The following is a 144,179-nucleotide window of genomic DNA, read 5'->3' as shown; positions in this document are numbered from 1 at the left end:
AGAAAATAAGAAAGAGCATTAAATGACTGTTTATTACTTTACTTTTATCTTGTTTTTTTTTTCACTAATTATTATCATTAATTATTGCAGTGTATTATTAGAGAAAAACCACAGATAAAATCATTTTGTGTCCTTGTCCACTCTGTTTGCAATGTCAGTGAATAGGTTTTATTGGTCCTGGACATAAAACATAAAACATAAAAACATATATACTGTATTTATTTTAGAACTGATCCTTGATGGTAATAACTAATAAAATCTTAAATATAAATTCTTTTAATACTCTCAGGTTTTTAATGATAATGTTTGCTTTGCACCATACATCAGTATTTCTATCAGTTAGACTTTCATGAGCTCAGTTTGCTGATTGTTATAAATTTAAGTCCTACTCTCCTCCATAGTGAGGTGTTCAGAGACCTCGAGGAGGACCCAGGACACACTGGAGGGACCATGTCTCTCAACTGGACTGGGGGGGCCTTGGGATCCCCCGGAGGAGCTGGGAGAAGTGGTCGGGGAAAGGGAAGTCTGGGCCTCCCTGCTTAGGAAGCTGCCCCCACGACGGATAGATGGATGGATGGATGGATGGATGGATGGATGGATGGATGGATGGATGGATGGATGGATGGATGGATAGATGGATGGATGGTTATTTTCTCAGTTTTAGAGTTAATATTGTTATACTTAGGGCCTGATATATGAGTATTTGTTACACCTCTGGTTCCTATCCTGTCCTTTATATATATATATATATATATATATGGCTGTGTTGTCTTGTCCCTTCCTGTTCTCTCACAGGTGAGTGTCATTGTCTGATGAAGTGATTTCACTCACTTACAAATGGGCGTGGCCTCTCTGTGTGTTCTGACTTCCTGTTTGTCCCTGTGATGTGTGACCTTCTCCTTTCTTCAGGTCAGTTTTGGTTTTCACTGTAGTCTGGTCTAGTGTAGTGTAGTCTAGTCTAGTCTACTGTTAGTCTAGTGTAGTGTAGTCCAGTCTAGTCTAGTGTAGTCTAGTCTAGTTTAGTTTAATCTAGTCTAGTCTAGTCTAGTGTAGTCTAGTCTAGTGTCGTGTAGTCTAGTCTAGTGTAGTCTAGTCTAATCTAGTCTAGTGTAGTGTAGTGTAGTGTAGTGTAGTGTAGTCTAGTCTAGTCCAATCTAGTCAGGTCCTTAATTACAGTCATTGTTTCATTTTTAAAAGGATTCTGAGGTTTTGATGTTTTTTATGAACGATACATTCATTGAAGTCCAACTTGATTTGATCCTTTATTTTTCTTTCTATCCTAAAACACAAAGATCATCAGTCTCATTGATCCAAACACAAACTGTTTTTAATCTTGTTCTCAGCAAAGCTACTTTGTAGATTGAAAACACTGGAACTATTGACTAACAGGATTATAGTTTTACTCTCAGGTTAGAGAACAAAGGGACTTTCATTTATTAAAGTAAAAGGACTCAATGAATCTAAAGAGATCACAGCTGTGAAATGTGATTGTGTCTGATCTGAAGGTCACATGATCAACGTTCATATTTAGAATAATGATCAATCTGAGTTTGTTGTTGTTGTCATTTGAAAGTTGTTCAAAATTTGTGCGTGCGTTGTAATTTTTTTGGTGAATTTGTTAATTTTTCTTGTCATTTTTGTGTGTTTTTGGACTCTTTGTGTAGTTTTCTTACATGTTGTGCATTTTTTTAATATATAGTTATCTTGTTGGCATTTTGTGTTTCTTTTTCCCTGTAATTTTGTTAGTGTTTGTTGTTTTGTATGTTTCTAATTATAGTTTTGATTAATTTTGGAATATTTTTTTGTGTATATTTGATTGTCATTTTGGCCAATTTCTCCTTCATTTTTTGTTTTCATCTTCCTGTCACACAATCTTGTATATTTTTATGCCTTTTTTATGTTTTTGTAGTTTTGTTTTTATGTTTTCTTTTGTATTATTACAGTAATTCTTATTTCTGTCCTTTTCTGTGGATTTTTGCATTTATATCTGACTTGAGTCATTTTGTTGTATTTTCTTTATATCCTATTTTCTTTTTTAAATATTCAGTGATTTATGTCTGTTTTTGGAATCATTTTGTTTTTGTCATTTTTAAATGAAACATGGACATAAAACTTTTTTCTACCAGTAAACATGTGTTGCTGTTGTATTGTCAAAAAGAAGTCAAATGAACAAAAAACACATCCAGGCAGTAAAAATGTTCTAATGGGAACCGTAAAGTGCAACCTCAGTGAAACGTTCCACAGGGTCAGACCAATAAGAGCCAGATTATTGATCCATTGATCAATGAACAGTTTTGTCCTGTTAGTGATCAGATATCAGCTGGAAAAAAAAGGACTTTACAGTTAAAAATCATCTACTTTTTCTATTGCAACTTTTAAACTAAAAAAAATAAATAAAAGCACATTTATTTGAATCCTCAACTATTAATGGAACATTTTTGTAGCTTCATCATTTTTTTTTTTTAAACTTCATTATAGCTCAAGATTATTTTCCTTTTGTATTGAGTAGTGAATTATCCAATCAATATAATCAATTTTAAAAGCCATGACGACGTTAAACAGTTAAAAATCTTTCGTTCTCTTTAATGTCACTTTTTTTCAAAATAAATTTCACAATCAGAAATAAAATGTTTGCAACTCTTTCAAAGCACAACATGCAAAAATCTCACAATTTGACAATTCTGTTCAACTACATCAGGGATAGGCAACTGGAGGCGCAGGGGCCACATGTGGCCCTCAGGTTATTTGTATGTGGCCCCCAAAGTAAATGTACAAAATGACAGAAAAATACACAAAACAAGAGCAAAGAATACATTAAAAAATACACATAATTACAACACAGAAAATACTCCAAAAAAACACAAAACGATAACAAAAATACACAAAATGACTCGGAAAATATATAAAATTACAGAAAATGACAACTAATGTACAAGAAAACACACAAAATACTTTGCAAACCCACAGTACTCACAAACAAGCAAAACGACAACAGAAATACATAAAAATTACTCTAAAAAAATACAAAATGACAGCACAAATACACAATATGACTCCAAAAAACATGTAATAAAAACACTGCAAAAAACACACAAAATTACTATAAAAGCTCTTTGTTCTTTCCTGTGTTAATGCTCAGATTGCTCATTATTCTAAATGCTGAGTCATGAATGTTGATCACGTGACCCTCTGATCAAACCCTGTGATAAATGTTTCCTACCTCTGACCAACATTCTCTAAATGTTTTTGCTGTTTTGATGTTTATTAATTTTTAAGCTGTTGAATGTTTTCTGTTGCAGTTTTTGATCATATAAAACACATTTGTGAGTTGTGTATGAAACGTGTTACACAAATAAATGGTAGTAGTGTTTCCCCCACCACCACCAAATAGAGCTGGGACGATACGCTTTTATCCCGATTTCCTTTTATCACAATACCTGGGTGCTGATTAGATTTATTGGAAGTTTACAAGTAATGATTTCAGCAATATTGATATTATATATTAATGGTAACTGTGACCACATGTTCACTCATGGGAAAACAAAAGATATTTGATATTGTCACTAAGAAAATATGGAATCTATTTCTAAATTTAAAAAAAATCTTCACACTTAGTTCCCATTAAAGTTTTGTCTGTGTGTATTTGGCGCCAAAAGTAAAAACTCACTCACTGTTTCATAGCCAACGTATTTTAAACATTTAGATCATTTTCCTGTCATTTGAGACAAATTCATGTGAAACATGTTCTATACTGTTAAAAATGTGTACACATGAAAAATAAATCTAAATATAAAATCTAAATGTAAAGGTTAAATTTAAATGTTGAATTTAAAATTAACTGTTAAATCTAAATCTAAATGTACCATGTAGTTGTTGAATTAAAATGCAAAATTTGAATCTAAATGTAAAAGTTAAATATAAATCTAAATGTTGAATCTAAATGTTAAATTTAAATAAGAGTGAGGGGGAAAAATGCTTCATGATGTATCAATCATAAATTGATAAATGTTAAATATAAATCTAAATGTACCATCTAATTGTTGAATTAAAATGTAAAATTTGAATCTATATGTAAAAGTTAAATATACATTTAAATAAGAGTGAGGGGGAAAAATGCTTCATGATGTATCAATCATAAATCTATAAATGTTAAATATAAATCTAAATGTACCATCTAATTGTTGAATTAAAATGTAAAATTTGAATCTATATGTAAAAGTTAAATATACATTTAAATAAGAGTGAGGGGGAAAAATGCTTCATGATGTATCGATCATAAATCTATAAATGTTAAATATAAATGTACCATCTAATAGTTTAATCAAAATGTAAAATTTGAATCTAAATGTAAAAATTAAATATAAATCTAAATGTTAATTTTGAATTTAAACTAAATAAGAGTGAGGGAGGAAAAATGCTTCATGGTGTATCGATCATAAATCTATAAATGTTATATATAAATCTAAATGTTGAATTTAAATCCAAATCCTGAATATAAATGTTGAATGTAAACTTAAATCTTAAATTTAAATAAGGGTGAGGCAAAAAAATGCTTCATGATGTTTTGTTTATATATCTTATGTGTGTGTGGTTCTCTGTTTAATGTAAATAAATGTCAGAATGACTAACTGATGAATTTGTGATGTGCGTTGTTTTTTGGAAATGTACAATTTAACTTAAATTTGTGTATAAAGAAATTAAAATAGCTGTTTTTGTTACACTTAAGTCAGAATCACAATATATATTGAAACAACTCTGATAAAGTATTGTGATAAAGCTTATGGTCCCAGCCCTAATAGAATCCTTCTATAGCAGATACCTCAGTAGGACTGACAGTATAGACATGGTGCAGAAGGTTATATATTATTCATGGCTGTTAATAGATCGTATTTAAAGATGTTGGGAGCAGAAAATCCGCGCTATAGCTCTAGGTTTAGTGTAAAAATGTGATTTAATTATCAAAGTGAATAGAATGAGTATTTCTATCTAAATGTTCAACTTTAGATGATTGTGTAGTTTTTATAAATCAGTCTAAAGATGATAAAATGATGATCCACAGGGTGACACTAGGGTTTGGGATAAAAAGTCTTCTCAGGTTTCTTAGCAGGCTTTTAGCTGTCGTTAACATCCGCAGTATTGATCGATTTGCTCTGATCAGCAGATGTGCTGCACAGACTAGTAGAAGAGAAGAGTCTGGACTGACCATTATTCTCCTATTTAGAGTTTATTATGCTGTAAAATATCAACATTAGGCTCCACCCATCATTTAATCAGACTGAACCGCTTGTAAACACTTTATCAGACTACACTATATGACAATAAAGCTGAGATGTGATTGTATTTAATGTTAGGGTCACATTATCAACGTTTATTTTAGCATTTAGATTAATGATCGGAGCATTAACAAAGGAAACTACAAAGAAGAGAGAGGTAGAATTATATTAATAATGAAATAATTAAGCTCAAGCAGCGATGAACGGGCCCTCGCAACCACACACATGTCGGGGTGTGGCAGAAATATTAGTGTTGAGACGTAGCTGATCATTTTCAAGGATTCCATCACAAACTTTCCTGCAATGTTCTGTGCAAATATGTCTATGATTTCCTTTTACCAATAGGTGGCGCTATGACTATGAATGACTGTTGGGTTAAACCATAACTGGAGGTGCTTGATTTGTTTCTGTGTGAGAATAAAACAGACGTAAATCACGTCACATTGTGTAATTTATGTGAATGTGTGTTTGTGTTATAACAACAAATATCAGTATTTACACATATCAGTGTACTGAAGTAATAGTTCTTCAGTACACTGTAGAATTCTGACATCATCACTGTAGGAGCGTGGTGATGTCAGAGTTTAGCAGAAGTTCCACAGTGATGATGTCATCAGTCCAAGCTGGGAGCAAATATCATTTTCAAGGGGGCGCTATTGAGTGATTTTACCATTCACATGTGCAATTCCCCCAAAATATCACATTTTTTGCCAGTCCTAACGCGTTCACATTATCACAAGTTTTTGTATGTGTTTAGACCCTCAAAGTGTGATCATTTCGCCATAAATAAAATAATAATGATAATAATAAAATCCTACTCACTGTTGTGCTTTAGCCCTAAATGTAAAATAAAAATATCTACATTGACGAGGACTCAGTTGGTCGCCATGGTTTCCAAAGAGGCTGATGGGTCCAACCCAGCGGACACAAAGGCCCCCCCCCCCCCCCCCCGGCCCCCTCCACTGCTTTTTATATATATATATATATATATATATATATTTACATTTATTTTGTTTTCTTTTTGTGTGATTGAAATCATATTGTCCTCTTTCTGTCATTACCTCCACTAAGGTCAATTTATTCCCTGGCGTTTTTTATTTACATTTCTTGTTTATCAGTGAGCAGAATTACTGTATAAAGTACATTTTAATTAAAGATAAACCCTGGAGGTCATGGAAGATTCTATTACATTTTAAAGTTTTTCAGAGTTTTATTCAGATTGGATCTATTTTTTGTTTTTATTTTTTAACGTTTGTGTGAATTTTCGAAAAAAAAAAAAATGGGTGCAACCATACAATTTGGAAACTACCGTACACTTTTTGGTTATTAATACATTTCTTTCGAGCCTTTAAAGCAGGGACGTCAAACTGCATTTAGTTCAGGGGCCGAATACAGACCAGTAGAGCTGTGATGCATCATTCTTAGAGAAGCTAATCTAATAAACGAGACACTCACTCAATACCAGGAGCACAAAGAAGAAGACGTGTGACAGTTGTTGGATGATTGGTGAGGCCTGGGGAGTCTAAATGAAAATGGGACAGGACACACACACACACACACACACACACAGGGGTCGGGGACACGTATAGAAAAGGTTCAAGGACTTCATTTGAGTGATGAAGTGACTTCATTCAGAATTACCAGTCATTTACATACCAGTGAACAGACGAAGCACCTTTTACAAAAAACATGTGACCCCCGGTCAAATATTTATGCCGCCCCAAAGTAAACGCAGACATCATTTATGCAAAAACAGAAAATCAAAACAAAAACACACACAACTATACAATGTGACACCAAAAACACACAAAACCACAAAGATACACAAAAAGGAAAATATATGAAATGACGACAAAAAAGACCCAACAAAACAAAAACATAAACAGAATGAAAACAAAAAAAATACACAATGTGAAACTTAAAACAAAGATGCACCAAAATAAAATGACAACAAAACTACAAAAAATAACTTCCAAAACCATAAATAGAAAAAAGCCCAACAAAAATACAAAAAATATAAATGATAACTTTGAAAGAAAAACACACCAAAATAACAGAAAAATATACAAAATATTAAAACAAAACAACAAAATGCACAAAATAACACACACAAAATGGCTACAAAAACACACACATTGACAAAAACACACAAAAGAACAAGTACACGAACAGAAAAAAAATGATCAGAGGGTCACATGATCAACATTCATGTCACCATTAGAATAATGACCAAACTGAGCATTAACACAGGAACAAACAGAGTTTGTGTTTTTTGTTGTTTGCTACATTGTGTTGTGTGTTCCTGGAGCCATTTTGTGTCTGTGTGTTTTTTAAGTAACACTGTTTATTTTGTGTAATATTTGTGTCATTTTGTGTATTTTTCAGTTATTTTTCTGCAATTTTGTCTTTTTTTTTTGTTTGTTTTTGGTTTCACTGTGCGATTTTGGGCCTCTGTGTTTTCAGTACAAATACCTTTTCAAAATCAGGCTTATTAGAAAAAATAAATAAATATATATATACTGTATATAATAAAAAGAAATTGGGTTTAATAAAGCACTTAAATACAGACACATAAAATGTAAAAATATAACATATCTTGCATGTTAAATGTAGTGGTTCATGTTTATAAAGATGAATTTCTGATTGGTTGATGGGTTCTCAATCCATCAACCTCATTGTTTAACATCCATCCATCCATCCATCCATCCATCCATCCATTTTCAGACACACGTGTTCCTTTTTGTTCAGGTTCGTGGGGCTCATTGTTTAACAGTCAGATTGAATTTAAAGGATCACGATTATGCCTTTTTTAGACAAAACGAGACAGCAGCTGATAGCGTTTAAAGGCAGATTTTAAACATCTGTCAAAAACTCAGTTATTGAGACAAATGTGAAAAAAAAAAAAAACAATTTCATCCAGACGGCATGGACATGTTGGTCTTTTGTTTTTAACCATGAATTATTGGCTTCACAAGCGAAAAATGTATGTTTTAAAATTACATTTTTGTTTTGACTCCATTTGTTAGCATGAGTGAAATTTAGAACGCTAAATAAAAAAAAAATTATTTTTTTTAAATGAAATTTTTATATTTTCCAAAAACCAATGACTCCAAAATTTGGCCATTAATAACTAAACAAAGACTAGCATTGAAAATGTATTTAGCAATAATTTACAAGTATATTTTTAAAATATAGTTTGTTGGCAAACATGTTGATGCACTGTAGCAGTGGCGGCGCTTTAGCCTCTTTGGCGCCCCATTATATGGCGTTTTGTTTATTGCAAGTAATTGAAATTTACTTTATTGTTATATTATTAGAATAATTTCTAACACTTTCATAGTGGTCATCACCATACCCATAAATATGCTTTACATGAGAAAACAAACAAAAATACTTATTTTGATAAAAGGGTTTCACTGCTACAGTATCTTATTACCTTACTGTCTAATTAAAGTGAAACTGTGAATATTTAGTATTTGAAAAGTGCTTTTTTTAACTGGTAGCCTTTCAGACTATCCAGTATCTATGAAGTAGCCACAGTTTCAGAAAGGTTGGTGTTTTATTAAACAGAGAAAACACAGACAAGAAACATTCCCTCCTATCTCCTTTCCTATCCACTGTTCCTTTACCCACGGAAGTGTTTAAGTGGCGGCCATGATAAAGAGCGTTCGAGTTCTCTTTAAGCTGAGGAAAGGAGGCTCAATGTTTCCTTTATAACCTCCTTTAGCCTAGGAAACACTGATACATTCTGTAAGGAGACCACATAATGCTGACCCACAATTCAACATTTAAGCTCACGGAAACTCACTAAGACTTAAACGGGACGTAGTCATGGAGATCATGTAAGTTACCAATGCAATAATGTGAACAACTTTAAATAAATAATCTAAAAGCCATATATTATTATATGTAAGACATATTATCAGATTATAACGTACATAAAACAGACACTCTGTCGTTCAGGAAAAAGTGATCAGAGACATTTTTATCCACATGATATTTAATTCAACATAATTCATATTAGTGAGTGTGAGCAGCCATTCTCTATGTGACGTTCTTTTAGTTTACCTTTAGTTCCTCGTAGCCTCTTTTCATTTGATTTACTTTCAAACTTTGTGATTTTTTTTAGATTTTATCAGCGGAAAGTGTTACACATGTGTGTTTAGTCCATTTTCAGAAATGTGTAGTTTCATACAGTATGTGGTTGATTTTTGCGTTAAAGTTGGTAATTGTTGGTACACGTGAAGTAGGAGGATGAAGAAGATGATGAAGAAGATGATACAGGATAACAATAGGTTTCCAGCAGCTTGGGCTCTAATAATTCACCTTTAAGTGCAAACCACCAGTGCTTTGTATGAATCAGTGACTTGTGACTACATTAATATTCAGCCCCCGTCTGCTGTCTGCTGCTGTCTGTGCATGACTGCCATGACTCTGTCTAATTAGGGATCATTTGCATGTTTAACGCTTTGTTTGACAACTCCAGGCTTGGAAATATTAAAATGATAAATGTTTAACAATATTCTGCTATGTTTTTATCTCTCTGCTGTTTATTGATCAACAAAAGGACTTTTGACAACAGAAAACATTCTGGATGGATGGATGGATGGATGGATGGATGGATGGATGGATTCAACCAACACTACACACATCAATAAGCAACAGTTCAATGACAACTGTACACTGTACAATAAAGTAGATGCACAAAATGACTCCAGAATCACAAAAAAACAGGAAAATTGTATGAAAACAACACACAAGACAACACAAATATACACTAACAGAACACAGTACCTCAATGACTCCAAAAAATGCTCAAAACATTAACAAAGACACACAATACGACTCCACAAACACAAAAAGGACAATAAAAACAACACAAAATCACAATCAAAACAATTTCAACACAAAACAACAAGTGAAATACAGTAAATATAGAACAATGTACCAAATAATTTAAAATCCACAATAACAGAAAAAGTTCCATATTGACTCAAAAAATGCACAAAAAGACAATGAAAGCACTCAAAACATTAACAAATGACAGAAAATAAATCAAATACACCAGTGACTATCAAAACATCCATAAATACACAAAATCACAACAAAAACACACAAAACCCTTTGTTCTTAAGTTAATATTGGCCATTATTATGAATACTGACATAAATATTGATGATAATGTGACCCTCGGATCATCAGACAATAACTTGGATAGATACAACAACATATTACAACTTTAACTGAAACACTTAAAAAATCATTTTTTGTTTTTTGTTTTTGTTTAAAAAAGACAGAATTCCTGGATTTGATGTAAAAATTCCTTTCATTGTTTGAACACAACAATGAGAATTAAACTTAATCGGATAGAAAGCAGCGTTCAAACGATCTACAGTATCTCCATCTAGGACTTCATTAGAGGCTCATTCCCCCTGCAGCGCGTGTGCGCGTGTGTGTGCGTGTGTGTGCGTGCGCGCTTGGCATCTGTCGCCCCAGACACACACACAAAAGGAAACGTGCCGCTCCTCCACGTCTTACGTCAAATTCCCTGACAAACAGCCCCTGCAGTACTTCCGTTAATCCTCCAAAATAAAACGACTCAAAATACAAGCGCGATACTAAAGATGGGAAACTTGCATCACAGCTGGGGCCATAAAAATGTGATTGTATCAGATCTGAGGATCACATGATCAACATTCATGTCAGCATTAGAATAATGACCAATGAGAGCATTAACACAGGAAACAACAAAACGTTTGTGGGTGTTTTTTTTTTTTTTTTTTTTTAAATTTTTCTTTAAAAAAAATGAAAAAATAGCATTTATATACTCATTTTGTGCATTTTTTTTTTTTTAATTTTTTGTCGTTTTGTTTGTTTTAACAACTTGTTTTTTGTCATTGCGTTCGTTTTGTGTATTTTTTTTTTTTTTAATTTGTGAATTTTTATTGTCTTGTTGTGTTTTTGATTTTGGAGAATTTTGGAGTATCTTGTGTGTATTTTTGCTCACACAAGTAAACCAAAGGGCCACATGTGGCCCCCATCCCTGCTGTATGTGACTTGATGTTGTAAGAAATGTAATGTTGCAGTATCACATGAAATCTGCCACATTAACAGAAACATACCAAACACATGCATATTTTCCAAAGTGGGAAAAAAAATCAAACAAATCAACAATATGAATAATAGATATGATGTTATTTAAATGTAAAGGTGACGATCCCCCAATACTTTTTATCGGATATAATCATAGTGTAATGCCTCACAAACAAACTTTACTTCATAAAAAACAAAAAAAGTTTAAAATTAGTGCATAAAATGTTTTTTTTTTTTTTTTTTTATCTCAATTTAAAAAGTCTGCTTGTTGACATTTATTCTGCATTGCATTGTGGGATGTGGGGTTCCGTAAACAATAAAAAAATTAATAAATCCCACAATTTCTTGTGAATATTTTTATTTAATAAAACCATTCTATTTAATTTGATACCATGTAATAAAATAGAATGTTTTTTGTTTATTTTTTTTAATGCTTAATGATACAAAACTGAAATGTAAACGCACATCAAGTCCTTTTAACGCTTTAAATACGAAGAACATGATTTTTCTTCTTTGCTGTTATCCTGCCTAAATAAGAGCTCTTTAAAGCCTATATAATAACATCACTTTGGCCTTAAACAAAATATAATTTTGACATTAAAATAATGTGTAAATCATCTGTGATGGACAGGACAAAGCTTTTATTGCTTAAAATGCAAACCGGAAGCTGTGCTGCAGCTGACACGTGCTTGACAAAGGGAGAGGAGACGAGGTTAATGAGAGGAGAGACAGGATAGGATGGGGTGACGCGCACATGCACGCTGAGCTGATCAGAGGGAGGAACAGAAAGAGAAAGCTGCAGACAGAGGAGGACCTGGACTCTGGAGCAGCACAAGGGAACGCTAAAGGACCGCGGTACCGACGTTTGGGCACCTTTCTCATCCTTCCGCAGAGGTAAAGTAGAACAGCCTTCCTCCTCCTCCTCCTCCTCCTCCTCATCTTCTCCTCCTCATCTCCTCCATCTGCTCCATCTGCTCCATGAAGGAGGAGGAGAACAGGCCTGAGTCACACTGCAGTCAATGATCAATGATCAGATCACACCTTCTCCAAACGTTGCTTCATCATCTTCATCATCATCATCATCATCATCTGCATCATCATCTGCATCATCACACGTTACATGCGTGATGTCAGGGAGCTGTGCGTGTGTCTATTAGCCTCATTGACCTGTTTATTAGCCTTTATTAGCATTTATTAGCTGTTTATTAGCCTTTATTAGCATTTATTAGCTGTTTATTAGCCTTTATTAGCATTTATTAGCTGTTTATTAGCCTTTATTAGCCGTTTTTAGCTGTTTTCCTGCTCTTTGTGGTGAGGACCAGGAGCAGCTGTCCATGGTGCTGAATGTGCAGAGACCAGGACACAGTCAGAGCTGCTGCTGCTGCTGCTGCTTAGACCAGGGGTTCTCAACCTTGGGGTCGCGAGACACTGGGAGGGGGTCGCCAGATGCCTTCAAGAAACTAAGAATATACCTTTAAAAAAAAACCCCAAAACCTTTTCTGCTTATTTTTACCCTTTTTCTGCAACTACGCCAAACTTGCCATATTTTATCCCATTTTCATCACTTTTTCTTGCCATATTTTTGCTACTTTTAATGTATTTTTGCTACATTACTCCCATTTCTGACACTTCTACATTATAATTTTTCCACTTTCCAGACATTATTCAGCACTTATAAACCCTTTCCACCACTTTTCCACCTAATGTCACATATGTTGACCCATTATTGTCACCTTCAACATCTTTTCACAATATTTCATGCTAGGGGACTCCACATCCCACATTGCAATGCACCAAACTTAAAAAAAATAAATTTAAAAAAACCTACAATTTATATATTTTTTAATTTTTTTTCATTATTAAGATTTTCGTTCTTTTTGCTGATATTTATTTGTTTTCATCACTGTATTTGCTGTTGTTTTAACCTGTAAAGTGTCTGAGTTTTTTGAAAAATGAATTATTATTTTGAGCAAATTACCTGCGGGTCGCCAGATGCTTTCAAGAAACTAGGAATACTTGAGGCCATTTTTGCTTATTTTTTACCCTTTTCCTTCAACGCCACCAAACTTTCCATATTTCAACTTATTTTCATCACTTGTTCTTGCCATATTTTTGCTCCTTTTAATGTATTTTTGCTACATTACTCCTATTTCTACCACAACTCCATCAAATTAGATCTTTTCCGCCTAATGTCACATATGTTGATCCATTATTGTTTCTAATTTTGTTTGTGTATTTTGCTGTTTAGCATGCTTCTGTCTATTTAAGTATTTTTGTATCCGTTTTGTATGTTTTTGAAATCATTTTGTGTATTTTTGTATTTGCTGGGTCTTTTTTTGGAGTCATTTTGTGTATTCATTTTGTTTTGCATAAATTTGTTTTTGTGATTTTTTTTTCTCTGTTATTTGTATATTTGTTGTCATTTTGTGTGCAGTAATTCTATCATTTTAGGCATTTTTACATTTGTTTTCTATGCATGTTTTTGTATATTCCTCTGTCTGTTTAGGTATGTATTTCTATTTGTTTTGTATGTTATTGGGATCATTTTGTGTATTTTTGTTTTTGTATGTACTTTTCTGTTGTTTTTGGTATTGTTTAGTTAATTATTTGGAGTCATTTGGGGGTATTTCTTTTGTCATTTTCTATACTTTTGACATTGTAGCTATTTATCTAGAATAGTTTATATTGTTCTTGGAATCAGTTTGTGCATTTTGTATACTTCTAACATATTTTTGCATTTGTTGCTCTGTATATGAATCAGATTATATATTTTGTTGTTTTGTGCACTTCTGTTTATGTATTTTTGTATGATTTTGGAATCAGTTTTTGTATTTTTGTATTTGTTTTGTTAGTTCTTGGAGCCATTTTGTGTATCTTTCTTTCTTTTGAGTATTTTTTTGTCAAGTTCACATGAATAAAGGCAACAAGATGATACAGTTATGCACAACTTTTATATGGAGTCAGTATCTTCTGGGTGTGGGTGCAATTTCCTGTTTGATTAAAAATATTAACTCAATTAATAAACTGGTTTTATAAACAAGAGAAGACATCTGAAATCCCATTATCACTCAACATTTACACACACGCACACACGCACACGCACACACGCACACACACACACGCACACACGCACACACGCACACGCACACACGCACACACACACGCACACACACACACGCGCACACGCGCACACACGCACACGCACACACGCACACACGCACACACACGCACACGCACACACGCACACACGCACACACACAGTACCAGTTTAATAAATCACCAGTAGAGTATTATGGGATGGTTTTACGCTTTAGCTCAATTATCATGTGTTGACAGTGTTTATTCATCTCATCGCTGACACAATAAAACACTTCATATTTCTGTGGTTGAAGCAGTTTTAGCTTCCAGTAGCGACTCATGCTAACATTTTAAAAGCAAACACTTAACAATGTGTGTGTGTGTGTGTGTGTGTGTAATTATGGAAAAGTTTAATTCCTGAGGATAAAAAAAATGAAAATATCAGATAGAATTGTTTATTCTGTACTGTAGACATTTATTATTTATTTTTATTGAATTGTTCTTGTTTTTATTGTTTGATTTGAGAATATTTAAATTATTGGAGAACTGGCATATTTATTTTGTATCTTTCTATTTTTTTGTTGTGTTTGGTTTTAACGTATAGTAGCAATTTATTGCATTTTGCAAAGGTTCTCAACCTAGGGATCAGGACCCCATTTGAGCTCATGAGACACTGGGAAGGGGTTGTCAGATGCCTTTACTGACCAGTTTGAGTTCTTTTGCTTATTTTTTTTAAATTTTTTTAACCCTTTTTCTGCAACAATATTTTAATCTATTTTAATCACATTTTTGTTTCTTTTAATACATTTTTGCTACATTACTCACATTTCTGACACTTCTACATCACATTTTCTACATTTTTTTTTTACTTTTAAGACATGTTCAGCACTTATAAACCCTTTCCATCACTTTTCCACCTAATGTCACATATATTGACCCATTATTGTCACTTTTAACCTCTTTTCACCATATTTCATGCTTATTTTTGCTAATTTAACCACATTCACGATTTGTCATGCCCATTATTTGTCAGTTTAAACTAATTGTTCCTACTTTTTGTACCTATCAACCACCTTCAACTACAGTGGGGGTCTCCGGGCTCTGGAACGTCTATTTTGGGGGTCGTGGGCTGAAAAGGCTGAGAACCACAGTGTTAGAATGCTGTTTTCCAACCTTTTTTTTGTCCCATTATGTTTAGTATTATTAAATTGTGTCAACAGGCTTGAACCTTTCCCATGTCTGGCCCAACATTAACTCTGGATTTAAGGCTTTTATTCATCAAATTCTGATGATTTTGGCCGTTTTAGATGTTTTACTTCATCTTTTCATGTTGTTATTTTAAAGAGTGGATCACAATTTATTATGGATGAATGAGGAAAATATCTGATATGAGCTGGACTACGAACGTTGATCAAAACACGCTCATTTAAACCAAGTGATTTCACCCTCGTACGTGCGCGCTCACGTGAAAGGGGTGGAGTCTGCAGCGTCTGACCAATCAATGGAGAGGACTGTCAGAGCGTCTTCACAGGAGGATTAACAGTTAATGAGCTTAAATATAATGAATATAAATCCATGATGACAGGGAGGAGCAACAATAGTGCAGGAGGCGGAGCTTTAAGTTTAAAAATATGAAGAATTAAAATTCATAATTCAGACCAAAAACACCACTGGTGCTGCAGTAAAAGCAGAAAGTTATTAATGCAGGAATTGATGAGTGTTAATGTTTATATTAGTGAGATTATAAACAAACGTTCTGATCACTTTCACTTCTCTTTTTAACGTGTTACTGTGGCTGTGATCCTGTGTTCATACAGCCTACATCATAAAGTGGAATATATTTATATTTCATATTATCTAGGGTCTCAGCATTACCTCAGATTACATGAATTAATTAATCAATTAATTAATTTACCGGTGCACGCAGGTGTTATCAGCTGATTTATTTTCATTGATCAGTTGATCAGATATAAATCTTATTTTTCCTATAGGATGTCATGGGTAAATGAAATCAGATCCACACAGTGACGTGATCACACATCACCTTTCATTGGACAGCTCGTTTTCTAAGAGATCTGATTGGTCAGGAGGCGGGACTTTATCACTAGCTATCATTTAAGCTAGAGAAAAACTTGGTCAGGACCAGGTTAGCTGTGCAGACTGGTTGCCATAGTGATTCAGCTTCAGCGAGTTTTGTAGTCCAGCACACACAGATGAAATCCTGGAAGTTAGCGAGATAAGTGGTCATCTAGACTCATAGCATTCCCCTTTAAGACACAGAGTGTAACTTTTTCTGTTTTGGTTTCTGTTCAGGCACTGATTGGACACCTCCTGAGATCATCAGTGATCAGTACCAGCCCTGTGAGTCCAGATGAAGTCCATCTACCAGTATCTACTTGTGGTCGTCTCTGTGGCAGTGAAGACCGCCATTGGTCAGTTCCATGTTGGGTTTTGTGTCTTTGAAAATCTATCATGTGATCATGTGATTAAAACATTATCACAGGTATTGATTGTGTTTTTAGATTTTTAGGCTCTGACGTATAGTAAAAATAAATCCAATGATTTATTTGTAATGTTGTCTGTAAAAACTGTGTGTCCAGGTGGAGATGTCTGTGTGTCAGGTCATGACAGCGGACCGGTGTTTGAGGAGCAGCCCAACAGTTTAATTTACCCAGAAGGCCTCACTGAGGGAAAAGTGACCCTGAACTGTCAGGCACGAGCTAGTCCCGCAGCCTCCTACAGGTGGGTTAGGGTTCTACAGGTGGGTTAGGGTTCTACAGGTGGGTTAGGGTTCTACAGGTGGGTTATGGTTCTACAGGTGAGTTAGGGTTCTATAGGTGGGTTAGGGTTCTATAGGTGGGTTAGGGTTCTACAGGTGGGTGTGGGTTCTATAGGTGGGTTAGGGTTCTATAGGTGGGTTAGGGTTCTACAGGTGAGTTAGGGTTCTACAGGTGGGTTAGGGTTCTACAGGTGGGTTAGGGTTCTACAGGTGGGTGTGGGTTCTATAGGTGAGTTAGGGTTCTACAGGTGAGTTAGGGTTCTATAGGTGGGTTAGGGTTCTACAGGTGAGTTAGGGTTCTACAGGTGGGTTAGGGTTCTACAGGTGGGTTAGGGTTCTACCACAGACTGTAAAAAGAATGGACAGGACAAGCTCCCTGGTGGAGTGAAGCTTTTATTTTTAGAGCTCTCCCTGCTGACTGGCTGCAGTATAAGTCATAAGCCCCGCCTCCTCAGTGATAACAGATGGGATGTGGGTCAAACTCTAAGCGACCTGCAGAATCTAAGGGATCTTTGCAGCGGGAAAAATACTTAAGTTCTTGGCGTCGCTGGGCTGCGTAAGTCATCTGGGCAGTACGCTAAATGGGCGGGGCGTGTTACCAGGGCTCCTCCCGCCGGACCCTACTGCGCAGACTCTGGCTCCAAATGACCTAAACTTTGTATGATGTCAGCGCCCCTAAGTGCTGTATTTTGGCTTCAAGAACGTTGAGTGGGAACAGCTACAGTGTACGCCCATTGGGTTCTACAGGGTCTACAGGTTCAACATGTTTATCAGTTCTTTTGTGTGTATGTTATCTTCTGTGTGTTTTGGGAGTCATATGGTGTATTTTTGAGTCTTTTGTGTGTTTTTTGCTGTTGTTTTGTAATTTTCTGAACTTAAGCTGATGTTTTGCGTGTGTTTGTTGAAAATTTGTGTGTTTTAGGTTCGATTTTATCTATTTTTTGTTGTCATTTTGTACACTTTTTTTGATTTGTTGTATTTTTGAGTAATTTCTTGTCCCTCATACCTGTGTGTGTGTGTGTGTGTTGTTGCAGGTGGCTGTTGAACGGTACAGAGGTGCAGTTGGGCGTGGACCGTTATTCTCTGGTCGCTGGTACGTTAGTGATCAGCAGCCCTGAACCGACCAGAGACACAGGCTCGTATCAGTGTCTGGCCATAAACCGCTGTGGAACCATCATTAGCAGAGCCGCTAACCTCAAGTTTGGCTGTGAGTGAACAACCGTGGGACTCTGTCACCATTGCTTTATGACACAAAAACAAATAAAACATTAGTGTGATTAAAAAACCTCTTTTTCTGTTCTCTGGTTTCAGACCTTCATGATTTCTCTCCTGACACCAGGACGCCTCAGACGGTGTACGAGGGCTTGGGAACGTTCTTGACCTGCCAGCCCCCCCTTCATTACCCAGGTATCAGATATTTACATAAGATTATGCTTTACTACAAACACTCTAGCGCTGGAATTGATCAGCTGGTCTCAGTTCAATTGACCAAATTTTTTTCGACTAAAAGAACGGGCAGTGGTGAGCCCGCCTGTCACACAACCAACTCCTGGGAGAAGTGGAGGATTGTGTGTCTGTCTATCCTTTCTGTTGACGACGTGGAAGACGTCTACATAGTTGGAATTATGATAGCAGGTACGCTGCTGATTGGAGCTGGCAGTTTTCTGATCTATCACAAAGTCCAGATTAAATGGCAGCTTCTTGAAGAAGGCTGCCAGTCATTACTGAGGGACTGTGCAGGACACTCAGATTCATGCGATAAACAAACTCAAAAGTAAGCAGGATTCTACTTTGGAACGTCTACGCGGGATGGAATCCAACTTAGAGAAGTTAACAGCTCAGCTTTCGAGATAAGGCCACCATATTGGATTTACTGCTGGAGACCTGGACTTAAGGCTTACGGAAAATGTGCTTAGCCTAGGCAAAAACAAATCATTGGCTCCCCACAGCCAGCCATTCAAGGCCGGTTCATCTCTCTGTTCTCCAGGATGTTTGTGTCAAATGATGCACCGTCCCCCTCCCCACCGCTATCACCAGGGAACTTTGTTTCTGTATCAGATCCACCCAAGGTTGTTTCCCGTCATCTGACGACAGGCTGAACTGTACAGAATAAAGGACCTTCTTTGGCCCCCAGTCCCACCCCCTCCCACGTAGTGGCAGCAGGAGGGGCGAGTGAGGCGCCTGTAAGAAGCTGCACGTGCGCGCCCCCCAGTGGCTGGTTGCAATTCTCCCCTCCCCCAACTATATGTGCTTTGTCCTGGGATTTTGTTGTGATTGTGTTTTTTGGTTTGTGTACGTTGAGGAGGTTTTTCCTTGTTCTGCACTGTGCTCCCCTAAGGGAACATAGTTTTGGACCTGCCTTTTTTCTCCCTCTCCCTTCCTCTTGTTTTCCACTTTTCATCTGAACATGGTGGCACCGCAGATGGCTGCCTTGGTGTGGTGGTGCGCATGTTCTTCCCATGTGTTAAACTTTATTTGGCGAATAAAATCATTTCTGACTCTGATTCTAATGCAGATATACAGAAAAAGGCAACTTTATTCACTGCAGGGCTACAAAAATGTGATTTTCTGTTCCCAGGATCATGAAATTTATCTAAGCATTTAGAATAATGAGCAATCTGAGCATTTACACAGGAAACAACAAAAGGTATGTGTGGTTTTGAAGTCATTTTTTGCTGCAATGGGTATTTATTTTTGTAGTGAATTTTTCTTTGTGTGTGCTTTTTTTTGAGTTATGTGTATTTTCGTTGATTTGTGTTTTTGGAGTTATTTATTTATATATTTTCTATCATTGTCATTATCATGTGTTTTGGGTGTCATTTTATGGGTTTTTGTTGTTGTTTGGTACACTTATTTTTCTGTGATTTTGCTGTTGTGTTTTTGGCATTGTTTTGTGCATTTTTATTGCCATTTCCTGTGGTTTTCTGTCTTTATTTGTGAGGTTTTGTACATATTATAGGGGCTGCAGGAATTTAGCCTGAGGGTTGCATGTGACACCCAGGCCATTAGTTGCTCATGTCTGCTCTATTACTAATATAATGTATAAATTATACATTTCAATCTCTCTGATGATGGACTCTCTGAACTGCTCTGTAGAAATATAGTTTGAAATAAATAAATCCCTTAAAGTGAGGCTTATTAATGTAAAAATGTCCATAATGTAAAAAACCCTGTATGTTCTAATCCTGATTAATATTAAATTGTTTTTTCTACAGCTCTGTCCTATCGCTGGCTCATCAACGAGTTTCCAAATTTCATCAGGAAGGACGACGGCCGCTGGTTTGTGTCTCAGGTCACTGGAAACCTTCATGTGGCGAAGGTGGAGCCTAACGATACGGGGAATTACTTCTGTTTCACCACCATCCACATGGACATCAGCACCAAGAGCACCTTCAGCAAAGCCAACCAGCTCACTGTGCTGCCTGATGGTAAACATCTACATTTAGATCATTCACATGTATATGCACAGGGAGGGTGTTTATATCTGAGGATTTATTTATCAAACCCATTATCTCATAACAACTGATACTGATGCTATTTGACGTTTTCTACAAAGATCATGTTTAGAAACTCATATTATGAATGAAATGAAGTGGGGTTTTTTTTGTGTTTTTGGAGATATTTTGTGTTTTTAGTCATTTTCTACATTTTTGTTGTCCTTTGTATGTGTTTTTGTTGCCATATTGGGAATTTAGAATCATGACTAGGGGTTTTTCTCTTTGTTTTTGTTTTGTGTGGTTTTGAAACCATTTTGTTATTTTTTTTTGCAATATGTGCTTTAGTTATTTTGCGCATTTTTGTTTTGTTAAGTGTATTTTTTTTTGTCATTTTAGGAATTTTTTATTGTCAATTTTTGTGTTTTTTTTCTAATTAATATTTATATTTCTGTTATTGTGTGTTCTTTAATTTTTTGTATTTTTCTGAATTTTTGTCGTTTTTTTGTTCTTCACTTTCTGTATTTTTCTGTCATTTTGTGTAATTTTCTTAATTTTTTGTGTCTTTGTAGTAATTTTTTGGATTGTCGCTTTGTGTGTTGTTGTCATTTTGTATATTTAAATGTTTGTGATGTGTGTCTGTTGTTGTTTTGTGTGTTTTATGAGTCATTGTCTATTTTCTAAATCTTTTTATGATTTTTATTTTGTGAATTTTATGTTTTTTGAGACATTTTTTACATTTTTGCTATTTGTGAATTTATAATGACAAATTCCAACATTAATACAGGAAAAACCTATTTTTCTGTTTTTGTGTGGTTTTGAAACTATCCTGTTTTTTTCTCTCCATCATATGTGTTTTAATTGTTATTCTCTATATTTTTGTTGCTGTTTGGTATAATTTTCTGTAATTTTAAGATTTTTTTTTATTGTCAATCTGTGTTTCTTTTTTTTTTAAATCATTATTTTTGTTTCTGTCATTGTGTGCGTTATGACCATTTTTTGTATTTTTCTGAATTTTTTTTTTTTTTTTTTTTGCATTATTGTAGTCACTTTCTGTATTTTTGTTGATGTTTTGTGTATTTTTCTGTCTTTTTGTTGACTTTTTTTGTATCTTTGAGGTTATTTTCTATATGTGTTGTTTCTTTGTGTTTTTGTTGACATTGTGTGTATTTTATGTCATTGTGTGTATTTTATGTCATTGTGTGTATTTTATAAATCTTTTTTTGTTTTGTGTACTTTTGATGGGTTTCTTTTTCTTCAATCTTCTTGAATGAAACGTTTTTGGGGATTTGTTTTTGGGCCACACACATTAAGACAGTCTCCCATGTGTGAAATATAAATATAATTGTTACTCATTTCACATGTATGCAACAGACACCATTGTCAGCGTAGACAAAGTATAATTATTCTGATTTTTATTCACTTTTATTCCAGCTAATTCCAGGTTGTCTGCTCCCAGTATAAAAGTCCGTTTCCCAGCAGAGACGTACGCTCTAGCTGGACACACAGCTACGTTGGAGTGTTTTGCCTACGGAAAGTGAGTTTCCACTTTAAGGATCACTCCATCCTACCTTTGTTTGTGTCTACTGTGTTTATTATATATGTTGATTGTGTTTATATAGTGTCTACTGTTTATATAAGTTTATTGTGTCTATATAGTGTCTACTGCATGTGTTTATATATGTTGTGTTTATATATGTTGTGTCTATATAGTGTCTACTGCATGTGTTTATATATGTTTATTGTGTCTATATAGTGTCTACTGCATGTGTTTATATACGTTTATTGTGTCTACTGTGTTTATATGTTTATTGTGTCAATATAGTGTCTACTGTGGTTATATATGTTTATTATGTCTATATAGTGTCTACTGCGTGTATGTATATATATATATATATATATATATATATGTGTTTATTGTGTCTATATAGTGCCTGTTGTGTTTATACATGTTTATAGTGTCTACTGCATGTGTGTATATGTTTATTGTGTCTATATAGTGTCTATTGCATGTGTTTATATATGTTTGTGTCTATATAGTGTCTACTGCATGTGTATTCATAGTTTTTTTTTTGTATATTTCTCTGTCATTTTGAGTAATAATAATTATTTTTCATCACCCTACAGCCCCGTTCCAAAGCTGCGGTGGAGGAAAGTTGATGGGCTGATGCCATCTAAGGCCGGCCCCTCCGTAGACAGCCCCACCCTCAGTCTACCAGAGCTGTCCTTTGATGATGAAGGAAGTTATGAGTGTGAAGCCTACAACTCAGAGGGACGTGAGAAACACCAGGGACGCATCAGTGTGCAAGGTGACTCCATCACAACACACTTTGATTTTTAAACTTTGATCTTTACACTGATCTTCACACTTTGATCTTCACACTTTGATCTTCACACTTTGATCTTTACACTTTGATCTTTACACTTTGATCTTCACACTTTGATCTTCACACTTTGATCTTCACACTTTGATCTTTACACTTTGATCTTCACACTTTGATCTTTACACTTTGATCTTCACACTTTGATTCTCAAAAAGTATAGATACTTGAATAAAAATGACTCTGGTAAAAGTATTGAAGTTGCTTCCTTACTTGAGTAAAAGTAAAAAAGTACATGCTACTAAATGTACTTAAGTAAAAAAGTAAAACAAATGTCCCTTCAATAATAAAAGAGGGTTTTTAAACCAGCAGATTCCGTATATATATATATATTTTTTTCTTTTTTTTTTAAGAACTTGTAGAAAACTAGTACATGGAAATAAATTAAATCTGTTACCTTTGGACATCTGGAGAATTTAGCACTCATTATACAATACAATTTGTAAATACAGTGTTTTTTTTAAAAAAAAAAAAAAAAAACCCAATGCAATTGGTCTTTAAATCTAGAGTTTAACATTTTTAAAAACTTAAAACCCTATAATGAAGGGACCTGCCTAACAGATCTTTTTATGTTGTGACGTCATCTTCAAATGTCTAAAAAAGTAACGAGCTCATTTTTAAAATCTAAAGGAGTAGACGCTACAGATTTGTTTAAAAAAGCAAGGAGTGAAAGTGAAAAGTAGCTAAAAAAATATATACTTAAGTAAAGTACAGATACTTTGTCACCTCTGGGGTCGGGACCCAAAAAGCATTTTCAGCATGTGATGGGCTTTTACTAGGGTCCAAAAATGTAATTTTGTTCTTTTATTTTGACGGGAAAACATTTTTCAGCAGTATTTTTAATGCATTAATAAAAAGAGGTACTTAAGGTTTAACTTGTAATCACAATATCTGAGAAAAACCAACTCTAAATGATGATATTGTGCTTGTTGCGTCTTCAGCCCAACCCGAGTGGCTTCAGGTGATGAGTGACTCTGAGGTGGAGATCAGCTCTGAGCTTCACTGGAACTGTTTAGCAGCTGGAAAACCTCGACCCTCCGTACGTTGGCTGAGGAACGGACAGCCTCTCATTACACAGGTGACTCACAATAATACTAAATATACTGGAGATTTAAAGTTCAGTCGATGCAGTAGAATTTCTATCTTTAGGAACATATTTTAAACTATATATATCCATTAGATTTATTTATTTATTTATTTATTTATTCAGTTCATTTCCGACATGGTTGCATTCACAGAAATTCATTTGACATTCAGAGCAAAATCACATCATTGTTTTTTTTTTTTTTTTTTTTTTTTGTCCTTTTTCATGCCGGAAAGGGCGACGGAAAAAAGCATTATGCTTATCTAGATCCGTCCCCTAATTTGAACTCCTCTTCACAGTCTATTTCCTCCGTATTTCCACGAGCTTTCTTTTCCAGTCGTTCTTTACGTTCCTCCAACTCTCCAAACGTGAAGTTCTCAATGACCAGTTGATGAGTTCCATGTCGTCGCTGTAGAGTTCAATGGAGAGTTGTCTTGAGATCTGTATGCATGTAGAAATGTCCTCCTCGTTTTCTCCTTAAATTGTTTCAGATTATCGGACTGTTGTGTCTCTGCGTCAAGGCTGTTCCAGAGGTTCATGGCTCTATACACAGTACTATGTTTGCCAACGTTTGATATGATCCTGTTTGGTCTAAACACATTATTATGTCTGAATTCGTAGGGATTTTGATTGTATGTGAAACGTTTTTGGATTTGATGTGGTAATTTTTTTGATGAAGCCCTAAATGCGTGTATTTGTGTGTTGTAGTGTATTATTTCTTGCAGTTTTAGGTATTTTGACTTCTCAAATAAATTGTTTGTGTGTGTGTTGTGTGGTACTTTATGTAAAATTCTTATAGCTTTTTTTTGTTGTTTAAATAGTGGTTCAAGATACGTTTTGTAGTTATTACCCCATATTTCGGAGCAGTAATTTAAGTGCGATGCTATGAGTGAAGAATAGCTATTTCAACATGTGGTGACTTTTCTCTGTAATTTAGACGCACTTTTAATTTACTCTTGCTAGTTTCGTAGTGATTACTCAAGGAAGTGCTTTATTTTACGTAACTAATACTGGTTTGATGAGGTTAATTGTAGCCAATGGTTGTAGGGGTGTAACGATTCATTTTAGCATTTAATTCAAATCGCAAATCAATAATAATACAAGGTTATCATGAGGCTTCTGCAGAGCTAACGCTAACGAGCTAATGCTAATGAGTTAGCGCTACACAGTGATAATGACAGTGTTTCACACACTTCTCTGGCTCCTCCATTTTGTCTGTTTGTCTGCTGACGAGCGGCAATTGCGTCACAGACACTGACATTTTTAATATTAAAATAACTTTTAAAACACATCCATATAAAGTCTGCTGTGCTTGAATACAATGTGTTACTTCCCTGTAGCGATACAATCGATTGATTACCTTTTTAAACAATTTTAGATTGATTAATGTCCTCAGGAAGGACAGCTAGCCGAGCACAGATCAATGTAGTTGGATCATAGGAATATAAATCGATTCATCAATCTAATGGATGAATCGTTACGTCCTTAGATGGTTGCCATGGTAGTGTAGACTTCCTGTTTTAAGGTGTCTTCCTTCATTCGGCTGAAGGCGTGCGTTGATCTGTAGTAAGACGGCTGATATTGGCGTACAAATGCTGCACCTGCTGCCATTATTATAGTCGACATTTTTCCTTTACTGTTAAGTGCGACATCAAATCCATCCCTTTAATGTTCCTGTCTTATAAGAATCACATCATAACGTCCACGGAACTGGATAACATTGAACTAAGTTAAGATGTAGGGTTGAAATGAGAAATATTGGACCAGAAATACATAGAAGTAAATATGATGTAACATATGACAACATATAGTATCTGAAAGCTGATTGGCTGAAATTTCCATAATGGAGACGTTCACATATAAATGGAGATTACCTGTGTTTGAGGCTAAAAGTTGATTTGAATAACTCCAAAGACATTTCTGACACATATTGGTACAAGAGTGAGCAGAGGGAGTGAGTGTGTCCCTACAACTGTGACAGAGCTACACTTACATAGCTGTGACAGTGATGTCACTCCGTAATGATTATAGAGGATCACATGTTCTAGTGCTGCTCTGATGATCTCACATTTCTGTTTCAGGACCGTGTGGAGGTGAATGGACCTCGTCTGAAAATCAGTAACCTGGCCCTGGAGGATTCTGGGATGTATCAATGTGTGGCTGAGAACAAACACGGAACTATTTACTCCTCTGCTGAACTCAGAGTCCAAGGTCCTGGACTAATGTTTCTTTGTATTTTTGGAGAAATTCTGTGTTTTTTCTTAATTTTCTAATTTTTTTGTTGTCTCTATGTGTGTTTATGGAGTATTTTCTGTATTTTTGTTGTTTTGTATTTTTTTTTAATTATTTGTGTGTTTTTCTGTCATTTTGAGTAATTTTGTTGATATGTTGTGTCTTTGGAGTCATTTTGAATGTGTTGTTGTTTTGTGTATTTTTTGTAATTTGTGTTTAAATGATTGTTGTATATGTCTGTCTGTGTAATCTTGTGGTTGTTTTGTTTGTCCTTGTTGTCATTTTGTGTGTGTGTGTGTGTGTTTTTTTTTAAAACATCATGTGGTTATTTTTTGTGTTTTTGGAATAATTGTGTGTATTTTTGTCATTTTCAGATTTGTTTGTGTGTTATAAATCTGTATGTTTTTGCCGGAGTCATTTTATGTATTTCTTTGGTGTTTTTTGTGTACATACTGTATCTGTAATTTTGAATAGTTTTGTTGATATTTTGTGTGTCTTTGAAGACATGGTTAAATGATTGTTATATGGGTCTTTTTGTCATTTTGTATAATAATGTGCTTGATTTTTGTGTCCTTGTTGTCATTTTGTGTGTTTTAAGTGATTGTATTTTTAAATAATAGTGTGTTTTTGTTGACTTTACACACTTGTGTGGTTTCCATTCCTTCCAACATTTTGAATTGTAATTTTTTGAACACAAACACCAGCTTCATGTCATTCCTAATGTCTAACTCTGTCTTTCTGAATTCTGCTCGGTTTATAACTTTAGTTCAAGCCCCAGATTTCCGTTTGAATCCGGTGAGGAGGCTGATTCCTGCTGCTAGGGGGGGGCAGGTGATGATAGAGTGCCGTCCTAGAGCTGCTCCAAAGCCCAGTTTGTTCTGGAGCCGTGGGACGGAGCTTCTCACCAACAGCAGCAGGTGAGAATATTAAAGACCAAGCTGGATAAATATATCCTGATATCTCTCCATTAGCTGGCTTTAGTTAACCTAACAGAGCAGCTGTACTATGAAGTTGGTTATAAATATGTTAACTTAAGCCAAGAGAACTGATTGGTCAGGAGGTGGTGCTTTTAAACTCATTAAGATCTTATCAACGTCTTAACCTACTTCAGACCAGGTTAGGTGTTCAGCCTAAGTTACCATGGAGATTTAGCTCGATAAGAAGTTAACCAGCGTCATAGTACAGCACAGTTAGTGCAATAAGAGGAAAACCAACCAAAATGATACCAAATAACACTCAATATGCACAAAAAATACAAAATGAAACAACAAAAATACACAAAATAACAACAAAATGATACAAAAACACAGGAATTGAATAAATATACATAATTATAACATACAAGAGCACTCACAGAGCACACACCACTGCCAAGTTTAGAGGTACTGTATCTACAGTACCTTACGGATCATCTCCAAAATGTAACAGTTTTTTTCTTCAGCTCACTAACTGTAATTTGTAGATATCCTGCTAATAAACATCTACATTAACAGACGGGCGGACGGACAAACACCAGTGAAAACATGACCTCCTTGGCAGACGTGATGAAAGAAAATATAATAAATAACAACAAAAACACAAAATAAGAGAAAAGATTACCAAATGACACCAAGAACACACAAAAATACAGATAATTATATCAAAACCACAGTAAAAAAATTGGAAAACAACACAATGTTTTGATTGATCATTATTCTAAATTATAGCAACTTGACCCTCGGATCAGAGTCGGTCACATTTTATCTCTGTATATGTGTACAAATAAAAACTGTCTGTCTTACATTTAATATTTCATGAGAAAGCCTTGTTGATGTGGTTCAGTATTCCTAAAGCAGATTTTATAGACATTTATAAACCTCTTTGAAAACTTCAAATGTGACCTTTTAAGTTGAAAATGCTACATAATATTAGTTTTTAAATAAAGATTTGACAGATTGATAAAGTCAGGTTATTGTTTAGTGACTCTTAGTGTTTATTTAGTAGAACGTGACTGGTTCTATGTTGTTGTTTGTTCTCAGAGTGACGGTGAGTCCTGACGGTCTCCTCTGGATTCACAACATCAGCAGAGCAGACGAAGGAAAATACACATGCTTTGCTGAAAACTACCTGGGAAAAGCTAACAGCACCGGACACCTGTCTGTCAGAGGTAAACACCACATGTTCATGATCTTTACCAACTGAGAGAGAACATTATTCTATCAGCAACAAATTATATAGAAACATAGCATCAGGCTTTATTAATGTTCTTCTTTTCTTTATTTTATTTTTTTTTACAATTTTTCTGCCAATATTGTACAAAATTTCCATTTGTGTATTACATTTTGAAACTCAAAACTGGCAACATTTTTACAATAATGTAATAATTAATTATATTTCTTTGATAATGTAATAATTTCTAATAACAGATAATTAATGACTGCTTTTTCACTGTTTGCCAATCAAAAATAGGTGTCAAAGTATCAATCAATATTTAATAAAGGATACATGCTATGCAGCAACATGAATACATCATAAATACATTATAAATACATGGATATCTGATGATTACTCTGACAGTCTGCCTTTTACAGCTACAGTATCAGCTGCAGTTTTTGCATTTTGTGCATATTATTATTTTTTTCAAATAATTAAAATTGTATTTTATTTTTTTAAAACAAAATCAAGAGAAAATTGCAATCTGGCATTGAATGTAGCCTCACATGCATGTTTTGATAAAATAACACATTTAAACACTGTAAATTTTGAGTCACAGACACTGAAATGTCAATTCACGCACAAAATCTGAGATAATTTGACACAATTTGACGGACTTCACGTTCCAAAATGTAAATATCTCAATGACACGGACTAAACCCTCGCCCACTTCATGTTTTGGGACGATATCACACATTTACGCCATATTTTTCACAGTTAAAGGGTGGTCTAAAGTTAGCTTTAGCTTTAGCATATATAAGAAACGACTGGACGTCAAATCTCATGCAATATTTCAACTGTCAACCAAAAAGTGATTCATTTTTTTGTACAAAACAATGTAAAATATATTATTTAAACATGAATAAAATCTATAAAACACTAAAATCAAGTATGTTTACATTTGCTCAATAAAAAAGATTAAAAAAAAAAAAAAAAAATTATATATACATATATATTATTTGAATGCAAATAAATACAAATGTGCAAAAATGTATTAAATAAAATATTGTTCAAGTATTTTCCATTTCGTAAAAAAAAAAGCAGTGTACTGGAACTAAACTGCCACGGAACTGTAGCATTTGAATAACAAAAATTAATTTCAAGGGAATTGCACATTATGAAATCAAGTACTGTATGTTCACTGTAGTATGAAATACTTAAGAATAATAAAAGTTCGACTTGGGAAAAAAGTATATTCACTTTTACCATATTGCATTAGTTATGAACAGAATGGAGAAGGACATTTGAACTCCAATGCTTTATAGATTTTCAGACAGGAACACCAGCCTGTTTACGTGATCTGGCTTCAAGGATGCTCGTGAAAAAAATGTAGTCATCAAAATCGTAATTGCATTTCTATTAATTGCGCAGTTTTACTTTCTTATAATTTACGGCCTAACGAGCATCTGTATCCATTCACAGATGCCACTAAGATCATGCTGGCTCCGTCTAATGCCGACATTAATCGGGGAGAGAATGTGACCCTGCAGTGTCACGCCTCCCACGACCCCACCATGGACCTGACCTTCACCTGGGCCCTCAACGGGGTTCTACTGGACCTGGACAGGAACACTGGGCCTTACCAGCGGGTGGAAGCGGTGAGAATTTGAGAAAAAAAATATATGCAAAGGAAATTTGCGTTGCTAATATTAATGTATTATCTCTCTCTCTCTCTCTCTCTCTCACACACACACACACACACGCAGAAGGAAAACATCGGTGACCTGTTGATTGCCAATGCCCAGCTGAGTCAGGCTGGAGTTTACACGTGTACCGCTCAGACTGTGGTCGACAGTTCCTCCGCATTAGCTAAACTAGTGGTTCGAGGTAAGAACAAAAGAAAAACCACATGCTCCACTGTGGTAATTTAAATCAGCGATTCTCAGCTGGTGGGTCGGGACCCAAAAGTGGGTCGCAGACCTGCACTGGGTGGGTCTTGGACAAAATGAACAAATACTTAATGTCTCTCATGTTCGACTTGTCTTTTATTTTAAAATAACGTTTTCTTTTGACGGACATGCTGTAAAATGCATCTTGCAAGGAAAAATATATAGATTTATGTGTTCATTATTTTTACATATGTGTATGTTTTCAACAGCTATTTTTGAAAAAACTAAATTTAAATGGTTGAATTCTAAAAAAAAAAAAAAGAACCAACCAGGAATCCATCGTGTGTCCAGCTGCAAATGTTCCACTTGGACACGCGAGCTCACCCCTGCCCGGTCTTTGAGTTGAACATTTTTTATTCTTTTTTTTTAATGGTGGAGAGAGTAGCACACTCCCATATTGAGACTGATTAATCAAATGAGGAGCCTGATAGCTGGACGCTCTACCTCTGGTTACACTTTTAGATGCTCTATCCAGTAAAGCAGCAGACTGGGAGTGAAGAGTTCTACTTCCACAATAACTAACAGCTCCTCAAGATCTCCTGGAGCTTTAATTTCTGAAGTACCAACATATCGATTCCTACTAATGTCGTAGTTGTTGTTACACAGTCCAATTTAAATCAATAAATAATTTACTTACAGTGCTTTCTCTTTTTGACCAGGCCCCCCGGGACCACCTGGAGGTCTACTGGTGAAGAACGTTGCTGAGACGTCAGTGCAGCTCAGGTGGAGTCGTGGCTATGATAACCACAGTCCCATCGGAAAATACGTTATTATGGGTCGATCGAGTCTTTCAAAAGAGTGGAAGAGCATGAGAACAGGTGTGTGTGTGTGTGTGTGTGTGTGTGTGTGTGTGTGTGTGTGTGTGTGTGTGTGTGTGTGTGTGTGTGTGTGTGTGTGTGTGTGTGTGTGTGTGTGTGTGTGTGTGTGTGTGTGTGTGTGTGTGTGTGTGTGTGTGTGTGTGTGTGTGTGTGTGTGTGGTGTGTGTGTGGTGTGTGTGTGTGTGTGTGTGTGTGTGTGTGCGTGCGTGCGTGCGTGCGTGCGTGCGTGTGTTTACATGCTAGTCAGATCAACTCTATATCTGGGTAATCATAACCATATAACAGTCCTAGCATTTACACATGATTACAGGTTTAAAAGTTTAAACTAACATTGATATTTCATGCTTGTTTTGTGGTGAATTATTTAAAGTAAAAGTTTGCAGTTGTTTTTTTTTTTAATAAATCCACAACCCTCTCTATCATCACCGTTTCAGATCCACTGAACATAGAAGGAAACGCTGAGTCAGCTCGTGTGACAGGACTCATGCCGTGGATGGATTATGAGTTCCAGGTCATTGCCAGTAACATCCTGGGCAGTGGAGAACCCAGCATTCCTTCTCATATCATCCGCACTCAGCAAGCAGGTCAGCAATAAATAACCACATACAGTATAAATAACAGTAATAACAGCCTCATTTTCACACTGTGCAGACAATAAACATAAACAAAAACTTTCTAAAGGTCAAACCAAACGGTTAATCAGTAGTGGTGTTTATATTTTATTTTGAAAAAGAAAAATGACAAAAACCAATATAATTTTTGCTTATTTTTACCTTTTTATGCAACCACACCAAATTTGCCATATTTTCAACTGTTTTCATCACTTTTTTTGGCCTTTTTTTTGTTCATTTTGATTTTCCCAATTCTCACACTTCTCCATCAAATTTCAATACACATTGTTTCACTTATAAACCATTTACACCACCTATTGTAACTTTTAACCTTTTTTCATCATAAATCATGATTATCTTTGCCAATTTAACCACATTCCCGATTTGTCATGCCCATTATTTGCCAGTTTTAACTAATTGTTTCACTTTGAACCATTTTTACCACTTTTTCTGTCGTTTTTGTCCACTTTAATTTGCAACTTTTCACTAATTTCTGTGGTTTTTAAATCCCATTTCACCACCTTTTCCACCATTTTTGGTCACTTTGAACCCATTTTATTTCTGATTATAACAAGGATTTCCATTTTTAAGATGACTATAATAATAATAAATGTTCCTGGATAACAGTGGATATTATTCAGATGAATAAATAAATGTGGTTATCACAGATTCATAGAACAATGGACCATCATTTTACTGACTTTATGGATGGACCCCAAAAATCTCTCCCCTTTATTTATAGATAAAGGAGGACGAGCGAAAACATTTCTCATTTTCATTTCATTTTCATTTTGTATAAAACATTATTTTGTTGATAATGATGTCGTTCTGTTTGTACACGAGCGACAGATGCGTCTCCGCCTCTTATTCACTCAGTTTCACAGATGTAAATCATTAATAAATCAGACCAAACCCTAACCAAATGAATATCTTGTTTCTATACTGCATGTTTTTAATATTTTATCTTTTTTTTCTCTCTCTCTTCTGTCTGCAGCTCCTACTGTGGCTCCGAGTGGACTTGGAGGAGGAGGAGGAGATCGACATGAACTCATTGTGACCTGGACTGTGAGTAAACGGCTTTATTTAAAGAAAACCTAAACAATTTGAAAATTTGTGCTGAAAAAAAGTGCAGATATTGTATCCTTTTATTTTATATGTTAATATATTTTAATAGAATTAACTGGTTTATTATAGCTGGAACACATGTTTTTTTATTTCAGCCAATGGCCAGAGAGTACCAGAATGGCGACAGCTTTGGCTACGTGTTAGCATTCAGGAAGACAGACACATCGGCGTGGACAGAGGTGCGTGTTCCCCACGTGGATTCGTCTCGTTACGTTTACTACAACGCCACCCTGGCGCCCTACAGTCCCTTTGAGGTGAAGATCAAAGCTTATAACCGTAGAGGTGAAGGTCCGTTCAGTCAGATCGCTGTGGTTCACTCAGCAGAGGAAGGTGAGTGTTCACACATTTCATCATCTACAGCAGAGAAAACGTCTATAACTGTGGGGTCACAACAATGTCTGAGGGTCACATGATCAACATTCATGTCAGCATTAGGATAATGAGCAATCTGAGCATTAATACAGGAAACATCAAAGACTCTGTTGTTGTTTTCTGTATTTATGGAGTCATTGTGGTTATTTTTTGCTGTTTTGTGTATTATTTCTGATTATGTATCTGTTTTTTGTGTAATTTTGGAGTCATTTTGTGTTGTTTTTTTGTTGTGGTTTTGGAAAACTGGCGATTTCTGTTTTTCTGTTCTCATTTTGGGTATTTTTGTTTTTGTTTTGTACATTTTTCTGTTATTTCTGTAATGTTTTTGACTCATTTGTTTTTTGTCTATGTTGTCAATTTGTGTATTTTGAGTTTTTCTGTTGTCAATTTGTGTATTTTTGTTGCTGTTTTTGCACAATTTATTGTCAATTTGTTTTTTTCTGTTCTCATTTTATGTATTTTTGTTGGTGTCTTGTCTATTGCTCTGTTATCTCTGTGTATTTTTGTAGAAATTCAGATTCTTTTTTTTTGTCTTTTGTGTATTTTTGTTGCAGTTTTGCATAATTTATTGTTGTTTGGTTTTTCTGTGCTATTTTGTGTGTTTTTGTTCTTGCTTTATATATTCTATGTGTATTTTTGTAGTAATTTTGACTATTTTTAATTGTATTTTGTGTATTTTTGCACAATTTATTGTAATTTTTTGTTCTCATTTGGTGTATGTTGTTGGTGTTATGTTATTTTTTTGTTGTTTTGTGGTAATTTTGACCTTTTTTTTAGTTGTCTTTTGTGTATTTTTGTTGTCATTTTGGGTTTTTGTTTTTATTAAGACATTGTGTGAATTTTTTCAGCAATTTTGGACATTTAATTATTTGTCACGTATGACACAGATAATAGAATCCTTTTTGTGCAGACAGTTCATGAGCTGATGTGTGTGTTCTTAGTGCAGTGTGTGTAACCAATAATCAGAACATTTAAAGTAGCTATTATAACCTCTGACCTTTGTCTGATCCCTCAGAGCCGACAGTGGGACCGTCGAGCATCAACACCACAGCTCTGTCTGCCTTTGAGGTCCAAGTTTCCTGGGATCCAGTTCAGCAGCTCAGCACCAATGGGATCCTCCGAGGATACGAGGTGATTGGCTGCGTTATCGCCTCAACGTTTAATTCTACATGAAAGAGTAAATTTTTTTTTTTTTTTATTTTGTTCAAGAACCACTTCTACCCTTTGTTATTAAACCCAGGCACATTCGCACTACAACGGCAAATAAGATTTCATCCAGCCGCAGATTTTACATTGAAAAACGAGTAATTTCAACATTATTGTGCCCAAGTTTTCACTTCCACCAATAAATTATGTATTTTATTATGAAAAGCACTGATAATATCCAAACATTAGGTGACATATATCAGTCCCTGCAGAATCTGCACTTCAAAATCCTCAAATTTGTGACCAATTTTCTTTAATTTTGGGATATGTATGAGGTAATTTGAGGAAATTTGCAGGATTAAAAGAAAAAAAAAAAAAAAAGGTATTTCAGGAATTTGAAATTAAAAAAGGATTGCCATCATGTGATATATAAGCATGGAAAAACTGTAAATATTGTGGAGTTTCATTTATTTTTTGTATCATGTTTTCTGTCATTTTTTCTTTGTCCTGTGGGCCAAATGTGTTGCTCTAAAGAAGGGTTCTCAACCTTGGGGTCAGGCCCCCTTTTAGGGTCACAATACACTAAAAGGGGGTGCCAGATTTGTGAAGAATTTGAGCCAATTTTTGCTTATTTTTACCCTTTTTCTGCAACTATTCCAAACTTTCTCTATTTTAACCTATTTTCATCACTTTTTCTAACCTCCATATATTAGTTACTGGATGGGGCTATAATAATCTTTCTCGTTATTATTTAACCTCCATATATTAGTTACTGGATGGGGTTATAATAACCTTTCTCGTTGTTATTTAACCTCCATATATTAGTTACTGGGCTTATTACGCTGGACTTGTAATCGGAGGGTTGCCGGTTCAAGCCTCACCTGGGCCATCACTGTGGGATGTTGAGGAAGTCCCTTAACCCCGAACTGCTCCCCAGGCGCCGCAAAATGGCTGCTTACTGCTCCTCAGGGATGGGTTAAATGCAGAGGACAAATTCCATTAATGTAATAACATTACATGGCCAATTAAAGACAAAAGCCCCGATTTAATTTTTAATCTTAATCTTACTGGATGGGGCTATAATAACCTTTCTCATTGTTATTTAACTTCCATATATTAGTTATTGGATGGGGCTATAATAATCTTTCTCATTGTTATTTAACTTCCATATATTAGTTATTGGATGGGGCTATAATAATCTTTCTCATTGTTATTTAACTTCCATATATTAGTTATTGGATGGGGCTATAATAATCTTTCTCATTGTTATTTAACTTCTATATATTAGTTATTGGATGGGGCTATAATAACCTTTCTCGTTGTTATTTAACTTCCATAGATTCGTTACTGGCGTCAACATGAGCGTGAGGCAGCAGCAGACAGAGTGAGGACCGCAGGTTTAGAACCAACAGCCAGGGTGTCTGGACTCCGCCCCAGCACTCGCTACCACGTGGCTGTGGCTGCATACAACAGCGCTGGGACGGGACCCCCATCTCCACGGACCACCGTCACCACCAGGAAACCACGTGAGACAACAAACACGTGTTTTTGTTTTTAAACATGTAATAAATGAGCGTTCTAATGAAGATAATATGATAATGACGGCACGATAAGGGGATTTGATACAATCTTTGGAGCTTTGACCTTTGACCTACGTTAGTGTGAAGGTCATAATTTAACCTCTAAAGAAACAACCCTGAACACCATCAACATCAGCTACGGAGAACTTTTATAACAGCAGGTCTTATGATCAACATTAGTTTCAGCATTAGAATAATGAATAATCGTTAGCATTAACACAGGATGTTTCCCTATTGGCTGCTGAGTCATTTTGTAATTTTTTTTTTTCTTTTGTTTTTTTAAATGTCATTGTTGGGATTTTGTTGTTGTTGTTTTTTTCTCATTTTTCATATTTTTGTCTCTCATTTTGTATGTTTTTGTTATCATTTTGTATATTTGACTCTCATTTTGGATATATATATATTTTTAATTTGTATGTTTTACTAATTTTTTAAAATATAAAAATGTATGAAATAAATTCTCATTTTGTATGTGTATGTTGTAATTTTGTATATTTTACTCTGGTTTTAAATATATATATTTTTTGTACGTCATTTTTTATATATTTCTTTTGTGTTTTTGTATATTTTACTTTCACATTGTATATATTTTATTTTTATTTTGCATATTTTATTGTAATTTTTTGTTGTCATTTTGTGTAATATTTACTTTCACTTTGTGTAATCTATTTCTGTAATCTTTTGTGGTCGATTCATGCATTTATTTTGGGTGCTGCACAAAATGAGGTTGGGCCACGTCTGCTTTACATATTCATGATTGTAAATACTGGAGGAAAATTTATTAAAATTAACGACAGTGACATGGAACATGTTCTGTGTGTGACACTTTCCAAATATCACAAATATTAATGCCCTTTATTGAGAAAACTCACTATTTTCACATTTAAGTAAATTAGAAATATTTTAGGTTTTACTTCTAATCAATACTTATTATTTATATAATTCTCCTCAATAATAGCTGAACATTTAAAACAGGAAGTAGACGTTCTAATGTCCTCTTTGTCTTCCAGCACCCAATCGTCCACCGGCCAACGTGTCGTGGAAAACCAGCGACTCATCAGTGACGGTCAGGTGGGATCATGTGACCGCCATGCATAACGAGTCAGCAGTGCTCGGCTACAAAGTGAGTTTAGATGGAGGACGTCACATTACCACTGAGCATTAAACGAGAACATTTTAATTTATCCAATATTATGATCCTGCTTTATTTTTATTTCTCTTCTTTTCTCTTCATGTTTTAAATTCATTATTTTCTATATATTTAATATTAATTTTTTTTGCTCTTTTCCTACTTTTGTTGGTCATTTATTACAGTACCTTTTTTACATAATTCTGACCAGGGGTTCTCAACCTTGGGGACACTGGGAGGGGCATGTTTTCAAGAAAATAAGACTAAGAATAAACAATTTGAGTGCATTTTTGCTTATTTTTACTATTTTTCTGCAACTACACTATACAGTATTTTAAGCTATTTTCATCACTTTTTCTTGTCATATTTTTGCTCCTTTTAATGCATTTTTGCTACATTACTCCCATTTCTGACACTTCTACATCACATTTCAATGACTTTTCTGCACAATTTTTTACACTTTGAAGACATTTTCAACACAGTATGTTGACCCATTGTCACTTTTAGCCTCTTTTCACCATATTTAATGCTTATTTTTTTGCTACTTTAACCACATTGATGATTTTTAATACCCATTATTTGCCAGTTTAAACTAATTATTCCTACTTTTAAAGTTACATTACCCCACATTTCTGCCACTTTTAATCCAATATTGCCACTTTGAACCCTTTTTAGCACTTTTTCTGTCTGTTTCTGTGGTTTTTAATCCAATTTTAATGACCTGCCTGTGAAGAGGGCATCATGACATGTCTGCCGTCATTTGTTTTGGTTTGTGACGTCATTTTGGAGGGTTCATCTTTAGCTTTAATAATTCACAGCATGGTTTGTACTTGTTCTTTCCACAGGTGATATAAAACGTAGTATTAAATCTATATAAATCTTATTGCTATACCTTGAGTTTTAAACTCCCGTGCTCTCATCATCTGTTCCAGGTTCTGTACAAACATGATGACGAATCCGCTCTGAAGTTTCTGGACAAATCAAAGACGTCAGTGATTCTCCCGCTGCCTAAAGACAACGGATACATCATGTTGGAGATCAGGTCGTGGGGTGAAGGTGGAGACGGACCGGCTCATGAACTCATCGTCTCTAGAGACTCGGGTGAGGAGAACATTTACACTGTATTTCCGTCATTTTGGACTGCTCTTTTAAGATTGAACATTATAGTTGGACAGTGTGAGTTTTATATTGTAGAAGCATAATATTCAACATTGTATATAAAGATTTTAAGAGACAGATTTAGACACAAAAGATTTGGAATCTATTGCAATTTCTGGGATTAAAGTGTGCGACTCAAAATTAGTTGAAAAACCAGCAATTTATAGAAAAATATTTTTACGTATTATATTATTGTTTTCTGTTTTGTCATATTCTGTAGGTACAGTTTATCAGGAATTAAATTTAATGTTTAAAGTAATTAGGCCTTAAAACCACTTTTTTCTGCTGAATCTATATATGATCAGGTATGAAGTAATGTAGTTTATTGATCCTAGTCCCACTTTTCACATTTTAGTCTAAGTATTTAAATTTAGTGTATTTAGTTGTAAAATGTCAGAGTGACTGCCCTCTATGGGTTGAACGCTGCTATTACAGTTGCATTTTGCTATTGGTTCCATGTGGAACTGTGCAGCACTGTGTGTGTGTGTGTGGGGGCGGGGGGGTGCTGCTGTGACTGGGTGTGTCCTAACTACTCTCGGAGCCACACCCATAATCGTGACATTTTTTCAAATTTCCCCCGAGTGGCAGGTCAACAAAAACCTGGGGATGGACTTTAAAGGCACACTGTGTAACTTTTGGCCACTAGGGGCGCTAGACCAGTAACTTTCACGCAAGCGCCCCCAGTGGCCTGTCGTATTTCATTTTGGATTTCACTGTCGCAAAAATAAACAGTCAGTCAGTCGGGCCAGCCTCCCTTCATCTTTTGATTGTGTATGCAGACAGTAGTGGACCTGGAACTTTGGGATAAGGATTGGCTCTAAGGGCTGGGGTGCGAAGCGGGATTGGGCTTGCCCCGCGGCTGGAGAGGCAGCCGCCGCCACTGGAGGCCCGGTGCTCGGCCTCCCTCGCCGCATCGGTGGCACTTCCGCCCAACTTCTTGGCCTCGCCGCCGTTGTCGGCCCCTTCGCCGAGGGTCAGCTCTGCGGCTGACCCCGCGCACTCTGGGTCCACTCTGACCACTCTGACCCCCGTCACTGCACTTAAATCAAAAATTGTTCAAATAACTAAATTTTACTGACATTATTTCCCATAATTTCCCCAAATTGAATAAAAATTTGTCACAAAATTCCTGCAGGGACTGATATCTGTCATTTATTAACTGATTATTACTGGTGCTTTACATACTTTGTGTCATTTACAAGTCGTGCAGGGCCTGCTTTAGGTCAATCAGTGCCCTTGGCAAGAGTGGACTTTAACTCGCCCTCCCAAATAAACAAATCGTTTTACGGTATACACAGTGTGTAAACATTATTATTTATTTTTAATATCAAGTCAAAAAAATGCAACTCTGCGACACAACTAACCATTGGAAAAAAATACAACTTATTTTAAAATTGAGAATGACACACTATAAAACATTATAACACCTAGTGCAAATGTCTCGAGGGAACAATAACAACAATGGTGCAAATTCCAAAAAAAATCAAAAACAGTTCAATCAAAAGTTAAAATAAAATATAAAAGTTTCAGTTTCAAGGACATTTCTACTTTCCTGTTTGTTTTATTAGTAAAACCAAAGAACACAATGTGCACATAACACAACAGAACTATATAGAATAGAACAAGAAATAAAATAAAATAAATACAAATATGCATAAATATTTGCAGAAGATCAGTAGGTATAGTTGCAATTTTTTAATGTTAATATTAAATTAAGAGAAAACATGTACAGTGATTGTAAATGTTTATTGTACCTTTTTAAATGATTATTATTTTTATTATTATTATTTGGGGGTGGGTGCACTTTGGCGCCCCTCCAGCAGATGGTGCCCTATACGGCCGCCTGTGTTGCCTGTTGGGAAGGCCGGCCCTGATGTCGTGTAAAGTGGAACCTTAATAACATTAATGTTGAAATTGTTTGTTTTCCCTCCTAAAACTACTTTGTTTTTGGCCCCTAAACTAAAATGAGTTTAACACCCCTGCTTTAGACTCTTGCTATACCATTGTGCTGACTCAGACTCTCAACTGTAACATGTAACGAACAACTAGAACTGCTGAATCTTTCTTTGTGTGTGTGTTTCCATCTTTCAGGGACTGGTATGATGGTACAGAACCATTCCACTGCCACCATTCACCCTCTCACCGCTCTGCTCCTGCTTCCCTATTGGCTGCTGAGAACCCTGTGATCTCCACCCACATGTGGACTCTGATAAAAAACTGAGAGTTTGTTTTATTTCTTTTAAAGTGAAGAGGCGGCGGTTGAATGCGTGCTCATGGTTCCCATTACATCACACGCCTGTCAGAGCCGCGTCGTTGTCAGACATGCACGAGCTTCAGGTGAAAACAAAGCAAAGTTTGTGTCAAACACAGGTACGATGGTTTTCTCCTGAAACGTTCAAGCCATCTTCAAACAAACATGTGTGAGAAATACAGTGTGTAACTGAGGAGTTCTTTGGTTTCATTTCATTTCATAAATCTCCTGATGTCAGTCAGATTTATCGATTTAATAATCTGTTTTTATTGGCATTTCTTTTTAACGTCCCAAACCATTTAAACGTGGTTTTTCTTAAGCCAGTCCTTAAAAAAATAAATAAAAATAAATGTCTGGTTGAGGAAATGTTTGTCACAAAAAAAGAAGAAAATGAAGAGATTAGAACAAATGTCAGCTCCATCAGAAAGTGCATTTGTCTGTTTATTATTATAGGAACCTATTGTTATTCTGCAGGTTCTTATTTCTTCTGTTTTTGAGGAAATCCTACATGCCACGCCCCCAAAAAGTCACCAAATTTTGCAGAAAAGTCCAGTCCCATCCCAGATTGTCTCTGCTGCAGAAACAGGCCGATCGTCCTCAAGGTGGCGCTACAGCAAGATTTTAAAGTTAAAATTGTTTCAAAATTCACAACAAATCAACCACGTGCCACAGATTTACAATTTTTTTTAACCAAAATCTATCCTTAACACTGATAAATAACTTTACATGTATAACTTTATTGTAAATGATGAAGTCCATCACTTTAAAACGTATTAAATCTGTGTTTTCCCACGTGTTTTTTCTCATTTCACCCCAAACTGTCCACAGCTCATCTTCAGACTGTCCTACACAAACCATCCACACACAGTTTTGATTTCTCAACAGAAAAAGTGAGCGTACAGTGCATCAAACTGTTTTTATTTGTACATTCTTGCTAAATATGTTTTCAAAGTACTTTTTTTAAATGATTGATTGATGCTGATATATGAAACATTTAAGTTTTATCTCAAAAACTGCATTTTTTTTTACAGCATTTTGAATAAATGCAAAAATGACATTTTTAATCAGTTTTTCAATATGAAGCCAATAAATTGTTAAATTAAACAAATAACCAACACATGCTGTCTAGATACAATATGTGCATTTTTGCATTATTGTCTTAACATATTTTTGACAGCCATTTGGCTTTGTCAGTTATCAAAGCTACATGTGACATTTCCATTTGTTAATTAACTCACTAATATAGAACAGTGTTTCTCAAATGGGGGTACGTGGTGCAGAAAATCTTTAAATCAAACGGGGTCACAATCCAAAAAATAGGTTGGGAACCACTGCAGTAAATACTGTTTATTTCCACTTATTTACGAAATTAGATTCTTTAAAATGTGGGTTTTCACTCATTCATCCCCTCATTATGCTGTATAGTTTTAGTTTTTTTTTATATAGTTTTGTAAGCAAAATGTTGCTACTAGACGAGAGCCAAAAATGTTTGAAAACCACTGATAGAGAACATCATCTCATGTGCCAGAAATTGTGAATTCAAGCCTTAAAATGATGTAAAAATGCTGATGAGATGAGAATGCCTCATTTTGACTAAAATTGCCTGGCCCCGACCATTGCTGTGCAGCAGCTATAATTATAACAGTTTTTTTTAATTCCTATTCCTGTCTGAACGCTGTTTTCTCTTAAAGTTTTATATTTGGCGTTGATGTGAAATTGGGAGACAGGAATGAGAGGAAACGTATTGATAGTATTGATGCTGATTTTTTTTAATTTTATTTTTAAGCTGTTCTATAATGGATTATACTATTTATTTTTATTTATGAGCCCGTGTCTGTTTCAACAAGGGAAAAATGTGAACCATATCAGTGTAATTAAGGTTCAGGGTTTAACCTGTGCTTTCAATTTGATGAATGGAGGGATTCTGGGAAGTTTTCCATTTTTATAACTGTTTGTAGAATTTGCTGAAGCAGCAGAATTGTAGATGAAAGAGGTGATTGTGAGTAGCATATGAACATGGTTATTAATCACAGTCACTGTACGTCTGTCAGCCACTATCAGCTGCTGTGATGTAACAGGACACAGTGCAACAGAATGTACAGCTGACCTTTCTGTTCCCAACAATGATTCTATTGTTCTTTTTCCTCAAAACTCCATTATTATTAATAAGGTTTGATACACAAACAAAACTGCTGCGTACAGTTTGTATTGTTGTGTCTGACTCATAAAACTAGTATTAATTCTGTAACTATGGAAATTATAGCTACAAAGTGTCCCCACTAACCATAGGACGAGGTCGTTTCATGTGTACAGCACATTTCATACTGAGGACAACTCTGTTTTTAAAAAAACGTTAATTGTGCAAAGAATGTTTTGCTTTTTTACCATTGTTTTTTAATGCATCGTGCCTAACTGCATAATAATGATGATTGTTCAGACCAGAGGAGGGAAACTTTATCACAGCACAGCCACAAAAATGTGATTGTATCTGATTTTAAGGTCACATTATTAATATTAATGTTAAAATTAGAATATAGACCAAGCTCAGTGTTAATACAGGAATGAACAAAAGGTTTTCTTCTGTTTTTTTTCTAAATTGGTGAGTAATTTTTTATAATTTTGTTATTGTTTTGTGTGATTTCTTTTTTTAATTATTATTATCAATTTGTGTTTTTCAATTTTTATTTTTATTTAATTTATTTATTTATTTAAATTTTTATATATATATGTTTTTAATTTATTCATTTTTTATTTTTGTATTTATGTTTTTTTTGTATTTGTTTTTTATTTAATTTTTTATTATTTATTTATTTATTTATTTTTATTATTTATTTATTATTATTTATTTATTTTTTTGTGCTTTTGTTCTTTTGTATATTTTTCTGAAATTTTCTGAATACTTATTTTTGATTTTCTATTTTTTTTGTGTGGTAATTTTATTTGTTTAAAAGGTTGTTTTTTGTCTTGTCATTTGTTGTGTTTTATGAATCATTGTGTGCTATTTTTATTTTATTTTTGTTATATTCACAAAGTGACATCAAAAGTACATTAAATTACCTCACAAACACACAAGACAGCTACAAATGTACACAAACATATAATATAGACTCTTAACACACAAAACAACAACAGAAATAAACAGAAAATTTGATAAAACGATACAAAATGACAACAAAAGCACACAAAACGTTGACATGAAAAACAAAAGTATTAATTTGTTCTTATGCTGTATGAATGTCCAAATTGGTTCATATTCAAAATGCTGACAGATAAACAACACAAACACTTTTTAAAAAATCAGTTTTCTATTAAAACTAATCCAATATTGGGCTGTATCTGAATGTACTATCGTTCTAATTATTCAGAGTTGGTACAGATTTTAATTTGCCAAATAAAATGACTTCACTTCAGGTTAGATTCATTGAAAATGATCAGTTTTCAGGTGAGAGTTAAAGTGAATTACAGTAATAATGATTTAAATGTATTATTCTGTAAATGTAGAGGACTAATGGTTTGGCACTGTTGTTTATTTATGTTTTCAGTTGAATCCAATCTCTGATTTATGTATTATTTTTACTGTCAGACGTCCACGGTTGTTAGCATAGTTAGCGGTTCCCTCCTCCATTGTTGCACATGTGTTACTTTGTAAAAAGTGTTTTCTTACAGCCTTAAATAGTAAATATAGTTCTAAGTCACACTTTGGTTGGATGTTTAATAATAACTGGATCATGCTTGCAGCTGCGTATCAGAACCATGCTAGCGGCTACGTAGCAGGATCATGCTAGCAGCTATGTAGCAGGACCATGCTAGCGGCTAAGTAGCAGGATCATGCTAGCGGCTACGTAGCAGGATCATGCTAGCGGCTACGTAGCAGGACCATGCTAGCAGCTACATAGCAGGATCATGCTAGCGGCTACGTAGCAGGACCATGCTAGCGGCTAAGTAGCAGGATATAGTTTTTAATTATTTCTAACCTTAACTCACAACAAAATATCATCTGAGCAGAAATGTGGAGAGTTGAGTTTGATGGAATGTACAACGGTAAATAAACGTCATTTCTAACGATTCTGATTTTTCTTCATGTTTTGTAACTAAAAAATAACACTGTATGAGTTGTATTCTGTACTCTGTGATACATTTAGATTTAACATTCATTATTTAGATTTAAGTCTGATTTTTAGATTTTAGCTTCCTTTTATAAATAAATATTGCTTTTTCTCCCGATTTATTTCCCCATTTTTGCAAGTTCTTTTTGACACTTTAATCCAATTTTTGTCCTTTCTTTAACCATTTATTGACACTTTTCATGCAAATAAGCCACCTTTTGCCATGTTTCCTTTGCCCCTACATTTTTTTTGTCCCACATATTTGTCCTTTTTCACTATTGTTTGCCACATTTTGCTCATTTAAACTCCATTTTGCCGTTACATACCACCTGTTTCCTCTTTTTTGTTCTTTTTGGCCCATTTTAATCACTTTTCACTCTTTTCTTGCCATGTTTTTGCCACTTTTGGGCCATGTTATCCCATCTATATTCATTAAGGGGGAAAGTTGTTAACCCCTTTTTACCATTTGTCCCATTGTTTTTGATTTTAGCTTCATTTGCAAATAAATGTCCTTAAACCAATTTTTTTTTACACTTTTGTATAATTTTTGTCCTTTCTTTAACCATTTTTTGACACTTTTCATCCAAATAAGCTGCATTTTGCCCAATAAATACCTTTCCTTTCCAAGTTTCCTTTTGTCCTATACATTTTGCCTCTTTTTGTCCCATATTTTTTTGCCATTTTGCTCATTTAACTACCTTTTGCCATTACATACTACCAGTTTCCTCTTTTGTGCCCATTTTGTGCCACTCTTGACTACTTTTGGCCGATTTTAGTCACTTTTCACTCTCTTCTTGCCATGTTTTTGCCACTTTTGGACCATTTTAGGCCATCTTCTATAAAAGAAGTCACGTTTTTGAGGAACAAGGATGTAAACTCTGCAGGCCAGAGATGTTTGAGGTCACATTGTGCAGGTTTCCAACAATGGAAGGGTTCAAAGAGTGCTGAAGTTTTCTTCAGATCTGTACTTTTTAGGGAGCGTTTCCTTCTCGTTATCGAGCAGTAAAGTTGCAACACGGACTGATTAGTTAATGAAAACATGTCTGCAGGTGAGGACATTGGTCAAGGTTGGTTCAAACGGTGGCTGCATGTATAGCTATACATGAAATGCTTTAGGATGACAATAACGGCCTTACCTTATGCTATATCTCTACCTTATGTCAATTAGACAGAATCCTTATCAGCTGCACTTTGTTACAGTCACTTTAGAGGTAAATATAAAGCTGGTGCAAACCGACCCAGCTCTGTCCTCTGCTCCAGCTTCTTTCCAACAAAGGTATGAAAAAATCACCATCACTGCTTCTAACTCAGCTGCATTATCACCATTCATGAGGAAATGTAACAGTAAACTGTGTAGGTTTCAACACATGCTCGGACTGTTTGACATGAGTTAAATGAGTTTCCACTGAATGTAATGACAGTTTTTTCCCTTGTGTGTGAATCATCTGATGCTAATGCTAATGCTAATGTTGGGACTGTTCTGATTTGCAGCAGATTTACAGCTTTTTTGGAAAATGGCTAAACTTCTCACAGGTAAGAATCATTCATTCATTTTTCTTTAATTTATGGAACTTATGATTTAGAAGCTAAACTAGACTGTTTGCTAGAATATAACACACATTCTTCCGCACCATTTGTTAAACTATCAAGACAAATAAAAATTCCCGGTTTCCTTTTTCAAATAATTTTAAATCAGGCTTAGTTTAAACCACTCACTAACAGGTATAAGGTGTGTACGACCAGCTCACTTTGGAGTGATGCTGTATAATAATAGTAGGGGTGTAACAAAATAGTCAATTCACGATACGAAATACAATATAGGGCTGACGATACGAAATACACACAATACGATATAAAAAATTTACAAAAAAAATATCCCAATGAAGAGAAACAAATGTGTAACAACTGTTTGTTGATGAAAAACAACATGACTGTAAAAGTGTGAGACAGTGTGTGGAAGTGTTTAGTTTCACAAATAAAGAATGAAAACAAATGTACCACTCTAGCTGTTTTTATTATTATTATTATTATTATTATTATTATTTCTGTTACACACAGGTTGGTAAATATTGGACTTTCCATTCATTAGCTCCTCCTTCAGTCCTGCACCAATGTTTGGGCCTGTGTGTGAATCAAATATGGCTGGTGTTGTGTTTCACGTAGCATTTTATTTCCCACTCACAGTCTCAATAGTGTGGCTCTAACTGTTGTGACATGATCCGTCTCAACCTCTGCTTAGAACAGGCTTTAGTGTCGGATGTGTTGGAATACGGACGCTCCACGGACACGTTGGACCCCAGTGTTCGCTCATTTGCTGTTTCTCCCTCTCAATCATAAGCAGTAGTGAAATAGAGTTCCTTAAACTCTGATATAACCAACTTATGAGTCGATGGAGCATCCACGTTGTCCACCTTCATGTAAACACTGCAGCGTCTGAGCTGCTACAGGAAGCAGGAGGGTCAATTATCATCGCACCCCTGTGCTTTTTTGAAACTTGATTTTATTTTCTGCACCTTTGAATTTTACGTCACTGTTTTTTTTTATTTCATAAAATATGGTGCTACGAAACTTTGTTACATTCCTAATAAATACGGATGCACGATAATGGGTTTTTGGCTGATATTTTACAACTCATTTGGCGTTTACTGATATCGATATTTTTCCTCTAATTGCAGAGATCATCTAGTTTGTGTCGTGGAATTAACAAACAGAATTATTCTGCCGACTCTTCTTTATCATGTTGGCAAATGCAGACATGAGACAAAGCTGAAAATAATGTAACATCACAAACATTCCTTCTGCAAAATAATAAAAATACTTCAACTTACGTCAACATGTATAAAACATGTCATATTTATTCATGACGATTGTTTTTAATCTAAACAATGAAGATACTTGCAGCCTGTTCAACTTAACAATTACTATCAACTTAAAGTTTGTATTTTAGTAGTAAATGTCATTTTTATACGATCCAAACAGTGTGAGCCGTATATATATATTATATTAGAGAAAAAAATCTAACTGTTTGTAAATGTGTAAATTCACTGAATATTGAGTGTCTCTTATTTTGTAGATTTACAAACACTCCTGCAGTGTGCTCCATAAACACAAGATGGCTGCACTTAGCCCCGCCTCTTCATTGGCGATGAGGCGTCAGTCAGTGCCCAATCCTTTCACGTGCCTGATCCTTTCAACGCATGCGCAACTCGTCTCCATCCTATTTTAAGGCCGTTCGTGCACTATTTAAACGGTTGAAACCCTGCTACTTAAAAATTATTAGAAATGTATGTTTTGGGTGAATTCCGATACATTTTGGTTTTTATCTTATTTTCTGTTTGGGTTTTGATTGTAAATGTTGTGTATTGTGTTTTTATCCATTTTTTTTTATTTTTTAAAACACCACAAAATAGTCACATATTTAAATGTGTACTATTAAAATATTGAACTAATGTTGTCTGGTGGATTTAAATATCACGTCCCAGAAGCTCTGTCGTAAGGACTGCGAGTGAAGGAAGTGAAGTAGTTCACGTGCATGCGTTGAAAGGGTCTGAAAGGATTAGACGTATATGATGTTTATGATGTTGATCAAGGAAGCAACGCCTCTTAATTAATCAGTTTATTTGGTGGGATAGACAATGTCCGATATTTAATTTTGAGAATAATATCGTGCATCACTAATGTAATAATATGTTTCACGATTTGGGACAAACTTTTAATTTGAGTACCGGTAAATAGTGTTGCAGTAGTCGAGACCGATCTTGGTCTCGAGACCAAGTTTTTTAAAGGTCTCGATCTTGTCTCGGACTCAGGATTTTCCCTCAAGACCGTTAGAGACCAGCACTAATTCCTGCTATTTTTAAACTTTTTTATAATGTGATAATAACACGGAGAAGAACGGGATAAAACAATCCTTTATTCATTATTTAATCCACCCTGTATAATGACCACAACCTTCCTTAATGTGACTGAGTGACGTGTGTGACACACTCACACACATACTCACACACAAGTAGGAGAGAGAGGCGGAGCTAAACATGTCCCCTAACTTGTTGGTTGTGAAATTTGGTTTCACGAACCATAAATAATACATTTGTAAAAGCAAAGAGGAAACACTCTGTAGGTGACCAGCCATGTCATTTCTTGGCAGAAACACTTTTAAACACTTGCTGTACATTCAGCTGACATAAAAATCTTGTTTTCAAATATGGAGAATAATTGTGAACTTATCAGTAGCAGTTTTAATATTTTAGTTCATTTTTTGCAGGCACCGTTTTTGTTTGTCAAATATATTAAAAAAAAAGAAGCTAAAACTAAAGACAGAATGTTATTTAACTGTCGAACCTTGTCATAATTTTATTTATTTATATATTTTTTTAAATTGAAAAAAAAAAATGTTTACGGTCTTGGTCTCGGTCTCGATGCATTCTGGTCTCGGATAGTGTGGTCTTGAACACAACACTACCGATGAATAGCTTATTGAAAAAAACTTTTACTTAAACCATGTGTTTTTGGTATAAATATTTTTTATGTTTTTTAAAGTGACTAAAACGTAGTGACTGGTTTCTGTTTTACTGTAGTGGTTGGTGTTCTGTTTGCTCTGCACATGGGTGAGTGTCCACACTTGTATTTAAAGATTATTTTCCATCTTTAAACATAGAAAAAGCACATTTATCTTCCTCTGCTCTTCTGTTTCACAGCTTCCTCCAGTAAACTGGTGTGTCACATGACCAACTGGGCCCAGTACAGACCCAGCAACGCTAAGTTTACCCCAGAGAACATCGACCCCTTCCTGTGCACTCACATCATCTACTCCCTGGCCTCCATCAACAGCTTCAACCAGATCAGTGCCATTGAATGGAACGATGAGCAGCAGTACAGTAGACTGCAGACTCTGAAGAAAGTGTGAGTTTCAACATTTACACTAAATTATATTTACTGATCGTTACCTGAGCCACAGCATCACATCATTTTATTTCAATTCCACTATAGACTTTTATTATAATACACTGAGAGACAAAAACCTTCACAAGTGGTAAAATAGACTTTCATTTGACTGTTTTGTTCATTTTTAACTTGTTGAAAGTGTGCCAGACATGCATATTACAGTTAATGCAGTTCATTAATGGTGTAATAAAAATTTATTTGGTGATATATCGCAATATTTCACCGCACAATTATTATTGTAGTATTGATCCAAAAAATGTCCAAATTGATTTTTTTCAATCATGTTTTTAATGAAAAAACAAAAAACTCACTCCTCAATGAATTTTAGTTGAAAGTTGATTCACATAAAACATACTGGGCACTTTTATACATGTATTTGGTTACTTTAAAAAATGTAATTTGACAGTTTGATAAATCCAACTTGTTTTTTTTTTTACATTTGTGCTTGAAATACAGTTAGTTATCATTTACTTGTTCTCACAAGTTTTAAAATAAGGAAATACATTTAATTTCATGCCATTTTATTTTGTACTTGTAAAGTTGACTTTTCTAATTATTGATATCGTGATGTATATTGTATTGTTTAGTAACGGGATATATCGTATCGTGACATGAATTTTACACATTTTTACCATATTTTTCACTGTGAAACCTGTGAAATGTTTTCTTTTGCAAAAGCTGGAAATCAAATCTCACAAAATCGGACGTCATCACATTGTGTGCTTTTTTGGTGTATTTCTGCTAAAGAAATATTAAATTCATAACAATAATGAACTCCATTAACAATATTAAGCATGTATGGGACAAATGTGTGAAGTTTACCAGCCTGTATTGACATCTGATTGGGTAACGACAAGGAAATGGAAACAAAACCCAAACTGACACGGAGGAGAAATGGAATGAAAAAGTGGAAACTCTTGGAATGTTTTTCTCAAAGTCATATGTCTAGCTTTTAATTTTAAATATGTATCTTAGTTTTTCATTATGTGTCTTCTAGAAACCCTGAGCTACAGACTCTTCTGTCTGTGGGAGGTACAGTCTATGGTGTGAGCCCGTAAGTTCATCCAGTAATAAGATAAGAATAAATCTGTATCTGGGCCTTAAAGTGGACCTCAGCTCAGCTTTGTGTCGTCTCACCAGGTTCATCGCCATGGTTTCAACACCTGAGAGCCGCTCAGCCTTTATAAAGTCAGCCATCAGATACCTGAGAACACACAGCTTTGATGGTCTGAACCTGGCCTGGGAATATCCGGCACACAACGGGAGTCCAGAACAGGACAGGACCAGGTTCACTTTGCTCATACAGGTACATTTTATTACACTAAATAGTTTTATTTTTCATTCTCGTGCTCATTTCTTCCATGTTTTCATCCACAGGAGCTTTCTAAAGCCTTTGAGAACGAAGCCAGAGAGAACAGGAAGACTCAGCTGCTGCTTTCTGCCAGCGTTGCTGCCAACCTGGCAACCATTGACAGAGCTTATGAAGTGGAGAACATTTCAAGGTGAGACCATGTAAATCCATGTACAATGTTGTCTGAGCAATCTATAAGAAACAATAAAGAGGTTAGTTTGTTTTGGATTCATTTTTAGTTTTTTTTGCTGTCATTTTGTTTATTTTTGGGTAAATTTTGTATTTTTCAAATTGTTTTGTGTATTTTGAAGCCTTTTTTAATCATGTGAAAATTTTATTGCTTTTTTTTTGTCAATTTGTGTGTTTTTGTTGACAATTTTTGGAGTCATCTTTATTAATTCAATAATTTCCAGAATTTTTTTAAAACCTTTTTTTTTAATTATTTTGTAAATGTGTGTATTTTTGTAATCATTTTGTGTAGTTTGGAGACATTTAATCTTTTTTTTAAATAATTTTGGGAACCATTTCAATCACTTTTTTCTGTTTTTTGTTATAATTATATTTTGTTGAGATATTTTTGTAGTCAATTTGTGTGTTTTTGATGACATTTTGTATATTTTTTTTCTGAAAATAATACATTTGGGAATCATTTGAATTTAAATTTCTGTGGTCAATTAGTTTTTGTTGACATTTTTAGTAGTTTTGGAATTATTTTGTGTATTTTCTGGAGGCATCTTGTCTAATTTAATCATTTTGGGAATTCTTTTAAATCCTTTAATGTATTTTTTAATTTTTTTGAACATTTGTATAGTTTTGTATTTATTTTGTGTGTTTTGAAATTCTTATTTTGGGAGTCATTTCTATTTTTGTTGAAATTTTGCGTTTCTTTTTCTTGACATTTGGTGTATTTTTGTTGTAGTTTTGTGTTTCTTGAGTCATTTTACGTATTTGTTTTAATAAAGTGACACATGTCGTCCATGTTTGAGCTTGTGTAATGTCCAGTACTGTTGAGTTTATTACAAAGTCCCTCAGTTTTCCATTTTAAAGACATTTAGATGAGATTTGTACTAATATTTGACATTTTTTCTTTTTCATCACAAGTCATCTTGACTTCATCAACGTTCTGACCTTTGACTTCCACGGACACTGGGAGGCAGCGACTGGACACAACAGCCCCCTGTACCACAGCTCCTCTGACTTTGGTTCATACGTTCATCACAACATAGTAAGATCTATACGTTAACTTTAATAAGAACAAAACACAACATAGTAATAATTATACGTTAACGTTAATAAGAACAAAACACAACATAGTAACAATTATACGTTAACTTTAATAAGAACAAAACATAGTAAGATCTATACGTTAACTTTAATAAGAACAAAACACAACATAGTAATAATTATACGTTAACTTTAATAAGAACAAAACATAGTAAGATCTATACGTTAACGTTAATAAGAACAAAACACAACATAGTAACAATTATACGTTAACTTTAATAAGAACAAAACACAACATAGTAATAATTATACGTTAACTTTAATAAGAACAAAACAAAACATAGTAATAATTATACGTTAACTTTAATAAGAACAAAACATAGTAAGATCTATACGTTAACTTTAATAAGAACAAAACACAACATAGTAATAATTATACGTTAACTTTAATAAGAACAAAACAAAACATAGTAATAATTATACGTTAACTTTAATAAGAACAAAACATAGTAAGATCTATACGTTAACTTTAATAAGAACAAAACACAACATAGTAATAATTATACGTTAACTTTAATAAGAACAAAACAAAACATAGTAATAATTATACGTTAACATTAATAAGAACAAAACACAACATAGTAATAATTATACGTTAATTTTAATAAGAACAAAACAAAACATAGTAATAATTATACGTTAACTTTTTAATAAGAACAAAACACAACATAGTAATAATTATACGTTAACTTTAATGAGAACAAAACATAGTAAGATCTATACGTTAACGTTAATAAGAACAAAACACAACATAGTAATAATTATACGTTAATTTTAATAAGAACAAAACACAACATAGTCATAATTATACTGTACGTTCACTTTAATAAGAACAAAACATAGTAAGATCTATACGTTAACATTAATAAGAACAAAACACAACATAGTAATAATTATACGTTAATTTTAATAAGAACAAAACACAACATAGTAATAATTATACGTTAATTTTAATAAGAACAAAACAAAACAGTAATAATTATCCATTAACTTTTTTAATAAGAACAAAACACAACATAGTAATAATTATACTGTACGTTCACTTTAATAAGAACAAAACATAGTAAGATCTATACGTTAACATTAATAAGAACAAAACACAACATAGTAATAATTATACGTTAATTTTAATAAGAACAAAACAAAACATAGTAATAATTATACGTTAACTTTTTAATAAGAACAAAACATAGTAATAACTTTTACGTAGAAATGTTGGTTTTCCTAAAAGTTCACAATGATTAATTTTTGTTTTCACTGATTTGCAAACTCTAGCATAGATCTAGATGTTTTATCACAGCAGGGTGACAAAAATGTGATTGTATCTGATTTAAGGGTCACATGATCAATATTCATGTCAGCATTTGAATAATATCCAATCTGAGCATTAATACAGGAAATAACAAAGTTATCGTTGTCTTTTTTTTCCTCTCTCTCTAATTATGTCGGTTTTTGAAGTAAATTTGTGTTTTTTTGTTGTTGTTTTGAACGACAAAATGACATCAAATATACACAAAAGACAAACATAAATAATCAATCTATACTATAATAATTTCTCTCCAAAACCACACAAGAAAACAATAAAAACCCACAATGAAAATACAAAACAACAGTAAATTATGCAAAACAGCAACAAACACACAACACCAAAAATACACAAAAGGACAAAAAAAAACACACAAACTCGTTGTTTTCCCGTGTTAATGCTCAGATTGGTCATTATTATAAATGCTGACATGAATGTTGGTCATGTGACCCTCAGATCTGATAACATCACCATTTTCCATCTCACATTCCGTATCAATGCATTATTAATAATTCTTTTGGTTTAAAAAAAAAGGTTTTGGGGATTTTTGTTTGACTTTAAGTTATCTTACAAAAAGAAATAGAAGTATAAAGTGTTACATTTCCACACTGCAAGGTTGTGAATATTTCTTTTGTGATTTTCCTGTTTTTTCCTAGAATTCCTCCGTCTCCTATTGGCTGCAGCTTGGAGCTCCAGCTGAGAAGCTGTTGTTGGGGTTTCCAACCTATGGTCGTACGTTCCGTCTGGCTGGTGCTGCTAATGGTTTGGGAGCTCCTTCCACTGGAGCTGCAGACGCTGGACCGTACACGAGAACCGCTGGTTTCTGGTCATATTATGAGGTGAGTTATTGATTTTCATTTCATTTTTTAAACCCTTTTTTGTAACTATTTTGTAAATTTGTGTATTTTGGAGACATTTTATCTTTTTTTTTAAAATCATTTTGGGAATCATTTGAATCACTTTTTTTCTGTTTTTGTAGTATAATTATATTTTGTTGAGACATGGTGTATTTTTGTACTCATTTTGTGTATTTTTTTCTGAAAATAATACATTTGGGAATCATTTGAATTTAAATTTCTGCGGTCAATTAGTTTTTGTTGACATTTTTAGTAGTTTTGGAATTATTTTGTGTATTTTCTGGAGACATCTTGTCTAATTTAATTATTTTGGGAATTCTTTTAAATCCTTTAATGTATTTTTAATTTTTTGTACATTTGTATAGTTTTGTGTTTATTTTGTTATTTTGTGTTTCTTGAGTCATTTTGCATATTTTTCTTGACATTTTGTGTATTTTTGTTGTAGTTTTGTGTTTCTTGACTCATTTTATTTATTTTATTTTACTGAATATTAACACAGAAACCTGTAACTAATCAACTGGTGGTCCACGGTACTGAAGTGGCCCATTAATCAACTCAGTTTATCAATACTAATATTATTAAAAATGTATTTATACGTACACTAATTTTTATTGTTTTATTATTCCAGAAGATGTAAAATTATTTTTGTTGTTGATGTTTATTTCAACTCAGTTGTACATCAAGTAAAGGAATAATTATTTTGTGTATTTTGAAGACAATTTGTCTAAAATATATATATATATATATCATTTTGGTATTCATTTGAATTTTTTTTTGATATAATTTGTGTGTTTTTATTGAAATTTTCTGTGTTTTTTGAAAATTTGGGGGATTTTGAAGCCATTTTGTTTATTTTTTCTTTTTAAATCTTTTCGTGAATCATTTGTATTTTTGTAGTCAATTTGTCTGTTTTTGATGACCTTTTCAGAATTTTTGTTGAGATTTTGTGTATTTTGCTGTTGTTTTGTGTGTTTTTGTCATTTTTTTGTTCATTTTTGGGGTTGTTTTTTGAATTATTTTGTCAATTTTTTTTTTAAAACAAATCATTTTGGGAATTTTTTTACTACTTTATTAGTGTGTTTTGTTGACATTTTGTGCGTTTTTGGAATACTTTGTGTATTTTGAAGACATTTTGTCTATTTTTGTGATATTATTATTTTTACTTAGTTGTACATCAAGGAAAGGAATAATATTACTGGGATTTGTTTGACCGCTTTAAAAATTTGGCCTAGGAGTAAATAAAGCTCTAACATTTGTAGAATAAAGAGGTTAAATGTTTAGTTTCCTTTCCTGCTCTAACTATAGTTGTTTTTCTCTACATCTATTCTAGATCTGTGAGTTCATCAGCAGTGCTACAGTAGAATGGATCTCTGAGCAGGACGTGCCCTACGCCACCTACGGCAGCGCCTGGGTCGGATACGACGACCGCCGCAGTTTTTCCTCCAAGGTAACACAAAGCTACGCTTCTGTCATGTGTCAAACTCAAGGTCCGCGGGCCAAACCCGGCCCTGTAGAGAATATATTTTGACCCACAGGAGAAATTTTAAACAACAAAGAAAACATGAATCATTGTGTAAATGACCAAATAAATCAGTTGTAGATATCTCAGTCCCTTTAAATACACAAATTCAATCAAAATCCACAGTTTTCTGATGCTTATATCACATGATGGAACTCTTTTTTTTTATTTTCACTCTCAATTTTTCCAAAATCATGCAATTTTTATCAAATTTTTCCTCAAACTTTCCCTAAATTAGATATAATAAATTGGTCATAAAATCAAGGAAATGTAATTCAAGGTCCTGCAGGAACTATTATTGTCACTTAATGTTGCTATACATCAGGAATTAGTGTTTATATTGTCATTTTGTGGGTTTTTTACAAACATTTTGTATTTTCTGTTGTTTTTTATATATTATTTATCTTTTTCTGGTTTTTTTTTTGTGTTTTTTTTAAGTCATTTTATGTTTTTCTATGGCTATTTTGCATAATCTGTATTCTAATTTTGGGGTTTCTTTTTTTGTGTTGTTTTGTCTATACTTTTCTGTTATTTTTGTTGTCATCTTGTGCGTTTTTAAAGTAATTTAGATTATTTTAGTTGTATTATGTGTATCATTTTAGTCATTTTATGTATTTTCTGCACAAAATCAGTTCGAAGGCCACATGTGGCCCCCGGGCCTCCAATTGCCAATGCCTACCTCACTTTTTATATCAGTAATAACTGGGGGTCCAAACTAGATCATAATAATGTAGAAATTACTCATTTTCTCTTAAATCTGCATTCTACTTGAGATGAAACTGAACTAAAAAGACCCTAACCCTTTGTTCTGATGGTCTTTTCATCCAGATGTTTGTTTGAATCCCTGTAGGTCCAGTGGTTGACTGCCAGTGGTTTGGGGGGGGCTCATGTGTGGACCCTGGACTTGGACGACTTCACTGGTTCCTTCTGCTCAACAGGGTCTTATCCTCTCATCAACCACCTCAGGATGTCCATGGGTAAAGTGTTTATATGTCTCTGCATCTTTAAAGTCATACCCTGCTTTACACAAACCTATAATATCAGCTATGGCAACTTGTTTCAAATGATGAAGAGTCAAAAATGACTCCAAATTTAGAGAAGAATACACAAAATGACTTTAAAAATAAACCTAAAAACCACCAAAAATACACAAGAGACTCCAAAAACACACATTACAGATGAATACACAAAATGACTTCAAAAACACTCAAAACCATGACAAAAAACACAAAACAACAACAAAAAACACAAAAGGACTTTAAAAAAAACACAAAACTACAAAAATGACTCTAAAAACAGACAAAATTAGAGAAGAATACACAAAATGACTTTAAAAAACCTAAAAACCACAAAAATACACAAAAAAAACCCACAAAAAATAATTTTAATGCAGAAAAATTACTTTAAAACAATCAAAAATACACAAAAAGACTAAAAAAACACACAACACTGGAGATGAATACACAAAATGACTTTTTGTGAAAAAACACTCAAAACTATGACAAAAAACACTAAACCACAACAAAAATACACAAAATTACTTTGCAAACACGCAAAAAAATGACTCCAAAAAACACACAACATTAGAGAAGAATAATCAAAATGACTTCAAAACACAACAAAAATACTATATATTAACAAAAATAATTCAAAAAACACAGAAAAAGATACATAATAACTACAAAAACAAATAAAATGACAAAAAATAATAATACAAAAAATGACAGATAAAAAAACTCAAAAGCACAAAAAATACAAAAAATGACTCCAAAAACACAAAGATACAAATGAATCCAAAAACACATAAAATGATGAAAAAGAAAATACACAAAATAACAAATTGATTCTAGTTTTTTCAACATTTGAGATTTTCACTTGTGATTTGAAAGAGTTGCTGAAACTTTGTTTTTGTCTTAAAATGAAACTAAAATTAAAGAGAGAATTCACTCTAAATGTTTTTTTTTTAATATTTTTTGTTTGTTTGATGGAGCTACATCACATTAAATAATTCCTCTGTCCCTCTGAAATGTTTTCTAATTAGTTTTCTCTCATTTTCTCCTCTGCAGGCTTTGGTCCCAAACCCACCACGACTCCGGCCCCCACCACCACCAGAGACCCCCTGGCTGACTTCTGTCGTGGTCGTCCTGATGGTTTGTATGAGAACGTCTCTGATAAGGGCAGCTACTTCCAGTGTTTCCAGGGAATCACGTACCTCCATCGTTGCCAGCCTGGCCTGGTTTACTGGGACAGCTGCAAGTGCTGCAACTGGCCCTGAACACACAATAGAAATAAACAGCACTGTGTGTGTGTGTGTGTGTTTTCTCTCTTTATAGAAAGTTTTAATCAGCTTTATTCATATCCATTCCCCAAATAAAGACTCTGTACCATTTTTTTCTGTTTGTGTCTGATGATTTTGAGTAAAGACGATCAATATTAGCTGTTTGCAGAATCCAATTTCACATATAAACAGATGCCGATATAAACCTAGACCCCCCTCTCCTAATGTTAGATCACATTGTTTTTATCTGCATTGAATTGACACGTTAAGCCCAATCTAAATGTGGATGTTTTCTACATAAAACATAATCTATGTATAATAATAATGTGAGCGCTGCAATTGGTGCTGTGTTGTTTTGATGCGCCGTGTATGTGTGATGTCGTCGGCGCGGGAAGATGAGGTAATGTTGTGTGGGTGAAAATAAACGGAGACGTCTGTCCTGGCGTTCCAAGAGTCTAAGTCGTGTGTTCTTGTCTACAACAGCAAGTGAGAGCCCCTATAACTCGGACGTTACAATAATAATAATAATAATAATAATAATAATAAATAAATACAAATATTCACCTTCAATAATGGAGAAAGACTCTCAAACAACAGACCGGATCAGATTTTCAAAATTGGTGGAAAAAGAACTGCCCTCTCTCTTTTTTACGTATTTTCTCCTGATAAAGTTTTTAATTCCCTACCTTAGAGATGAAATAGAAGAGAAAAAAACGTGTATTTTCACAAGAAAAGATTACATTATACATGCAGATGCAGACATGGCGAGTTAAATATTATTGATAAAGAGGCAAACCTCCTCCACATCTGCTCTATTCCTCTAATCATAGTATTTATGATCATTCCCACTTTAAAGCAGACATATGAAACTGGCGGCCCGGGGGCCACATGCAGCTCTCGGTCTAATTTTGTGCAGCCCCCAAAACAAAATTGTGTTTAATGAAGTTGGAAGTCATATGAAGCCCAACATAATCACAACAATCACAGAAAACGACAGAAAAAATGCACAAAATGTTAACAAAAGTACACAAAAATGATAACAAAGACACAAAAGAAACCAGTTATACACAAAATGACCAAAAAAACAACAACATATACAAAAGGACTTCATGGAGACGCAAAATGCCAGAAAAAAGGCAACAACAACACAAAAAATATAACAAAAACTCACAAAAAGACAATAAAAATGAACCATATTGTCACGCCCTCTGGCTCAGAAGCCAGGTAGTGCAGTCTCTGTTCCCTCTAGGTGGGTGGCAGCTTCCAATCAGCTGATGAAGTGCACCTGGCTCTGATCTTCTCCACTGAATAAAGCTTCACTCTGGACTGTAAAGCTGAATCGTCAGTGTCTGACCTCCAAAATCAGTCTGTTTGTATATTTGTTGCCAATACTTACCGTTATCTTTATTTCTTCAGTTGGAACTCTGCACACCCTGGCCTCCAAACCCTCCTCTACCCTCTGTGGACAAGAACAGGACAAACGCTGGATTTCATTCCCCTCTGCCCCCCTGCAAACTCCCTGGATCCCTACACCAGGACTTCCACAGCTTCCCCACTCACCCTCCATCACCCCATCAGTAATCCACCTGCCACTGCCATCCTTTCCCTCACACTCTGCTGAACCCCAGTTAAGCTTTTTATTCAGTTGTTACTTTTCGCTCATTGAAGTTGTTTTTTGTTAGGATATTTTAGTGTAGTATAGCATTTGTTTTGTTTATGTTTGCTTTTGTATTTTGCTGGTTGTTTATTAAAACTTATTTTATGACATTTTGAGTCGTGTCTTGTTGACCTGCACCTGAGTCTCACCATTCGTAACACATATTGACAAGGAAATAGATAAATTGCACACAAAAGGACTACAAAGACACACCCTTTTTTCTTTCTTTCATGTATTAATGCTCAGATATGTTATTATTCTAAATGCTAACATAAATGTTATAATGTGGCCCTCGAATCAGACGTTGTCGATCTCTGCTTTAAAAGCTTTATTATTATTATGATTATTATACATCAATTTTATATAGTGCTTTTCTGGGTACTCAAAGTCACTTTACAATGAGGGGAGCAGTGTTGGGGGGTCAGTGCCTTGCTCAACGGCACCTCGGCAGTGCTTGAGAAGTATACCCTGGCACCTCTCCAGCTACCAGAATAACTTCTATCTTCATTAATTAACGTATAATAAACTAACAATGTATGGACACGGCCATTATTTACTTTCATTTTCTAAATCATGATAAAATGTACAATCCTGATTTTTTTTTTTTTTTTTATTCTCCCATTTTGTGTGTGTGCGTCTTGTTTTGTGCTTTTGTCTTGTCATTTTGTGTATTAATCCTATTTTGTGTGTGTTTGTTGCTTTGTGTCTTCTTGGAAACATTTTTTGTTTTGTGTGTTTAATGCTTCCAGTAATTTTATGCCTTTTTTTCTCACATTGGAATCATTTTTGTTATTGTTTTGTATGTTTTTTGACTATTTTGTGTATTCTTGTAATAATGTGTGTTTTTGGAATAACTTTATGTATTTTTGTTGTCAATTTGTTTACTTTTGCTGTTTTAATATTTGGAGTCACAAAATTGTGATCCAGGCTGTTTTGATTTTTGATTTTCTCATGATGTTATATGTGTTTAAAATATGCAAGAAAATAGAAGTACACAAATACAATCTATTCAGATAGTATATAGTTGTTGGTGAATTATTGCTCTAATAATTGTGGGTTGTGTGTACACGTTTGAGAAACACTGCTCTATACAAATAAATGTCTTGGCTTGAGTCTCAGTGAACAGAGAATGTTCTGGTTTTTCCCAGAGGGAGTCTGTGTTCTACTCCCAGTCCTGTTTATTATCAGTTAGTAATTCATTACTAATCCCTGATATTTGTACTCTTACATCAGCCTCTTGCTCCACAATCTGCTCCTTTGTCTTTGTCACATTGAGCTGAAGTTTTTTTTTTTTAAATTATTGCAGCTGTAAAAACTTCAAAATAAAATACGGCCTTATTTTAATTGAGTGTTTGTGTTGAGTTACTTGTTACAAAGACTCTTTTTTGTTTTGTTTTTCTAGAATGAGTTTTTAATTCTCCTGTTACAAATACACAGTGACCATTATTTGTGGACAAAGTGACAAGATATTTTCATATTGTATTTTATATATCAATTTATTTCGTTTTTTTTCTTTTTTTTGCACTGCATTTTATTTAAACTGGATTTATATCTGAGAAAGTGAAAGAATATACAGTTAACTGTGTGCTGTGATTTGAAAAAGATTGAAATATATATATATATATATGTTTTTTAAATCAAATATTAAATATATTTTTATTAGTAATACATTTTTTTTTTTTTTTTAATCAATTACTATACATTTCAGGCGACCCCACATGGGGCCATGACCCCAAGGTTGAAAAACACTGTGCTAAAGTGATGCAGTTGTTCAGAGGAAAATCTGAACTTTTCCTCTCGTGAACTATTTTATTTGTTAAAAGAATTTCTTTTTGCTTCTCTTTCAGTTGATCCATCTTTAGAAATGTGTTATTATTTAATTTGATTTGTTAGTAGAAGAAAATGACTTTCTCCTGTGTATGTTCTGCAATAAATCTACCATCAGAATCAATATAGATGATTCATTTTTATCAGCAAAAACATGATTTTTTTCACAGTAAAAAGTGCTGATTTTAAATGTTCCTTGTTTTTTCAAGACCAAAGTTAGTGAATAAGCTCATAAAAGCTTCACAGAGAAGCTGACTCCTCTGAGTTTTATCAAAACACTGAACAAACCTTTGTTTCAAGCACAGTTACATAATTTTATCAGCAGTCATTGATGATAACAAGCTACTTTATTGATCTGATAAATAAACTTCAGCTTTTGATAATAAAACAAAGATGAACGTGGATTATCCCAGTGATCTTTTATTACTTTATTTATTACATTAGGGTTATTTTGTACCAGTGATACAGAGAGAATATCAGTGAGAAGGTCCAAACCGAGGCTGTTTTATTACAATGGGATTTTATCTGATCCGAGGGTCACATGATCAACTTTCATGTCAGCATTTAGAATAATGACCAATCAGAGGGGTTTGTGTTGTCACTGTGGATATTTTCCAGTCATTTTGTTTTCTTTGTTGCATTTCTGTGTTTTTCTATTCATATTTAGGCCCGAGCCTTCCTTCCTTCCTTCCTTCCTTCCTTCTCTCCTTCCTTCCTTCCTTCCTTCCTTCCTTCCTTCCTTCCTTCCTTCCTTCCTTCCTTCCTTCCTTCCTTCCTTCCTTCCTTCCTTCCTTTCTTCCTTCTTTCTTTCTTTCTTTCTTTCTTTCTTGCTTTCTTGCTTTCTTGCTTTCTTGCTTTCTTGCTTTCTTGCTTTCTTTCTTGCTTTCTTTCTTGCTTTCTTCTTTGCTTCCCGGTGTCTGAACCAACTCACCTACTTTTCACCCACTGAATCATTATGTAGAGTCTCAAAAATTCAAACAAAATTCAATCGCACGCTTCTCTAATTTTGGGCTATTTCCTTTTTTAAAAATGCAAAAATCGGACGCACCAGCGCCCCCAAGTACGCCAAAAATACATTACAAGATAGGAATTGCCAAAAAAAATTAATTAATCGTAGAATCATGAAAATTGACACAGAAGTAGACCATGACAAGACAAGTAAAAAACATTTATAAGACCACGCCAAAAAACACACAGGAAGTCCAGAATCTTGAATTGAAAATTGAAAATTGCAAAATTGCTATTTTCACTCACGTTGTATTTTGAAGCATTTCTCCGAGGGCATTTCACTGATAGGGTTCCAAATCTCTGGAGATCATCTAGAGCATCTCAACTGCTCTCACCCTGGGACCCACATTTTTCCACGGCCGTTAAATCGCGACCCAAGTTTTTCAAAAATTGCTGTTGAAAACACACATTCTCTTTTTTTTAAAACATAAACCGATATATTTTCCTGTGCAACATACACTTCACTGCATGACTGTCAAAAGAAAAGTTTCTTTCAAAATAAAAGACAAGTCTAACATGAGAGACTTTAAGTATTTATTTTTGACCAGCTGTTCGCGACCCACTCAAGGTCCGCGAATTTTTCATGAACTTCTGTTTTGGCGTCTGTTCCATAGAACAGTGGAGAACATTCTGGTGACATTATCAAATATACCATACGGAGAGAAACAGAGCAGAACATATTTTAAGCTCATCATTTAAATCCAATATTTCATTTTAATCCCTCAATATTTCATGCCTTCTGATCTCCAGACAAGATGAGCAGATCCCAGATCAGTAATGTGTGTAATTCTGTTCACATGGATTTACTTTTAGTCCAGACAAGGTGCTTTAATTAAATTCATATCAAATCTATTAAACTCACTTCACTCACTGTATTTAGTGAGTGTGCGGACAACAAGGAAAAACTTTTCTATATCAATGTGTAAAATAAGAATGTACAAATATCAATACATTTAAAAGAAAATATACAGAAAATGTCTTTACGATGTATGACAATTTTGAAAGTGTGTAATATTTTTTGTGTATTTGTAACCCTAATTTAGGAAAAGGGGTGGGACTAATAAGTTTACACTTCCACCCACTCCCTTGTATGTGTATACAATAATAAAAAATAATAATAATAATAATAATAATAATAATAATAATAATAAATGTGATTGTTTTGTTTTTGTTATTTTTTTCTGGAGGGAAGCTGTCTGCATCAAATCTTTTTATTATTGTAATATTGTTTTTTTGTATTATTGCATTTATTCGAAATGAAACAGCATATATCATATCATGTATAGCGCAAATTATAACAATAATCATCTCAAAGCGCTATTATTGTTGATTGTTCGATTCTGATTGAATTAATTGTTTTCTGAAATCAGTGCTTCCAATTTTCCTCTATTTTCATATTTTAACTTTGACAACATTTAATAATTTAAGCAATTAATTCAATCTTGATGTTCAGCCTTATATTCCGATTCATGCAAAACTAAAAAATGACTCCTAAAGGCATCATTAATAGCTCCCTGATCTCTAATAATCATACCATAAATATCCCTTCATGGCTTAGAGAAACAATGGAGTGTTTTCTTGTTTAAGTTTTTTTCAGTTGGTAAGCAAGCATATTAATGTGACCTTCTTAGTTTCTACAATATAATGTAAAAATAGATATTAATGTCATGTTGTTTGTATCAGTCCTTATCAGGAGTAATTCCTGTTAGAAAAGAGGAACTATTCATTGGGTCTCTATATGTTTAGATTATATTTCAGTTTTTCTCTTCAGACTGTTAAAACAAGGCTTACTGGACTCATTTATTTCAATACATTATTACATAGTCTTTAAATAATGTTACAAAAGCATCATCTTTTACCAATGAGTGGTTAAATCTCCATTGTTTTGGCTTGAATTACCTTTTAACAAAATAACAAAAAGGCATTGAGAGTCTGAAACATCAAAGTTTGATCAAAAGAGTCATAAAATGAGTATTTGAATAAAATGTATTTTCTCCTGATTTTTTATTATTAAATTGGAGCCAAACATCACATAATGACTGTGTCTTCAGTAGCTGTTTAAAGGCTATGGGAGGTGATTAATCAGCTGGTCGGGATGGACCTGATCAGTCCATTGATGACACATTTCTTATCTAGTTAAAGTCTCCTCCCACTGATATTGGGATATCTTTAAATTGAGTTAGCAATGTATTTTTTGAGGACAAAAAAGGGGCCACAAAAATGTGATTTTATGTGATTTGAGGGTCACATTATCAACATTGTCAGCATTTAGAGTTTTAAAATGCAGTTTGTGTGTTTTCATTGTTGTTTTGTTTGTTTATTCTGTTATTTCTAAGGGGGTTTGTAAATTTTTTGTAATTTTGTGTGTTTTATGGAATAAAATGTGATTTTGTCTTTTAGTGATCATTTTTTGTATTTTTGATCAATCATTTTTCTTGCCAACAGGCAACATGTGGCCACTACTTTTGTGCTCCCCACGAAGTAAAAGCACAAAATTACCCCAAAAATACTCACAATACACACAAAATGAAAACTAATGCATACTGTAGGTACAAAATAGCTACAAAAAACACATGGCAACATCAAAGGGTTTTTGTGTTTTTGTTGTTTTGTTTATTTACTGTTATTTCTGAGGAGGGTTGTATATATTTTAAAATTTTTGTATTTTTTTTTTTACATGAAAAATGCACGAGTTGGTGATTTTGTGTTTTAGAAGTCATTTTGTGTATTTTTTATGTCAGTTGTACACTTTTCAATTTTGTGCGGCAAAGTAAAAGCACAGAAATACACACAAGACCAATTAAAATAATTATCATTACTCTCCAAAAACACACAAGAAGTCTATAAAAATATATACAACAACAATAACAATACACAAAATGAGAACAAATGTACAAAATAACTACAAAAAACATGCAGCAACATCAAAGCGTTTGTGTATATATATATATACTGTATATATAATAGAAATACACAAAACAACAATACATTTTGCAAAACAGCAACAAAAATACACAGAATGAGAACTGATAAACAAAATAACTACAAAAACACATAGAAATAATGAAGGGTTTGTGTGTCATTGTTGTTGTACAATTTTTCTCTTTTTTTTTTCATTGTTTTGTTGGGTTTTTTGAGCCATTTTGTCTTTTTTTCTTGTTATTTTCTATTATTTTTGTAGCTCTTCTTTATTTTTGGAGTATTTTAGATTATTTTAATAATATCTTGATGGCCAATGGTCATGGCCAGAGTTGAACAAAGACGGGAGATAAAGTACCATAATCACGCCCATTGACTTGTTATGTCATCAAGCGTTGGTGGTTGATGTTTTGTGACTGAGTTCTTCTACTTTGGAAAAACTTCTTAACAGCAACAAAGCAGAGATTATCTGCATCTTGTGATGTTTGCATTTAAAAGTCATTTGTTTCAAACATTATAATGTGCACTGGGCGTTTTCTTTATTGGGTCATATCGTCGTTCATTGGACTTTATGTGTTTGATAAACGACCCGATCAATGATAGCAGTGATTAATCTGATGAATCCAGGCAGTAAACTGTAAACAGAGGAGCACTCAGAGTAAATTATTGTCTACTTTTCACTTTGTGGGCTCTTATCAAAACATGTTGAAATAATCAGGACATTTATTGCCCCTAAATGAACAAAGGCTGGACTCTTCAGGTGATCAAAGGTATAAAAGCTGGAGCTCTGCAGCCGTTGGTTGGGTCTTTCATCTGGTCCCAGGGTGAGTATCAGGGACTGCGACGCACCATCGACTTTGACACTTTCACTCATGATAATCTTCTTATGTTGCTTCATCTTTTTCAGTCATTCATTGAATCGTCAACATGGGTAGACTCACTATTATCGCAGGTATTTTTCAACAACAAGATTATAGATCTATGCAATTATTGTTCCTGATCAATATGTGCATTGTCATTCTAATCCAACATTGTTGTTTTCAGCTCTGTGCCTCGTGATTGGTCAGATGGGTAAGTTCACACAAACTAACCCTAATGTTTTGGACCAAAGTTTTTTATTTTTTTTTCTAATCCGCATTCTTCCATGCAGCATCTGCCAGTCAGATGGTGTGCTACTTCACCAACTGGTCCCAGTACAGACCCGGTGAGGGAAAGTACACCCCACAGAACGTGGACCCGTTCCTGTGCACCCATCTGATCTACGCTTTCTCCATCATCAACACCAACAATGAGCTGGTCACCTACGAGTGGAACGACGAAGTCCTCTACAAAGCGTTCAATGGTCTGAAGCAGACGTAAGAAACCAATGAGGAGACACTGATAGTTTGGTAGTGTTCAAGACCACAGTATCCGAGACCAAGACTTGCCCGAGATCAGAATGTACCAAGACATGACCAAGACTTTTGGGAGTCAAGACAAGACCAAGACATTTTGGGGGGTTGAGACCAAAACAAGACAACGACCGAGACAAGCAGACACAGAAACAAGTCCAAGACTTTTAGGTGCCAAGACCATGACAAGACCGAGGCCACAAAAATCAATTTCAAAAACCATGACAAGTTTGAGCAGTTAAAGAACATTCTCTCTCTCTCTTTAGTTCATTTTAAATACATTTACAGACAAAACAAAGGTGTCCGCATCTCTGTTAAAGCAAAACACTTAAAAATCTCCAACTCTTAACGAACAGGTCTTGTATGTATTAAAAAGTCACTGATAAGTCCAGAATTATTTTAAATATCTGAAAACAAGATATGTATTTGTCAGTTGAATGTACAGTAAGTGATTAGAGGGATTTATGATAAGAAATAAGATGAATGGTCCCACTTTTTGCAGTTGTTTGACACATAAGACAACCTAAAAGATTTCCAAGGAGGAAGAAAAATTAGTGAGCCAGTGGGAAGTGTTTTCATTGAAAATTAAACATTAATTAATAAGAAACAGTTCAAATGTAAATAACAAAAAATTCCCAGCCTAAACAAGATTAGTAACAAAATACACAAACGACTAACTACTGAAACAACTTGACCATCCTTGACTGAAAATCTAGACTTTGGGCAGACGAGACCAAGACAAGACCGAGTAAGAATGCTTTTGAGTCTGAGACAAGACCAAGATCTTTAAAATGTGGTCTCCAGACCCAGACCCGTATTGAGTACAACAACACTAGCCTTTGGTTCTGTAGATGTTCTTCCAATTTCTTCTTTTCTAGAGGATCATCTCATTAAACTGACTAATCTCCTCTCTTTGACAGAAATCCTGCCCTGAAGACTCTGCTGGCTGTTGGTGGATGGAACTTTGGCTCAACTCAGTAAGCTTTTTTTTTTTTTAATTTGTTTACTTTTACAAATTCGGCCAAACGCTCCATAAACCAAGAATACTTTGCTCAGAAGAGTTTAGTAGCTAATTACCTCCACCAAGGAGGTGTTTACACTAGTGTTTGTCTGCTAGCAAGATTATTTCAAAACTACTTAACAGAAAAAGTTTGAACCAAAGATAGACCTTAGGCCATAGAAGATTCCTTTGAATTTTGGAGGAGATCCAGATCAATTTACTGATTCTGAATCAGTTTGAAAAATGGATAAATCTCTTTCCCTCATTATTGGAGAAATTTCAAAAATGTATATCCTTGTTGGTCATTCATAGATTTTTATGAAATAATTGACTCAGTTATGTTTGGTTAGTTCTTCAATTATCCTATCAAATTATCAAATTTCATCTGGATCGGAACCAGATTGCGCAAGAACGGCCTTGCTGAACTTTATTATTACTGTTCTAAAATATTTGATTTTCATTTTTACGTAGTATTTATGACTTGTTGCGATTGGGAGCCTGAAAATGTCTGATGTCACCTAAAAGTATCAGAAAGGAGTTTGATTATCATGTTTCTGTGCTCATTGCAGGTTCTCCATTATGGTTTCCACTCCTGCCAACCGTCAGAAGTTCATCCAGTCCACTATCAGGTTCCTGAGGACTCATGGCTTTGATGGTCTGGATCTGGACTGGGAGTACCCTGGATCTCGTGGAAGTCCCCCTATAGACAAGCAGAGGTTCACTCTTCTCTGCAGGGTGAGTTCATTACTGCTGTTTTTATCACACTTAGTTACAGTTATTACTTTACTCTCCTGTTGTTGAACATCTATAGGAGCTGGTCGCTGCCTACAAAGCTGATGCCGCGTCCACAGGTAAACCTCAGCTGATGCTGACTGCTGCTGTCTCTGCTGGAAAGGGAACCATCGATAGTGGATACGAAATCGCTGAAATCGCCAAGTACGTGCTGTGATTTTTTTAGTGATTCAGTGAAGGTTGGAAGGCGTTTTTTTAATCTGTTGTCTGTTTTTGTTCAGGGAACTGAATTTCATCAACGTGATGACCTACGACTTCCACGGAACCTGGGAAAGGTTCACTGGTCACAACAGCCCTCTGTTCAAGGGGTCCATGGACACTGGAGACCTCATCTACTTCAACACTGTAAGTGAACAATGTTGACAACGTTTAGGAAAAGGATTGGAGACGAGCACGAGGAGGTGTTGGTCAGATACACAAAGAGAGGAATTACACAGCAGCATCACCTCAGTGTTGACTCCTAGCGATGAGGAAAATTATATGAGCAAAAGAACAAAGAGTTTGTGTGAATAAATTGTCAACTTTGTGTATTTTTCCTGTATTTTTTCTATCATGTTGTTTTGTATATTTATTCTGTCATTATTTATATTTTTTGAATTGTTTTGAGTTTTTTTCCTCTCATTTGGTGTGTTTTTGTTGTCTTTTTATATATTTTTCTGTCATTTTGTTGCTTTTATGTATTATTTACAATGTGTCATTTTGTTTTTTGTTCTTGTTTTGTATATTTTTCTTTTTTTTAGCGTATTTTGTAGTCATTTTGTATATATATATTTTTTTTTTTAACTTTGTTTTATATTTTTGTTGTAGTTTTGTATATTTTTCTGTCATTCTGTGTATTTTTGTGTACTATGAGGCATTTTGCTTATTTTTGTTGTTGTTTTGCATATTTTTATTTAATTTTTTTAGTCTTATTATTTTAGACTTATTCTGTGTATTTTCATTGTAATTTGTATGTTCTTCAGTTATTTTTGTGTATTTTGTTGTCCTTTTGTATATTATTCTGTCATTTTGTGTGTTTTTTAGAGTCAGTTTGTGCACTTACTTCGGGGGCCACACAGACATAATTAGACCAAGGGCCACCAGTTGCACATGTCTGAATAACTTAATTCATGTTACAGGACTTTGCCATGAAGTACTGGAGAGACCAGGGCACACCAGTTGAGAAGCTGAGGATGGGATTCGCCACCTATGGCAGAACCTTCCGTCTGACTTCCTCAAACACTGGAGTCGGAGCCCCAGCAAGTGGCCCCGCTGCAGCCGGAGCTTTCACACGTGAAGCTGGATTCTGGGCCTATTATGAGGTACAATCATTAAAAACAGCAGTATTTTACATACCAAGACAAACCAGATAAACATACGACTCATTGTGTTTGTGCTTTAGATCTGTGGATTTTTGAACGGGGCCACAGTTCAGAAGATCGAGGATCAGAAAGTCCCCTACGCTTTCAAAAATAACGAGTGGGTCGGATTTGACAACAAGGAGAGCTTTGAAACCAAGGTAAGAGGAAGACAAACAAAGGTATTGACTGTTTAAAATCACTGACAGCCACGTTAACCTATCTTTGTCCCTGTAGGTGCGCTACATGCAGGAGCAGAAGTTCGGCGGGGCCTTCGTGTGGGCCCTGGATCTGGATGACTTTGGTGGAAGGTTCTGTGGACAGGGGAACCACCCTCTGCTGTCTCATCTCCGCAGACTTCTGGATATTGGTGAGTTTAGGACATGTGGGGACTCAGTATATTATACTTTATAGCTACAACTTTGATTTTTTTTATTCAAACTTGTATGATGTAAACAGACATAGGGAACTAAAGGTCACATCTGCTCCTTGGTCTAATTTTGTAAATGCAAAAAACAACTCCAGGAGTACACAAAATTTCAGAAAATACACGAAACAACAGCACACATACACAAACACACACAGAATTACTCCCAAAACATACAAGATGACTATAGAATACACAAAAATAACAGAAAGATATACAAAAACACACAAAATTACTTGCAACACACAAAGCAAAAACAAAAATGCACAGATGAGCAAAAAAAATACAAAATCACAGAAAATGACTGTAAAAATACACAAAACAAGAACAAAAACAAAAAAGAGAGAATAAAATTAAAAATAACAACAAAAACTCTAAATTCCTCCAGAATACACAAAATACCACAAAATGATTCCAAAAATACACAGAACAACAACATGAAAACACACCACATGAAAGAATAAAATATAAATTGACAAAACTACACACAAAATATTCCAAAATGGACAAAATAACAACAAAATCACACGAGATTATTCCAGAAATACACAAAATACACAACATGGGAGAATGAAATACAAAATGACAACAAAAAGCTGAAAAAATACACAAAATAACAACAAAATCACATTAAATTATTCCAAAAATACACAACAAACACACAAAATTCCTCCATAATACACAAAGTCCCACAAAATGACTCTAAAAGTACACTAAGCATAAAAACTTAACTGACTAATATGTGTATGATGTTTTTGTTGTTACTCAGATTTTCCTGAAATGCCTTCAACGACCACCCCCAAACCTGGTGTCACCACCACCCCCAAACCCACCATCACCTCGACCACCACTCCTGTCCCGGGGTCCGGCTTCTGCAATGGTAAACCAGATGGAATCTACTCCAACCCTGAGGACATAACCAGCTTCTACATGTGCGCTGGTGGCATCACCCACCTGAGATACTGTGGCAGTGGATCTGTTTTCAACGACAACTGCAAGTGCTGCGTGTGGCCCTGAGTCATGACTGAGACCATGTGATCATGAGTCGCTTCTAAAGTCATCAAATAAACTGAATTCAACTGAAAAACTTTGTCCTGTGGTCACTGTGTGTGTAAATATACAGAAAAATCTCACAAAGGGGTTTTTATTACAGAATTTTTGTATTTTTTGTTTAAAAGTTGATCATTTTACTCGTATTCTTCAAAGGTACACTTCAACCTAAATCTTAGTTGTCATAAATTGTAAAAACAACTATTTTTTTTAATATAAAAACATTGAAAATCTATTGACAATCCTCCTTTATTGATTATTGTATTTTGTGTCTTACATCACTGGACAAATGTTGACTGAAATATTAAATGCAGACATGTGCAATTGGTGGCCCGGGGGTCACATGGGGCCCCCAAAGTAAAGACACAGAATGAAACCTCATAAAATGACAGAAAAATACACAAAAGATGCCAAATTACACAAAATGCCTCTAAAATACATTCAAAATTATGGTACAGAAAAATACACAAATGGAACAAAACAAAACAAATGTAAAACCAGATCTTGACAAATATACATAAAATTACAACAAATACAAGGCAACTATGAATAAACAACAGAAGAAAAAAACACACACACACACACGAAGCGGCAACAAAAGATCACAAAGCAAAAAGAAATACTCAAAATGACACTAAAAAAACGAAAACACACTAGAGAAAAAAATACAAAATTACAACAAATGTTAAAAAAAACATTTTTTGGCCCCCAAAGCAAAAACAGACAAAAATGACTCCAAAACCTGAGACAATTACAGAAAAATACATAAAAGATGCCAGATTACACAAAATGCCTATGAAATACATACAAAATTAGAGAAAAAAAATAAATAACAGGAAAACAATATTGAGCAAAAGTAAAGAAAATTACACAAAATGATTCCAAATATATTCAAAACAAAAACAAAATAAGAAATCAACACACAATATTTCAACAATGCAAAAAATTAATAAAAAACAACTACAAATGACAGAAACTTAAGAACAATAGACACATAAACTTGTGTTCTTTCCTTTACTGAAGTAATAAAACTTGCCCGTCTCTGCTACATATTGTTCTGTTCCTCTCTATGTGTCCACAAACAATAACCAGTTGATGCAGATGACCACTTTTACTGATTCTGGTTGGCCTGGAGGTTTATTTTTCTTAAGCTTGTATTTTCTCATCACAAAAAAAAAAAAGTTATAATTATTTATTCATAAAATGACAAGTAGAACAAAGTTCTCTCATGGCATTGAAAATATTAAAGTTATGCTCTTTAAGAAAAATCCCTATTTTCCACTATTACTTTTTCAATTTAGAATTTTAAGTTTCATTGACTGATTTTTAGTTTTTTGATAATATGTAATTATAATCTTATTAAATAAAAAAGTGCTATACTATAGCATTGAAAATTATTCTTATATCATCAATGATCATTTAATTTAATCTAGTTATTGTTATTTATTTTATTTTTTTACGTAGAGTATCTCCTTCATTCAGAGCATGTGGACGCCATTGCTCTTTGAGCCAGTAGGGGGCAGCCATTATACTTCCTGGATGTCAATCTACTTTTAAAAAAATCAAGCGAAGAAGAAGCGGTCTCTGTCACGTGACCAATGTAGCTAGACGCTGCTTCCTATTTTCATAATAACTGAGTTTTTTTTATACTTACATGATGATAAAATAGAATGTGTCTGTAGTCTGTCTGTAGTTCTGCTGTCTGTCTCTATTCCGTAGCTTTATTTGTTACTTTTAACAGGCGTCTACGGCCGTGTTTAAGCTCATATGTTTAAGCTAAGCTAGCAACGTTTGTGACGCCTTTTAAAACTATATTTACAAGATGTACACGTTATTATCCGGATTATATAAGTATGTTTTCCAGAAGGACGAATACTGTGTGTTAATTCTGGGGCTGGATAACGCCGGGAAAACGGTAGGTTTGGTTACAGCACAGATAAACAACTTTTAACACAAAAATGTTCTAACATTCAGCATTTAATTAATTTTTACGAGTAATCATTAACCTGAGCATGAATATATGGAACAACACTGTCCTTGTTTTTTTTGTGTGTGTGTGTGTTTTTGGAGTCATTTTTACACAATTTTGTCATTTTGTGTGTTTTTGTTCTCATGTTGTGTATTTTTAGTGTCATTGTTTGTATTTATGTTATTGTAATTTTGTGTACTATTGTGTATTTCTTCTCATTTGGTATTTTCGTTGTTGTTTTGTATGTTTTTCTTCTGTTTTTGTGTATTATCATTACTTACTTTTTATGTACTTGTGTATGTTTTATTGTCTTTTTTTTTTCTGCAGTTTTTTAAGTCATTTTGTGTTATCTTGTTGTTTTTGTATATTTCTCATTTTGTTTGTTGGTTTTTTTGCATTCATTTTCTGTATTTTTATTGTTCTGTATATATTTATTTTACTTTTTTTTAATATTTTTTGTTGTTTTTCTATGTACTTTTACTTTTGTGTATTTTTCTGTTGTGTTTGTTTATATTTCTTTTCCTTTTGTAAATTTTTGATGTAAATTTGCTTACATTTGTTGTTGTTTTTTGTATATATTTATATGTTTATTTTTATTGTCATTTTGTGTGTGTTTTTATTTTTAGTCAGAAAGCTCCAAACAGTGGCATCGTCTGAAGTTGATCATCACCAGTTACACTGGTACACCGGTATTATGCAGATTCATAAAATAACATGTTTGTATTTTCTCTCGTCTGCAGACTTTTCTGGAACAAACCAAAACTAAATTTAGTAAGAACTACAAAGGGATGAATCTGTCTAAGATCACAACTACAGTTGGTCTGAACAGTGAGTGAAAGTATTAATTATATATGATTATTTTTGTCTTTAGCGTCTCATTATTTTCTCTAATGATGTTAAACTTCCTGCTTGAGAATCTGATGTTTACACATTTATTTACCTCTTTTCATACGATCATAATAAATCTCTTTAAGATTTACAGATTTCATAGGACATTTTATTTAAACTTTACCTCTGAATTTTTTTTTTTTTCTATTGCAAAACAGAAAAAATATTAAAGCATCTGTGTTTTGAAAGGTGCTCAATCAAAATATTTAGCTATTTTTTTAGTTTCAAAATGTTCTGAATTCCGTTTCAGAGTTTCAGAGACTTTTCCTTTTTGTTTCCTTTTTCCTGTTTAGATGACTTTACTGGCTTTTAGACTTCCTGAAATCACACCAAACATGAAAAATAGATTATTAATGAATGTCTGGAGGGTTAAATTTGACATGTTCCGTTACTTAACTCGTAGAAACTCTGGAAAAACATCATGAAACTGAATGATTTGCTCCGTGTCGTAGAGATATTTCTATTTCTTTTTCAGCAAAATACTTTTTCTGTTTCCTACACTCTTCGCTCGACATTGTCTGTAGAAAATAGTTTGTAAACTGTCCCAAAATATACTGTACATATGAGGAGTTTCAGTGTCTCATTGAGACGTGATTTTAAATAAAGAAGAAAAAAATCATTCATATTGTTTTTTACAAACAAGAATTTTGCATCTTCCGTGATCAGAGAAAGTTACACTTCCTAAATATTATTATAATAAAATCACTTCCATAATTATTTCCACTGTTTGACGTTGTTTCTTCCTTGACTTTATCTTCACAGTCGGGACGATCGATGTGGGAAAAGCTCGTCTCATGTTCTGGGACCTGGGTGGACAGGAGGAGCTCCAGTCTCTGTGGGACAAAGTAAGTTTCCTTTAAATAGTCCTGGGCTCGGGCTGTGTGATTGGACAACAGCTGATGATGTCATCACTTTTTAAATCGTTCCAAACTGACAGGATCAACTTTGTCGTATGTTTTTCAGATAATACGATGAATACATTCATCCGGGTTTGCATTTAAGAATCCTGGATTACTTTAGACACAGTATATTAGATTTCATAGCTCCATCTTTGACTTCTTTAATTCAAACTTGTGTGATTAGAACAAACATAGGCAACTGGAGGCCACATCGTTTTGGGAAATGCAAACAATAACTCCAGGAATAAACAACTTTCCACAAAATACATGAAACAACAGCAAATATACACAAAGCACAACCAGAATACGCAAAATTAGTCCAAAAACATACAAAGCGACTATAAAATACACAAAAATAATCAAAAGATCTGCAAAACGACAGCAAAAATACACAAAACGTACAAGCTGATTATGAAATACACAAAATAATAGAAAGATCTACACAAAATAACTTGCAACAACAAAAATACACAAAACAAGAACAATAACACAGAAAATTAGAGAATAAAATTAGTTTCACAGACAATCGTTGTCGTTCGGTTGACTGAGCTGAAAATTTCCGGTAAATTTCCACTGGAACGTAAGCTCTATTCATAAATATAAGCTTTTCAGAATTATTTTTTGGAATTAACCAGAAATAAGGATTCATTTTAAATATAATATAATTATATCCAAACGTAAATATTAGCATTTAAAAAATACAATTTAAAAAACATAACTTTTTACCTAGGGTTGCAAAATTCTGGGAATTTTTAAGGTTGTAAATTTTCCACCACGGGAATTTACTGGAATTTCTCCAAATTGAAGCTTGGTTCTTAACAGAAATGTTGACTATAACTGGTAAAATATATTTTTAGCAACATCTAAAACCTCAGCATCATTTTTTTTAATTCACTCATAAATTCTGGTTAATTCCAATAAATGTTTTGAATATTCCTGAGCTCCAGTTCCCGCTCACCGTAGTTTTAATTTCTCTGATCAAAATGATCAATGATGTCATTGTGTCTCTGATGTTTTCTCTGATCTTGGTCAGTATTATGCTGAGTCACACGGACTCATCTACGTCATCGACTCCACCGACGAGGAGCGAATGTCGGAGTCAAAGGAAGCTTTTGGTGAGCAGCACGTTGTTGTCGCTGTGATGTCATAGTGGGCGTGGCCACAGTCGGATATCCATCATTGATTTGAATACTTGTGTTTTCCAGAGAAAATGATCAGCAGTGAAGCTTTAGAAAGCGTTCCTCTGCTGGTGTTGGCAAATAAACAGGACGTACCGGTAAGAAGTCAATCTAATCAATGTTTGTTTACAGTGTTTACCTCGTTAAGTCTTCATAAACAAAGTGTTTCCTGGTCGTTGCTGACGTTTCCTGTCTGAACTTTCTCTAGAACTGTTTGTCGGTTCCTGACATTAAAACAGCTTTCAGTGATTGTGCGTCAAAGATCGGCAAGAGAGATTGTTTGGTTCAGCCTTGTTCAGCACTCACAGGGTAAGACCCCACGCATGTGCTCAAATACACACATAGCACAAAATCACACAAACCATCAACAACATTTACCTGAAAAACACACAAGACGACTGCAAATGCACAACTGAATTATACAAAATGACTAAAAATACACAAAACAACCGAAAAGTACAGATAACTACAGCAGAAATACACGAGTTTACTCCATAGACACAGAAGATGACTACATTTACAAAGTGACTCCACAAAAAATACATAGAATGAACGCAAAAACACACATTTGCTCCCAATGCACAATTGCAAATACAAAATTTGACTCCAAAAACACACAAAATGACAGAAAAATACACAAATGAACTCCAAAAACACAAAAGATGCCTACAAATATAAACAGAAATAACAAATGTACAAAATGACAACAATACACAACAAGTCTCCAAAATGACAAAACAACAAACAAAATGGTACAAAGTAATAAATGTACAAAACAACAAACAAAATGGCACAAAAATACACGAAGTAACAAATGTACAAAACAACAACAAAAATACAAAAAGGAAAACAAAAGCACACAAACCCTTGATTTTCCAAATACAGATGAAATTACAAAAAGTACATAAAATTACTCTAAATACACACAAATTAAAAGAAAAATGTACAAAAAACAGCATAAATACCCAAAACTACTTCAAATACACACAAAATTACAGAAAAATAAATAAAGCGACACGATAATACACAAAATATTGATAAGAATAACAGAAAAATACACAAAATGACTCCAAATATATACAAAATGGAGGAGAAATGAGATACAAAAATAAACATTTAATCCAAATATTTAATATAGATAATAATGAAATAATTGATTTAATATACATATTTAACTCATTTCTGATGTCTCAGAGAAGCTCTATGATCACTTTGCTCAGATTGAAAGTGAATTTAGTGAAAAATACCTTATTAGTAATCAATAAATTGTGCACATTAGGGATTAAATGACTCATCAAACACACACTGAGCAGTTTCTGATACATTTTCACTTTTTCTCTCTGATAAATTGACTGAATAACGTCAATAACTTGACATGAATTACTGTAATGTTAAATATTGCTATAGTTTCTGTTTGTTTCTCTATTGCAGGGACGGAGTGAATGACGGCATTGAGTGGATGGTGAAATGTGTGGTGAGGAACATTCATCGACCGCCCCGACAGAAGGACATCACCTAGAAACGTTTCCTTTGTAACTCTTTAAACTCTGTCACATTCATCGTTTGCGCACTCTGGCTTTTTCTATAAACCAATAATATGATGAACTTCTGTCTGCTTTGTATAGAAGCAGCAAAAAACATCCCTTTGTAACAAAAAGCTCAAAATTAAAACAAAGTTGTATTTAGATTAAAAAAGAATCTGTGCAAATTATTGGAAATCATGGAGGGAAATATTAAAGATTTTACTGAGAATGCAGTGAAATGAAGAAGAAGGTGAGGATAATTCACCTTTCTCTGAACATAAACATACGTACAGGAGTGAGAAAATATGTATGATTATATACCAACTGTTGTAACTTGTTCCTATTTTAACTTGTAACCATAAATATTGTCATCCTTATCTTTTTCTCATGTTTTTTTCTTTCTTTTTTTTTACATTTTATGACTTTTCAAGCCATTTTTAGATTGTATGCCAAACCTGTGTATTTTTATATTATAAATATATTTAAAAATTTTTGGTGAATAAAATTGAAATTTTTTAAATATATATTTTTTAAAATGAGTTTGACATAAAATCTCAAAATGGCAAAAATAAAAAAATTCTTATGAGGGTAATGATGTTATGGATTAGGAAATGAAGAAGGAAAAAAAAGTGTGTGTGTGTGTGTGTGTTTTTCACTAAAGTGGATGAATTCCATCCTACAGCAGATTGAAATAAAAACTTAAAGAGAAATAATCAAACTATTGTTGGCTAAAAAGGAAAAGGACTTGTCTTCACAAGAAAAATAATGAATAACTTAATGAGTAATAAATACACTCACTGACATTTTACAGGTAAGATCAAAACATTTTTAACACTTAGAGACATTTTGTAAATGTACAATGACATTATGTATAATTAAAGTGTGATTTGGGTAAAAAAGGACAACATTTTGGAAGTACAATTATTACGTATAAGTTTCTATTTCAACATTTAAAAAAAAATACATATATATATAAAAAGTACATTTGAAACAAAGTTTATCAATGTGTTCTGCAAGTCCTTTAGTTACAGGTCGAGTTTACAAAAAACATTTCTAATATGAAGTAATTCAGCGATTTAAGACTTCATGTAAAATTATTTTATGCAAAATCAACGTGTTTGACTTGAGTTACATGCTTTTTTTTTATCTTTAATTCTAAAGAGAAAGTGTTTAGGAATTTAAAAAAAAAAAAAATTTCAAACCTTACAGAGGGCTTAACTGCTGCAGTATAAATCTGATTAATATCACTTCTACTAAAAATAGTACAAAACTCCAGCAAAGATACACAAAATGACTCCAAATGCATTTACAGAAAAATACACAAAGGATGATAGAAAAAAATACACAAAAATAACATACACAAAACAGCAAAAAAGACACATAATGGGGAGTCCAAATAAACAAAAAAATTACAGAAAAAATACACAAGAATAACAAACAGACAAATAATAAAAAAAAATACACAAGAATTACAGAAAAATACATAAGACAGCAGCAAAGATGCACAAAAGGACTCTAAATACTCACATTTACAGAAAAATACACAAAGGATGATGGAAAAAATGCACAAAAATAACAGAAACATACGCAAAGAATGATTAAAAATTACAGAAAAATACATAAAACAGCAAAAATACACAAAATAACTCCAAACACACACATAGTTACAGAAAAATAAACAAAAGAGTATGGAAAAAAAAAATACACAAGAATAACAAACATACACAAAACAGCAAAAAGACACAAAATGGGGTAAAAATACACAAAAATAACAGAAAAACACTCAACATGACAAATATAAACAAGATAGAAAATGACTCCTCAAAAAACAACCAGAAACACAAAAATGAAAGTGAAATAAAGATGACAACAATCATATGACAAAGGAAACCACACAAACATTTTAGTTCTCTGATGTGTTAATAAATGTCATAATTTATAACACACAATTAATGGGTTTTTACATATGTGGAATTTTTTGTCCCCAAATATGTGCCGTAATTTATTAACACTTTGTTATTTGTAGGTTTTTTTTTTTTATTTTAATTTATTTTATTTAAGACGTTGATTGTGAAAGGATTGAAACGTCATAGTGACATGTAGTTATACCCTCTCTGTCCGCTGGGTGGCAGCACGTGTCACTGCTCATCCTCGTGCGTGCTGAAGTACTGACGCGTGTCACGAGCACGAGCACAGTTTGAAAGCTCGTGCTTCGTAACAGAGCAACGATGGGACCATTAACACTGACCAACGGGGTAAGAATTCATTTAATATTCATTTATTCACTCATGTTTGAACAGAAATATCTACATTAATACATAGTTAGAGGAAGTCATATTTATAATAACTAGCAGAATTAGAAATACTTTGTTACAGAGGCTCAAGAAATATTACAAATGACAAAGAAAATAAAGAAAAAAAAGAAAAACAAAGAAAATAAAGAAAACGTAATTAAGTAAAATACTGTTGATGAACTCAGAATTAAATACAAGGTTAATATTCTGGTCATTCCTATCAAGCAAGCGCGTTATTATTATTATTATTATTATTATTATTATTATTATTATTATTGACAAATCTTGAATGCGGTTAAATTGGCAAAAAAAAAAAAAAAAAACATGAAATATTGTGAAAAGAGATTAAAAGTAACAATATTGTGTCAACATATGTGACATTAGGTGTAAAAGTGGTAGAAAGTGTTTTTAAGTGCTGAACATGTCTGGAAAGTGGGAAAAATGTGCAGAAAAGTTATTGAAATGTGATGTAGAAGTGTCAGAAATGAGAATAATGTAGCAAAAATACATTAAAAGTAGCAAAAAGAAAAAGTGATGAAAATAGGTTAAAAATATGGTGAGTTCGGTTTAGTTACAGAAAAATGGGTAATTATGAGGAAAAATGGGCTCAAATTGTTCAGAAAATATTCTTAGTTTCTTGAAGGCATCTGGCGACGCCCTCCCAGTGTCTCACCACCCCAAGGTTGAGAATTGTTAATAATAATAATAATAATGATAATAATAATAATAATAATATTAATAATAATAATAATAATAATAATAATAATAATAATAATAATAATAATAATAATAATAATAATAATAATAACGCCTCTTAATCATTGTCACGTTTTATTGTGATGCTTTTCTTCTTCTTTTTTTTTTTGAATAAAACTTGTATTCTTTATTTAAAAGTTAACTCCATAATAGTGCCATGCAGTGAGTTTATGGTCAGTGAATCATTATTTGGGGAATGGATATGAATAAAGCTCATTAAAACTTTCTATAAAGCAAGAAAACACACACACACACACACACACACACACACACACACACACACACACACACACACACACACACACACACACACGCACACACACGTGGTTAGTCACATGCTCACTTGTGATTAAATGGATTACAGTCACTTATTTATTTGTGTCCAAAACCAGAACAAGCTCCTCATTAGCATAGCATGCTAACAGCAGGAGCTGAGATGTGAACAAATGTTTCATCATCAATCATAGATTTATATATCAGGAACAAATAAACCAACCAATCAATGATTATGTACAATATAGACCAAGGGTTCTCAACCTTGGGGTCAGGACCACAATTTGAGCCATTTCTGTTTATTTTTACCCTTTTTTCTGCAACTACACCAAACTAACCATATTTAACATATTTTCATCACTTTTTCCTGCCATATTTTTGCTCCTTTTAATGCATTTTTTCTACATTACTCCCATTTCTGACACTTCTACATCACATTTCAATGTCTTTCCAGACATGTTCAGCACTTATAAACACTTTCCACCACTTTACCACCTAATGTCACACATGTTGACCCATTATTGTCACTTTTAACCTATTTTCACCATATTTCATGATCATTTTTGCCAATTTAACCACATTCACCATTTGTCATTCCCATTATTTGCCAGTTTAAACTAAGTTGCAACTTAGGTTTTTAAGGTTTTTAAAATCCCATTTCATCACCTTTTCACCTTTTTTAGTCACTTTTAACTCATTTTATTAGTGATTAAAACCAGGATTTCCATCTTTAAGATGACTATAATAATAATAAACGTTCCTGGATAACAGTGGATATTATTCAGATGAATAAATAAATGTGGTTATCACAGATTCATAGAACAATGGACCATCATTTTACTGACTTTATGGATGGATCCCAAAAATCTCTCCCCTTTATTCCCCCTTATAGATGGTCCTGTCTCCACATGACTGTTCTTCAATGTTCATGTCTGTGTTCAACCACCTTCAGCTACAGTGGGGGTCCCCACTCTCTGAGACCTTTATTTATTTTGGGGGTCACGGGGCTGAACAGATTGAGAACCACTGGTATAAATGACATCATGAGACTAAAGTAGTTGATCTCAGATAAACTAAAGTTCTGTTTCTGTTAATGTGACACTAATGAAGTCATTTTCTCAGCTTGTTTTCATGGGTCAGATGTGGACGGAGTGGGTCAGTCATGTGTCCCTGGCTCACATCCCAACACCATCTGTCTGTGTGTGTGTGTGTGTGTGTCTAATCCTATTCATGAGCTTATCTTATCCTATCTGTCTGCTAGAGGAATTAGCGTGTAGTTTCTTCATTTCCAGCCGTGTAGACGGACACGTGAAGGTTCTGTGAATGAATGAGGGCTGATGGAGGGGGGACTGGTCCACATATTTTGGTAATGGAGCCAACGACCCTGGTAGACACACACACACACGCTGCTCTGCTATTGGCTGTTTGGGTTTCACACTTCCTTTGGTTGTGCTGTGGATGGTTGAATAGTTTAAATGTGTCAGACAGAGACGAGCAGCTTTCATCACAGCGAAGATACAAATATGTGTGATTGTTTCTGATCTGAGGGTCACATGATCAATATTTATGTGAGTATTTAGATTAATGACCAATTATTTTGTGTGTTTTTTATGGGGTTATTGACAACAGAAGTTAAGAAACAAAAAAGTGTATTTTTGGAGTCATTTTTATTGTCATTCTCTGCATTTTTGTTATTTTTTTGTGTATTTTTTTATTTATTTTTTTGCGCATTTGCGCAGTTTATTTTTATTTTGTGTATTGTTGTTCTCATTTTGTTGTTGTTTTGTGTTTTTGGAGTCAATTTTGTGTACTTTTATTATCCTTTTGTGTATTTTTTTTGTAATTTGTGAGTTTCTGGCTTTATTTTGTGTATATTTTGACCTTGATTGGTGTGTTTTTGGGTTAATTTTGTGCATTTTGTTGTTGTTTTGTGTTTTGAAGTCAATTTTGTGTACTTTAATTGACACTTAGTACATTTTTCTGTCATTTGTGTGTTTTTTGGCATTGTTTTGTAAGTATTTCTCCCTCATTTTGTGTGTTTTTATGCTCATCCTCTGCATTTTTGTTGTTTTGTGTCTTTTCTAATTTTGTTGCCATTTTGTGTATTTTTTTTGCAGTTTTGCACAATTTATTTGTTTTGCTGTGGATAGGTAAATAGTTTAAATGTGTTTTAGACAGAGATGGGCAGCTTTTATCACAGTGAGGCTATAAAAATGTGATGTGTGTATCTGATGTGATGGTCACATGATCAATATTTTAGAAAAATGACCCATCAGAGCGTTAATACAGGAAACAACAAAGGGGTTTTGTGTTGTCACTGTGTATATTTTCTTGTCACTTTTGCTGTTTTTCTGCACGTTATTGTTGTTATTTGTAAGTTTTGTGTGTTTTTGTTATGATTTTGTACTTTGTTCTTACATTTTATTTGTTTTTATTGTTGTTTTGTGTGTTCTTTTTTATTCATATCTTTTTTTTATTGTTTTTTTTTTTGTTTTTTGAGTAATTTAGTGCTTTTGTTTGCATTTTCTATGTGGTGAGGAACAACAAAGGTTATTTTGTGCATATTTTTGCATTAATTTTGTGTGTTTTTGGGTTGATTTTGTGTGTTTGGAGTCAGTATTGTGTAATTGTATTTATATTTTGTGTATTTTTGGCATTATATTGTATACATTTTCCCCTCATGTAGTGTGTTTTTGGGGTGATTGTCTACCTTTTGCTGTTGTTTTTAGGTTTTGGAGTCAATGTTGTGTACTTTTGTTTATTTTTGTGTCATTTGCTTCGTATTGTTTACATTTTTCCCGCATGTTTTGTGGTTTTGGAGTCATTTTGTGTGTTTTTGTTGTTTTGTGTGTTTTTTGCACTTTTGCACAATTTGTCATTTTGTGTATTTCTCTTCTCATTTTGTGTTCTTTTATTGTTCTTTTGTGTATTTTTCACTTATTTTGTGTGTTTCTGATGACAGTGTTCTTGTTTTGTATATTACTTCTTATTTTGTGTGTTTTTGTTGCAGTTTTGTGTCATTTATTGTCATTTTGTGTATTTCTGCTGTTGCTTTGATTTTTATTTGTTATTTTTGTACTTGTTTTGTGTTTGTTTGTTGTATTCCTGTTGTTTTCATTAACAAACATGTGGGAACGTAAAGTAAGGCTATGAGTGATGTGTCTGATGATCCTCCAGCACCAGGTCAAAGGTTAGTGTTAGTGTGACTCTGTACTTTCCCGTTCTTCACAGATCCCGTGTCTGTGCACTGTGTGCAGTGGTGCTCCGTGCCTGATGTGCAGCTGTTGTCCCAACAGTAGAAACTCCACAGTGACCAGGATCACCTATGCCTTCATCCTCCTGATGGGAACCATCATCGCCTGCATCATGTTGTCACCTGGTGTGGATCAACAGCTCAATAGGGTCAGAATAAAAGTAGAAAATAAACATTATGTAGAAAGACCTCAATAAATAGATTAGATTCAAAGTGATTACTTGATAGGTTAGGGATAAAAGAAAGCTTTGATATTTCTCAGGATTCCATCTTTCACTTGTTTTTATTTTTGCACCGTTTCTAAATTATGTTGCTTTTATCCTTTTTAAAATTCAGCTAATCGCTGTATTTTAAATTTGTATAGTGCAAAAAAACCATGTCTGAAATGTTGTTTTAAAATGTGTTTTTGCATAATTTAATAAGTACTTTTTTATGCTTACACACTTGGTTATAATATCATTTCCATGGGAAAACAAAAGCTCCATAATTTCTTTATTATTCCATGTGAGAGGCCAAGCGTGCCGCTTGATATATTTTTCATATTCATATGATGCAACAGAGCAGCCATCGGCCTAATTCTGATCAGACTCAAGGTAAAGACACACATTGATTCAGAAAACATACAAAATAACAGAAAAATATACAAAATGACAATAAAAATGCACAAAATGAACACACAATGAAAATGGGCAAAAATGACAACCCAAAAAACATGCAGAAATGGGTGAAAAATCTCAAAAATTACAACAAAAACACACAAACCCTTTGTTGTTTTCTGATTAGTCATTATTCTAATGCTGACACACATGTTGATCATGTAAACTTGTTGTTGTTTTAGGAGTAAATTTTGTGTACTTTTTTTGTCCTTTGTGTATTTTCTGTCATTTGTGTGGTTTTTGGCATTGTTTTGTGTTTTTTTTTTTCATTTTGTGTGTTTTTGGGGTCATTCTCTGCATTTTTGTTGTTGTTTGTTATGTTGGCCACATAACTACATGAAATTCATCCAGTTGAAGTTTGTTTGTTATGTTTAAAAGTCGATGTCTGTGCTGATTTTTGCTGCAGATTCCTGGTTTCTGTGAGGACGGAGCAGGATCTTCTATTCCTGGTCTGGAGGTTGAAGTTAACTGTGAGATGTTGGTGGGCTATAAAGCCGTGTACCGCGTCTGCTTTGGTATGAGCATCTGGTTCCTGGGGTTCTCTGTTCTAGTGATTAATATTAAGAACAGCAGAGACCCACGGGCTGCGATACACAACAGGTACGTTTAGCACCTCAGAAACACATTTATCAATAGAATATTCAGAATGAACTGTTCTCCTGCTTTACTGAGATCATTTCTTTTTGTTTTCAGGTTTTGGTTCTTTAAGATTGTCGTCTTGCTCGCAGTAACCGTCGCTGCGTTCTACATTCCAGATGTTCCGTTCACCTACAGTAAGAAAAAGCAGCTCTATGACGTTTGCTGGAAGGGTTTTGCTGACCTGTGCATCTCTGCTGTCTCAGTTTGGTTCGTGGTGGGTTCTGCTGGAGCTTTCTTCTTCATCGTGATCCAGCTGGTGCTGCTGGTGGACTTCGTTCACACCTGGAACGAGTCGTGGGTGCAGAACATGGAGAACGGCAGCTCCAGGAGCTGGTACGCAGGTCAGAGGCCACACATGGATTTACTTTACATTTGATTTGGAATGTATAGGGTGAAGTGTGAAAATGAAATGGGCAATATGCGGCCTAGGGGCCACATGCGGCCCTCAGCCTAATTCTGTGCATACCCCAAAAATAAGCACACAAAATGACAAAAAAAACATATTAAATCACAGAAAAATACAAAAGTAAAACAATTGACAACAGAGATACACAAAATGAACCAAAAGACAGACAAGACGTCTAAAAAATACACAAAAATAACAGAAAATTCACAAAATGTCAACAAAAATACACAAAATGACTCAAAAATACACAAAATGACTCAAAAATACATACTAATGACAACAGATATCCACAAAGATAACGCAAAAATATATAAAATGGCAACAGAAATACACAAAATTAATCAAAGGTTGCACAAATGATTAAAAATACAATAAACTAACACTTACTGAAAAATACACAAAAGGACAAAGAAATTACCCAAAATATCTAAAAAATATCTAAATTCATAACAGAAATACCAAAAATTTACCAAAAGTTGCACAAGATAACTAAAAATACACTAAACTAACAGATAAATTTACAATCAGATTTCATAAAATATATACAAAATTACAGAAAAATCCACAAAAATATTTTAAAAAAATGAACCCAAATTTACAAAATTTGAGAAATTTACTTCAAAAGCACACAAGATGACCACAAAAATAAAATAAAAGCAATGAAATAATGTGTTTAAGATAACTTTAGGTACAGCACATGACAATTATACGACTAAAGTATTACAAGACAATGTGTAGCTTCTTTTGTAGCTCAGATGTCTGTATGTTAGCGTACTTAGCTCAAATCTAGCTATGGCGGACAGACAAACTTTGTTGTTAAAGCTCATATTGGTCATTATTCTAAATTATGGCATAAATGTTGATCTATTTTGCTTCTTTTCTCTCTCTCTTTCTCTAGCGTTACTTGCTGTCACCTTGTTAAACTACATCCTGTCCTTTACGGCTGTCGGCCTGTTCTTCGTCTTCTACACCAAACCCAACGACTGCTTCATCAACAAGTTCTTCATCACTTTTAACCTGTTGTTCTGCATCGTGGCCTCAATCCTTTCTGTTCTGCCCAAGGTTCAGGTACGACTAGGAGACGCTTCATTCATGACTTATATTAGATTAAGAAACATGATCCTAACATACATGTAGACCACCAGCATGAATGGAAAGCAAAGGTCTGATGCGTGTGATTGGTCGATGCTTCTCCCAGGAGTCTCAGCCCCGTTCAGGACTTCTTCAGTCCTCCTTCATCTCCTTGTACACCATGTTTCTCACCTGGTCCGCAATGAGCAACGAGCCTGGTAAGAAGCAACGTCACCTGTTGTAGTATGCTTGTTTTTAAAGTATCTATTGGAGATAGAAAGCAAACTAACAGTAGGATAATAGAGCAGGAAATCATCTAAAGCTGCAGGAGACATTTCTTATCATAGATCTATTGATCTATGAAGCCTACACTATGGTTGTGTTGTTAATGTCATCCTAACATACTAATACTAACGTACTAATGTACTACTCATACTAACGTACTAATGTACTACTCATACTAACGTACTAATGTACTACTCATACTAACGTACTAATGTACTACTCATACTAACGTACTACTCATACTAACGTACTAATGTAGTATTCATACTATTGTACTACTCATACTAACGTACTACTCATACTAACGTACTAATGTACTACTCATACTAACGTACTATTGTACTACTCATATTAACGTACTATTGTACTACTCATACTAACGTACTAACGTACTACTCATACTAACGTACTATTGTACTACTCATACTAACGTACTAATGTACTACTCATACTAATGTACTATTGTACTACTCATACTAACGTACTACTCATACTAACGTACTACTCATACTAACGTACTAATGTAGTATTCATACTATTGTACTACTCATACTAACGTACTATTGTACTACTCATACTAACGTACTATTGTACTACTCATACTAACGTACTATTGTACTACTCATACTAATGTACTATTGTACTACTCATACTAACGTACTATTGTACTACTCATACTAAGTCTGACGTCTAAATGAGTATGTTGTGCGTTCACATTAGATAGTATGTAAAGATTGAGTATGTGAGAAATACCCAGATGTATACTATATGGGGACATTTTTTAAGTATGCACGGTGGGCACACTAGTCATACTCAACCGCCCCTTGATGCATTGTGAGTGGAACATGAAATCGTCCTGGAACCGGCTTCAAGATAAAAAACAAACATCCCTTTTTCAAAATAAAAGCATCTCTTCTTATCTTCCATTAGTTTTTTTTACACATTTGTTAATAGGGCTCTTGTTTTGAAGATAACAGGAAGTTTAGTCAGTAGCACAATGGAGGATCTCTGAAAATGTGTGAAAAGTGTGAATGAAATGTGTCTACGTGAGTTTTATGGATCAAATGAGCACATGTTGATATTCTACGTGGTCACTTTTTCACTTCAAATGAACGCTCATCATCCTCATCATACTTATAGCATATAGTAGACATTATATACTCATTGAGTTTGTAATGTGTAGTACGTTAGTGGGACATTTACAACACGGTCATAGAGTAGTCCTCATAGATCAATAAATCAAAGAAAAGAGATTGAAATCACCGCTCAAAAGTTAGTTTAGATCTCTACCGTAAACTCTCTCTTATCGACATTGTTGGAAAACTTTGGTGCATTGCATTGTGGGATGTTGAGTCCTGTAGATGCATAGAAGTGTTTTTACTTCGTTCTTTCTGTGATTTCTTGTGTTTGCCCCAAAAACACTGCCCAACACATTTCTGATGCTTTTACTGAAAGTTGGAGGAAAAAAATGTTGGATGTTTATTTTGGGATTTAAATGGAAAGATCTGAATTGTATGTGTGGTGTAATGAGGTGATATCACTGGGAACAAACTAGAACAGAAAGGGAGTCTAACCTATCACTGTCTTTGTCTCGAGAAGAAACACAAGAAATCACAGTCAGAATGAAGTAAAAACACAAATGCACCCACAATGCAATGCATCAAACTTTGAAGGGGGGACTTGTAGTGGAGATCAAAACAAACTTTAGATTTTCAACCTTTTACATCTTTTTTTCCAGAAATGTATCGATCTATTAGGCGTACACTGTCTTTATCTTATTAAAATGATGGTCTCCATCAGCTTTAAATAAACTAACTGAAAACCATCTGATCGATTATCCTCATGTTTTCCATAGATCGCACGTGTAACCCCAGTCTGCTGAGCATTTTACATCAGATTGCCGTTCCCACTCCGGCTCCTCTGGAAATGGAGAACCAGACGGCCGTGGTGATCCTTGGAACAGAGGAACCGGTTCTCACGTCTCCGTACCTGCAGTGGTGGGACGCCCAGAGCATCGTGGGCCTCATCATCTTTGTTTTGTGCATCCTTTACTCCAGGTTCATCAGCTCTAGGCCATTTAGAAACACACAAGTTCATTACAAAATAAAACAAAAATAACACAAAACAAAACAACAATAAAATGACACAAAATGAGAACAGAAATACACTAAACGATAATACATTTTGCAAAATGGCAACAAACAAACAGAAAATTAAAACAAAAACAACATAGAGGAAAACAAGAAGAACTAAAAAAACACACAAAAGGACAAAAAACATACAAAATGTGAGAAATATATATTAAAAATGACAATAAAATCACAGGCAAACCCTTTGTTTTTTTCCTGTACACAAAAATTACTACTAAAACATGAAATCATACAAAACAAAAATACACAAAATTACTTCAGAAACACACAAGATAACTACAAAACAAAACAGAAATAACAACAAAAAAAAATAACAATGAAAAATACACAAAACGACATTAGATTTTGCAAAACAGCAACGAGCATGCACAAAATGAGACGAAATATAGAAAATTACAACGAAAACACAAAATGACTCAAAAACACACAAACACTTTGTTCTGAAAATGAGAGTCAAATATACAAAATGACAACCAAAACAAAACTACAAAATATAGGACAACAAAAACAAACTAAATGCCTCCAAAAACACACGAAATTACAATAAAAAAAACATACAAAATGAGAGAAAATCATACAAAATGACAACATGAATACACAACATGACTTCAAAAACACACAAGATAACTAAAATAACAGCAAAAAAATTACACAAGACAAAACAACAATTGAAATCAACAAGATCAGAACAGAAATACACAAAACGACAACAAACATACACAAAATGAGAATAATATACAAAATAACTACAAAATTACACAAAACGGGGACAAAAACATCATTAAAAAGAGGAGGAAAACACACAAAGAGACATAAAAACGTGTTATATTTTTATTTGCTAATTCACCATTTTTTCCTCATACTTTGTGTCGTCCACAGCATTCGCTCCTCTAACACCACTCAGGTGAACAAGTTGACCATGGGGTCCAAAGACATCCTGGCTGAAACAGGCATCTCTGAGGGTTCAGAGGTGTGGGGCGGAGGCCGGAGCAGGAGGAGGAGAGGGGGGCGTGTAGAGGACAATGAGAGCGACATGGTCCAGTACAGCTACTCATTCTTTCACTTCCTGTTGTTCCTGGCTTCACTTTATATCATGATGACTCTCACCAACTGGTACAGGTTAGCTCCTCCCCCTTCTTTATGTCACAGTCCATTAGAACCAATGATCCATGATTATTATTTAACAGTAGAACCCAAATGGTTATGGTCAGTTACATTTTTATGCCCTACCTCCAATTTTAGGTGTTTTTCACATTTTTTATGCCTTACTGTATTTTCACTGAGTTTAAGTGTGCTCATCATATTTGAACTCTTATTTTTTAGGGTCTTATGATAGCCTTATCATTTTTATGCCTTCCTATAAAAGGGTTTCCGATGATGTCACAAATTTCCCACAATTACGTAGTCCGCCATCTTGTGTGGCAGCTTTCATTGTTTACATCTTTACATTTTTGTTCCCCGAAGTTTTCAAAATGACGTCAAAACCGGATAAAAATAGCCAAAAGATACAACAACAAAAAAAAACCTAAATGATGTGAATATCTAATGTAGCCAATCCTATATAAAGATATGGGCAAAATGGATAAATTGTGATGATTATGTGGTCTCTTTGTCTGAAGTCAGTGTATTATTGACAAGATATTATGATTCTTATTAAACTAGTCAACAAGGTGAATATGGTAATTGATAAAGTCTCAAGCTATATTGAATTTGTTGACCTGTTTAATTTTTTATTTTAGACATCTTGAGGCAACAGATAATTAGGATTGAAGAAAAACATGTATTTCCTGTAAATACAAAAATTCAGGGTTTATGATCATTTTGACTGTTATAGAAAGAAACAGATTCAAATAGAGATCTGTGCTTTAACTTGGGGGCAGAGGCATTTTGGGGGGCGGGTCAGGACATAGCGACGTGTGTGTGTGGATCTTTGACAAGCCAACAGGATTGTTTTTGCTGGAATATTGTTTTTCACCTGATCAATATGAGGCTTCAAAGGTAAGATGACGTATTACTGTACTTTCTAATTGGTCTGACAGAAGTATTGATAACTTTGGCTGTGGTTGTTGGATCGTTAAATGGTTTATATGGCTTCAATCACAATACACGGCTAAAATCGGTGACTTGAGTTACCTGCTGAGGTTACAGTGACACACAAGATGGCGACGCATGCAGGGGATCATTGGAGTGGAAACCCATCTATAGCCTTACCTCCAGTTTTGGGTGTTTTTCACATATTTCTCATTTTAATGTCTTACTCCATTTTTATCCTAGTTTAAGTGTCCCTCCCGTAGGCCCACCACCCGCAGGAGGGATCATATGAGGCCGGTGCAATGTGGATCGGGCAGTCGTCCAGGGCGGGGGTCTTGACGATCTGATCCCCGGCTACAGAAGCTAGCGTTATGGACGTGGAATGTCACCTCTCTGGCGGGGAAGGAGCCTGAGCTTGTGTGCGAGGTGGAGAAGTTCGGACTAGATATAGTCAGTCTCACCTCGACACATAACATGGGCTCTGGAACCAGCCTTCTCGACAGGGGTTGGACTCTCTTCTACTCTGGAGTCGCCAATGGTGAGAGGCGCCGGGCCGGGGTGGCTGTACTTCTTGCCCCCCGACTTAGTGCCTGTACGTTGGAGTTTACCCCGGTAGACGAGAGGGTAGCCTCCCTCTGCCTTCGGGTGGGGGGACGGATCATGACTGTTGTATGTGCCTATGGGCCAAACAGCAACTCGGAGTATCCACCCTTCTTGGATTCCTTAGAGGGAGTACTGAAGAGTGCTCCTTCTGGGGATTCCCTCGTTCTGCTGTGGGACTTCAACGCTCACGTTGGCAGCGACAGTGAGACCTGGAGGGGCGTGATTGGGAGGAACGGCCCCCTTGATCGGAACCCGAGCGGTGTTTTGTTGTTGGACTTCTGTGCTCGTCACAGATTGTCCATAACAAACACCATGTTCAAGCATAAGGGTGTCCATATGTGCACTTGGCACCAGGACACCCTAGGCCGCAGTTCGATGATCGACTTCGTAGTCGTGTCATCGGACTTGCGGCCGCATGTCTTGGACACTTGGTTAAAGAGAGGGGCGGAGCTGTCAACTGATCACCACTTGGTGGTGAGTTGGCTCCGATGGCGGGGGAGAATGCCGGTTAGACCTGGCAGACCCAAACGTATAGTGAGGGTCTGCTGGGAACGCCTGGCAGAGTCTCCCGTCAGAAGGAGCTTCAACTCCCACCTCCGGGAAAACTTCAACCATGTCTCGGAGGAGGCGGGGGACATTGAGTTCGAGTGGACCATGTTCCGTGCCTCTGTTGCTGAGGCGGCTGATCGGTGCTGTGGCCGCAAGGTAGTTGGTGCCTGTCGTGGCGGCAATACCCGAACCCGTTGGTGGACACCGGGGGTGAGGGATGCCGTCAAGCTGAAGAAGGAGTCCTACCGGGCCTTTTTGGCCTGTGGGACTCCGGAGGCAGCAGACAGGTACCGAAGGGCAAAGCGAAGTGCAGCCACGGCGGTCGCCGAGGCAAAAGCCCGGACATGGGAGGAGTTTGGTAAGGCCATGGAGAACGACTTCCGGACGGCTTCGAAGAGATTCTGGACCACTATCCGGCATCTCAGGAGGGGGAAGCAGTGCACCGTCAACACTATGTATGGTGCGGATGGTGCGCTGCTGACCTCGACTCGAGACGTTGTGGATCGGTGGGGGGAATACTTCGAAGACCTCCTCAATCCCACCGACACGCCTTCCAATCAGGAAGCAGGGCCCAGGGACCCGAGAGTGGGCTCTCCTAACTCTGGGGCTGAGGTTGCCGAGGTGGTTAAAAAGCTCCTCGGTGGCAGGGCTCCGGGGGTGGATGAGATCCGCCCGGAGTTCCTCAAGGCCCTGGATGTTGTGGGGCTGTCATGGCTGACACGACTCTGCAACATCGTGTGGACACGGGGGCAGTGCCTCTGGATTGGCAGACCGGGGTGGTGGTCCCCCTTTTTAAGAAGGGGGGCCGGAGGGTGTGTTCCAATTATAGAGGGATCACACTCCTCAGCCTCCCCGGCAAGGTCTATTTAGGGGTACTGGAGAGGAGGGTCCGCCGGATAGTTGAACCTTGGATTCAGGAGGACCAGCTCTACACCCTCAACAGGGTCCTTGAGGGGTCATGGGAATTTGCCCAACCAGTCCACATGTGTTTAGTGGACCTGGAAAAGGCATTTGACCGTGTCCCTCGGGGATTCCTGTGGGGGGTCCTCCGGGAGTATGGGGTATCGAACCTCCTGATAGGAGCTGTTCGTTCCCTGTATGACCGGAGTCAGAGTCTGGTCCGCATTGCCGGCAGTAAGTCGAAATCGTTTCCGGTGAGGGTTGGACTCCGCCAGGGCTGCCCTTTGTCACCGATTCTGTTCATAACTTTTATGGACTGAATTTCTAGGCGCAGTCAGGGCGTTGAGGGGGTCCGGTTTGGGGGCCTCAGTATTGCATCACTGCTTTTTGCAGATGATGTGGTCCTGTTGGCTCCAACATACCGTGACCTTCAACTCTCACTGGATCGGTTCGCAGCCGAGTGTGAAGCGGCCGGAATGAGAATCAGCACCTCCAAATCCGAGTCCATGGTTCTCGACCGGAAAAAGGTGGAGTGCCTTCTCCGGGTTGGAGATGAGGTTCTGCCCCAGGTGGAGGAGTTCAAGTACCTCTGGGTCTTGTTCACGAGTGAGGGAAGGATGGAGCGAGAGATCGACAGGCGGATTGGTGCGGCGTCTGCAGTGATGCGGAGTCTGCACCAGTCCGTCATTGTAAAGAGGGAGCTGAGCCAAATGAGGTGGCTCGGGCACCTAATTAGGATGCCCCCTGAACGCCTCCCTAGTGAGGCGTTCGCTGCACGTCCCTCCGGAAGGAGGCCCCGGCTGGTCTGGGAACTTCTCGGGGTCCCCCCGGAAGAGCTGGAGGACGTGGCCGGGGAGAGGGAAGTCTGGGCCTCCCTACTGAGGATGCTGCCCCCACGACCCGGAAACGGCTAAGCGGGAGAAGATGGATGGATGGATGGATATCATATTTAAACTAGTTTTAGGGTCATATGATAGCCTTATCTCATTAAATAAAAGTCCAATTATTTTCCATTTTAATGTCTTACTGCATTTTTGTCCTAGTTTAAGTGTGCTCATCATATTTGAACTATTTTTCTTATGATAGCCTTTTTTTTCTGAAAAAAAATCCATACTTTTTCCATTTTTATGCCTCACTGCTTACCTTTGGTTTTGGGTGTCTTTACCATTTTAATGCCTTAATGCATTTTTATACTACTTTAAGTGTCCTTATAATATTTGAACTAGTTTTTAGTGTATTTTTATTGCCTTACGTCAGAAAAAAAATCCAAACTTTTTCCATTTTTATACCTTACCGCCTGAGCTAACCTCAGAGGAGTATGAGCAAAAGGGAGCGACTTTGATACTGCTTTGTCCCACTGACCAAAGTTACATACTTAAAATACGCTAAGAAAACAGTAAGGCACAAAAAATTACGTAAATAAAAAATCACCCAAAATCAGAAGTAAAAATATCGTAAAGCATATTTTTCAAAAATTCAAAAAATCTAAATTTAGTTAATGTCACAACAAATTATGAAAATAAAAAAATCACCCAAAATCGGAGGTAAGGCATAATTTACAAAAATTAAATAAAAACAATAAATTTAAAAAAATCAGTCAAGACCATAATTAGACCCTAAAAACTACTGCAAATATAATGAACATACTTAAAAAAGGCTTAGAATGCAGTAAGGCACAAAAAAAAAAAAAACGAAAAGCAAAAATCACCCAAAATCGAAGGTAAGACTTTAGTAAGGCATATTTTTCAAAAATGTCAAAAAGAAAAAATTGAGTTAAGACCATAATTAGACCTGAAAAACTTCAGCAAATATAATGCACATACTTGAACAGGGTTCAATGCTTTAGTGAGTCATATTTTACAAAATTTGAAAAAAAAAATTTGAGGTAAGACCATCATTTGACCTTTAAAACTACTGCAAATATAATGCACATATTTAAAATAGGCTTATGCTGTAAGGCACAAAAAATTTTAAAAAAAATCAGTCAAGACCATAATTAGACCTGAAAAACTTCAGCAAATATAATGCACATACTTGAACATGGTTATGTAAGCATTAAGGCACAATCAATCAATCAATCAATCAATCTTTATTTGTATAGCGTCAAATCATAACCAATGGTATCTCAAGGCACTTTACAGTAGAGCAGTCTTAGGGACGGACTCTTCATTTTATGGATACACACATATGCATATATACGTATATACACATACATATGTATCCCACACCCAACATGAATTCATCATGGCGGCAAGGAAAACCTTCTGTTAAGCAGCAGGAACCTTGTGTGGATCCCATTCCTATGATGAACAGCCATCCACATTATGCTGTGTTGGGTGTGTGCAGAGGAAAGGGTGGAGACAAATTACAAAAATCAAAAATCACTCAAAATCGGAGGTAAGGCTTTAGTAGTGTTGTGTTCAAGACCACACTATCCGAGACCAAGACTTGCCCGAGACCAGCATGCACCGAGACCAAGACAAGACCAAGACTTTCGGGAGCCGAGACCGAGTCAAGACCAAGACCGAGACAAACCGAGACCAAGACCAAGACCAAGACCATAAACATTTTTTTTTTCAATTTAAAAAAATAAATAAATAAATAAAATTATGGCAAGGTTCAACAGTTAAATAACATCTCTCTTTAATTTTAGTTTATTTTAAATACATTTGACGGACAAAAAAAAAGGTACCTGCAAAAAATTAACTAAAATATTAAAACTACTACTGCTACTGATACATTCACAATTATTCTACATATTTGAAAACAAGATTTTTATGTCAGCTGAATGTACAGCAAGTGTTTAAAAGCATTTCTGCCAAGAAATAATGATTCTTTATTCTGATTCTTTGAGTTGTGCAGGTCAACAGGTCACAGATTTCACAAGATAAAATTTTAGTTTGAAAAAGCCTTTACACAGGTTATTTTTATTAATTCATTTAGTTGATATAGTTTAATTTGGTTGCTGTAATATAACTGGATATTCAATTCACAAAGATTTCCAACTGTAACTGTAAAAGTGAAACTTTCTGAAATAAAACTAAAAACAAGTTGTCAGCAGTGTAAAAATCATAGAGCTACAGGTAGATGTGAAACTAAATAAAACAAACTCAAACCCTGGAAAAGTCATGTAACAAATTAATCAATAGTTATTATATATATATATATATATATATATATATAAAATTATTATTATTCTGGATACAGTGGAAACAGAAACTATAAAAAATAATTATATTTTGAACCTGTTTATATTGTGGGGAACATATTATATACATAAATGTAATTGGAGTCTAAAGTCACAAAAAAACCACCACTTTAAAAATATTTAATATTATTTGAGTGCAACTCTGCGGCGATGACGCGCTGGTGACGACATAATCCAAGATGGCGGCGGCCCGGACTACAGCCGATATTATGTAATAAAGCCTTAAAAGACATGGATATAATGAAAAGAGTGGATGGACAGATGCATAAACATGCAGACTTTCACACGGACACACACGGACTTATTAAACACACACGGACTTATTAAACACACACGGACCTCAGTAAACACGGTAAACAGAACAGACCACCGCTCGGCTGGCACTAGGACCCAGAAGCAGAGTAAGTGCGTCCCCTATCCAGCCTTCACAGGCTGTAATATCATCAGTTTATCATTTTACCAGTTATTAGAGCTACTGTCTTTACCAGGGAGATAATTTTTATTACTGATGATTGTTTTCAGGAGTTTTACTGGGATTTTTACCGGTGATTAGTTCATATCTCCCTTGCGCTCCGCGGTCCAAACTGACACCGTAGCCACACACGTATGAGTGTCACACACGTCACTCAGTCACATTAAGGAAGGTTGTGGTCATTATACAGGGTGGATTAAATAATGAATAGAGGATTGTTTTATCCCGTTCTTCTCCGTGTTATTATCACATTATAAAAAAGTTTAAAAATAGCAGGAATTAGTGCTGGTCTCGAACGGTCTTGACGGAAAATCCCGAGTCCAAGACAAGACCGAGTCAAAATGCTTCAGAGTCCGAGACGAGACCAAGACCTTTAAAATTTGGTCTCGAGACCGGTCTCGAGACCAAGACCGGTCTTGACCACCACAACACTAGGCTTTAGTAAGGTATATTTTTCAAAATTTTCAAAAAGTAAAAATTGAATTTTTCAAAAAAAAAAAATTAAAAAAATAATCAGTCAAACCATAATTAGACCTAAAAAACTTCTGAAAATATAATGAACATACTTGAACAGGGTTAAGTAAGCCTTAAGGCACAAAAAATGATGAAAATCAAAAATCACTCAAAATCGGAGGAAAGGCTTTTGTAAGGCATAATTTACAAAATTTGAAAAAAAAAAAAAAAAAAATTGAGGTAAGACCATAATTTGACCCTAAAAACTACTGCAAATATAATGCACATATTTAAAATAGTCTTAGAATGCTGTAAGGCACAAAAAATTATGAAAATAAAAAATAAACCAAAATCGGAGGTAAGGCTTTAGTAAGGCATAATTTACAAAATTTGAAAAAAAAAAAAAAACATTTTAAGTAAGACCATCATTAGACCCTAAAAACTACTGCAAATATAATGCACATACTTAAACAGGGCTAAGAAAGCAGTAAGGTACAAAAAATGACAAAAAACTAAAATCACCCAAAATCAAAAGTAAGGCTATAGCAAGGCATATTTTTTCAAAAATTTCCAAAAAAAAAAATTTAGTTAAGACCATCATTAGACCCTAAAAACTACTGCAAATATAATGCACATACTTAGACAGGACTAAGAAAGCAGTAAATTACAAAAAATGACAAAAAACTAAAATCACCCAAAATCAAAAGTAAGGCTATAGCAAGGCATATTTTTTCAAAAATTTCCCAAATTTTTTTTTTTTTGTTACGACCATCATTAGACCCTAAAAACTACTGCAAATATAATGCACATACTTAGACAGGACTAAGAAAGCAGTAAATTACAAAAAATGACAAAAAACTAAAATCACCCAAAATCAAAAGTAAGGCTATAGCAAGGCATATTTTTTCAAAATTTAAAAAAAAAAAAAAAAAAAAAAAAAATTGATTTAGGACCATCATTAGACCCTTAAAAACTACTGCAAATATAATGCACATACTTAAACAGGGCGAAAAAAGCAGTAAGACAAAAAATGACAAAAAAACTAAAATCACCCAAAATCAAAAGTAAGGCTATAGCAAGGCATATTTTTTCAAAAATTTCCAAAAAAAAAAATTGAGTTAAGACCATCATTAGACCCTAAAACTACTGCAAATATAATGCACATACTTAGACAGGGCTAAGAAAGCAGTAAGGCACAAAAAATGTCAAAAAACTAAAATCACCCAAAAGGCATATTTTTTTAAAAATTTCCAAAAAAAAAAAATTGAGTTAAGACCATCATTAGACCCTAAAACCTACTGCAAATATAATGCACATACTTAGACAGGGCGAAGAAAGCAGTAAGGCACAAAAAATGACAAAAAACTAAAATCACCCAAAATCAAAAGTAAGGCTATAGCAAGGCATATTTTTTCAAAAATTTCCAAAAAAAAAAATTTAGTTAGGACCATCATTAGACCCTTAAAACTACTGCAAATATAATGCACATACTTAAAATAGGCTTAGAATGCAGTAAGGTACAAAAAAAAAAAAAAAACGAAAAGCAAAAATCACCCAAAATCGAAGGTAAGGCTTTAATGAGGCATTTTTTTCAAAAATATCAGAAAGAAAAAATTGAGTTTAGACCATAATTTGACCCTAAAAACTACTGCAAATATAATGCACATATTTAAAATAGTCTTAGAATGCAGTAGGGCACAAAAAATTATGAAAACTAAAAATAAACCAAAATCGGAGGTAAGGCTTTAGTAAGGCATAATTTACAAAATTTGAAAAAAATGAATAAATAATTGAGGTAAGACCATCATTAGACCCTAAAAACTACTGCAAATATAATGCACATACTTAAACAGGGCTAAGAAAGCAGTAAGGTACAAAAAATGACAAAAAACTAAAATCACCCAAAATCAAAAGTAAGGCTATAGCAAGGCATATTTTTTCAAAAATTTCCAAAAAAAAAAATTTAGTTAAGACCATCATTAGACCCTAAAAACTACTGCAAATATAATGCACATACTTAGACAGGACTAAGAAAGCAGTAAATTACAAAAAATGACAAAAAACTAAAATCACCCAAAATCAAAAGTAAGGCTATAGCAAGGCATTTTTTTTCAAAATTTAAAAAAAAAAAAAAAAAAAAATTGATTTAGGACCATCATTAGACCCTTAAAAACTACTGCAAATATAATGCACATACTTAGACAGGGCTAAGAAAGCAGTAAGGTACAAAAAATGACAAAAAACTAAAATCACCCAAAATCAAAAGTAAGGCTATAGCAAGGCATATTTTTTCAAAAATTTCCAAAAAAAAAAATTGAGTTAAGACCATCATTAGACCCTAAAAACTACTGCAAATATAATGCACATACTTAGACAGGGCGAAAAAAGCAGTAAGACAAAAAATGACAAAAAAACTAAAATCACCCAAAATCAAAAGTAAGGCTATAGCAAGGCATATTTTTTCAAAAATTTCAACAAAAAAAAAATTGAGTTAAGACCATCATTAGACCCTAAAAACTACTGCAAATATAATGCACATACTTAGACAGGGCTAAGAAAGCAGTAAGGTACAAAAAATGACAAAAAACTAAAATCACCCAAAATCAAAAGTAAGGCTATAGCAAGGCATATTTTTTCAAAAATTTCCAAAAAAAAAAATTGAGTTAAGACCATCATTAGACCCTAAAAACTACTGCAAATATAATGCACATACTTAGACAGGGCTAAGAAAGCAGTAAGGTACAAAAAATGTCAAAAAACTAAAATCACCCAAAAGGCATATTTTTTTAAAAATTTCCAAAAAAAAAAAATTGAGTTAAGACCATCATTAGACCCTAAAACCTACTGCAAATATAATGCACATACTTAGACAGGGCGAAGAAAGCAGTAAGGCACAAAAAATGACAAAAAACTAAAATCACCCAAAATCAAAAGTAAGGCTATAGCAAGGCATTTTTTTTCAAAATTTAAAAAAAAAAAAAAAAAAAATTGATTTAGGACCATCATTAGACCCTAAAAACTACTGCAAATATAATGCACATACTTAGACAGGGCGAAGAAAGCAGTAAGGCACAAAAAATGACAAAAAACTAAAATCACCCAAAATCAAAAGTAAGGCTATAGCAAGGCATATTTTTTCAAAAATTTCCAAAAAAAAAAATTTAGTTAGGACCATCATTAGACCCTTAAAACTACTGCAAATATAATGCACATACTTAAAATAGGCTTAGAATGCAGTAAGGTACAAAAAAAAAAAAAAAACGAAAAGCAAAAATCACCCAAAATCGAAGGTAAGGCTTTAATGAGGCATTTTTTTCAAAAATATCAGAAAGAAAAAATTGAGTTTAGACCATAATTTGACCCTAAAAACTACTGCAAATATAATGCACATATTTAAAATAGTCTTAGAATGCAGTAGGGCACAAAAAATTATGAAAATAAAAAATAAACCAAAATCAGAGGTAAGGCTTTAGTAAGGCATAATTTACAAAATTTGAAAAAAAAAAAAAAAAATTGAGTAAGACCATCATTAGACCCTAAAAACTACTGCAAATATAATGCACATACTTAAACAGGGCTAAGAAAGCAGTAAGGTACAAAAAATGACAAAAAACTAAAATCACCCAAAATCAAAAGTAAGGCTATAGCAAGGCATATTTTTTCAAAAATTTCCAAAAAAAAAAATTTAGTTAAGACCATCATTAGACCCTAAAAACTACTGCAAATATAATGCACATACTTAGACAGGACTAAGAAAGCAGTAAATTACAAAAAATGACAAAAAACTAAAATCACCCAAAATCAAAAGTAAGGCTATAGCAAGGCATATTTTTTCAAAATTTAAAAAAAAAAAAAAAAAAAATTTGATTTAGGACCATCATTAGACCCTTAAAAACTACTGCAAATATAATGCACATACTTAGACAGGGCTAAGAAAGCAGTAAGGTACAAAAAATGACAAAAAACTAAAATCACCCAAAATCAAAAGTAAGGCTATAACAAGGCATATTTTTTCAAAAATTTCCAAAAAAAAAAATTGAGTTAGGACCATCATTAGACCCTAAAAACTACTGCAAATATAATGCACATACTTAGACAGGGCGAAGAAAGCAGTAAGACAAAAAATGACAAAAAAAACTAAAATCACCCAAAATCAAAAGTAAGGCTATAGCAAGGCATATTTTTTCAAAAATTTCAACAAAAAAAAAATTGAGTTAAGACCATCATTAGACCCTAAAAACTACTGCAAATATAATGCACATACTTAGACAGGGCTAAGAAAGCAGTAAGGTACAAAAAATGACAAAAAACTAAAATCAAAAGTAAGGCTATAGAAAGGCATATTTTTTCAAAAATTTCCAAAAAAAAAAATTTAGTTAAGACCATCATTAGACCCTAAAACCTACTGCAAACATAATGCACATACTTAGACAGGGCTAAGAAAGCAGTAAGACAAAAAATGTAAAAAAAAACTAAAATCACCCAAAATCAAAAGTAAGGCTATAGAAAGGCATATTTTTTCAAAAATTTCAACAAAAAAAAAAAATTGAGTTAAGACCATCATTAGACCCTAAAACCTACTGCAAATATAATGCACATACTTAGACAGGGCGAAGAAAGCAGTAAGGCACAAAAAATGACAAAAAACTAAAATCACCCAAAATCAAAAGTAAGGCTATAGCAAGGCATATTTTTTCAAAATTTAAAAAAAAAAAAAAAAAAATTGATTTAGGACCATCATTAGACCCTAAAAACTACTGCAAATATAATGCACATACTTAAACAGGGCTAAGAAAGCAGTAATACAAAAAATGACAAAAAACTAAAATCACCCAAAATCAAAAGTAAGGCTATAGCAAGGCATATTTTTTCAAAAATTTCCAAAAAAAAAAAAATGTAGTTAAGACCATCATTAGACCCTAAAAACTACTGCAAATATAATGCACATACTTAAACAGGGCTAAGAAAGCAGTAAGGTACAAAAAATGACAAAAAAACTAAAATCACCCAAAATCAAAAGTAAGGCTATATATAGCAAGGCATATTTTTTCAAAAATTTCAACAAAAAAAAAATTTAGTTAAGACCATCATTAGACCCTAAAAACTACTGCAAATATAATGCACATACTTAAACAGGGCTAAGAAAGCAGTAAGGTACAAAAAATGACAAAAAACTAAAATCACCCAAAATCAAAAGTAAGGCTATAACAAGGCATATTTTTTCAAAAATTTCCAAAAAAAAAAATTTAGTTAAGACCATCATTAGACCCTAAAACCTACTGCAAACATAATGCACATACTTAGACAGGGCTAAGAAAGCAGTAAGACAAAAAATGTAAAAAAAAACTAAAATCACCCAAAATCAAAAGTAAGGCTATAGAAAGGCATATTTTTTCAAAAATTTCAACAAAAAAAAAAAATTGAGTTAAGACCATCATTAGACCCTAAAAACTACTGCAAATATAATGCACATACTTAAAATAGGCTTAGAATGCAGTAAGGCACAAAAAGATGACAAAAAAAAAAAATAAATCACCAAAAATCGGAGGTAAGACTTTAGTAAGGCATAATTTACAAAATTTGAAAAAAATAAATAAATAAATAACTGAGGTAAGACCATCATTAGACCCTAAAAACTACTGCAAATATAATGCACAAACCTAAAACAGGCTTAGTAACTTGGAGGTTTTGAACCCCCACTCACTTGTGGACATTGATCACTGCCACCACAGGCTCAACCACTACACTATTAGTACTGATGTAGACTTGTGCTCCTGGTAGATTTGACTTTTACGGTATTTAAGTTGAAAAATGTTTTTGATAGAAAGTGCTGACTCATGCTGTTTCTAATAGAGGAACAGCATTTGAACTCTGGTTTTACTGTGCCAGAGTCACAGTGTGACACACAACACTAAAGCTCACCTTATGGCTAGCACTTCTCATAGCGTATTTGACTTTTAATTTAAAGCATGAAACTATAAAACTGTGTTTGAAGGTTTGTTGCTGAGTCAGCAATCAGGGATTGAACCACAATCCTTTCTGATGAATGACTATATATTGTAACTAATGTTTAACCACCACACTATGTGTTTATGTTACCTGCTGGCAAGTGCCGCACGGGGTGTTTGACTTTCACATTAGTGAATATTAGCTGAAATTTCAGCAGTTCATACAGTGAGTATTGAACCCATGCTCTGCTGTTAGTTCTAACAGGACGAGATAAACTCACTGACAACAATGATTTGTGGTATTTATGATTCAAAAACAGTTTCCTGGCCTCTAGGTTTAGTAAAAAATGATCAGATATGATAAGTTGACTCAGTTTTCACATGTTTATTTAGAAAAGATCATTTTCACATTTTGCCTTACTGCAGTTACCTCCAATTTTAAGTGTTTGTCTTATTTTCATTATTTTATAATCCTTAATACAGTCTCAAACAGATTTAAGTGTATTCATCATATTTACACTAGGTTTCCTTCAATTGCTTTATCTAAAAACAAAGAAAAAAAATCATCTTTTATTTGGGTGAAAAACACCCAAAGCCTCACATTTGGGGCATTTTTCATATTTTTCATGCCTTACTACATTTACATCCCAGTTTAAGTGTCCTTATCATATTTATATTAGTTTGTAGGGTCTTTTGATAGCCTTACCTTAGAAAAAAAATTCAATTTTTTTTCCATTGTTATGCCTTACTGTAGCCAGGACAACGAGAGGGACATGGTCCAGTACACTTCCTGGCTTCACTTTATATCATGATGACTCTCAGTTTAAGTGTGCTCATCATAGTTAAACTAGTTTTAGGGTCTTATGATAGCCTTATCTTAGTATGTCTTACTATATATAACTTTACCTCTAAAATGTGGGTGTTTTTCACATTTTTTCATGCCTTACTGCATTTTTATCTCAGTTTAAGTGTGTTCATCATATTTAAACTAGTTTTAAGGGTCTCATGATAGCCTTATCTAAAAAAAAAAAAAAAAATCCTAATTTTTTTTTTCAATTTTATGCCTTACTATATAGTCTTACCTCCAAAATGTGGGTGTTTTTCACATTCATCATGCCTTACTGTATTTTCACCCCAGTTGTTTAAGTGCCCTTATCATATTTGAACTAGTTTTAAGGGTCTTATGATAGCCTTATCTGCAAAAAAAATTTCCATTTTTTTTTTTTCTTTCCATTTTTATGCCTTACTATAGCCTCACCTCTGAAATGTGAGTGTTTTTCAAATTTTTCATGCCTTACTACATTTTCACCCTAGTTTAAGTGTGATTATTATATTTTAAATAGTCTTTAGGGCCTTATTGCAGACATTTTTTTTTCCAATTTTATGCCTTACTATAGCTTCACCTCTGATTTTGAGTGTTTTTCACATTTTGTTTTTTTTTGTTCTAATTTTGTGCATTTTTGGAGCCATTTTGTTTATATTTCTTTCTCTTAATTTGTATGTTTTTATGCCTTTTTGTGTTTGTTGTCATTTTGTGTGTTGTGTTAGACTAAATATATATTTTATTTTGTATACACACAGTTCTGATGCAGACTAAATATATATTTTATTTTGTATACACACAGTTCTGATGCAGACTAAATATATATTTTATTTTGTATACACACAGTCCTGATGCAGACTAAATATATATTTTATTTTGTATACACACAGTCCTGATGCAGACTAAATATATATTTTATTTTGTATACACACAGTCCTGATGCAGACTAAATATGTATTTTATTTTGTATACACAGTCCTGATGCAGACTAAATATATATTTTATTTTGTATACACACAGTCCTGATGCAGACTAAATATATATTTTATTTTGTATACACACAGTCCTGATGCAGACTAAATATGTATTTTATTTTGTATACACAGTTCTGATGCAGACTAAATATATATTTTATTTTGTATACACAGTCCTGATGCAGACTAAATATGTATTTTATTTTGTATACACAGTCCTGATGCAGACTAAATATGTATTTTATTTTGTATACACAGTCCTGATGCAGACTAAATATGTATTTTATTTTGTATACACAGTCCTGATGCAGACTAAATATATATTTTATTTTGTATACACACAGTCCTGATGCAGACTATATATGTATTTTATTTTGTATACACACAGTCCTGATGCAGACTAAATATGTATTTTATTTTGTATACACAGTCCTGATGCAGACTAAATATGTATTTTATTTTGTATACACAGTCCTGATGCAGACTAAATATATATTTTATTTTGTATACACAGTCCTGATGCAGACTAAATATATATTTTATTTTGTATACACAGTCCTGATGCAGACTAAATATATATTTTATTTTGTATACACAGTCCTGATGCAGACTAAATATGTATTTTATTTTGTATACACAGTCCTGATGCAGACTAAATATGTATTTTATTTTGTATACACAGTCCTGATGCAGACTAAATATGTATTTTATTTTGTATACACAGTCCTGATGCAGACTAAATATATATTTTATTTTGTATACACACAGTCCTGATGCAGACTATATATGTATTTTATTTTGTATACACACAGTCCTGATGCAGACTAAATATGTATTTTATTTTGTATACACAGTCCTGATGCAGACTAAATATGTATTTTATTTTGTATACACAGTCCTGATGCAGACTAAATATATATTTTATTTTGTATACACACAGTCCTGATGCAGACTATATATGTATTTTATTTTGTATACACACAGTCCTGATGCAGACTAAATATGTATTTTATTTTGTATACACAGTCCTGATGCAGACTAAATATGTATTTTATTTTGTATACACAGTCCTGATGCAGACTAAATATATATTTTATTTTGTACACACAGTCCTGATGCAGACTAAATATATATTTTATTTTGTACACACAGTCCTGATGCAGACTAAATATATATTTTATTTTGTATACACAGTCCTGATGCAGACTAAATATATATTTTATTTTGTATACACAGTCCTGATGCAGACTAAATATGTATTTTATTTTGTATACACAGTCCTGATGCAGACTAAATATGTATTTTATTTTGTATACACAGTCCTGATGCAGACTAAATATGTATTTTATTTTGTATACACAGTCCTGATGCAGACTAAATATATATTTTATTTTGTATACACACAGTCCTGATGCAGACTATATATGTATTTTATTTTGTATACACACAGTCCTGATGCAGACTAAATATGTATTTTATTTTGTATACACAGTCCTGATGCAGACTAAATATGTATTTTATTTTGTATACACAGTCCTGATGCAGACTAAATATATATTTTATTTTGTATACACAGTCCTGATGCAGACTAAATATATATTTTATTTTGTATACACACAGTCCTGATGCAGACTAAATATATATTTTATTTTGTATACACAGTCCTGATGCAGACTAAATATGTATTTTATTTTGTATACACAGTCCTGATGCAGACTAAATATGTATTTTATTTTGTATACACAGTCCTGATGCAGACTAAATATGTATTTTATTTTGTATACAGTCCTGATGCAGACTAAATATGTATTTTATTTTGTATACAGTCCTGATGCAGACTAAATATGTATTTTATTTTGTATACAGTCCTGATGCAGACTAAATATGTATTTTATTTTGTATACACAGTCCTGATGCAGACTAAATATGTATTTTATTTTGTATACAGTCCTGATGCAGACTAAATATGTATTTTATTTTGTATACAGTCCTGATGCAGACTAAATATGTATTTTATTTTGTATACAGTCCTGATGCAGACTAAATATGTATTTTATTTTGTAAACACACAGTCCTGATGCAGACTACACAGTGACCAGTAAGTGGCCTGCTGTGTGGGTGAAGATCACTTCCAGCTGGTTGTGTTTGACGCTCTACGTTTGGACTCTGGTGGCACCGATGATCCTCACCCATCGAGACTTCAGCTGACCAGCTATAGGCTCCTCCCCCTTCTCAACACGTTGCCTTGGAGACCTGTCATCTGTATGTGCCATTAGAGTTTTGTTCCATTTTTAAATGCAGTTTAAAGTCAAAGCGAAAAGAAAGAAATTAAAGCAGATTTTTAAGAAAAAAATAGTTTTATTCATTGTCCATTTTAGCTTCTTAGTTTGTGTTAACTGGTTTGTCCAAACACTCGTGTTTCACTTTGTTCAGTTAATAACCTTTATTGGTTGCTAGTATTTTCATTAAAGTTATATTTTGGTAACCTCTTTTATAATCTTAGATATTAACTTTATTGTTTATATTATTTGCTTATTTTGCTTTTAAATAAAGCATGATGTTTTACTACAAATTCCTGCTTCCTCGTTGCTTTGCTGCCATCTGGTGGTAGTTGTGGGATAATCCAGTGGAGGAAACAGGATTCATTTTGTTGTTCCTTTTTCCTGATTTTTAAAGTAAAAATATGAATCAGCAAAAAACATAACAAGCATCACCAAGTGGTAAAAACGTTCTCCTCAGAAATACTTTACTGACGACAATCCCAGAATAAAACCATCCTTTAATGATGAACTGTTAATCTGTCCTCATCCAACCATGGAGCGTATCCTCATCCAACCATGGAGCGTTTCCTTCCTCTGAGTCGGACCTCGTCCAGCTTGTTGATCACAGCTGTAGCTCTAGGACTGGAACAGGTGTAGCTCTGTAGAAGCTTCTCAAACAGTGGTTCAGTGTGAGGGTGAGTGCTGAGGAAGGCCTTCTCCAGAACATACAGGTCCACTCCTTTGTCCTCAGGAAGAGCTGAGATGTAACTCAGACCAAAATCAATGAGGACCAGTTCAGATCCAGAACCAGAACCAGGGGCTCTCAGCAGGATGTTGGAGGTGGTCAGGTCTCCATGGATCACGTCCTCATCGTGCATCTGAGCCAGGAGTCGACCCACCTGCTCGGCCAGATGTTCCAGATGTTCCAGCTGCTGAGGGGAGTCGGATCGCTGCAGCAGAGCGATGTGATCGCGCACCGTGCACGAGTTCACCACGTCCTCCATGAAGATACAGTGAGACGTGTAGTCCACGAAGTAGAGACTGGGAGCAGGAATACCTGAAACACACACACACAGTTGTTTTGTGTGCTTCTGGACTCATATTTTACTCTCATTTTAACAACAAAGGGTTTGTGTTTTTATTGTCATTTTTAAATATAATCCTTACATTTTGTATGTTTTTTCCATATCATTTTGTGTGTTTTAGCTGTAATTTTTATTATATATTTCTCACATTTTGTATGTTTCTTATGTATGTTGTTTTTGTTGTCATTTCATACATTTTACTCACATTATTAAAACAAAAGGATTGAGTGCTTTGGGGTCATTTTGTGTGTTTATATTCACATTTTTTAATACAATTCTCATATTTTCTATGTTTTTTTGGTCATTTTGTGTATTTTTGTTTTCCCACTTTTGTTGTTTTATGTGTCTTTGTTGTCATTTGTTCTGTGTATTTTTGTTGCTATTTTTCCACTTATTTTGTGTGATTTTATCGCTATTTTTAATATGATATTCGAGTATTTTTATGGTTTAATGTTGGTTCATGTCTTTGAAGTCATGTTGTGCTTTTGAAGTCACGTTTGTATGTTTGTGATACGTTGACATATTTTTTTTTGTTTTGTGTATTTTTGTTGTCATTTCTTTCACATATTTTGCATGTAATTTTTTTTGGTCATTTTGTGTTTTTGGGGTAATTTTTGTTGTTCAATATTTTTGTGATTGTGTATGCTTTTCTTGTCTGTAATTTTGTGTTTTTTTGGTTGTCATTTTTTGTCATAATCTATTTATTTATTTCTATGTTTGTAATGTTGCTCCGTGTTTTTGATGGTATTTTAGTTATTCTCCATTGTTTTTGTGTCTTTATGCCGTTTTGGGTTTTTTAAGACATTTTGTGTAATTATAATATTTTTTTGTTAGTTTACCAACAATAATAACCAAACAAACAGAAACCAGTCCCAGCAGGAACTTCACTTCAAAATATCTCGATTGTGTGACAAATGTTTGACATTTAGAGAAACTTTATGAAATTGTTGGTAAAAATAAATAAATAAATAGAAAAACAGACTTTACCATTTTCTCTCACTTTGCCTTGTTTGATTTAAATTCTATTTTGTATTACTATTATTTTTTCCCCCTCATGCTGTTGTGTTTTATGTTCGAAATACAATAAAATCAAATCAAATCAGAGTAGTAAATGTGTTTATTTTCACCGAGTAGTGGTGGTGACTGAGGCCGGCTGTTAGTACCTGCTCTGCGGCAGCGCAGAATGGATCTCACCTCCTGGACCGTCCTACGATGAGTCAGCTTTTTATCCAGCTCTGGGTGTCGGTAGAGTTTAGGAAACCGTTCCTTTACTATGGTGGGTCTCCCCAGCAGCTGGACCCGGTACACCCGGGCTTCTGCGCCCTGTTTAAGAAGCTCTGCTCGGCTCAAAAACTCACTCACCGCCATCATGTGTCCGTCAACCACAGCAGACTTCCGGTTCCGGTGACGTGTTACTCACAGCGCCCCCAGGTGGTCAGAGGACATAGTGCACCTTTACGTCAGAATCAGAAAAGTTTTATTGCCAAAGTACAGTTTTTAAAGAACACAAGAAATGTGACTTGGTGGATAGTGCGGGAAAAAAAACACCCTATAATAATAATAATAATAATAATAATAATAATAATAATAATAATAATAATAATAATAATAAAGGTGTATACTAGTTATCTCTGAAAAAAAAAAGCAAGATTTAAGCTTCACAAACAACCTGCACAGATACATATGACAGCAGTCCATCCATTCACTGTTTCCCCCTTTTTTTTGTTTTTTTAAATGAAAGATTAATAAAATATTCATATACTTTATAATCATTATTTGGAATTAGATATTTTTCAAATGCATTTTTCCTTTAGTTATTTTGATATAGTGATATTTCTCAGCTAAAACTGATACATATTTTAATTTATTGGTATTAAGTTGTTTTTTTTTTTTTTTTTGATGACATGAAAAAAACTAAATTAAAATATTTTTGCCATGTCTTTCTGTTAATATAGGAAATATTTTTCGGTTTTTCTGAATTTAGATTTATTTTTTATAGGAAATATTCGTCGGTTTTTCTGATTTAATGAGAATTTTACAAGGGAACTAAAAACGAAAAACATGTCATATAAAAACAGAGCCAAATGTTTTGATTTTACTTATTTTTATCTCGTCAATTCAGAAAAACCGAAACTTTTTCCGTGTTTATGTACGTTGTGTTGTTTAAAAAATAAATAAATAAAAAATCTACGTTAAGTTTTGCATTAAACAACTAAATGTACACTATCAGATGGGTTTTCTATGTTTTAAAACACATTTTTATTTTGGAGAGTTGATCCTAACGCGCGCTGATCAGGATCAGGATCAGGATCAGGATCAGGATCAGGATCAGGCAGTTGTTGCCACGTAGACCTCAGCTTCCTGGGTTGGACCTTCAGCAGGATCTGATCAGTTTGTTCCGTTTCTCCGTTAATCCACATGTGCATCTGTTGAGCAGAGGAACGGACCGACGCGGAGAGGCTCAATGGAAGGTAACGGAGACAACAACAAAAACAATACGTTTGTTCTGCTGCCGCTTAAAGTCTGACAAAGATGAATCCTCAACTCTTTACAGGAAACGTTATTCCATTCAAACATATTTTATACTGCAAAGTTTGGAGCTTTGGAATGTTCACATCGAGTTGAGCCCGTTTTTGTTTTACTCCTTTTTCTGCAACAACACCAAACTAGTTTCACATTTTAACCTATTTTCATCACCTTTTCTTGCCATATTTTTGCTCTTTTCATGCATTTTTGCTACATTACTCCCATTTCTGACACTTCGACATCACATTTCTCCCACTTTCAAGACATTTTCAGCACTTATAAACCCTTTACACCTAATATCACATATGTTGACCCATTATTGCCACTTTTAACCTCTTTTCACCATATTTCATTTTTTTTTTTTTTTTGGCTTATTTAACCACATTCACAATTCATAATGCCCATTGTTTGCCAGTTTACTCTAATTGTTGCAATATTCACACTTGAACGCTCTAATTTGCACATTTTTACTCATTTTTGTGTTTTTTAAAATCCCATTTCACCACCTTTTTCACCATTTGAACCCATTTTATTAGTGATTAACACCAGGATTTCCATCTTTAAGATGACTATAATAATAATAATAATAATAAACGTTCCTGGATAACAGTGGATATTATTCAGATGAATAAATAAATGTGGTTATCACAGATTCATAGAACAATGGACCATCATTTTACTGACTTTATGAATGGACCCCAAAAATCTCTCCCCTTTATTCCCCCTTATAGATGGTCCTGTCTCCACATGTCTGTGTTCAACCACCTTCAGCTACAGTGGGGGTCCCCACTCTCTGGAACCTTTATTTTGGGGGTCTACAGGGTGACATCCTTCTTATCTTCAGTCCCAGCCTCCTCCTCCTCCTCCTCCTCCTCCTCTTCATCATCATTTGCAGTTGAATAGGACGCTTCTCTTTGAAGCATTGATGAATTATTCTCCACCTGACACACACACATCGTTCACAAACATCCTTGTATCCAGATTACTTTTCCTCCTCTTACGGTTCTAGCAGCTCAATTGGTTTCACTAATGAGCTCACAATGCAACAGAGGGTTGTCATGGCGATGGAGAAGCCACAGGTTGTTATACTTAGTCTAAAGTGTGAGCGCTGATTCTGCACCTCGTTGGTTTTTCTCTCAGATACATCTTGACCTTCCCGTCGGTCACTCAGCAGACGCCATGGGTGAGTTTCTGTCTGTTTCTTAAGAAAGCTCAGCCTTATTTTAGTGTCGACGACGCTTTATTATTAGGACAGGGGTCTGCAACCTGCGGCTCTGGAGCCTCATGTGGCTCTGACTCTTTTGCAAAGGCTCCTTATAGTTTTAAAAAATATTGAAATAAAGAGTTGTTATTTTCTTACGGAGGCTATTATTGATTGACATTAAGACCAAATAAAATCAAGATTAAACAATTTAACCTAAAATAAATCACGTTGTGCAATGACTCAGCACCTTCACCTCCTGCAACATCTACAGACCATCAACTTTACTTACACCTGTGACTAACCTTAAGTTTTTAAACCCTGGTAAGAAACTAAACCAACAAAAACACTATTCTGGAAGAAAATACAGATTTTAATTGTGTGGGAACAGATTCATTTAACCACCAATGTACAGGTTAAATATGTATGTTTTATGTGTGGCAAGAAATGAGTAATTATCATGTGTTGATCACATGATCATGTGTTATCAAATTCAAGTTAATTTTTGTAGCCTTTCAAATACATTAACTAAAAAAAATAAAGAAAAACAATCTTCTTTATATAACATTTCATTAATGTAAACAGAGTGTAAGAATTTTAAGATGCAAGATATTGTTTTTATTTGTTCATGTTAATTTATTTTTTATTTTTTAAACAGTTTCTTTATAATTTTAACTGTATATAATTTAATACACTGTATTGGTAATTTCTTCAGCTACAGAAGGACTTTAATCCAGGTGAGACGAGGCAAAAATGGCTCCTTTGAGAGTAAAGACCCCTGTAACAGGGGGTCTATTGGTGGGGTCTCCCGTGGTTCCATAGTTTGTAGTTCAACTTGAAAACCATAACGTGTTTTAGGGTTAAACAATACATAACAATTTAATAGAAAAACAAGCTGCTGCTGCGTAATCAAGGTGACACTGTCTCACACACACACACACACACACACATATATATATATATATAGTTTTTCACAGTTTGATTAGATTAGATGAAGACAGATTGCATGCATGAAATAAAAAGCACGGAGAAAACTGTGAGCGCTAATGTAGAGTTCCATTGAATTTGTGTATTTGGTAGGACTGAGAAATCATTTACTCAATGATTCATGTTTTCTTTTGCACAGTGAATGCTCTAAATGGCCAGGTTTGGCCCCCGGGCCTCGAGTTTGACACGTGTAATCTATAAAAAATCTATAAATAATCGTAACACTTCTGACTCAGCTAAAGACCGTTAAGTGTTTCTCACAGAAATGAACTGTTTCTAACTGTTTACATGTGACTGTCAAAGATCATTGTGTTTTCACCACAGTGACGAGCAAAAGAAGTGGAAAAAAACTAAGAAAAAATAAACTATTACAGGGTTCCCACACTGTTTTCACAATGATTTTTCAAAACTTTTCTGAAATATTTGACCAAATTTCCATCGCTTGGTTCTGAACCATTTGAGCGCAAAAATGGGCAGGCCTTTCAGTGTACTAGTTCACATCCAGCACGGCCAGTGGTTCTCTTCTCTCTTCAACCATTGGTGCATTTAATCCACATTTTCCATGCATTTCTAAAAGTTTGATTCCGACCACTGACACTCCCAGGCTCGTCTCAGTTGAATACAAACTAACTTATCTGGAGAGGGAATTGGGTTAAATTTGTGAGATCTTGTGATTCCCGCTCAGTGATGCTGCCTATGCAGCGCTTTCACTTTGAGATAATGCTTAACATCTTTGGGGTTTAATACATTTTAAACATTAAAATAAAATAGGCTATATTTCCAAAACTTTTCCAACATCCCCCTGGGGTTAACAAAGGAATTCTGATTCTGAAGTGGTAACATTTTTCCATGACTTTTCAAGACTGGAAAATAATTTTTTCAAATTCCATAACTTTTCCAGAACCCTGCTATTAAGAATGTTATATTAATTTTTTTGACTAATAATTTTTGTCAGAGCTCATCAACAATTATGTAAGCTTTTTTTTAAATTTTCTTTCTTTGGTGTTTTTTTTAGTTTTTTCACCTGTAATATCCTCTGTAAAAAAGTTATTTCCCCGAGATCAATAAAGTACATCTGATTCTAATTCTGACAATATTTAAGTGACAATAACGAGACTATGACTAGTTTATATATTAAAAAAAATACTTGTGAATGAAAACTATATTAAAATTTTCATCACATGGGTTGAAATCCAATCAGACCTCATGTGATTGTGTGGTCTGTGTGTGTTTACAAACATTAATACTGTCCCTAATCAGGTTGATCAATAATTAATGAAATGCATAAACTCTTATGCTTTATGTTGACGAAAACATGACTAACTGAAATATATGTTAAGGTTGAATTTATTCAGACAACTTTTTTCCAGGGAATTTACTTTGATCTCCTGACATGTTGCGACTGTCAACTGCCTGTCTTTCAATAAATAAAACCATGACATATTATTTAAAGAAAAGACAAAATGAACTTGCTGGAATTACTACGCGGAAATCAACTCTTCTTTCTCACGCTTCCTGCCACAGTGCAAGTATGGTAATACCATGTTTTAAAAATACCTTGAAATAATCAAAGGAATCAAAGGCCAGTGTGTTCATAAATATCAAAGGCATCTGTGTGCTTTCAAAATCTTTTTCTTGTTTTTACCTGATTAAGTTTGTCAGTGTGATCCAACCCCATCAGTGCATGTGTGTGCTTCCTCTCAGGTGTCCCCACCCTCACTCTGGCCTGCTCGGTGTCCACAGTGGGGGGTCTGATCTATGGCTATGAGCTGGGGATCATCTCTGGGGCGTTGCTGCAGCTGAAGGAGGACTTCCATCTGTCAGCGCTGCAGCAGGAGGGCGTGGTCAGCTCTCTGCTGATTGGAGCTTTGCTGGGATCCGTCGTTGGAGGCTGTGTGATTGACGGCTACGGGCGGAGGAACTCCATCCTGCTCAGCAACATCCTGGTCCTAGGGGGCACCGTGCTGCTGCTGCTCGGGTCCTTCCCCACTCTGGTGATGGGCCGGGTCACCGTCGGCTTGGCCGTGTGCATCTCCTCTATGTCGTGCTGCATCTTTGTGTCAGAGCTGGTGACACCTGAGCACCGGGGCTTCCTGGTGAGCCTGTACGAAGCTGGGATTACTGTGGGTGTCCTGGCTGCTTACGCAATCAACTACATCCTGTCTGGGTATCCACATGGGTGGAAGTGGATGTTTGGGTTTGTTTTTGCACCAACGTTGATTCAGTTGGCTTTGATCTGGTGTCTGTCGTCCAACCCTAAAAGGGAGTCTGACGACAACGACAGGAACTCAAACATCAAAGGAATCAGTAGGCCTTGCTTCAGTAGCTTTTATCTGTTTGAGGACAACATGAGGACGCGAACCGTCCTCGCACTAGGGCTGGTTCTCTTCCAGCAGTTCACGGGCCAGCCCAACGTTCTCCTCTACGCCTCCACCATCTTCTGCTCGGCTGGGTTCCAAAGTGGCTCCTCCGCGGCTCTGGCGTCCATCGGGCTGGGATGCGTCAAAGTGGTGGCCACGGGGGTCTCCATGGTGTTCTCAGACAGGGTGGGCAGGAGGCCTCTGCTCATCAGCAGCTGCTTCATCATGGCCCTGAGCCTCGTCATCATCGGATTGCTGAGCGGGCATTTATCAGAGGACGTCAGTGTGAACGCAACACTTCCTGCTGAACTTCTCCATGACCCACAACCACCCCGTGAACACACGTTGGTTAACTGGGTTCTTCTACTCTGCCTGATGGCAGTGGTCAGTGCATACGCCGTTGGATTTGGACCAAGTTTGTAACTCACTCAAATGGACTTTTACAGTAAAAATCTTAATTGTGTTGATGAATCTTTTTGTTCTGGAACAGTGACTTGGCTTCTGTTGAGTGAGATTTTCCCAGCAGACGTCAGAGGACGGGCCTTTGCATTCACCAGTTGTTTTAACTGGGCCGCCAACCTGGTGGTCTCCTTCACTTTCTTGAACGCTATTGGTGAGAGTCACACATGCACACACACACACAAATTATCAATAGATAGATATCTGTAGCATATCTGATATCAGCCAAAATAAAGGTTGTTTTCAGGGTTTTCTTGTTTATTTTATCAATTGTAGAATATGCTTCTGTTTCACGTTAAAATGTCTTTTACCCATTGGTTAATAATCAATATCAATGAATCAATCTTAATTTTTCAATACCACCTTTCATCCAAAGTGCTTCAGAGAATTTTGTTAGTGACTGACAAAAGTTAAAATTATATATATACACAGTATATATATATATATATATATATATAAAAGTTATACATTTATAAAATAATTAAAGATACCAAAGATAAAAACAAAGCAGTATTTTTAAAATATAAAACATTAAAATTAGCATAAAAACAGTCAAAGTTAAGAACAACAATAATAAAACATTTAACAAATGAAATAATTTAAAGAATACAAATCTAAAATTATAACCAGAAAAATTATAAAGCACTACATGAAAGCCAGACTAAATAAATAGGTTTATTTTTTACAACAGGTGGTTTTTTTTTACCGTACCATTAAATAGAACAATATACTTTAATGTCGAGAAACACGTGAACTTGTAATTTGGCTGATTTATGTTGAAACTTAAGACCTGTAGAAAAAAATATGGAATTTTCAGTCGAGATGGACTGTTTTAAGGTGCATTCACACCCAACGTGACTTCAGCGACTGATGACTAGATTACATTTAAAATCAATGTAAATGACACGAGTCGCTGGAAGTTACTCAAAGTTGAATATTGTGAACTTTTCAATCGTCTTTGAGTGACACAACATCCAATCAACAATGAGTTTCTCCCCACGTCACTCCCCTGGTCGCCATGCTTCATTGCTTTTTACTTGTTTTTTTTTTACTCAGGATTTGGTGTGAACGCAACGCGACTTCAGCAACTACAGTTGCTTAAATCGCCCGTGATGAGTCGCTTGGACTGTCGCACTTTTTATTCGCTTCATCTACCCCAGTAACGTGACAACTGGGGAAGCGATTGGATGTCTCGAAATCAACTTTGAGTGACTTCCAGCGATGCAACTCGCGTGATTGAGTTGCTTGATGTCATTTACATTGATTTTGAATGTAATCTAGTCGCCAGAGTTGCTGAAGTCGCACCTTAAAGGTGTACTCACAACAAACAAGACTTCAGCAACCATAGTTGCTTAAATCGCCTGTGAAGAGTCGCGTTTTTTTGCTCGCTTCATCTACTCCAGTGACATGACGTAGGGAGAAACTCATTGTCGATGGATGTCGCGACACAGCGTCACCCAAAGTCGCTTGAAAAGTTCAACATTTTCAACTTTGAGAGACTTGGCGGAAACTGCACGAGTCGCGTTGCTTCACGTTGCATCATATACATTGATTTTGAAAGTAATCTAGTCGCCTGAGTCCCGTTCTGTGTGAACGCACCTTAACAGTTATCGTGATTTTGAGGTTTCCTTAGAACAGGAAGTCCAAATGACTTCATTAGATCCTTCTGTCCGTTGTCATGGTGATGTTTTTCCTCCACAGAGATGATCGGCCTATCCGGGGTGTTCCTCGTCTACGGGACGGTCGCTGTCGCAGCTGGACTTTTCTTCTTCTTCCTGTTGCCAGAAACCAAAGGCAGAACTCTGGAGGACATCGACCGGGATCTGAGCAGGTATAGACACTGCCACGATGTCCTCATCACTGCATGAGATGATGAAATTCTCACTTCCTGTTTTGTTTTTGGCCACGCCCTCAAGGTTTCACCACCAGCAGAAGTGTTGGAGCTTTAGCAGTAGCGTGGACTCACCCCTACATTACCAGAGGGTGGACTGTCAAGTTAGCATCATCTGATTACTGGAAGTCTACTGTGGTCTAAGCCTGGGATTCAGCTGAACTCATCAATTCTGTTTTTCTCTAGTTTCAAGAGACTAGATTTTTGTTCTTGTCACTTTCTGTTTCCTCTACCAAGGAGGTCATTATCACTGGTGTTTACAGGATCACATCAAAAGAATTTAACAGATTTTGATGTTTTAACCAAAGATGGACCTGGGTCAATAAATATACTGATTCTGGATTGATTTCAAAGATTTAATTCATATTTAAGCCTGTAATCCATTGATCGTCATACAAGTGTTTTTATATTCTCTACATTAGTTCCATATATGGCCAAATTATTTGGATCCAAATTTTATGCAAATTAATTAATATTTAGAGGTTTCACAAGACACTTGAAAATATCTCCGTACTAGAACAAAGTGGGCCAAATAAAAAAGTTGGAATCATGAGATTTTTTTCTACAAAAACAATGTTAATTAGAAAGTCCAGCTATAGCAACTGTGGCTTTGGTGGAACCTCTGAATCTTTATTTTCCATTATGTTAAATACGGTATGTATAATATATATGTTTCCAGGAAACTTTGAGCAGCTGGTGCAACTTCCAAAACGTTTCCTTTTTCTTCCTAAATCATCTTCTGGATGCTAAAATCTAATGCAGGGTTCTAATCTGAAACTTTTTTTTTTAACCACGCTTTGATGAATCACTCCAGTCCATAAACTGTGACCCATTGCTTGGTTATTAATAGGGATATAAAGTTGTTCCAAGCCTTTAAAGTGGAAATAATCCTGGTACCATGATCAGGATCACTTATCCAGATAACTGTCAATATCTGGAAAGTTTGCTGGAGGTTTGTGCTTTTGTTGTTGATATTTTTGACTGAAACTTTAATGATTTATGAAATAAAAGTTTAGTCATTGTCTTCATTGTTGAACCTTGAGAGCTGCAGCGTTACATTTTCTGTTTTCTTCCTACGTCATAATGAATTCCAGTATCAATACAAGCACATAAAGATTTTTATTTTGAACTTTTGGAGATTTATGCTTCACGAGTTGTTGGTTTCCCAAAAAGATGTCGTTAAGAAACTCACATTTAGGTCATCTCAACACAGTGTTTTAGTCAAACTCATCTGCTAACGGCTGTTACTCAAGGCCCGGGGGCCAAATCCAGGCTTTTAGACCAGTGTTTCTCAAATGTGGGTACGCAATGGCACTACATGGGGTACGTGAGAAAGAGGAAAATTAAATGAAAGCATTAAAAGTATGGGGTTTTATGTTTACTTTTAGTTAAAAATGATAATCAAAAGCACACAAAATAAGAGGAAAATATACAGAATAATAATAAAAACAAACAAGATACACAAAATGACAACAAAAACACAAAATGATCTTGAGTAAAACATTAAAAAAAAATCAAAGGTCAGTCTTGGTCCCACATCAGGGGTGAAATGACTGTAAATGATAAAAACTATAGAAAAATCTATTCAGGAAGCATTAAATAGTGTTTAATTCACTTATTTACAAACTGAGATTCTGTAAAATGTGTGTTATCACTCGTTCATTCCATCATTATGATATACAGTTGTTTTGTCACAGAATTCTAAGAAATTGTTGTAGTCGTTCAAAGGAGAAATAAAATAAGGGGTAGTTGAGGCAAAAATTTGTCACAAAATTAATGAAATTTAAAAGAGAAAATCCTGCAGATAATGATATGTCACTTATTGCTTGGCTATCGTCGGCGCCTTACATACTTTATGTATGATTTATACGTTGAAAGTGGAAACTTTGGGAAATTATTGTTGAAATTGCACTTTTTCCTGTCTAAAATCTGATTTATATTTGGCCCCTACACTTAAAATGAGTTCAACACCCCTGGTCTACAATGTGCAATAACCATGCAGCAGAACAAAAAAGGCAGTCACATGTACCTGATAAATAAAACAAGTTTATTTACAAATATCTTTGATTACTACCGGTAACTGTCTATATAACAAAAATATATACAGTGAAGTAGGGACCTGAAGCCATCTAGTGTCGGTTTGATGAACACACGTTCGGGTTTATTTGCTTCACCAGGGATTTGAAAGAAAACCCGATGCATTATGTACAGCACGGTGTCCACTCGTTTGTTTTTCACGCTGGCACTAAAACAACGGAGAACGTCATTTATCCGCGGTGCTTTTCCCCGCGTGATGAATAGAACCAATAACGTAACAGAATAAAGAACTTCCACATGATGTCACATGACCAAACGCTCTTTAAACATCATCGATTCATGATGGATTATCCTCTACAACCATCATGGTAGTTCAGCAGAACAGCATCTAAAATACTTTTGTAACTAACGGAGTGAAATTTGGTTTTAGTCCTGGAGGAAGTGGACAGCAGCATGTCAGAGAAACTGTTTTTCAGAACCAGACTTCCCTTAAAAATTCAAAAAAGAAAAAACAAATTTGGGCCAAAAGAAAAAAAAAAAAAAACCAGAGGAGTGGAAATCTTTGATCCAGCCATGCAGAACATTTCCGTTAGAAACAAACGACACGCCTGTATAAAAAGAGAAATGTAGTGTAATTTAGTACGAAAGGTTCAGGCCAAGTGTTGCAGCACACGGTCGTGGTGTCTGTGCTCTTTTGAAATCAACTTCTCTTAACGACACCCACCTTTAAACTCACTGAAAACCGTGGGACAAACCTGTTTACTTTAGTTACTTTAAACACTCCATGATAAACTCATTCACACAGGGAAAAGGATGCAGCTCTGCTCGTTTCTCACTGACTTTGAGTCACCTGGGGGTCAAAGGTCAACGCAGAGCGGCTCCGTCTAACATCACCCCCCCCCCGAGCACAGGTGGGTGGGGTATCGGTTAAAATGGGAGGGACCCAGTGCTGAGTCACTGTGGAGCGCCGGCAGCTGCAGGCATGGGTGTGACGGCCGACAGCACCGGAGAACCAGTGAGAGAACCCAGAGCCAGGGACGCCGGCAAGGCTGAGATACCTGGAGAGGAAAGAACACAGCACGAGTTTTATTTACTGTTACCAAGACGACAGCGCTGTTGAGGGTAGGGGTCCCTGCCCCTGTAATTTAGCTCCCCTTTGGAGGGATGGCGTCCCCTACATTCAGTTTTCAGCAACATAGGGGGCATTTTCTGTAGTTTTTTTCCCCTTTTTTAATCGGTACCGTCTTAATAATTGTTGCACACTTGAGACACAAAAGAGACTTCCAGGTGTGCAAGGGTTGTTCTAATGCTCCCGTCTTTACCCGAGGACCCCTGCAGCCACTTAGCTGCCCCCGATGCTGCCATATGGGCCGTCTAATATAAATAGCTTCAACCAGTGTGTAGCACACATGAAACTGCTCGTCATGTTTATAACTCACAACAAATCATTATACGTGCACCAACGTCAATACTGTCGGATTGAAACGTGTTCGGGTTTAAAGAAACAACGGGTCGGACGGGTTCGGACCACGTGTGTTTGCGCTCATGCGTCCTTTTTACAACTGATTGAATAACAATTATCATTTTAATTTGTAGGGCTGATAAACTATTTAAAAAAAAAGAAAAGAAAACTAATCTTGAGCATGCTTCAGCAGGATAAACGTTCAAGTGACTGTTACAATCTATGAAAACAAAAATAATATAAATATATATATAAAACCTGTATATAAGCATGGGAACATGTGAGCTCACCAGTGATCATGTTGGTGGTGCTAACAGCTGGATTCCCACTGGGCAGGTTGGTTGATCCAGCCACACGGGACTGATCTTTCACAATGGGAACTATGGGAACAAAATGTTAACATTCTATTAACTACAAAGTCACATAAAAACCAAGATAGAAAAGCTTTAAAAGGCAGGATTACAGAAGTATGGATGATCCATGGCTTCTCGAGCAGTGAGACGAGCCTGATGGTCGTATCGCAGCAGCTTGTCCAGGAAGTCCAGAGCCTCAGGACTGACCAGATGTTGGTTCTCACTGTGGACGAATCGCTCCCACCTCTTACGAGAGTGTCTGAATAAAGCAGTAAACCCAGTTATAGTTAACCCAATAATCATCAGCACCTGTGATTACTGCATCTGCCTCACCTGCCGAGGATGTCATTAAAGCGCGGCTCCAGCTCGATGTTGTATTTATCGATGTAGTCGTAAAGATCTTCTGTTCCCAGAACCTTTGCTATTCTCACCAACTGTAGAGAAACCAACAGGATGTTCCATAAACCTTTATATATTTAAACACTGGTGAAGCTACAAACACTGGTTTGATGAGGGAAGAATCTTTGGTCGACTGTTGAATTAATCACGTGGACCAAATGAAAGAAATTTAGTTTCCAATGAAATTACATTTTTACAGAATTTAGAGTGTGTCAGGGTCGCTTTTAATTGTAATTGCATAATTGATAATGAATTACAATTATGGTGTAAATGTAATTGCAATTTTTTAAAAACTGTTTCTGTTGTAATTATATTCTAATTGAGTTTAGATAATTGACTTTGTAATTGCCCTGAAAATTCTATAAAAAGTGCATTATAATTTAACGCTAAACTGCGGAACCATGTTTTAGTTCTATGTACAGTTCTACACATATGTAGCAAACAATTGTTAAAATATGTTTCATATCAATCTTTCCCACATTTTATTATTTAAAAAAAATATGAATCTAGGGGTATACTGGCAAAGAAAAGGCTCACACGCCCACACCAAAAATATTAAAACCAATATTTTAATTTATTAGGAAGCCTAACAAGGGAATCAATAGACAGGAAAAAAATTAGATGATAGATATTTGTTTTTAGTGTATTTTACAGCTGATTTAGGACCCGTTAGCATGAGAGATGCTAACAGAAAGCTAACACAAGAGGAAGGTTAACTTTTATTAGGATATTTATTCCAGGCTCCGTAATTGTGATTACTTGTAATTTAACTTTAGTAATTGAGAAAGTTTTTTTAAATTGACTTTCTGAGGATGAAAAACAATGCCAGTAACTGTAATCGTAACTGAATTGTAATTGAACGTGGGTAATCAAAAAAGTAACTGTAACTGAAAAATGTAATTGACCACAACTATGGCGTGTGTAATACCTGGTCATAATTGTCGTGTCCATGGAAAAACGGTTCCTTTCTGAAGATCATACTTGCCAACATGCAGCCCAGGCTCCACATGTCCAGGCTGTAATCGTACATCTGCAACGTGGGAGAGAGCAAAGGTTCTCATGTAGTAGCAAATAATACAGTTAGACATTACAAACACTTTCCATAAGACCTGGAACAAGGAACCAGGATATCAGTTACCAGAAATATCCACACAAGCACACTGGGATAAATAATTGGTCACCCTGCATGCTCCAGTCTTTACATTGGAGTGTCTTTCAATATTTGTTTTCCTCACAAACCTACACCAGACTCTTTCCTCTCAAAGTGTTTGTGTCGAGTTCTAAGGATTAGACTGGAGTAGAGCTAGAGCTGTGCTGGTACCACGTAGCAGAAACACTATTACATAAAAGGTACAATGCTTCCGAATTAATAATCGTCTGATTTTGACACGTCACAGATTAATCAACATCAATGAATATGTAACCGATGTTGATCCAATGTTTCAGCTGCTCTCTGCATGTGTGTGGAGATTAATGTGTTTCATTAGTAAAGTAGGTCTAAGACAATTTACTGCAGGGATTATTCTAGTCTAAATAATTAGAAAGTATGATTAACCTCTAGTTGTGATTGGGAACAGAAAAAAAAAAAAAAACATATCTTGAAACTAAAATCATTTTGAAAAATACAGTGACATAAATTATTGGTCATATCACCAAACACTAGTGTAGAGAAAAACGCTTCATAGCACCCAAATAACTACTTGTATCAAAATTTGGATTAACTACGTGTTTAATAAACATTGCAGTTTATCTATAGCCAATTCTGATCAATAGAATGTGACACATTCTGCACTATTACACTGTTTTTACCATCTTTATGTATGGTCTGTGCATTTCATGTAAACATTAACAAAAAATTCACCATAAAATGTAGCCAATTCAAAACTGATTTTTTTTTTTTTTTAAATTTTGTGCCGCCCTGTTTTGGCAGTTGATGACGCCACCCAGTGGTTGCTATGTGTTGTTCTTCATGTACAGTTTTGTTTTTAGTCTTTAGGTTTACCATATTTACCCAGGGTACACTGCACATACAAGCTAGTGAAAAAAAGAATTATTTGTGTTCCCTAAAAAAGTTTTGGCACAAATTGTTCAAGAGTATTTCTGTAGTGTGATATATTGTTTCAGTTAAAGTGTTGTGGAAACGTATATCCGTTAGCATGCCTATAGGCTTTTTCATTATAAGTTATTATTAAAATTGTGAACTTTTGAATGTGTCTGATGGTTAGCAATAGCATCTAATTATACTTGTCTATGATAGTTGTTCATTTTCTATAAGCATTAATCCTCACTCTCTTCGTGTGTGTGTGTGTGTGTGTGTGTGTGTGTGCGCGTGTAGTATTAAAATTTCTTTGAATGGAAGACAATAACAAAGATCAACCCAGCATAAAAATGTATCATTTAAAGGCACACAAACTTTTGGCCACTAGACCTTGCCTCGGCCATGTCCTGGAGTCAAACAGGCGAAAAAAATAGTAGCAAAAGCCTTTTAGCCCTATGAGTATATCAGAGCCTGTGGTCATATAAACTGCCATAAAGTGCAACATTCTCCACGTCACATGACCTATCCAAAGACGGTCCGTCTTCTCCAAACTTACATGGTCGGTATTTGAAGAGGGAAGCCCCACTCGGAGCATTGATACTGTCAGCGCTGTATATTGGTCAAAGGAATCATTCAAAATAACTCATATGGGTCAACTCTTTAGGTCAAAAAGTATGAAGTGTGCCTTTAAGGATTTGTTAACTATCTGCAAAACATGACAGAGACATCTAGCGAGAGCAGAATATACTTAGTTTTGTATAAATCACATGCTCACTTTGTATTTTCTAACTTTATTCTACATTTATTTTTCTCTGCATGAGATAATCAGGGTTTTTTTTTTGAATAGGAGAGGATTTGCACTTCAAGTATCATTATATTATTTTTCCTCTTATTCTTAATATTAGATCTATCATTTAAATACAAATGCTGCTGCCGTCGTTTGTTGACATCTAGTGCTAAATGAAGCCAATTAAATGATGCAACAGTGAAGTAATTTGTTTAAAGCACTTGGAGGAGGCACGGGTACCTGGTAATCCACTAGCAGCTCGGGTCCTTTAAAGTAGCGCGAGGCCACTCTGACGTTGTACTCTTGTCCTGGGTGGTAAAACTCAGCCAGACCCCAGTCGATAAGTCGCAGCTGCAGAAAAAAAAAAAAATCAAAACAATCAGCATCTACAGGCATGAGAATGAAGAAAGAATTCAGACGATCCACCAAAATGTGCTTTTCTCTCACCTTGCGATGCTCGTGATCAATCATGACATTATGTGGTTTCACGTCTCTGTGCATGATTCCCATGCTGTGGCAGTAATCCAAAGCCTGTTGACAAAGGAATATCATCATAAACACAGCAGAATTCTTCTTTTCCTCAGCTACAAAAACTTACAGAACAATACAAGAAACAACAAAACATTACACAAAAGACAACTAAAATAATCAAAACTACTCAAAAACACAACTTCAGAGGTCGACAAAATAATTGAAAAATATGCAAAACACATAATTACAATATTTACGCAAAACAGATGACACAAAAAACAAGATAAAATTAGAAATAATGTATAAAACTACCAAAAAACACAAAACATTACACATGAGAAATACACAAAAACTACCACAAAAAAGACGACTCCAAATAAATACACAAAACGTTAAAAACACACATGACTCCAAAAACACACAAGATGTCTTGAAAATAACAGACAATGATTATGCAATACAGCAACAGAAATACACAGAATTAATTTAAAAACACCACACAAAATGAAAAATAACCAGTAAACATACAATATACAAAATCACAAAAAAGAACACAAATGACTTTAAAAACACATATATTATAGAAACACAAAAATAGCCTTCAAAAAACGCACTACAAAAATACACAAATATATACAAAATGGCTCCAACAAACACACAAAGCCTTAATTCTCTCCTGTGTTTCAGATCAGTCATTAATCTAAATGCTGACTTTGATAAATGAAGTGACTCTTGGATCAAACAATAATTTTTTTTGGCCTTGCTGCGATAAAAGTAACCATTCTCTGACTTAACTGAAAGACACAAAACTATGGAACAATAACAGAACGTAGAATCTCACCTTAAGGATTTCATACATGTAGAACCGGATATCGTAGTCTGTGAGCGTCTGGTACAGTTGCTAAAGATAAATAAAGACCAATTTAATCAACATGTCATTTATTTGGTAATAATTATGCAAACATACTAAATTAAGCATCATATTAAAGCAAAGTCACTGTTCCAGCGATTGAGGATAGAACCAGAAAACAATCAACTTTCTGGCACCGAAGACACAGCACTGGACTTTTTTTTTTTTTTTTTTTATTCCTCCATCACATACACACACGTTCACAGGAAAACAACGAGCATGCCAAGAAAGGAGGGTTCATTTCACACATCAAGATAATGAATTTAAAAGCTGAGCTCTTACTTTGAAATCTGTGTTGTTCACATGTTCAAAGACCAAAGCTGGGGTACGGGACTGAAAAACAAAAACACTAGTGAGTAGGGATGTAACGATTAATCGTAAGGCAGTTAAAAATCGATTCATAGGTACCACGGTTCACATCGATGCTCTGAAAATTGAATCGCAGTACTTTTTAACCAGCAGAGGGCGCTATATATTAATCCTTCCAGAAGCGGACGTGACGGGCGGAAATCTGCTACTATTTTCTTTCTGGCCGCCATTTACTGTTAAACATGCTCATAAATGATTCTTTACTCCTTTAGCACCGAAAGAATATCTGTAATATTACGTGAATATCTGTAAAAGTCAGGTTTTTCTATTAACTCTGTCTGCTAGCATAGCTTCTCTTCTTCACTGGTGGAATAACTGCATGCCAACCGACCACTGGGTTACCAGCGCCCTCTGCTGGTCTAAACAAATATCTGACGTAAATACAGTAAAATGACTGTTTTTTTTTTTTGTTTTATTTTTAAAAGTCCAATTGTTAAGGCACAAAATACATTTTCAGTTGCACTTTTAAAAAGAAAAAGAACTATTACGCAGTTTTGAATTGTTTATTATAGAACCAGAATTTAAATTAATAGGCTTCTTCACTTGTATTATTCCTTTATTTATTTCATTCAAGATTTATTTTTAGTTAAATTGCATCATTTTGAATAGTTTATCAAGGGATTCTTTTGACAATGAAAAATAAAAGTAAAATAGTATAGTATTTTCCCCCAAAAAATAAAGGAATATTTTTCAGTCATTTGTCAACATTCCCATTTTGTAAAATAAATCGTGAGAAAATCGTATCGTGAACCCAGAATCGTGAATCGAATCGTATCGGGAGTTGAGTGAATCGTTTCATCCCTACTAGTGAGTTAACACACTGACTAATTCTACCACCAAACACCATGAACTCAGACTTTTCTAATGTAACAATGATGCAGACTTCATCTAAGCACCAACCCACAGACTGGAAGAAACAGTTGTTCTACCAAGGAACAGATATGGATGATTTTTTGAAGTCTCAGTGTCCAACATCTGTTTAGATACAGTTTAGGAACACATGATGGACGGCGAGAAACTCCAGTATAGACTACTCTTCACTTTCAGAACGTGTATTCCATTTTTTCCAAGTTTTCTGCGATCATGGAAAACTGGATTCACTATTGGAGCTATGAAAGGTTTACCACACAAGTGTTTCAGGCCCCAATTACACGACAACATTTTGCTTCTTTTTTGATTTTTTTAGATAGTGGTGTGGTTCTGCAATGGACCAAAGTAAGTGCATGCGCAGAGACACAAGTAGAGTTATTTATGCATTTTTAACATCATTTATTCATGTACCAGACAACCTCCATTCACCTCCTCAGCAAATATTTGTGCCTTTTTCTCTCACACTAATCCAAACACATCACCTGACCATTCATTTAGCGTGCAGCGTCTGAGCCCAACCAGAGTCTGTGTTAAAAAGATATCAATTAAGACCGACCCCAGGTTTGGGCAAATATTTAAAGCTCAAAGTAGGGGTGCAGCACTGGGATTGTGGTCAGAATCTGGTGCAGGCGTGAAACACGCCTCCACTGATCCAAGTGATGGTGAAGTAAATCAACACTTTGTTAGAGAAGTTCAGTTAAATTGTAAAAAGTGACGCACACCAACAGTGTTCCTCACTAAGGCAGTGCATCCTTAGTGCAGGGGATGTGAGCACATATCGTAAATGAACACAGGAAATAACAGTTTTGTTCTGTGTTTTGGGTTTTGTTGTCATTTTATAAATATTTTCCTCTCATTCCGAGTGTTTCTGCGTTTTTTTTGTCGTCATTCTGTGTGTTTCTGGAATTATTTACATTTTTTTTTTTGGATTTTCGTTTAGTTTTTTTGTGCGAATATGATCCCCGGGCAGCCAATTGCTTATGTCTACCTTATTCTGTTACCAAGCATTCACTGTACACAGTTAGCAAAGATGCAGCTCTTATTGTGCACAATTTCTTTAAAAAAAATTTGGAGTTTGACAGAAACGTCCCGGTTAGAAGTGGATTCACGTTCTTGAGTCGAGCATAAATAATGCTACTGCGTCACAGGTAGTTATCTGCATTGACACAAACCCCTACACTGTAACCTAGTGGTTCTCAAACCAGAGAGGCTGCAAGTATGAGGAAGTAAAAATCAAGATTTTAATAGAATCGGTTGAATGTATCCTTAAACCCTTATTCAGTGAACATGCCCATGACACAGGAAGTGTCTGTTCCCTGTTTACATGAAGACGGAAGCATTTTCAAAAACATTTTGTCCGTTTTCAAGCACCAAAACGTTGTTGTTGTGGAAACGGACAGACAAACGCAACAAAAGTTTTGCGTTTTCACTTGAAAAGGTTGTCGTGTAAACGAGGCCTCATTCCAGATACAAACTACACTTGGTTTTTCCACATGAGATCCTACTACATTTCACTGAGCTAGTGATAAATACTCACTGTAACATATTTTCCAATGCCAAGTGAAATGGAAAACCTGGCACATGTGGTAGGACCTTCATGCTATTGGTGCAAAATCCCATTTTTGTGTTTAACTTTTCATAAAAGCATCAATAATTACAACAAAAACCGCAAACAAACAATACACACAAATAAGAAACAATCTTTGTGAACTTACAACAGGGTCTTTGACTATATCGATGAGGGAGATTATGTTGGGACCTCCTCGTAGGTTTTCCAAAATCTTGATTTCGCGCTTGATTTTCTTTTTCTTAACAGGCTGAGATCAAAAGAATAACAAAGTGTCCAACACTCGTCTCATGTCTGAACTTCTCCTTGGGTAGAAACTCACCTTAAGTATCTTCACTACCACTTTCTCATTATTGGTGATGTTAATCGCTTCAAAGACTTCGCTGTATTTCCCTCGTCCGAGCTTCCTCACCAACTGAAAGTCATCCTGGTTTCTACACAAGGAAACAAACAAAATAATTAATTATTTTTAGAAGAATAGCCAAGAATGAAAGCCTTTAATTTCCAGAATCGTTACCCCCATTCCACGACGTGGGACTCATAGTCCCAGTACTCCCTCGGCCGGTGAGTGTTGACCTCAGTGTACACTCGGGCCCGGCTCGGCACGGGTCCTGACATGTCCGACAGCTTGGCTGAGTTGGTGACGCGATCGCGCTACAGCGAAGATCAGGAGCCCCAAATAAAAAAGTGTGAGAGGGGGAGAGGAGAAGGGGAAGTTGAATGGGTGGGGAACAAATCCCACAAGGGAAAGGGGGTTAGGGGAGGGGGCCGCAGAAGGAGAGCTGCAAGTCCAAGAGAAGAAGACGTCAGAACTGATGGAACCTGTGACCACACATTACAATTACTACGTATGTTAGGGAATCACAGAAATGGGACAAAAAAATGTATTTTGCATTCCTAATAATCAATCTGACCTGTTTTTTTCTCTCTTTATTTAAAATAAAGTCAAAACATGACACTAGAAAGCCTCACATGCATGTTGTGGAACAATTTAATTTGATACTTTTCAATGGAAAACAGGTGCTTGAATGTCTAGAAAGTGCAGCAAATTCTGTTCAATCTTGTTTGTTACGGTTTGACTGGGGATCATGTTTTCCTGTGACTGCATGTGAATGCAAAGCTTCATCTGAAGTGTGTTTTTATTGTGTTGGTTCAGATTATTATGACTGCATTCAAATGAGAAAAGGCTCTGGTACAAAGACACCTTTAGCTCATGGTGTATTAGCTGAAGTGGTGATCAGTTTACCTGGTGACACAGTGGCTGAAGGTTAGCTAGGCTAACAAATATGTTAAGCTATCGCGACGTTATCAGGCATGATTTGAGCGTAACATCTCATTTTTGTAAAACTTCTCCCCACCATAAACAGTTCCCCCAATTTTTCACAATGATTTTTCAAAACTTTTTCAAAATATTTTACCAAATTTCCATGCCGGTGTCATGTACTGAGTGCGCACTGCGCATCGTACTGAGATTGTGTTAATTAATTAAAATTAATTTTTGCAAAAAAAAATCCTTTTTGTTTTCAAAGTGAACGAACACATGTTTTATTTGTTGTTAATTCAAAGTTAACCCTAGTATTTATCATGTTTGCTATGATTCCTGGAAGTTTAATAGCCAATAAAACCATTTAAACAGGGAAAGATGATGAAACTGAACCAAAATGTATCTGCATTCCTTGAGAAATCACACATTTAAATATAATTTATCAAACAGTGCATTCCAGTCCTGTTTAACATTGAAATAAATGATTGTGTGTTTTGTTCACAAGAAGTGAAAGTGTAACCCACTTAGAAATTACTACAGACAAATAATTACAATTTTGTATACAACTTTAAACGTTCATTTTAATAAGGAAAGTGTCTATTGATACAAAAACCCACTATGGATACATAAGCCTAATGTGCCTGTGTTTCACCGTGCCAGGATGACCGAGTGGTCTAAGGAGCCTGACTCAAGAATTCTTCCTTTCACTGCCGTGGGTTTGAATCCCACTTTTGTCATATATATTTTTCATTTTAACATATTCAAAATGGCAAATTATATACAACATTTTAAGGTATTTCCTGGGTTAGGGCTAAAATAAAAGGGTTAGTGGGGTAGCTAAATATAAATATGAGCTAAAATACAACTGACGGAACATTAAGTCACGTGGTGCATCAATCACGTCACCTAAACTGACCAATGAGGGGCGGTGCGTATCAATAGCCACGGCCAATAAATTATATCTCATTGTGATACTAAAAAGGTGTCATTTTAGTCACTCATTTAATCTAATGGAAAACAGCAAAACCATTTGCTCTTATCAATCAGTTTAAATTAAACAAGTTTAATAAAAATAAAATACCTCTGCATCTGTTCATAGCTGCATATTATACTAATACTTAATGAAATTCTTGCTAGTCTACAAGTTGATTTTATTGTTTACAAAGATAACCCCACAATGTTTACACACCTATGTCTTATTTTAATTTACATTTTTAAATCCTCTGTAGCATGCTAGCCATGTTAGCATGCTCAACTTCTCACTTACAGCTTCATTTTAACACACATTAGCAGATTTTTATGATAAGCACAAATTTACCTGCCCTAGTTTCACTCAATCAAGTGATGCTAATCGGAGTTATGTGTGCTGAGACATGCGGAGGTGTGTAATATTAGTTACTGTAATATTAATGTAATCAGCAGCTTATGATCGGCACACATTGGACTGAATGACCGGCCTTTACCACGGAGCGTTGTTCACATACAGACAGTGCAGTTTGAATGAAACCATGTCGGTGTGTCAGTAATAATCAACTTCCTTCACATTATCTGACTTCCAGACTGCTGCTAAATTCCAAACCACTTTCATTTCAACGGGATTCTGTCAATAATCTGATAAAAGCGCAGACATATTGAAAGAAAAGAGGAATTACTTTAAATATTCAACTCGATCAGTTTCCCTATTGAATTCAAACTGTTGGGAAGTTGGTGCTAGCATGCTAACAATAGCAGCGCTAATTTGATACCATGAAACACGCTGAAATGTAAAGAATGTTTAAAAAAATGTTCAAATTATTACCCCTTGATGATTAAAGGCTTCTCTTGGTTGTCGTTTGGCTGTCCGGCAGCTCTCTGCTCCTGTTATGCCGGCGAGTCTGCAGCAGGGAGGGATTTCTGCTGTATCAGAGACAATATGGCCGCCCTCTGCCCCTGCCTCCACTGCACGGGGACGGAAGCCTTCGAGGGACAAACAGCAGAGACCGCCGCAAACGATAGTCCTAATAAAATGTCTAAAGGAGAGTTTTTATTCCTATTTTCTTATTAAACGGTGACGAGATTCCAGTGTTTAATGAGACTGGAGTGAGAAAAAGGATTTAATGGATGTAAAGGTGGACATTATATCAACAGGGGGCGGTAATGTAACAAGATAGATGGTGAGAAGTGTATAACCGGACGCATGTGTGTGTGTATTAATATATGTAAAATTCTGTACATAACCTCGACTTTATACAACATTTATAACTTAATTGTAAATTAAGTTTTATATATATTAATATATGTAAAATTCTGTACATAACCTCGACTTTATACAACATTTATAACTTAATTGTAAATTAAGTTTTATATATATTAATATATGTAAAATTCTGTACATAACCTCGACTTTATACAACATTTATAACTTAATTGTAAATTAAGTTACTAGTACATGGAAATAAATTAAATCTCTTACCTTTTATGAACACCTGGATAATTTAGCACTCATAAATAGATTATAGATAACATTTGTAAATAAAATGTTTAGATTTGACGGAGAGTTCTTGAATGCTTGAATCTCATGATTTTTCGGCTTGCAAAGAACGCACTACATCCACCATGAGTCATTCTTTACGCCAACAACTTTGAAAAATATTTTCATATATGGCCAATGGTTGTTGTTTTGTGTATTTTTATGTTGTGACATCATCTTCTAAGGTGTTAAAGGTAACAAGCTCATTTTAAAATGTAAGGAGTAGAAAGTACAGATATTTGTTTAAAAAAGTAAGGAGTAAAAGCAAAAAGTTGCCAAAAAAATAAATACTCAAGTAAAATACAGTTACTAGAAAAACTACTTAAGTACAGTCATAAAGTATTTGTAATTCATTACTTGTCACCTCTGGTTATATGTCTTTATTCTTAAATTGAAGAGTCTGTGCTAAATATTGCGATGTTTAATATTTGCCTGACTGGTTTGTATATAGGCCTATTAATGCACCTCATAGGCCTATTGCATATAGTCTTTTCTTTATCTGTGAATTTATTACCACTAGTGTAGTGCCTGTAGGAAGTATGTCTTGCTATAGAAAAGTGGGAGGTTAATAGCTTTTTTTTCAGAATCAGAATCAGAATCAGAATCAGAAATGTTTTATTTGCCATGTACAGTTTTGAGGACAGTACAAGGAATTTGACTTGGTGGTTGGTGCACAAAACAAGCAACAAAAAGAAATAAAAGAAATAAAAACAACACAACAAAGAACAACCCAGCAACAATAATAATAATAATAATGATAAATATAAAGGATGAGGGATAAATAAAGGATAGATAGAGAATAAAGGATAAATAGGATAAATATAAATATATATATATACAGTGCAGCAGGTATCAAGCTGGTGGAGGTGGTGATCGGGTGGGGGGGGGGGGGGGGGTTCAGTGGGTGACTTGGGGTGTGTTCATGTGGATGGTGGCAGAGGGAAAGAAGCTGTTTTTGTGTCTGGAGGTTCTGGTCCTGATGGACCGAAACCTCCTACCAGAAGGGAGAGATTGAAACAGTTTATGACCGGGGTGGGAGGGGTCGGCCACAATCTTTCCTGCACGCCTCAAAATCCTGGAGGCGTACAGGTCCTGGAGGGAGGGCAGATTGCAGCCGATGACCTTCTCTGCAGAGTGGATGATACGCTGCAGTCTGGCCTTGTCCTTGGCCGTAGCTGCAGCGTACCAGATGGTGATGGAGGAGCAGAGGATGGACTGGATGATGGAGCTGTAGAAGTTCACCATCATCTTTGTTGGCAGACTGAACTTCTTCAGCTGCCGCAGAAAGTACATCCTCTGCTGAGCTTTTTTGATAAGGGAGCTGATGTTCAGCTCCCACTTGAGGTCCTGAGTGATGATGGTCCCCAGGAAGCAGAAGTACTCTACAGAGCTCACTGTAGAGTCTCCCAGGGTGAGGGGGGTGAGGGGGGCTGGGTTCTTCCTGAAGTCTGCTATCATCTCCACTGTCTTTAAAGCATTGAGCTCCAGGTTGTTCTGGCTGCACCAGGACACCAGCCGGTCTGTCTCCCACCTGTAGTCGGACTCGTCTCCATCAGCGATGAGACCGATGATGGTCGTGTCGTCTGCAAACTTCAGGAGTTTGACCGACTGGTGAGAGGAGGTGCAGCTGTTGGTGTACAGGGAGAAGAGCAGAGGAGAAAGAACACAGCCCTGAGGAGATCCAGTGCTGATGGTCCGGGGAGCAGAGATGGTTTTTCCCAGCTTCACGTGCTGCTTCCTGTCAGACAGGAAGTCTGTGATCCACCTGCAGGTGGAGTCTGGCACGTTCAGCTGGGAAAGCTTGTCCTGAAGGAGAGCTGGGATTATTGTATTAAAAGCAGAGCTGAAGTCCACAAACAGGATCCTGGCGTAGGAGCCTGGGGAGTCCAGGTGCTGGAGGATGAAGTGGAGAGCCAGGTTTACAGCATCGTCTACGGACCTGTTGGATCTATAGGCAAACTGCAGGGGGTCCAGGTGGGGGTCGGTGATGTCCTTGATGTGGGAGAGCATGAGGCGTTCAAAGGACTTCATGACCACAGATGTCAGAGCGATGGGTCTGTAGTCAATAAGTCCTGTGATCCTCAGCTTTTTAGGGACAGGAACGATGGTGGAGGCCTTAAAACAGGCTGGTACGGTGCATGTCTCCAGTGAGGTGTTAAAAATGTCTGTGAACACTGGAGACAGCTGATCAGCACAGTGCTTCAAGGTAGAGGGAGAGACAGAGTCCGGTCCAAGGATGGTTTACATGGGAGCTTTAATATAAAAGTTAAATCCTCTTTAAACTGACATTGTAAACACTCAATTTCTAATGCAAGTTTAATTCTGAATGTAATATACACACGCACGTAATAATAATAATAACAATAATAATAATAACTAAACAGTACATGATAAAATCACAACAGAGTATAAAACCACAATAAAATTTAAGCTAAAACAGCATAAACACAACAGTAAAAGTGAAGCTATTAGAGCCACTTTAGTGGTTTTTAAAAGCACTTTTTTAATTTATTTTTATTTAACCTTTATTTAACCAGGAAAAAAAATCCCGTTGAGATTAAAAACCTCTTTTTCAAGGGAGTCCTGGCCAAGAGGCAGCAAAGTTACAACACTGAACAGAAATACATTTACATTAAATGAAAATGACAGGATAACATAAGAATCAAATAAAACAATTACAGACAACTGAGGCAGTCTCAAATTCTCTCAGTTTCATTTTAAAAGCATTCAAGGATAACAATTCAGTCAACTTCCAGTCTCTTTGCAGTGTGTTCCAAGCACAAGGAGCTGCATGTGCTGCACTTTGTGCAGTCACTCCTGTACTTATCCTGACTTACCATGACTACCTGTCAACATTGAGCTGTTGTGCAAATCTGCATTTAAGACAACTTTATGAAATAATTCATGAATGGTATCACTGCAGTCCAAACAAATCCGACGTTGCACACCCTTTGAACCAAGCAGCAGCCATGTTGAAAGTCTCAGCTCAGTCTGAGCCTGATTCACAAAGATATTTGAGGAACACAGACAGACAGACAGACAGACAGATTCCTTGCTTCGTAGATAGATTGTTGGAATCATTCACTGTATTCTTTAATATCTTACTGATTTTTAGTTAATCAGTTTTCCTATTCTGTTTAGTATCTGTTTGCCTAGTATAAACAAACAAGGAAGCAATATGATAAAATTGCATAATTAAGAAATTATTGCAAGTGTACATAGATCACATATATTATTTTGAACATCTTTGATTGTGTTCTCTGTTGGGGTTTCCTTGTACACCAATAGTTTTTTGTTCTTTTTTGTTTTTCCTTCTCGTCCCTGCTCGATACAAAAAAATTTACTAATATTGTTCAAAAAATATTCTTAGTTTCTTGAAGTCAAATGATGACCCTCTGCAGTGTCTCGCAACCCCAAATAAGGTCCTGACCCCAAGATTGAGAACCTCTGGTCTAGAGGATAGTTTTCTGTTTTAAAGCTCTGAATTCACAATCCAGGAGAACGGAGAAAGTAAAGGTTCTGCTAATCTTACAGGTTATTGTTTCTCTCCGGTTCCCACGGCATAATGTTTATAGAGAACACCTCACATTCCAAAAACCACAACCTTTTAATGACTCAGCCATGTGTGACCTGAAACCCAATCCAGTTTTTGGGAATAAAACCTGCACTAAAGGATGTCTTTAATTCATTTATGGAATGAGCACAAGTTGAGCAGAAATGTAACTCACATGTTTGTGATATATCCATGGCTATAAGATGGGAAGAACAAATGCAGCCATTGATGAGTGAGGAAGTGCCTAAGGAGAAGTTTTACCTCAAAGATTAGACTCTAACGTGGTTTGGCTGTGTTTGACCTGTACACTATCAATGTGGGGTCTTTTCTGGACTTTGGCCAGACGTGGGGCTCTTCCCCATAAACTGTTCACATGCTTCAGGAATGTAGGAGGGCAACATAGCATTGTGGCGTGAAAGGACACCTCTCTTTGTCCACAGCGCAGGAGAGAAGAGGTAACTCATCTTTTTCGTTTTCACTACATGGTTGATCTCCTCGTTGTTAACTTAAATCTCCTTCAGAGAAAGGATGGACCACAGCTTCATGTCAGAACTGTAGTTAGCTACAGGAAGTTGAAAATCCAATTTTCACTAACGTCAGAACAGGAAACAGAAGCTGAAGTAATCTCTGCTAATTATTGCATATGATGTTGAGATGGTAAAGAGTAAAAAATCAAAATCAGAAATGTTTTATTTGCCAAGTACAGTTTTAAGACAGCACAAGGAATTTGACTTGGTAGTTGGTGCACGGAACAAAAAACAAAGAAACAAGCCAGCAACAACAATAATAATAATAATAATAATAATAATAATAATAATAATAATAATAACTAAAGGATAAATAAAGGATAGATAGAGGAAAATGGATAAATATATAGGATAAATATGATAAATATAAATATATATATACATATATACAGTGTAGCAAGTAATATTAAAAAAATAAATTACATAAAAAAAGCTTTAAAAAAGACAAAAAAGGGTAGATAATCTATATTCAGGGCTCTTATTGTGAAAGGCTTGAAGTAAAGGGAAGTGTTCTGTGTGCAGCAATCAAAAGAGTTTTCTTTTAAACCTGATGGACCCAATTTCTTCGTTATTATTGTATCTATTAAAAACATATAACAAATTAACCCATGGCAAATAAAGTAAGAAATAAGGTAGATATAGTTTACAACAAATCAAATAAACCAACACTGTTTTTACTACTACATTATGAAACACCAATAAATCTTTTACGAGTTTGAAGATAACAGTTTATTTTATTTGATCTTAAAACTATCGCAAGTTGTAATACATAACAATAATAATATGTAACAATCAGCAGAAAACTAATCACAACTTGCCTTAAATGATTAAATACAGTTTGATTGATTTTTATGAAAATGGAAATTTGGTCAGTTTGGAAAATAAATGCCATGTTTGAACTGATAAGTGCAAAGATAATTATAGTATCATGTGTGCATTATTTTTTTCTTTCAGACAATAATGATTATATTTTTGTTATTGAGTCAATGACGTGACATCTAATTATTTTGTCCAACTGCATTTCTTTCAGCTAAAAAAGGTTGAAATGCATAAAAAGACACCAAATATGTAGAAACTTAGTATATCTGCACTCACCTTGTTTTTTAATGTCCCTTGCTGATTTTTTTCTGTAATTTATTCTGTTATTGAAAGTGTCAAAATATCATGTGGTGCAACTGTCTGGCCATGGCTGCTATTTTAAAAAATCTTTAAAATTACTCTAAATCAATTCAAATTTATTTTCTGCCCTATTTTATCTATAACATAGTCCTGTATGAGATTTGAAAGTATTTCTATATTTATTTTCATCATATTATTCATGCAAACCTTGCCCGATGATCGTATCATGCGGTGAAATCTTTATACTTCATTGACCGATTTTTTCTCTGTTTTATATTATGAATTAGCAGATCTGAACGTTAAATATTAAATCCAAATGTTAAATGTTCAATCTAAATCTAGATGTTAAATGTAAAAGTTAAAAGTAAATCTAAATGTTAAATCTAAATTTCAATGTTGAATCTAATAGTTAAATGTAAATCTAATAGTTAAATGTAAATCTAATAGTTAAATGTAAATCTTAAATCTTAAATCTAAATATCAATCTAAATGTTGCAAAATAGTTGCTGTTTAGTTTAGCATGCAATACTTTACAATCGGCACCCCATATGTTTGAAAGAGCTAAAAATGGTTACATGTGTGTCCGTGTTGTTTCATTCAAGACGTCGAAATAAATAAAAACATGAATTAAAAGGAGCAAAAAGACAGACAAAAAAACCCACATTACAGCTAAACTTCTGTCTCATATTTCTGCAGCATAATAATGTTTGAACATATTGAATGATTTTGATCCTTTAATGTTATCATTTAGATAGTTTTTTTACTGAAATGCACCCTTTCTTGCGTCACTGTTCTCAGTTTGGGTCTGAACTTCACTCTTTTGGCTTGGAACTATATTAACTTTTGAAACACCCCCAGCGTGTGGCGGCTGCTTTCAACGTGACAGACATTTAGAGGGAGGATCTCTTTCTAAAGTTAATCATTTAGCTGTATTATTACGTTTATCGTGGCTATGGTAGATGTTTAGTAAAAACTATCTCTGTTTGCTTAGAATACATGAGCTGTATGTTGGTGAGTATTGGCTGTTCTATCTAACTATGCTGGATATTGCAACTGTTAATCCATTTAGCTTTTTTTGATATTGCTGTAAATGTTTAACTGTGTGTTACAATACTTTATAATGTGTTATGAAGCTTGAAGTGGAACATAATGTCAGGGTACTAACCAGCCTTTTGTGCATTTCATCACTATAAGAATTTATTGAGCTTATACTTTTTTCTGGTTTCTGTTGTTTTTCTAGACAGATTGATGTATTTGCATGCTAGACATACATTACAATATTTGAGAAATGCATTTTACAGTATGCTCAGGAACATTGCACAGTTGTATTTCTAGCTTTATTACTGGTCTGATGCTATAAAGTAGGATCCATTTGTATTCAGGATATCAGTATATGCATGAGAATCTTTACATTGTAAGGTGATATCTTATTTCTAGCAGTCTGGAGAATGACCACCTAGTCTGTACATGCTGTCAAAGGTCAACACTCCATGTAGTGCAATCTTTTTATGACAGCTATGCATGTTTTATTATGCAATACAATTATTGTATTGCATTGATAATTGTGACATCCGCTCATAGAATATCCATGTCAAATTAAAGTCCGATTCAATGAGCATTAACAAAAGAGTCTCATTTGAAAAATGGGGCCCGTTGCCCTCGTGGCACATACGGAGTAATGGGCCTCATTCACATACTGGTATGTGTCAATGATTCGGTACCACCAGCTGTCGCAATATTTGACTCACAAATAAATGAGAGAACAACTTTAATGGAAATTGCCAAAAAAAAAAGGGGTGTGAGCCCCTCGGGCCCCTAATTGAATTGTGCGAGTCATAATCGTAACCTATGTTGAATTATCTTTGAAACAATATATCACACGACTATGTTCCCATAAATTTGGAAATTACTGGAAATGGGGGGTGGGCCCCATTTAAAAAAAGGGGCTCCGAGCGTCTCATCAGTATTCATACCAAACCGCATTCCGATCTAACGAGAACTAACGGAGGAGTAGTAATTTAAAAAATGGGGCCCCCGGAGGCCCCCGTGACACGTACAGGGTAATGAGCCCCATTTATATATTGGTATGTGTCAATGATTCGGTACCACCAACCGTTGTAATATTTGATGCAAATAAAGGAGAAATCAACTTTCGTTTTTGTTTTTTTTTGGGGCCCCCAAATCAAAAATCGGGTCCGAACGTGGATGCGTACACATCCATAGATTATAGCTACCAAATTTCAGCCTGATCGTTCACGAATAACTGAGGAGCTAGTGATTTTAACTAGTGTACACCGAGAAAAAGAAGAAAAAAGAAGAAAAAGAAGGTAGAAGAAGAAGGAGAAGAAGAAGGAGAAGAAGGGAGGAGAAGAAGAGAGAAAGGAGAAGGAGAAGGAGAAGGAGAAGGAGAGGAGGAGGAGAAGGAGAAGGAGACGGAGAAGAGAAGAGAAGAGAGAAGAAGAAGAAGACAGAAGATAGGAAGAAGAAGAAGAAGGAGAAGTAAGAAGGAGAAGAAGAGAATGGAGACAGGAGAAGGAGAGAGAAGGAGGAGGAGAAGGAGAAGAAGAAGAAGAAGAAGAAGAAGAAGAAGAAGAAGAAGAAGAAGAAGAAGAAGTGAGGGCGTGTTGAGTCCATAGCTTGGCCTAAAAAGAGAGCAGTGTTACACCTTAGTGAGGGGGAAGGAAATCGGAGAGAAGGAGTCAGGGTAGGACAATGGAAGGAATGGGGAGAGTCAGCAGGGTGCAATTTGATGCTACTGTTGTGCACAGCAGTGAAATCTATCGAACCACTCTGGTGGAGAGATGTTCTGTTCCACAGTATTCTGTCCATGCTGTGGGTTTATCTGTGTGTGCCTCAGCAACAAGGTCCCATACACACTTCTGTGTAAAAAGACTTGACTTGAAAAACCCACAAATCAACAACAATCATTCTCAAAATGAGAATCAATAAACAAAACAACAACAAAAAACCTACAAAAGCCCTTTGTTCCTTCCTGCATTAATGCTCAGTTTGGTCATTATTAAGCAACTTATGATAGTTTGAACTCCACAGAGTTAAAAATGATAGAAAACATGTCTAAACTACAGGTTTATTTGCAAGACTGACCATGGAGACTAATGCTAAAAACAGATTATCATTTTGATTCTTTCTCGTTCTTTGCAACAGGGGGAGAATCTGACTTTTCAGTTATTTCTGCTGTACTGCCTCTAGATGGCAGAAACAGGCTATGCTCAAGAGATGGGATGCTGGGAAAATCCATCCATCCATCCATCCATCCATGCATCCATCCATTCATCCACACTCATCATGTTATTGAATAGTGCAGTGTTTCTCAAATGGGGGTACGTGATGGCATTACAGGGGGTACTAATGAGAGAGAGAGAGAGAGAGAGAGAGAGAGAGAGAGAGAGAGAGAGAGAGAGGAAAATGAACAAATAAAGAGTCAGTCTTGGTCCCACCCCAGGCGTGAGATGACTGGAAATGATAAAAACTATAGAAGTAAATCTTTAAATCAGTGTTTTTAAACCTTGGGGTCAGGATCTGCATGTGGGGTCGCCTGGAGTTTAAATGGGGGCGCCTGAAATTTCTGAAAAATTAAAATAGATTCTTGAATTTTTATTATTATTCTTTAAAAAAAAAAAAAAAAAAAAAATCAAAAAATAACCGACAATCTTAAACAACTGTATGTCTATACTTTTACTTTGTGAAATATATCTGAGATCAAACCTGATAAAAAAAACGAATTGCAGAAAAAAAAAATTGTCTTTGGGGTCACCAGAAAAATGAGATTATTTTAAATGTGTGTTATTACTCATTTATTCAATCATTGTGATCTATAGTTGATTTTAAATAGGGGGGGAAGTGGATTGAGAAATTAGAAAAGGGGGACTGACACTTTATGTGTTTATTATCTACTCTCTCTCTCTCTCTCTTTCTCTCTCACCCAATAAAGTTTGAGAACCACTTTGTCAATGTTTTGGACTTTTGGAGCAGGAAGTGCTTTGTTTCTAAGTCAGGGGACCAAAGCTGCTCTATATTTGTGAAGGTAGTGACTTACTGTAGCTGTAGAGCGAGATTGTTCCCAACATCCTTCTTTGGCCTCTTTTGCTACAAAGCAAACAACCCTCCTAATGGTCTACTTGCTCTTCGTCATCAACCAGAGGCAGAAGACGCTCAGGGTGTACTCACACTGTCAACAGGACCGTTCCTAACCAGCTCTGTGCATGTGTGAAACCATGGGGGGCCATTGTCTGGCCTGCACCGCAGGGGGGTTAACGGCCCGATGGTCCTGCTGGAAGAGGTGGTCCAAACAGCGTGCCAGATGCGCACGCACAACTCGACTCGACCCGTGCGCAAAATGTGATGACGTTGTTACCGCGCGACGCTTTACGGCACATAAACATCCACATTCCGCAATGATATCGGTGTCAGATGTGCTCGTTACCTGATATATATGAACAACACCACAGAGAAGTCATGGAGGAAGAGGACAACATGGCCGTCAGGACTTCTCTTTGTTCAACCGACAGCGGGACAGTAACGGAGTGTAGCAGCTCATCATCAGGTCCGAGGGTATAAATATACATATAAACACATATTACTGGTATATTAACCCATATAAACCAGAAAATATAGAAATGGGACATTTTACTGCTGCAAATGTGTAACATATTACTGGTATTTTGTGGACAGGACACATGTGGTTGGCTATTATATAACCCAGAAAATTATGGAAATTGGACATTGTACTGCTGCTAATGTATAAATATTATAAATATATAAATATATATATATGGTGTTTCAGTGTTCTGGGACACATACTCAAACTCTGGAGAATGAAAACAAACACAGTGTCTTGAGGAGCAAAGTGTAGTGTATTAATTTATTCATCTAAATGTAACCAAAAACAGAACATCACAAATACAAGCCCAAATAAATGAAATGTCTGAAAGAAAGGGTAATAATTTTCCAAACAAAAATCAATAAGCCAGAAATAAAGTGCAACCTTTTGCAAAATGTAACATGAACCTTAAAAACAAAACATTTAAACATTGGAAGTACAAGGATGGGAATATTATGACAGCAGAACCTGGAACAAGACTGCAAAATGTTGCAACTATTTATTTATTTTTAATCTTATTTTATTTCTCTTCTTAGGTCGTGTCGTGTTAGTGCACATGTGATAATACCAATTTTCAGTGTGTGGAGTTCCTGTTAGTCCTGCACAACTGTAATGAATTGCTCAGAAATCTACATGTGTCCTGTTCTCAAAATACCAGTAATATGTTACACAT

General features: G+C 35.1%; 10 protein-coding genes and 1 non-coding gene across 14 annotated transcripts in view; 8 read left to right on the top strand and 3 right to left on the bottom strand.

The window, feature by feature from the left end:
* The window catches only part of nfasca (neurofascin homolog (chicken) a), a 110,389-nt gene extending 97,825 nt beyond the window's left edge, over positions 1-12,564 (top strand). The window contains exon 28 of the mRNA XM_028446982.1: positions 12,524-12,564. Coding sequence (XP_028302783.1) covers positions 12,524-12,564 — 41 coding nt within the window. The remainder of the gene's footprint in view (positions 1-12,523) is intronic.
* cntn2 (contactin 2) lies at positions 12,126-41,597 on the top strand. Of its 2 annotated transcripts, none has more exons than XM_028446293.1 (23): positions 12,126-12,260; positions 16,758-16,876; positions 17,045-17,186; positions 18,258-18,430; positions 18,535-18,630; positions 20,439-20,651; positions 22,092-22,194; positions 22,785-22,966; positions 23,980-24,116; positions 26,204-26,333; positions 27,121-27,271; positions 28,373-28,500; positions 29,970-30,145; positions 30,254-30,374; positions 31,096-31,254; positions 31,689-31,838; positions 32,860-32,930; positions 33,086-33,320; positions 34,378-34,493; positions 35,848-36,034; positions 37,099-37,211; positions 38,150-38,318; positions 40,467-41,597. In XM_028446293.1, the coding sequence occupies exons 2-23, from the start codon at positions 16,816-16,818 to the stop codon at positions 40,559-40,561; spliced, it is 3,108 nt and encodes a 1,035-aa protein (XP_028302094.1). In that variant the 5' UTR covers positions 12,126-12,260; positions 16,758-16,815; the 3' UTR covers positions 40,562-41,597. The 2 variants fall into 2 exon arrangements, with proteins under 2 accessions (XP_028302094.1, XP_028302095.1); XM_028446294.1 differs by lacking the exon at positions 12,126-12,260 and adding an exon at positions 12,468-12,506.
* A 4,305-nt stretch (positions 41,598-45,902) lies between these two features.
* On the top strand, positions 45,903-58,268 carry chia.1 (chitinase, acidic.1). Its single transcript, XM_028446787.1, has 12 exons — positions 45,903-46,008; positions 46,224-46,265; positions 49,310-49,339; positions 49,430-49,634; positions 50,674-50,730; positions 50,817-50,982; positions 51,054-51,178; positions 52,129-52,252; positions 54,274-54,456; positions 55,805-55,921; positions 56,844-56,970; positions 58,060-58,268. Exons 2-12 carry the CDS (start codon positions 46,247-46,249, stop codon positions 58,266-58,268), a joined length of 1,362 nt encoding a protein of 453 aa, XP_028302588.1. The 5' UTR covers positions 45,903-46,008; positions 46,224-46,246.
* An 8,201-nt stretch (positions 58,269-66,469) lies between these two features.
* Positions 66,470-71,705, top strand: LOC114463551 (chitotriosidase-1-like). The gene is made up of 12 exons (XM_028447187.1): positions 66,470-66,506; positions 66,590-66,634; positions 66,727-66,753; positions 66,833-67,037; positions 67,994-68,050; positions 68,643-68,808; positions 68,885-69,009; positions 69,087-69,210; positions 69,984-70,166; positions 70,247-70,363; positions 70,440-70,572; positions 71,399-71,705. The coding sequence occupies exons 2-12, from the start codon at positions 66,610-66,612 to the stop codon at positions 71,644-71,646; spliced, it is 1,410 nt and encodes a 469-aa protein (XP_028302988.1). The 5' UTR covers positions 66,470-66,506; positions 66,590-66,609; the 3' UTR covers positions 71,647-71,705.
* Positions 71,706-73,248: 1,543 nt separating this feature from the next.
* arfrp1 (ADP-ribosylation factor related protein 1) lies at positions 73,249-78,513 on the top strand. The gene is made up of 7 exons (XM_028447216.1): positions 73,249-73,594; positions 74,389-74,476; positions 75,299-75,381; positions 76,469-76,550; positions 76,641-76,711; positions 76,822-76,922; positions 78,045-78,513. The coding sequence occupies exons 1-7, from the start codon at positions 73,502-73,504 to the stop codon at positions 78,130-78,132; spliced, it is 606 nt and encodes a 201-aa protein (XP_028303017.1). The 5' UTR covers positions 73,249-73,501; the 3' UTR covers positions 78,133-78,513.
* A 1,847-nt stretch (positions 78,514-80,360) lies between these two features.
* serinc3 (serine incorporator 3) lies at positions 80,361-108,088 on the top strand. The gene is made up of 10 exons (XM_028446906.1): positions 80,361-80,391; positions 84,691-84,861; positions 85,775-85,968; positions 86,062-86,141; positions 86,211-86,348; positions 87,312-87,481; positions 87,612-87,702; positions 89,625-89,826; positions 90,799-91,038; positions 107,953-108,088. Exons 1-10 carry the CDS (start codon positions 80,365-80,367, stop codon positions 108,086-108,088), a joined length of 1,449 nt encoding a protein of 482 aa, XP_028302707.1. The 5' UTR covers positions 80,361-80,364.
* A 553-nt stretch (positions 108,089-108,641) lies between these two features.
* On the bottom strand, positions 108,642-110,625 carry tp53rk (TP53 regulating kinase). The gene is made up of 2 exons (XM_028446907.1): positions 110,390-110,625; positions 108,642-109,198 (listed from the first exon to the last, which is right to left on the bottom strand). Exons 1-2 carry the CDS (start codon positions 110,595-110,597, stop codon positions 108,708-108,710), a joined length of 699 nt encoding a protein of 232 aa, XP_028302708.1. The 5' UTR covers positions 110,598-110,625; the 3' UTR covers positions 108,642-108,707.
* Positions 110,626-111,571: 946 nt separating this feature from the next.
* slc2a10 (solute carrier family 2 member 10) lies at positions 111,572-119,594 on the top strand. Of its 2 annotated transcripts, none has more exons than XM_028447303.1 (6): positions 111,572-111,697; positions 112,484-112,935; positions 115,645-116,715; positions 116,791-116,913; positions 118,461-118,590; positions 118,676-119,594. In XM_028447303.1, the coding sequence occupies exons 2-6, from the start codon at positions 112,932-112,934 to the stop codon at positions 118,767-118,769; spliced, it is 1,422 nt and encodes a 473-aa protein (XP_028303104.1). In that variant the 5' UTR covers positions 111,572-111,697; positions 112,484-112,931; the 3' UTR covers positions 118,770-119,594. The 2 variants fall into 2 exon arrangements, with proteins under 2 accessions (XP_028303104.1, XP_028303105.1); XM_028447304.1 differs by having other exon boundaries at positions 111,605-111,697; positions 112,893-112,935.
* Positions 119,595-120,676: 1,082 nt separating this feature from the next.
* Positions 120,677-133,111, bottom strand: LOC114463325 (casein kinase II subunit alpha). 2 transcript variants are annotated; one of them, XM_028446817.1, is made up of 13 exons: positions 132,976-133,111; positions 130,431-130,695; positions 130,236-130,347; positions 130,062-130,163; positions 127,390-127,440; positions 127,039-127,098; positions 126,174-126,257; positions 125,967-126,077; positions 123,830-123,931; positions 122,836-122,936; positions 122,613-122,761; positions 122,440-122,529; positions 120,677-121,745 (listed from the first exon to the last, which is right to left on the bottom strand). In XM_028446817.1, the coding sequence occupies exons 2-13, from the start codon at positions 130,529-130,531 to the stop codon at positions 121,642-121,644; spliced, it is 1,167 nt and encodes a 388-aa protein (XP_028302618.1). In that variant the 5' UTR covers positions 130,532-130,695; positions 132,976-133,111; the 3' UTR covers positions 120,677-121,641. The 2 variants fall into 2 exon arrangements, with proteins under 2 accessions (XP_028302618.1, XP_028302619.1); XM_028446818.1 differs by having other exon boundaries at positions 130,431-130,735; positions 132,976-133,105.
* LOC114464132 (small nucleolar RNA SNORA57) lies at positions 127,193-127,342 on the bottom strand. The gene has a single exon (XR_003674158.1). It is a non-coding gene; the product is annotated as a small nucleolar RNA SNORA57 (small nucleolar RNA).
* Positions 133,112-139,835: 6,724 nt separating the features above from the next.
* Positions 139,836-144,179, top strand: part of LOC114463436 (solute carrier family 2, facilitated glucose transporter member 9-like) — a 64,525-nt gene continuing 60,181 nt past the window's right edge. The window contains exon 1 of the mRNA XM_028446981.1: positions 139,836-139,896. The gene's annotated coding sequence lies outside the window, so the exon portion shown is untranslated. The remainder of the gene's footprint in view (positions 139,897-144,179) is intronic.

Source organism: Gouania willdenowi, chromosome 5, assembly GCF_900634775.1.
Source record: "Gouania willdenowi chromosome 5, fGouWil2.1, whole genome shotgun sequence".
NCBI lineage: Eukaryota > Metazoa > Chordata > Actinopteri > Blenniiformes > Gobiesocidae > Gouania > Gouania willdenowi.
Note: the sequence above shows the minus strand (reverse complement) of the source record. Positions and strands in the feature narration are given on the sequence as shown.

Coding starts and splice junctions, on each gene's coding strand:
- cntn2 (XM_028446293.1), top strand. CDS start 16,816: ATGAAGTCCATCTACCAGTATCTACTTGTGGTCGTCTCTGTGGCAGTG. Junction 22,967..23,979: donor GGGACGCATCAGTGTGCAAG/GTGACTCCATCA, acceptor TTGCGTCTTCAG/CCCAACCCGAGTGGCTTCAG. Junction 27,272..28,372: donor CTTCTCACCAACAGCAGCAG/GTGAGAATATTA, acceptor GTTTGTTCTCAG/AGTGACGGTGAGTCCTGACG.
- chia.1 (XM_028446787.1), top strand. Junction 49,635..50,673: donor CTGCAGACTCTGAAGAAAGT/GTGAGTTTCAAC, acceptor TGTGTCTTCTAG/AAACCCTGAGCTACAGACTC. Junction 56,971..58,059: donor CCACCTCAGGATGTCCATGG/GTAAAGTGTTTA, acceptor TCTCCTCTGCAG/GCTTTGGTCCCAAACCCACC.
- LOC114463551 (XM_028447187.1), top strand. CDS start 66,610: ATGGGTAGACTCACTATTATCGCAG. Junction 68,809..68,884: donor GGTTCACTCTTCTCTGCAGG/GTGAGTTCATTA, acceptor GAACATCTATAG/GAGCTGGTCGCTGCCTACAA. Junction 70,573..71,398: donor CCGCAGACTTCTGGATATTG/GTGAGTTTAGGA, acceptor GTTGTTACTCAG/ATTTTCCTGAAATGCCTTCA.
- arfrp1 (XM_028447216.1), top strand. CDS start 73,502: ATGTACACGTTATTATCCGGATTATATAAGTATGTTTTCCAGAAGGAC. Junction 73,595..74,388: donor TGGATAACGCCGGGAAAACG/GTAGGTTTGGTT, acceptor TCTCGTCTGCAG/ACTTTTCTGGAACAAACCAA. Junction 75,382..76,468: donor TCCAGTCTCTGTGGGACAAA/GTAAGTTTCCTT, acceptor GATCTTGGTCAG/TATTATGCTGAGTCACACGG.
- serinc3 (XM_028446906.1), top strand. CDS start 80,365: ATGGGACCATTAACACTGACCAACGGG. Junction 80,392..84,690: donor CATTAACACTGACCAACGGG/GTAAGAATTCAT, acceptor CGTTCTTCACAG/ATCCCGTGTCTGTGCACTGT. Junction 84,862..85,774: donor TGGATCAACAGCTCAATAGG/GTCAGAATAAAA, acceptor TTTTTGCTGCAG/ATTCCTGGTTTCTGTGAGGA.
- tp53rk (XM_028446907.1), bottom strand. CDS start 110,597: ATGATGGCGGTGAGTGAGTTTTTGAGCCGAGCAGAGCTTCTTAAACAG. Junction 109,199..110,389: donor TCTGCGCTGCCGCAGAGCAG/GTACTAACAGCC, acceptor TGTGTGTTTCAG/GTATTCCTGCTCCCAGTCTC.
- slc2a10 (XM_028447303.1), top strand. Junction 116,914..118,460: donor CACTTTCTTGAACGCTATTG/GTGAGAGTCACA, acceptor TTTCCTCCACAG/AGATGATCGGCCTATCCGGG. Junction 118,591..118,675: donor ATCGACCGGGATCTGAGCAG/GTATAGACACTG, acceptor CACGCCCTCAAG/GTTTCACCACCAGCAGAAGT.
- LOC114463325 (XM_028446817.1), bottom strand. CDS start 130,531: ATGTCAGGACCCGTGCCGAGCCGGGCCCGAGTGTACACTGAGGTCAAC. Junction 122,937..123,829: donor GACACGACAATTATGACCAG/GTATTACACACG, acceptor GTTTCTCTACAG/TTGGTGAGAATAGCAAAGGT. Junction 122,762..122,835: donor TTTAATGACATCCTCGGCAG/GTGAGGCAGATG, acceptor TGCTTTATTCAG/ACACTCTCGTAAGAGGTGGG.